This window comes from Podarcis erhardii (assembly GCF_964252035.2).
Source record: "Podarcis erhardii genome assembly, chromosome: 13".
NCBI classification, from domain to species: domain Eukaryota; kingdom Metazoa; phylum Chordata; class Lepidosauria; order Squamata; family Lacertidae; genus Podarcis; species Podarcis erhardii.
In genome coordinates, this window is record NC_138502.1 from 43,039,200 (window position 1) to 43,163,372 (window position 124,173).

The following is a 124,173-nucleotide window of genomic DNA, read 5'->3' on the forward strand; positions in this document are numbered from 1 at the left end:
AACAACAACAACAGCCAGGTGAGAGATAAAGGTGGCTAGACCTCTCAATTGCCCCAGAACACCTGAAGCAACGAAAAGAATGATAATTTATATATTGACCAGTGGTGGCCAAACTTGGCCTTCCAGCTGTTTTGGGACTACAACTCCCATCATCCCTAGCTAACAGGACCAGTGGGATGATGGAAATTGTAGTCCCAAAACAGCTGGCAGGCTAAATTAGGGCACCACTGATATATACAGTGTCCCTCTGCATCTGAAGGTTTTCGCCTGTGCCTGTTTACCACTGGCGCCAACTCCAGGGGGCCCTGGGTGCCTGGGCACCCACAAATGTTTTACTGTAAGTCTGGGTGTTTAGTATCCATATTTTCATTGATTTAACATGGGTGAGTTCACCAAAAGGCAGGGCTCGTGCTATTAGGACTTGGTTTTTACTTGGCTCTTGGCCGGATACTGCTAACCTCAGTAGCCTCTCCAAACTTTTCTTCCGGAGGTATCCTTGAAAAGAGTTAGTGGCAGAAATGAACCCCATACTGGCTATGGAGACTTTGGAAGTGGGGAAGATCCATTTCAGTCCTTTATTCTACCAGTACATGTTTGCCCATGGAGCGGCAATACTTTTAAGCATCTGCTACAAACTTTCTGCCACCACCTTAAGACGGAAGAAGTCTACAAATATTCCTCCCTGTTTTTGTGTCCGTCTGCGCCTCAGAAACTTGCAAACCTGCATTTTGAGTGCTAACTGGACCCTCGTTTTGCTTCTTAATCTGTTTTAGTAACAGTAAGTAATGAGGGCGCCACTGTTTTGTCCAAAATCACTGTGATTAAGGTCTTGAGGATTTACTAAATTGCAAGTGGGGGACGACAACGTCTTGCAAAATTGCACCAGGCTTGCTCAGCGAGGTGCATTTACTGTTGCCTCCATGCGACGGATTAACTGCCTGGGCAAATTCCAGAGGCAGTTTATAAAACATACAGATGGCATCCACAGCTGCTACTTTGCATTCTTACTCCATCCCTGCTCCTGTTTTCAAATATGCCGGCAAGGCCTCACCTCTGCTTTCCTCCCCCCTTTCTTAAAAAGACACCACCTGACCCTCAACTTCGAAGTCATTTTGTCCTACTATGGTATTATATACGTGTTGCAGTACACCAAGAAAGAAAACGCATTGTAGGCTTTTTTGAGGAGGGAGGGCCTCTCTTTAATTCCCCTCCCTCACTGCTCAGGGACCTAAATTAGGTGCCCCATTTGAGCTGTTGGCCAAATGCTCTCTTAAAACCTTTCAGTATTAAAATGATACGTTTTGGTTGGAGTTGCTACCATCCAAAGCACACAAGCACTGCTTTTGACACCAGGTGGCACTTTGGACCAATCTGGCTCAGAGCTCAGTCTTTCATAGGCCATCATTCCAGAGCATCCATTGAAAAAAGGCTGGCGCAAGCCTGACACACATGTGGGCTCTCTGCTTTTATTTAGATAAAACTGCTTCAGTCGGGAACACACAGGCCCTGTTTGTTTCCTTTCACAGCACAAAGCATTTGGGGTGGGGAGGGAGGGAAAGGGGTGTCTGTAGCTCCTATTTCATGCTGACTGGGACAACGCGTGGTTTGAGCATTTTAAGAAAGATGCTTTGCTTTGGACATCACTGGACACTCTCTCTTGGCTATGTCTGCCATTTATGGAGTATGCAAGGTGTTATGTACTGAAGTTCTCACCCTGGGCCAGCAGGGGGATACTGTAGATAGTGTTCACTTAAGTCCACATATGCAAATAAGGAATTGAAAGTGACGTTCAGGGATTGGATAGTTACAGAAAGTTGTTACTGTTGCGTTGTAGTGGAGCTCTGTATAAGCAGGCTGGCTGAACCCTTCAGTTCAGTTCTGTTCTGGCCTGTGAATAAACAAGAGCTGCTTGAAGAATCGCTGTGTCGTCTGATATGTTCACCCACAACTTAACACAAGGTAAAAAGGTAAAGGACCCCTGGACGGTTAAGTCCAGTCAAAGGCAACTATGGGATTCCGGCACTCATCTCGCTTTCAGGCCGAGGGAGCTGGCATTTTTCCACAGACAGTTTTCCAGATCATGTGGCCAGCAGGACTAAACCGCTTCTGGCGCAACGGGACACCATGATGGAAGCCACAGCGCACAGAAACACTGTTTACCTTCCCTCTGCAGCCATACCTATTTATCTACTTGCACTGGCATGCTCTCGAACTCCTAGGTTGGCAGGAGCTGGGACAGAGCAACGGGAGCTCACCCCATTGCGGGGATTCAAACTGCTAACCTTCTTATTGGCAAGCCCAAGAGGTTCAGTGTTTAGATCCTTATGGAGTATCCACATGTGCCTGTGTACATACATCTGCTAAACCAGCAGGTAGCTACCATGGTTGTCCTTCAGATATTGATGGACTCCCAAATCCCATCACCTCCACCCACTATGGCCAACGGTCAGTGATGATGGGAAACGGGAGTTCAGCCAAGATCGTGTGTTAAATAATATACAGTTGGCATGTTTGTCTGCAGCCACAGCCTTTGATAGAAGGCTCTGCCGACAGTGAATCATGTCTGTTGAGAGCTTTGGCTGGGAATGGTACTGCTCTGCTATATCCCCAAAGGTTATGGAATGTCCTGCAGGAGCCCAGGAGAAAGGGGACTTTTTGACCATAAATTCTCATTTCCTGTGGCTCCCAGAAGGTATTCTGTTCTGCTCACCACTATGCCCTCTAGCAAACCATTATTAACTTCTCCCTAGGTCCTAATACCCAAATGGGATGGAGAGCAGGGCCGAGTGGTGTCTGGTTTTTAACATTGTGATATATCACTAGCTAAACATCGTGATATACCAATATATATATATCACAATGTCTGAAACGTGGAGGTGAACAGGGTAATGTCCTGGCAACTGCTACTCCTTAGAAGTCTTTCATTTTGGGTTCTTTGGTTGCCAGAAGAAAATGGCAGCCACAGCTTGTGACAGCCACAAGTTTCTGCTTTGGTTGAATTCTTCCGAAGAGCTGGCTGTTAATGCTGTGAATCACCAGCTTAAGAAATTTTTGCAAAGGGAGAAGCAAATTTTGTTGGGCATGGTCCAACCTCCACCAACCAACACTCCAAGTATCCCTATTTTCCAGGCACAGTCCCAGATGTACAGAGCCATCCCACTTTCAGATTTGATCCCGGAATGCCCCACATTTCCTATTTTATGGGAGAAAAGGTGGAGGGTATGGAGTTATGTGACTCCCAAGCTAAGGAGATAACCTTTAGAAGACATCTGAAAGCAGCCCTGTATGGGGAAGTTTTTTTTAAATAAATGTTTAATGTTTTATTATGTTTTTTTATATATTGGAAGCTGCCCAGAGTGGCTGGGGCAACCCAGTCAGATGGGCAGGGCATAAATAATAAAATTATAATTATTGAATAGGACGTCCCTATTTTCATCGGAGAGATGTTGTAAGGTATGCCAATAGGCAGCGAATGAGGACAGCCTTCCTTCTGACGCTTTAACCCCAACCTGCAAAAAGCCTGCTCAGCTTTCCCTGCAGCTGCAAAGGTAGAAAGTCCACTTGGGAATTATGTCAACAGCTTGTTTTTGTCTAGATAAGCAATAAGCCACGTGAATAAGAAAACTGCTGGAGAGATCAGCATTTTTAAGAAGAGGATCCCTACTCTCGACTTGTAGCACACGGCTTCCGGCTTTTGTGGACTGGCCTATGTGGGTGTTAAGTCCTGGAAGGAAGAGGCTTTTGGTCTCCCTTCCAGTTCCATAAACACTTCTCTGTTGGGGATTATAGAACAGGGTTGAAGGAAGCCACCTGATGCCCAGCCAACTCCTTCTGCACCTCGGGGCAATGCCTAGCAACGACAGGCAGATAAAACTCGTGAGCGGAGCGTTATGTATCGTTCAAGTAGCAACAAACCCCGAGAAAGCAAAAGCTCATAAACAAGATCTGTTTGCTCTCCAACTCTGGAAGCAGGGCTCCTGCCTGGACCCTGCAATGTTGCTTGGAGAGGAGGACACCGAATCTGAGCATAGCTGTCAACTGTCCCTTATTTGGTGGGAAAGTCCCTTATCCCAGCGCTGTGTCCCGCTGCTGTCCCTTATTGATGATGTCCCTTAAATTTCCTGGGTTTCAAAGGAAGCAGCTCCTCTCCCTCCCTCCCTCCCTGCCGGCCAGGGAGGAGGGAGGCTCCAACTGTGTTGCACCCAATAAGGAGTCTAAGAACGACTGGGGGGGGTGGAGCTTGCATGCCTTGTGCCGATCAAATCGGCCGTGTTGCCTGGGGACTCCCCTTTGCTCAGCGCTTCCCAGCGGAGAGGTGATGGTGGTTTTCCTTGCTGCATCCCCTTTGCCACCGCTTGAGGCTTCATTTGGCTGCTGGCTGGGCTTTCTGCCTTTGGCTTGGAGGGGCTCAGAAGTTGAACATACCCGTGCTTGGAAAATCCCTTATTTTGGCTGCGGATCCCTTACTTTTGAGGCTGCTGGTCCCTTATTTTCAAATCTGTAAGTTGACAGCTATGAACCTGAGTGGGTTTCCTTGCACTGCCAAGTAGCTACAACCGCACACTTGAGGGTTGCCACCAAGGCAGCAGCCATAGCATCATGGCAGGTAGACTTCAAGCCCATCACTACTTAGAATCATAGAATTGTAGAGTTGGGAGGGACCCCGAGGGTCATCCAGTCCAACCCCCTGCAATTCAGGAATCGCAACTGAAGCATCTGTGACAGATGGCCACCTAACTTCTGCTTAAAAGCCTCCAAGGAAGGAGAGTCCACAACCTCATGAGGGAGACAGTTCCACTGTCTCACTGCTCTCACTGTCAGAAAGTTCTTCCTGATGTTTAATTGGAATCTCATTTCTTGTAACTTGAAGCGCTTGGTTCAAGTCCTACCCTCAAAAGCAGGAGAAAACAAGCTTGTTCCCTCTCCCATGGAACAGCCCTTGAGGTATTTGAAGATCGTATCTGTGCTGGTCCGGGGGGGGGGAGGTTACCGTGGGGCGAGGTCCAGGACCTGAGTTGAGGGTTGGCAGACAGTCCTCCTCGGGCGAAGCGGGGTCCACAGCGGGAAGCCGGGCAAGGACAGGAACTCTGGGGGAAACAGGACTGGATGCTGGCCAAAACAGCTCATCAACGACGTTGCTCCCACAACCTGGGACCGGGCTGACTGGCCTTTATCTGTTCTGAGACCAGGGGCGGTCCCGGCCCCCAGGAGACCCGCCTCTCCTGGCCTTAAGGCGAACACTCCTCCTGGCAGAAACCAGTTCCCTTCGCCTCTCTGCCCTGAGCCTCTGCAGCTCAGGAGAGGCTGAAGGGTTACTGGGCCCAGGGGGAGACTCACCTGTAGGCACTGAGTCCTCAACCACCTCTGGAGCCAGAGTGGATTCACCTGGTTCCTGCTCCTGAGGATCCGGCACAGGTGCAGGCGCTTCAGAATCAAGGCCCTGCCCCAGTTCAGCCGGCCCTGGAGGCGGGGACTCCTGTGCAGGCTGGGATTCCTGTATACCTGAAGGAGCGTCTCCACCCCCATCGTTCAGCCCGGACACTGAGATCCAGCGCCGAGGGCCTTCTGGCGGTTCCCTCATTGCGAGAAGTGAAGCTACAGGGAACCAGACAGAGGGCCTTCTCGGTAGTGGCGCCCGCCCTGTGGAACGCCCTCCCATCAGATGTCAAAGAGATAAATAATTACCTGGCGTTCAGAAGACATCTTAAGGCAGCCCTGTTCAGGGATGTTTTTAATATGTAATGCTGTATTGTTTTTAATACTGATTGGGAGCCGCCCAGAGTGGCTGGGGAAACTCAGCCAGATGGGCGGGGTATAAATAATAAATTATTATTATTATTATTATTCCTCCGGTTCAGCCTCTGAATCGGATTCCCAGGCCATCACAGTATCTCCTCTCAGCCTCCTCTTTTCCAGGCTAAGCGTACCCAGCTCCTTCAGCTGTTCCTCATAAGGCTTGGTTTCCAGGCCCTTGATCATTTTGGACACGTTCCAGGAACATCTTCAGGAATTAAAAACATGCCCACTTCAGAGATGAAGACAAGCTCTTCCTTCCCACCCACCAGACTCCATTGACTCTCGTTGGCTTTACAAACCAGGTGGAAGTGAGGTAAACATAGGAGCAGAGTCCAGGGTAGACCATTCTGAGGAAGGTGGCCCCAGACTTTGGCCCTCCAGGTGTTGCTGAATTAAAGCCCCATCAAGCCAACGGCCAGGGATTATGGGAGTTGTAGTCCAGGAACATTGGGAGAGTCATAGGTTACCTATACTGTTCAAACACATTTCAGGATAATCCCTGAGGTAGATTACCATCAAAGATAGCTGAATCTCCTTTCAATGACTACAAATGCCTTGCCTGTCTTCCCAGCTTTGACAAACTTGGCACTGAGAAGTTGGGTTTTGTTTTGTTTTTTCTTCCAAAAAGGAGCCTTTGAATTTCAACCCATGGCCAGGGACCTACTGCTAGTTAATTTGGGAGTTTATGAAGCTTTTATTCAAGCAGCTTACTGAGAGGATGCTATTTAATGATTAATAAAGACCTCAAAAATTTGCTTTAGTGAGCTTCATTTATGGTCAGAACTATTATGCTAAAAATAGGATTAATAAATTATGAAGGCTCCCATTCCTGACAGGGAAAATCACTGCAGCAATGTATTACTCTTAACTTCCAAGGTGCCCATCACTTAATAGTTCATTATCAGCCATGGGCAAGGAGAAGAAAGGCAGCCATTATTATTTTATTCAGGACAGGCACCTTCCAGAACCCCTAGCACACAATCATAGGTACATTTGCCCATGCTCAGAGGCACTCCGGCTTCTTAACGGACCCTTGCGCCAAGGCCTTGCATTACAAAACACAGCTGAACACACCAGACAAAGGAATGGCATCCAGTAATCTAGTGACTAAAAACAACAACAACCCCGAATATTTGGCAAACGTCTCCTTCAGCATCCATGCTTCGCAGTGCAGACCAAATATGGAGCAGCAAAAGGAGCTATTGAGGAGGGAGAGGAGGAAAAACAGAACTCTGCGAGGAAGAATTGTTCTCTTAATAAGGTTTTCATCTCATTGGGGGGAGGCAATTTATGTATTAGAAGCCTAATAATAATCATACACTGACGGCAAAATACCTAAGCTCCAAGGAATAATTTGGCTTAGCGGGCAGGTCATGCTAAGCGACTGACCGACTTTTGTCCCTCACACAAAACAAAACTTGCTAACTGCCAAATTAGCCCAAACATTTTGCATTTGGGGATGTGGGAGTGAGCGGGGGGGGGGGGGGGGTCAGGGAGGAGGAAGAGAAACAGAATTAAACACCTCAGCCCGAAAATTTATTATTATTCAAAATCTTTCGGCGATCGTTGTGGTTTCCTTCCTTCTGTAGATTCCCGATTCTGGCAAAATATATGGGGATAAAAGGTTTCATATCTTCCATCCGGATACCCTCCCCTCTCTTGCGCATACACACGCATGCCCTTTTTACCAATGAAGGCCTGGATGTGTGGGGTTTGGGCCTCATGGACGACCGTGGCCTGAGATAACCCCATGTCGAAATCCCAGACCAAGCAGAGGCTGGAAGGGAGATCCTGGAACACCAGCTGCTGCCCGGCCAGGACAATGGAGCCGCTGTCCTCAAACCCAGCGCAGTTAACAATTGTGCCTTTTTTATTTCATTTTGGCAGAGAGGATGAACAGGCAGCCTCGGCTAATCCTGCTTGTGAATAGATCCCTCGGTGCCAGAGCAACTGCGGCACTCAGCCCGCTAACTTGGCTACCAAGCGTAGAAAGCAGCCGCTGCAATCTCAAAAGTCCTGAAGTCCTGATGTGTGTGTGTGGACAAGGCACTGGCTGCTCAGAGGAGAGGTAGAAAATGGAGACCCCCCCTTTTTCGTCATATGCAGAGATACACCCGAGGCCTAGCTCAAACCAAGACCTATAAGCAGGGTTGGCAAATTTGTGGCCTGAATTCTGCCAGGTGCCCAAAAAATCTGGAGGGTTATAGGTTAGCCACACCCTGATCTCAGTGGGTGCTACCATGGTAGATCACAGACCCTCTAAATGCCCCCATTTCCCAGGGATTTACAGAAGCTGTCCCGGTTTCTGATTTGATCCCAGAATGTCCCACTTTTCTTTAGAACATCCTCGTTTTCGCTGGAGAAATGTTGGAGGGTATGGAGTTATGCGACCCCAAAGCCAAGGAGATAAGTAACTAGGCAAACTTTAGAAGACATCTGAAGGCAGCCCTGTATAGAGAAGTTTTTTTAAAAAAAATGTTCAGTGTTTCCCCTAATTTCATCAGAGAAATGTTGGAGAGTATGAGATCAGCCTAAAAGACATTTGCTCAACTCGGGGGGCTCTGTCCCCAAAATCCCTTTGCTCCCCTTAGTTAGAAGGACATGACTGCTCCAGATTTTGTTTTATTTTTTCTTAGTCCTAGAACACCTGACCATATGCAGAGGTGGTTTCCCACACAACCAAATCACACTTTGCAGGCAGGCTTGGACCCCAGAGCCACCACATCCCCTTAGAGTTTTGCATGCATTTGATCCAGAGAAAAGTCCTTCGATGGCACCAGAGGGTGGAAAAAGTTAATGGTGGCGGTGAAAATTAAATTGGTTTGTGTTTTAGGAAGAACGAGCTTTACACCCATCAAGAACCTAAAACGGTACCCAACCCCAATGCTGGATTCCCAGATATATTAGGGAGCATGGAGTTATTATTTTGATTTGCAAGAAGAAGTTGCTTGACAAACACAGCCACCTCTGTTCCCTTCTCTGGTCCGGGGCCAAAAGTCAGCAGCTTTCTCCCTCTCCTCCTCCTCCTCCTCCTCCAATCATTGCAGATTTGTCCATTGGCAACAATCTGTGGCTTGACCTCACTCTCTGCCAGGGCCCTTAATGAATGCTAATGCGACAATACTTCCTGGCCTCTTGACACACATGTACGCTGCGCTCCTGTCTATCAAGCCCATTTCTCCAAATCCTCTCAAGAGGGAATTTGCATGGCGGCATTTCCATACCTCCCGATAAACGTGCCTGGGTTCCCGCTGCCCCAAAGCAACATCGTCCAGATACAACGTGGGAAGGAGAGACTTCAGACACAAATGCGCTTTGAGGGAAAACGAAAGAATGACTTCTCTTTGGCGCAAACGAAAACCATGCAGCGCCGCGGAACTGGAAGCCAACAGCAGCAATAAATTGCCAAAACAATGTCCTGGTTAATTTACTACCCGTGGCACAGAAGTGGAGCTGTCCTTCCTTCTCCTCCCCTCCTTTTTCCCCAGGGAAAAGATATGACGAAAAAACTCCCACCCAAACTCTGCTTTGGCATCAAGCTCAATGCAGTGGTCAAAAGCATTTCAAGCAACGAGAGAGTGTGAAGGCACGGCAACAGGGGGGAAATGGGCTCCTCCCGTGACGCTGGGGTGGCTCTGAGAGGTTCATTTGTTTCTATCCCATTTCTTGAATCATACGAAGCAAATGAGAGAGGCACGGATGTCCTGCAATTGAAGGCACTAGAGGGTGTGACTGAGAGGATGCTGTGAGGAAAGATGGCTCCTGACGACACAGCTCCTAACCTCTCCAACTTTCCTGCCAGCCACCTACCTGGCCGTGCCTCACCTGTTCAGTAGTGAAGCTACCCCATGGTCCAAGGCCTTAAATGCACTTCTGTTTACCATTCCCCTACAAAGCGTTTCAGCCTCCCCCCAGCCTCTGCTACCATCTTTCTCCCGCCTTTCCCAAACCGACGCGCACCCTACCCACACCCGCCGCCATTTTGTCTTCTCAAATGACCACCTTTTTTTTCTGCCAACCCATCCGCAGCTCTTTATTCCGCGACCGGACCTGTGCGGGAGCGCTAGCCCCGCACTTCGCCTTGCGCATACAATTCACAAACACGCACGCACACACATGTACACATGCTAAAGGCATGGCTTGACTGCCCCACGCCATGGCTGTACAAAGAGGCCAGTGGCCCGGGCAACCTACACATCATACGCTAGCTCCAAAATAATTGCTCTGAAGAGAATAAGAAGATTTCTGCCCAACCCCGCACCCCCGATATCTGTGCCTCACGCAGAGATGCGCTCCTTTTCCTCAGAGGTCATCCGCTACCTGAGCATTTTCTGTGTCCTGTGCAATACTAGCCCCACATCCAGACTTTGTCAATGTATGCATAGCATTTCGCGGCTTCAGGCAGAAACGTTTTTCCGGGGGAAGGCTGCCTGTTTTCCCTCGGGCCTACATCCCGGGGAACGGCGCAGAGACCTCCCCCTGACCAAATACTGTACAAAGAGATATGAACAAGACAGGCAGTGCTCTGCTTCAGCCCCTGGGGGCTCTCCTCTGTCTCCTCTCACATCACCGAGCAGCTTTTGGCCCGGTCTTTGCGGATCTCGGGGTCAGTCAACAAGTCCGTCCGAGCGGGCAACTGCGCCGCCCGCTTCAGCCCTCGCTTTGAGTTGCTGCGCTTGAGCTGCTTGTGGATACGGTTGACGGACGCCAGGGTGGTCACGTGGAAAACGTCCCGCACGCTGTTCTCCGAAACCTTGGAAGAGCATTCCACGTACGCCACGGCGCCCAGCTGCCTGGCCAAAATGCTGCCCTGTGCAGGGGGGGGGGGGAGAAAAGCGCCAAAACATTATGCCAGAATTTGGCCCCTGTATTTATTCTTCTGCTTTTCCCCTCTCTCTCTCACCTTGGTTTCATAAGCCTCCCCCCCTTGATTTTGCCAAGACCTGCTCCCTTCCGTCCCCTAAAAAAACAACGCACAGTAGAGTTTGGATTTGATATCCCACTTTATCACTACCCAAAGGAGTCTCAAAGCGGCTAACATTCTCCTTTCCCTTCCTCCCCCACAACAAACACTCTGTGAGGTGAGTGGGGCTGAGAGACTTCAGAGAAGTGTGACTAGCCCAAGGTCACCCAGCAGCTACATGTGGAGGAGCGGGGAATCGAACCCGGTTCCCCAGATTACGAGTCTACCGCTCTTAACCACTACACCACACTGGCTCTAATCCGTACTCCTAGCACTAATACACCAGATGCTCTCGGCTCACCACCTTCCCTAGACGCTGCTAACTCCATGTGTTTCTTTAACATCACAGCTAGCAGTTAATTTTAGTTTTTTTCCCTAGAAGGTAGAAAGAGAGCAAAGTGCTTCTTTTAAAATATATATATGTATAACAAAACGAGCAAGGGAGGAAGGGCTGGTGTGTAAAACTAGGGAGGTGTGAGAAAAAGGCTGGGGTTTGTGAGTGCCGGAGTGCAAAGCAATGTTAAGCACTCGCTTTGCTGGGTTGGCACGAAAGGCGTGTGCAGAGACTAATGCTCTCAGCTGCCATTCGGCTCCCCTCTGCCCTCTGCCCCCCCCGGGGGGGAATGTGCAAAAGGAGCATCTCAGAGTGCGCTGCCTCTGGCACTTTGTCCCTTCCTGCCTGGTGCTTCAGATGCGCTTGCCTCTGAACATACGGAGTTGGGGTTTTATTCACCTTAGTTTCTGTCTTGCTCATTTAATTGGCCACAGGGTGAATTGCAGTGCAGAGAGGATAGAGACGAATTCTTTAAAAACGTGACCATATATGGGTTGGGAAAGCACCCCCCCCCCCATTTTGCAGATTAATTAGCAGCCCTGAGAACATGGGCTGGCTCGTTAGCTCGCATCACCTGCAATTACCTGCCCTGCGGTCCTTTTTCTTTTTGCTGCCTTCCACTCATTTGCTGCCAGAAAACACTTCTGGGGGTAGGGAGTTCACACACACACACACACACACACACACACACACACACACACAAGTGCATAAACCAGAGAAGATAAACGTAGCTAACATACACTGGGTGCTTGTAGTCAACTGGGGAAATACATGTGTTTGGCTCCTGCACATGTCAGGTGCAAAAATCTATGCATCCTTCAGACTTCTGAACCCTAAGTTTTTAATGTGATCCATGTGACGGTCACCTCCAGGCTTGACTACTGTAATTTGCTCTATGCAGGGCTGCCCTTGAAGCTGTCCCAGAAACTCCAGTGGGTGCAGAATGCTGCAGCGAGGCTTCTCACGGGGTCTCTGCCACGGGAGCATATTCACCCAGTGCTTTTCCAGCTGCACTGGCTCCCGGTGGAGTACAGGGTCAGATTTAAGGTGCTAGTTTTGACCTTTAAAGCCCTTCACGGCCTAGGACCCTCGTACCTACGGGACCGCCTCTCCTGGTCTGCCCCACGGAGGACCTTAAGGTCCATATATAGCAACACCCTAGAGGTCCCGGGCCCTAAGGAAGTTAGATTAGCTTCAACCAGAGCCAGGGCCTTTTCAACACTGGCTCCGGCCTGGTGGAACGCTCTGTCTCATGAGACCAGGGCCCTGCGGGATCTGATTTCTTTCTGCAGGGCCTGTAAGACAGAGTTCTTCCGCCTGGCCTTTGGTTTAGAATCAGTTTGATTCCCTCTCCCTCTCCCTCTTTCTTTTTCTTTTCTCCTCCTGTGAAGAGGCTGCATCCTAATGTTTTAATGTTATATCTTAATCTTTTAAATTGTATTTCAATCAACTTGTTTTTATTATTGGTTATTACCTGCCCTGAGCCCAGTCTTGGCTGGGGAGGGCGGGGTATAAATAAAAAATTATTACAGTGGTGCCTCGCAAAACGAAAAGAATCCATTCCGCGAGTCTCTTCGTCTTGCGGTTTTTTTGTCTTGCGAAGCAACCCTATTAGCGGCTTAGCAGCTATTAGCGGCTAAGCGGCTATTAGCGGCTTAGCGGCTATTAGTGGCTTAGCGGCTTAGAAAAAGGGAGAAAAAAGCAAAAAACCTCGCAAGACGTTTTCGTCTTGCAAAGCAAGCCCAGAGGGAAATTCGTCTTGCGAAGCGCCTCGAAAAACGGAAAACCCTTTAGTCTAGCGGGTTTTTCGTCTTGCGAGGCATTCGTCTTGCGGGGCACCACTGTATCATCATCATCTTCATCATCATCATCATCATCATCTCAAGGCCAATGATCAGTTTTTAAAAGCAGAGGTGCTACAGGGGGTGGGCGGGCTCAAGCCTGCCTCATATCCACATCTTCTGGCACCAAGGACTTCCTATCTCACTTACTTGAAATGCACCTTTCGCCTGCTCAGAGCCAGTCTCTGTTTTCATGAGCATATCTTGAAATCGAGGCCTAACACTGAGTTACGCATGGTGAGCCCAGGCTATAAGTAAAACAACAATGACGACAACAACAACATACCTGCTCATGTGTGACGGGGATAAGGCGCTGTTTGGAAAGTTCCCGTAAAGTGTTCAGGTCGGTGCGCATGTCCAGTTTGCAGCCCACCAGAACCACCTTGGCGCTGGGGCAGAACTCCTGTGTCTCCCCCTGCCACTGCGGGGGAACAAAATCAGGAAATAAAGAACAGCGGGGTTAGAAAAACTGGCTGAATCACCTGCTGTCAGGGCTGGAGTCAGACGCACGTCAGCATGAGAGACGCAAGGCTCCGTTGTCAGTGAAGTTAACTCTCAATTCAAGGAAACGGCATACAATTCAGTAACATTTCTCAGCAGGTCTTGCCCCCTATGGAGCAGTTGCCAGGACTGAAGGCCCCTGCCTTCCACCCCGTCTAAGGCTCCTCCTCTCCCAGATGTTTCCCAAGCAGTCTCAAACTGCGTCTGTGCACCTCTGGCCTCCATTCTGCTCTCATTATCCTGCGCGTTCTTGGAGACCAGCGGGGAAGGGAGCTTGTCGCAGCTGAAGAGGGAGACTCCCTGGATTCTTCATCAGCCTCTGCTTCATCCTTTGAGTCTGAACTGCTCCCTGTCACCGGCTCTTCCTGCTCACTAAACCCTGTTGCCCCTTCAGCATCCAATTCTCCCTCTGACCTCCCCTCAGTGTCCCACCACCAATCCCCGGGCTCTGATCCTTCCTCCTCTGGGGTTTCTCTTGGGGCTCCCACCACTCCTCTTCGGTCCAGCCAGTCCCTGACACCTCTCACCTCCATTATGCTTCATTTGCCATTTTCCATTTGCCATTTTTTAAAAGCGCTCTCCGCCGTAACACTTGTTGCTATTTAGACGAGCAACAAAATACAACCGGTAATGTTTTTTCATGCGATGCCACATTCCATAAATCAGCAACAATACTGAAAAGCAGCGTTCCAGGAAAGGAAAGGGCGTTGCTTGCCGATATTCAGCACATAAAAATGATACACTACCCCTTTGCAAAATTTAGATTACACGCTGAAGATTTCTGTTGTAAAGCTTTCAGGTTCTGACATGTTCTCTTTCAACAGTTTTTGCACAATGCCTGGGCTGTTTGGGCATCTAAATAATATATTGGTAGAGTCTGTCTTATTTTGCTCAGTGATGATGGCTCTGCTCTCTGCATAAACTCCAAGGCTTCCTTTTCTTTTCGCTGCTGTGCCCATTCCATGACTTCATTGTCGCACCACCCCAGGAACAGAAATTGGTATTGGCCAACGTACTTCAGTATTCCAAGAATCTCTGCTTCAAACTTCATCTATAAAAGCAAGTTTCTAGCCCGTGAGGCTGAAAACACTTCAAAGTGTGGGAAAGTCTCCAGTGTTATGGGGCTGGGCTGAGAAGGATTCCGTCAGTGATGGGGAACTGCTACACAGCCTTGAATAAATCTTTGGAGGGGGTTTTTCCTACCAGCAAATAACAGAAGCACAAATGGGAAAATTCAGGATTATTTGCATTGTTCATACAGATTTCTGGCACAGAATTTGGGTCACTTTGGTGGCTCCACCGAGCCTCAGCTCAGTAGAAATCAAGTCTCTACAAAGTTGTTTATTCAAAGAGCGTCAAATGGCTTCCCTTCCCCTCTGGCCTTACAAGCTGTGTGGAGTCAAAGCTCAGTGGGAAATCAAAAGCCGGTTCCTATTTTGCAGCCAACTCCAGTTTTGCACCCAACGGGCAGCAATTACGAGGGCTCCCCCCCCTCCCCGATGCATTCACATTTCAGCCTGGGGGCACAACACTCCGCTTTCAAAACCTCCCATATTTATATCAGTATCAAAAAGCTACACCCCCGATTTCTGCTTCACAGCACCTGAGGTACAATTTCTGCCACACAAGACTGTGCAGTGTTCACTGGAGGGAAGCAGAAAGCTGTTCGGAAAAGAAGTCCTATGGGACACCCATTTGTTCTAAGCTTCAAAAAACCCTCAACACGTTCCTCTCAAAGCCTCTGGGAGGGTTGCTGCAGAGACAGACCGAAGGTGAGCAGTGAAGGGTATAGATGGGAACAGGAACAATTTGCCAGAACGCGCAGAGATAGCCCATTTCAAAACCCTCTTAGTGTTTCCCCCACCCAGAAGTCCAGAACTCAAAGTCACCAGTGGCGTAGCGTGGGGGGTGCAGGGGGGGGCGGCTGCACCGGGCGCAACATCTGGGGGGGCGCGCGCTCACAGTCGCAGCTCTCTGCCCCTACCTGGCTCACTCACTCTCTCTCACTGCAAACAATACATGTGCTTAGGGGGTAAGGGTTTCTTTAACTAATCTAGTGGAAGAGACTCGAGTGCTAAAATCCATGGGTTAGGGGGTGCAAATCCACAGCTTAGGGGGCGCAAATTACTTGCCTTGCCCTGGGTGCTGACAACCCACGCTACGCCACTGAAAGTCACTGAGCATGCAGTTGGAACTAGGTGGGTTCCAAGTCCTGAGGCATCGACTTCTGGGAACTTCTAACTAAAATAATATAAAGTTAAAGCCTCACCCACAGTGTCACGTAACAGAAACAGCTCTTGGCTCCAGCCGTTCTGATTTAAAGAACGAAGAAGCTAAATATGCAATGTTGCCAGGCACATTTGGGGCTCTCGGTTATGCTGGCCATAATCCACAGCTGGCACAGAATATTCCGCAAATAGATGTGAGAAGAACAGCATGCAAGAACAGCATCGCTGTTCCATTTGCAGTCTCCTGTTTTCGCACGTGGACAGCGCTCCCCGGATAGCAGCATTTGCCGGCAAGTTGTCAGAGATATTCTAGGCAGGAGAACTAGAGTCTTTCCCCTGGAGTCCTATCCCCAAATTCCCAGAATGCAAGCTCCAGAAGGGAAACTATGTCAGAACCAAAGCTTAGAGCCTGTTCTTTTTCTTCTTCTTTGGCGACCACTTGTAGCCAAGTAAGATTGTCTTCCATAAACACGGTTTTAACAACAAGTCCGTAAGTGACTGTGGAGGCCAATTCTGGACCCACACGTCCTTCCACAGTGGGGACATTGGTTTCCGGGCGGGAGTTGATCACGGTGTGCATTTGCCAAGCATGCCTTCCTCTTAGCAAGTTTCTCCCTTGCATCCTGAGTTTGAGTGTCTTCAAAGCCAGCTTAGAGCACAACTGTGATTCTGGAGTCCCGCTGTATCTTCTAAGATGTCAGCTCTCCCCAAACTGAAAGATCATCCTCTGCCCCATCCCAAACTCCCCAGTATATTCTAGCTGGCTCACCTTTTTAAGGACGCTGTCCAAGGTCTCTGGGCGGCTAATGTCAAAGCAGATGAGAACAGCATCCGAGTCAGGATAGGCAAGGGGGCGCACATTGTCATAGTATGTTGAGCCTGTGTGAGAAACACACATAACATTAGCTTGTTTGTATTGAGATTATACATGGCATTTGGCCTTTTAACTCAGAGGGCTTATCCCCTAACAGCTGAAACAGAATTCCACAAAGAGCCGACACATTTTTTGAAATTAAAATCCGGAAATTTCAAATTTGCAGGACTGAATGATAAATGGTTTCCAGTAGATGGTAAGTGACCTATGCACAACTCCACACACCCTGGTGGTTGTTTTAAAGCTCCTCAACTCATAATTAAGAAACTGTTTAAAAGAGTGTCTATCAGATTTGGGAAACATGTGCATTTAAGTGCTTTTGCATGCGGTTTGGTCAAGCATTCCCCCTCCCAGTTCATTTCAACTTTCCTGGGGTGTGTGCAAACCTGAATGCCCTCCTAATTTAGATTAATTTAATTAATTTGTATACCACCTTTCATTTGTTGATTTCAGGGAGGTTCCCAACATAAAAAACTACAAGATACAAAACACGATCTATCCAGTTTGGAGGCCCAGAAGGTTCTCAACCTGCAAAATGAGGCAACACCTTTTTTTAAAAAAAAAAGACAGAACTACACACAGTTTCTAAAAACCCCGGTTTGCAGAAGTAACGCGAGTGCAGAAGGCTTAACCCCTTTCCCCGCCAAAGTGTTTTCCAATGGTTGCTTTCCCTCCAGCCAGAATTGCTTTAAGTTTCAGAGCCCAGCAGAGGAGAAATCCAGGAGACCAGGAATAAAAAAGCATTGTTGACCCAGCGCTTAAGAAAAGATTGTGGGTCTAGCAACTGGCGTCTGACCACCAAAGCAGACCAAGGGTAATAAGGTAAGAATCGCCACGCAACAAAATTATCCCTCTCCCTGTCTAAGAGTCTCCAAAGCCCTGATAGACAGTTGGCTTTCCTGAATATCTATTTCCAAGTCCCAATTCCGTCATCGTTACCCATTGGGTGTCCATGGGCAAATTATAGCTTCTCAGTTCCCATCTGTAAAATGGAAACAACAACTGGTCTTAGAGGGCTGGGAGCAGTGTTCAAAATTAGCCAGATGCCAGGCACATTTTACACCTGGCTATCGGCAACTAACAACCAAGTCAGGATGCCTGGGCTCCAGGATGGTGCCTGACATCTGAGGATCATTGGATCGGGACTGTTTTCACACACAAATACCCCACCCTGTAGAATTCTATCAGTTATATTTTATCTGCTCAATCACAATGATCTCTGGAACCAAAATGCTTTTTCTGTGCAGCCTGAGCAGGAGCAGTCAATAACATTATAGTTACAGATAGGTAGCCGTGTTGGTCTGCCATAGTCAAAACAAAATAAAAAAATTCTCTTCCAGTAGCACCTTAAAGACCAACTGAGTTAGTTCTAGGTATGAGCTTTCGTGTGCATGCACACTTCTTCAGATACACTGAAACAGAAGTCACCAGACCCTTCTATATAGTGAGAAGGTGGGGAGGGGTAATAGTATATAGAAGGGTCTGGTGACTTCTGTTTCAGTGTATCTGAAGAAGTGTGCATGCACACGAAAGCTCATACCAAGAACTAACTTAGTTGGTCTTTAAGGTGCTACTGGAAGGAATAACATTATAGTAAACTGTAGCAGCTTGTCTTCCCTTAATCCACCCCACTGCCCTGCACACAGTTCTGAAGGATATTCCTACATTATGAATGGTCCAGGTCACCATTAAGAAAAAGAGCTAGGAATAGCCCTATATATATATGTGTGTGGACTGTGCCTGGATCAAGTGACTTTTCCTCCTTAAGCTCTCAAAGTTCTTAAGCTAGATCAAGGTTGTCATTTGAACCAGCCAGATGTTTAACTGAGAATCAACCACAGCCAGCCCATCATTTGAAAAATAAGACTTGCCCCAAATGGCAACTAGACATTCCGTTTTGGCGAATGTAACCTGGGTTTAAGGAGCCATTTGGCACCTAGCTTCTATATCAAACATTGGCTGTAGTGGCAATTATAAACAGATGCTGTATATTGCTTTGTACTTTCGAAGTGCCATGCAGGAAATTTCATGTGGCCGTGGACTGGAAGCCAGGGAACTAACATCCCTTCTGTTTAGAATAGGTAGCCTGAAGTAAATTCCCCCACCTTGCTTTCATCACGTAGAAGTGGTGCCAGGATACCAGCGCAGCAGAGACCATAAATTAAAGGTAAAGGGACCCCTGACTGTTAAGTCCAGTTACAGACGACTCTGGGGTTGCGGCACTCATCTCGCTTTACTGGCCGAGCTTTCCAGGTCATGTGGCCAGCATGACTAAGCCGCTTCTGGCAGACCAGAGCAGCACATGGAAACGCTGTTGACGTTCCCGCTGGAGCAGTACCTATTTATCTACTTGCACTGGCGTGCTTTCGAACTGCTAGGTTGGCAGGAGCAGGGACTGAGCAACAGGAGCTCATCCCGTCACGGGGATTCGAACCTTCTGATCAGCAAGCGCTAGGCCAGGGGTCAGCAAACCTTTTCAGCCATGGGCCGGTCCACCGTCCCTCAGACCATGTGGTGGGCCAGACTGTTTTTTTTGGGGGGGGGAATGAATGAATTCCTATGCCCCACAAATAACCCAGAGATGCATTTTAAATAAAAGCACACATTCTACTCATGTAAAAACACCAGGCAGGCCCCACAAATAACCCAGAGATGCATTTTAAATAAAAGCACACATTCTACTCATGTAAAAACATGCTGATTCCTGGACCGTCCGCGGGCCGAATTGAGATGGCGATTGGGCCGCATCCGGCCCCCAGGCCTTAGGCTGCCTACCCCTGCCCTAGGCTCTGTGTTTTAGACCACAGCTCCACCCGCATCCCAGGCCATAAATTAGCAGGCTGCAATTATATATTCTGCCGAAGATGAATCCACAACAGCACACGCCCCTCCAAAATGCAAATGGGAGCAAACGCTTTGATTTGAGGCACAAATTGCCAATGCCTCACTAGACAGCAATGGTCTGTGGCACAACATTTTCGGAGGTTTCGGTTCAGCTGCGTGAGAAGAGTTCAGCTACTTGGGAGGGAGGAAGGAACAGGTGCTTGCTTATAATGGACGAAGGGAGGGAGGGACAAACCAACGGGCGATACCTCACCGCCCAGACTGGACCCGTTCTGAACCTCCCCTTATCTTAGCAAGAAATGTCCTCTTCTGGATTAGTCCTTAGGGATGGGAGCACTTGCTACTTCACAGCTGAGGAACTGCCCCTCCTGGATAGCAGCTACTACTACCAGCAAGAAATGACCAGTCCTTCATTTCCAAGGCTGGGGATGAGCTAGCTGGATGTGATCTCTGACCTGCAATCTCAATTATATCTCGAATGACTGCGCTGACTCGGTGGCGAGGGAGAGGAATGCTCCAAGAGCTGAGATGCACTCTATTACTATTTCCAGTGCTGGAGCACCGAGCCCTTCTTCCCACACCAGAACAAAGTGTGCAGGGTGAAGCAAGGTGTCATGAGATGCGTGTGGCTGCCGCCAATAAACCAGCAGCTACGTGCCTAGCTCTCATCTCCCCTTCAGTGTCATGGACCCGCTGGATGCAAGTGAATGGTGGGAGGCCCTCCCGGGAAGAAGGCTCAGAGTCTGGGGATTGGTGGTGGGATGATGATAAGTGGTGAGAGGGAGATGAGGGAGAAGACTGGGAGGAGGAGGTGCCGGAAGCTGAAGAGGTATCAGGGTTTAGTGAGCAGGAAGAGATTGTGGCAGAGAGCAGTCCAAAATCAGAGCCAGAAGCTGAAGCAGAAGAGGGAGGCCAAGAGGCAGAGATGAGTCAGGCTGGTGAAGAAGCCAGGGAGTCTCCCCCTTCTGCTGTGACAAGCTCCCCTTCACCCTGGTCTCCCAGGACCAGGAAAGGTGTGAAGTGAGAGGAGCAGAGACAGGTGTGCTGGCGGAGTCTCATATTGCTTGGGAAGGACCCAGGAGAGCAGGAGTCTTAGGCAGCCATGGGAAGGCAGGGACCTTCCGCCTCCACAACTGCCTCATGGGGGAAAGACCTACCAAGAAGAGTTGTTGTGCTCCTTAGGCCTGGCACTCCTGAGCTGGCCTTGTTTCTGCTAATAAGGAGTTAACGCCACTTACTCCGTGTGATTTATTGCTGGCTCGCTCCTGACATTCTCTAACACAGGGGTAGTCAACCTTTTTATACCTACTGCCCACTAATGCATTTTTCTTGATGGTAAAATTTCCTTACCGCCCACCAGTGCTGCAGTAACATGTGGCGTAGAACCCCCACCGTCCAGCTGGAATCCTGAAACGCCCACTAGTGGGCGGTAGGGACCAGGTTGACTACCCCTGCTCTAATGTCTAGTACAACATCCATGACCACCTGAGATCCCCATCTCAGCTGGTAGGGATACGGATGGCGCTGTGGTCTAAACCACAGAGCCTAGGGCTTGCTGATCAGAAGGTCGGCGGTTCAAATCCCCATGACGGAGTGAGCTCCCGTTGCTCAGTCCCTGCTCCTGCCAACCTAGCAGTCTGAAAGCACGTCAAAGTGCAAGTAGATAAATAGGTACCGCTCTGGCAGGAAGGTGTATGGGACGCGGGTGGCGCTGTGGGTAAAACCTCAGTGCCTAGGACTTGCTGATCGTAAGGTCGGTGGTTCGAATCCCCACGGCGGGGTGAGCTCCCGTCGTTCGGTCCCAGCTCCTGCCCACCTAGCAGTTCGAAAGCACCCCTAAGTGCAAGTAGATAAATAGGGACCGCTTTATAGCGGGAAGGTAAACGGTGTTTCCGTGTGCAGCACTGGTGCTGGCTCACCAGTGCAGCTTCGTCACGCTGGCCACGTGACCCAGAAGTGTCTTCGGACAGCGCCGGCTCCCGGCCTCTTGAGCGAGATGAGCGCGCAACCCTAGAGTCGGTCACGACTGGCCCGTACGGGCAGGGTACCCGGTGGGATGGTAAACGGCGTTTTCGTGCGCTGCTCTGGTTCGCCAGAAGCAGCTTAGTCATGCTGGCCACATGACCCAGAAGCTGTACGCTGGCTCCCTCGGCCAATAAAGCGAGATGAGTGCTGCAACACCAGAGTCGGCCACGACTGGACCTAATGATCAGGGGTCCCTTTACCTTTATCTCAGCCAGCGACCACTGAGAGGGGGGGGGTAATGTGGAATGGTGTGGCACTAAGGAATGGGACACGGCTGTACTTCATGCCACAGGCAGGGAAAGGGGAGAAGTCAAAAGGCAGCGGCTGTTTTCGGGAGCAGCTGCAAGAGCATCTCGTAATGTCTACTTCTGCCCTCAACCGGTTACAAAAGCCAGGCAGAGCTGCCTGCAAAGTCCCAACTCATCCAAGTTGCTACTCTCTTGCCAGGCCAAGGACTGCAACGAACAGCTGCACTCTGCACCCAGAACAGAGCCAATCCATCATCTGCTCTGGGAGATAGTGACATTCGTTGCACAGGGACGGTGGCCCGCTCCGGTTCAGAAGCAGCGATGCCCAATTTTGCTCTTGGCATCTTGTAGCTCTATGCTGTGCCAGGACCTGATCACAGCAGCCAAAGTGCCAGGATATCAGAGAGAGAGTTTGACTGCGGGGCCACTGCGCACGCTGAGCCAAATCGACAAAATCCAAGCATTACAAAGGTGGGTGGGACACAGGAGCTCATCTCTCCCGATTGCTGCATGATAGGACTAGCCCCGGACATATCTACCCAGAGCTCAACGTGCCACTATCAGGAGGGCTGGGCGCTCTGCACACGTGCTCCTGAAGGCACAGCCCCGTTCGCTGTAGCTGCTTTTCAAAGACGGCGCTGTGGGTTAAACCACAGAGCCTAGGGCTTGCCGATCAGAAGGTCGGCGGTTCGAATCCCCGCGATGGGGTGAGCTCCTGTTGTTCGGTCCCTGCTCCTGCCAACCTAGCAGTTTGAAAGCACATCGAAGTGCAAGTAGATAAATAGGTACCACTGTGGCGGGAAGGTAAACGGCGTTTCTGTGCACTGCTCTGGTTCGCCAGAAGCGGCTTAGTCATGCTGGCCACATGAGCTGTATGCCGGCTCCCTCAGCCAGTAAAGCGAGATCAGTGCCGCAACCCCAGAGTCGGTCACGACTGGACCTAATGGTCAGGGGTCCCTTTACCTTTACCTAATGTTCAAATCCAAGTCCGGGAAGAGCCCAAGCCTGGGGATGGGGAAACAGCAGCAAGGGAAAGATTCTGCTGCGTCTTCCAAGCAAACAGGGCAACGCTACAGAGAAGAGATCTAGACGCACAGTGCTAGTCTGACACAAAGAGGGAGCCCTAATTGCTTTTGCAATGAGTCACCTCTGAAGCACAGCACACAATGACAGGAGCATTAAAAACAAGCAATATTCTTCACACAGCACCATATGTCTCCAGCGTCTTAAGGAGACCAACAAGTGGTATCAGACCCACAAACAGTGTCAGAAACTCAGATATATAATCTAATCACCAAATGGCCTAGGTCACAATAATAATAATAATAATAATAATAATAATAATAATAATAATAATAATAATTTATTATTTATACCCCGCCCATCTGGCTTAGTTTCCGCAGCCACCCTGGGCGGCTCCCAGTCAAACGTTAAAAACAGTACAGCATTAAATATTAAAAACTTCCCTAAACAGGGCTGCCTTCAGACGTCTTTTAAAGATTGGATAGCTGCTTATTTCCTTCACTTCTGAAGGGAGGGTGTTCCACAGGGTGGGCCCTCTGCCTGGTTCCCTGTAACCTCACTTTTCGCAATGAGGGAACCGCGAGAAGGCCCTTGGTGCTGGATCTCAGTGTCCGGGCTGAACGATGGGGGTGGAGACGCTCCTTCAGGTATACTGGGCCGAGGCCGTTTAGGGCTTTAAAGGTCAGCACCAACACTTTGAATTGTGCTCGGAAACGTACTGGGAGCCAATGCAGATCTCTCAGGACCGGTGTTATGTGGTCCCGGCGGCCAGCCCCAGTCACCAGTCTAGCTGCCGAATTCTGGATTAGTTGTAGTTTCCGGGTCACCTTCATAGCAGATGGATCTGATAGCTGCCCATGGAGGCGCAGGTCAATTCTGTGTCCAGGGCAGCTATTTATCAGATCCATCTGCTGTGCCAGACAGTCCACGGGCAGGTAGGGTCTCAGGCTGCATAGCAGATGGATCTGATAAATAGCTGCCCTGGACACAGAATTGACCTGCGCCTCCATGGGCAGCTATGAGTCCAAAATGACTCCCAGGCTGCGCACCTGGTCCTTCAGGGGCACAGTTGCCCCATTCAGGACCAGGGAGTCCCCCACCCCACCCCCATGGAATATCTTGGCACTTTTTGGGGATGAGGATGGTTCATTTCATTTAAATACCGCTTTATATTCCAAGGAACAAATCTCAAGGTTTACAACACATTAAAACATCAAATAAAACAATCCAGGAAAAAACCCCAAAATTCAAGCTTCAAGGGAAACATTTCAGATTCTTCTCTTAAGTGACATTTTGCTTCCCCCAGTCTGGCATGCAGAGATCTCCACACCGTCGCAATTGGAACTGCACCGGCGGCAAAAAGCGCCTGGCGCCTGGCTAATTTCTAACACCGCAGGGTGGAACTGCAGCTTCTCCTGGCGAAAGTTGAACTGGAAAGCTGCGGGAAATGTTGGCATGGAAGCTCAAACAACAGAGGTGTGAAAAGGCTGTGGTTCTCTGGTTCCAAAAGGCCTCCCAAAGGCCCCAATCCCTCTGGAAAGGAGCAGCATCTTCATATTTTCTCCCTACGTATATCGGACGTCTTTCGTTTTCCTGGTGCAAGGAAAACATAGTGCTTTCCCTTAAGGCTGGTCCAGAAGCTACAACTGATAAGGAATGCTGCAGCAAGGTTGCTGACGTTTCCTTTTGCTAACATGCAACACCATTGCTGAAAGAACCGCACGGGCTGCTAATATGCTACCAGAACAAGTTTAAGATCCTGCTTTCAGCAGACAAAGCCCTGAGCAACTTGGGATCTGATTATCTTCAGGATCACCTAACCTTACATACCCCTGCCTGGTCGCTGCATACCTTGAAACAGGCAATGCTAGCGGTGTCACAAGCTCCTTGCATCTACAAAGAAAACTCCCCAGGGCTTTTAGTGTTGTGGCACCTGCCCTTTGGAATGTTATCCTGGTAAATTATCAGGCAGGCGTCAACACCACTGGAATTTAAGCACCTGCTTAAAACAAGTTTGTTCAGCTAGTCTTACTCCAGTAAAGTTTATTTGATTTGTTGATTTGTTATTCTATGTGTTGTTATTCTTAAAAAACAGAGATATCCCCTTGCCAACAAAGGTCCATATAGTTAAAGCTATGGTTTTCCCCGTAGTGATGTATGGAAGTGAGAGCTGGACCATAAAGAAGGCTGATCGCCAAAGAATTGATGCTTTCTAATTATGGTGCTGGAGGAGACTCTTGAGAGTCCCATGGACTGCAAGAAGATCAAACCTCTCCATTCTGAAGGAAATCAGCCCTGAGTGCTCACTGGAAGGACAGATCCTGAAGCTGAGGCTCCAAGACTTTGGCCACCTCATGAGAAGAGAAGACTCCATGGAAAAGACCCTGATGTTGGGATAGATGGAGGGCACAAGGAGAAGGGGCAACAGAGGACGAGATGGTTGGACAGTGTTCTCAAAGCTTCTAACATGAGTTTGACCAAACTGCAGTAGGCAGTGGAAGACAGGAGTGCCTGGCGTGCTCTGGTCCATGGGGTCACGAAGAGTCGGACACGACTAAACAACATGTGTGGTTTTTTTAACTGGTGTAAATTTACTGGCAGTTTTTACGCTGCTCATGGTCTTGATATCTTTAAAAGCATTTCGTGGTATAAAAATATTTATTCCCCCCCCCCCAAGTACTTTGCGGGTAAAGAGAAGCTGTTGCAAATTAGAGAAAAGCCAAGCAACCTGTCTCCTTGCACTGGCGCAACTCTATCCATCACAAAATAGTCCAGGAGGAATAAGAGGGCTTGGATGGCGCCCAAAGGTGCATTTTCAAAAGCTGCTCTAATAATGTGAGGAATCGGTTCCTCCAGATGAAAGCCGTATAATCTGTCAAAACCAAGGTGACACTGTGCTGATCAAACCTCAAGCACCTGGGCACCGAATATACGTTGCTGCCTCTGAAGAATTTGATTCTTTTCCTCCGGCCTTTATGTCCATTACCAGCAATCACTCTCATTTCAACCGCACATTTTAGCTACTGAACGGTTTTCACATTCTGCCTCCACTGCGAGATTGCCAGGCTGCTGCAGAACAACTCGCTCACAGCCGCTCTGCATGAGCTACGCAAGTGGCTTGGGATCTGAGCCCAGGCGTCACTTAATGTCCTAGAGGGGAAAGAGGGACTCACGCCTGCTTCAAAACTGTGCTCAGTCTCTGCCTCTGAAGTTCTTTCCCCCCTGTTAGAAACTCAAATATGTAAGCTAGGGGCCAAATGGCTCCTTAAACCAAGGTTACAGCCGGCCAAAACGGAATGTCCAGTTGCCGTCTGGGGACAAGACAGCTCTAAAGCCTTATTTTTCAAATGATGGACTGACTGTGATTGCTTCAAATGACAACCTTGAGCTGGGTTAGGAACTTTGAGAACTTAAGGAAGAACAGTCACTTGATCCAGGGACAATCCACATATACCCATATTTTTCACTCTATAAGACGCACCAGACCATAAGACGCACCAAGTTTTTGGAGGAGGAAAACAAGAAAAAAAATATTCTGAATCTCAGAAGCCAGAACAGCAAGAGGGATCGCTGCGCAGTGAAAGCAGCAGTCCCTCTGGCTGTTCTGGCTTCTGGGATAGCTGCGCAGCCTGCATTCGCTCCATAAGACGCACACACATTTCCCCTTACTTTTGAGGAGGGAAAAGGTGAGTCTTATAGAGCAAAAAATACGGTATATCGGTCTATTCTGACCTCTTTTTCTGCTCCTGCTGATTGATGACTGCTTCTGCTCAGAAAAAGCATTTTGGTTCCAAAAATCCATTCTGATTGTGCAGATAAAATATAACTGATAGAATTCTACTGGGTGGGGTATTAAGGGTATCAAAACAGTCCTGATCCAATGATCCCTAGATGGTGGAGATGTCAGGCACTATCCTGGTGCGAGGCATCTTCACTTGGTCGCGAGTGGCTGATAGCCTGGTGCAAAATACGTCTGGCTAATTTTGAACACTACCCTCCATTCCAGATTGGGGGGGTGGGGGGAGAACCTACTTCGTATCAGGCCGAGGGAAAGCAATGTACTGAACCCGACGTCCCTATAAGAATCCAGTGCAACTGAAGAACCATTGTGCAGTTTCTTTTCCCAGTAGTGATGTATGGAAGTGAGAGCTGGACCATAAAGAAGGCTGATCGCCAAAAAATTGATGCTTTTGAATTATGGTGCTGGAGGAGACTCTTGAGAGTCCCATGGACTGCAAGATCAAACCTATCCATTCTTAAGGAAATCAGCCCTGAGTGCTCACTGGAAGGACAGATCCTGAAGCTGAGGCTCCAAAACTTTGACCACCTCATGAGAAGAGAAGACTTCCTGGAAAAGACCCTGATGTTGGGAAAGATGGAGGGCACAAGGAGAAGGGGACGACAGAGGACGAGATGGTTGGATAGTGTTCTCGAAGCTACCAGCATGAGTTTGACCAAACTGCGGGAGGCAGTGGAAGACAGAAGTGCTTGGTGTGCTCTGGTCCATGGGGTCATGAAGAGTCGGACACGACTAAACGACTAAACAACAACAACAACAACAACACCCAAACACTATTTCGGTCCACATCCCCTTCTCCAGCCTTGAACACCCCACCACCAAGCGGAAAGGGATGTACCAAGCTTATCCCCCACTCCCCAAAAAACAAAACTGCACAAGAAATAGCCGATCAATTGTCCCCATGCCAGGGCCTGCCAAAGAAAAAGCAGAACCAGCAGACTTTGGGTCAATAGAATCTAGACTGGTCCCCAGGCTCAAGCCGGAAAAATCCACCACCCCATTATCTAAGAAATGCAGTCAGCCTGGATTTACCAGAAGTGGCCTGGAGTGCGAACACCTCCAAAAGCCAATTAAAATAGCTGTGAAGGTCTGGCCAGTTCACTAAGGAGCAGCAGCTAAAACCTTGCCAGAGAGAGAGCGAGAGCACTGCAGAATGAAAGGATCTCTCTTCCAAATTACTCTCTTTTAGCCTGGATTACTCAGTCTGTATACTAATAAGCAACATGTGGTTAGGGCACTAATTTGAGCCCTCCTGCATAGTCCCTGTGATCCAGCTTCAGGTGGAAAGGGAAGAGGAAGCAATTGTGCATGTTTTCTAAGTGCAGTGTTTCGAAAACAAAAAAATGACCACGGATGCACAAACAGCAATGACCAGACCCCAGAACATGACGATGGAAGAGGCTGGTACAGAGATCAACATTCATCAAGTGTTCCACCATCCTAGTCCAACCATAGTTCTCAGGGGTGGAGCAAATCTGGGGCAGAAAGCCAAGCAAGGGGGGAATGATCAGGAACACAGAGTGAGATTTCCGCACACCCCTTGTTTGCAGGTGTCACTTACCCAGACTAAACTGATCCAGTCAGCAAGGTTTCCGCTCAGTCACTAACAGCGGCAGCATTCAAACCGGCTTTTAACTGCAGCTGCAAGTGAAGCCACAACACAGTTGCATCCCATAGAACCAAATGGAGCAAACCATGACCCCTACGGCCAGGCAGCGCATGTTTCGGATTAGGGTTTGTCTGCAAAAGCTGCACGTCTGCCAGAGGGCTATGAATCAGCATGCAACCAAGCCAAAAGCTTAGAGAAAGGAGACCCAATAAGTAAATGGCACGATCGCTCCATTGGAGTCTGCCTGGGAGCTTGCAACAAAGTCAGTGCGAGGTGGCTCTTCCTAGCTCACAAGGTTCAGAATGCGTCCAAGGCTCTTCTTTGTGGACGGGAACACCAAGAAGTGAGGAATGTGCAAAAATGGCATCAGGCTGCGCACGCAAATGTCGTGGAAGGGAGCATGCACTAAAATGGAATTTCACACAAATCCCAAGTGTCTGTGATTTGGGGATTTTCTCCTTTTGCTTCTTCACCCACCCAGAAATAAAACAGAATGGACCACTGGTTCAGTCGAGCTCAGTAATGTCTTCTACAGCTCTCCTGTGCTTTAAGTTAGGGACTCTCTCCCAGCCCTACCCAGAGACGCTGGGGGGCTGAACCTGGGAACTTTTGCATGCAAAGGAGGCAATCTGCACTTGTGCTAGGGCCTCCCCCCTTTTTAAAAATAATAATAATAATTCCACTCATCCCTCTCTCCCGACAGATGCTGTTTTCACAAGAGGTTTTGGAGCTGCTGCATTACAGAGCAGCCACAAAACCCGCAGTAACAGTTCTCTAATGATCTGGAATTGCTCATCATTTCAGCAGAAGCAAAGTCCTCCATGAATGTCTCAGAGTTACCATTCAGATAGCTTTCCCCCACTTAACCAACTTGCTCCCCTCTGTTTTCACCAAGACCCCTGCTGGCATTTCTGCCACGCAAGGGAAGTATAAAACCAGACACACAAAAACACCTCCTCCTGGGAGACTAAAGCCAAGAAATGAACAGCTCATCAACTCCCAACGATTCCTTCCCAATTCCTTCCACAAGGCTGGAATTGGTTTCCAATGATTTCTCTTGGTGCTGGTCAAATGCGCTCTGGGCGACCCAAAATGGCACAAAATGCTCCCTGCAACACACCTTTTCATGCCTGGCCCAATACCTCATTTTATTCCTTTTCTTTTCTTTCTTTTTTGTGTGTGCAAAAATCACTATCAGTTATACCGTCCCCATAAGGAACAAGGGCTGTGCGCCACAACATAAAATGTGGGGTACCTCAAATCCACATTAAGGATAGGCTGTCTCTTCAGAGACACCCCAGCAGGGAGATTCTCTCAAACGCTTAAGGCACAGAGTTTTTCACCTTGCCATGGAAATTTCACTTGATCAGGCAATAAGCACCCTAGTAACTAACGCGGGTGGCGCTGTGGGTTAAACCACAGAGTCTAGGGCTTGCTGATCAGAAGGTCGGCGGTTCAAATCCCCATGACGGGGTGAGCTCCCGTTGCTTGGTCCCAGCTCCTGCCAACCTAGCAGTTTCAAAGCACAAAGTGGGAGTAGATAAATAGCCACCGCTCCAGCAGGAAGGTAAACAGTGTTTCCGTGCACTGCTCTGGTTCGCCAGAAGCGGCTTAGTCATGCTGGCCACATGACCCGGAAGCTGTCTGCAGACAAACGCCGGCTCCCTCGGCCAATAAAGCGAGATGAGCGCTGCAACCCCAGAGTCGTCTGCGACTGGACCTAACGGTCAGGGGTCCCTTTACCTTTACCTTTAACTAGTAATAACAAGTGAAAAAGTATCTAAATTTTGCACCATGACAACACTATTCTGCAAGCTGAGTAAGTTAATCAAATCAAGTACATTTCTTCCATAATTTATTCTTCTTCTGCCCCTGCTCCAAAGACCAGTTAGAGTCATTTCCATTACTTCCCTCCCACCTTGAAGCATTTTCACAAGATGTTGCCCAGATGCTTTGCCCAGATGCCCCCCACCCTGCAGCCATAAGGGCTAGTAATTTAGCATACTCAAAAAATGCAAGGCATTGGATTCCTAGGGTGCTGAATGTTCCCTTATAAAGCGAGATCCTTGAGATCTGGCTGTCAGCAAAGGGCAGGAGAGAGAAACCTTTTGCAGAATCAGGCTTGACTGAGCAGCTACTTAGCTCCTACATTGTCAGGTGCCCTCAAAAGGGGAACGAAGAGCCAGAAGGATAGGGAGCATTTAAGCAGCAAGGTCTTCCTAAAGATGACTATTAAACAATAAATAAGTGCAGAAACAGATCAGGAGCCTCCGACAGCTGCTTAACAGGGCAAGATTTCCCTAGCATGGAAGCACAGTGGGGTGGAGTGGGGTGAAACTTCACCTGTTGGGTTTCCGCCTGTCATACAATTGTTTGAGCCTCAACTGGGGGGGGGGGAGAGTTGAGAATCCTTCCAGACTCTCCCCCACCCTGCCAAACAGAATGGGAACTGGGGGTGTACTTAGAGCCCCGGTACGCTCCACAGAGCAAGCATTGTGGCAGAGTCAATCGCTTTCCCACAAGTTACCATTCACTTGGTTGTGCTCCAGCAGCCATTTCAGGATTCCCCATGTGATGTCATGGCAACGCCACATGCAAATTTCAAATTGCTGGGGGTGGGGAGCGAAGACTTCCATTTATCTTCTGAGCAGGCAACCAAGAGCAGCCCCCGCTGAGACACGGACAAACTCTGCAACCGCCAACGACATTCTGGAGCCCAGTTTGCCCTCCGCCATGGCACCAGCATCCTCGCAGAAACGGGCCCCGAGAAGGGGGGAAAAAACCCATCTGCAAAAGGGTGCATTGTCTTCCCGCCCTTGTCATGTTTTTATCGCACGCCTCGAGATGCTTCACGAAAGAGTGTCTCCTTCTTTTGCCAACCAGCAAGGAACGTCACCGACTGTGCAAAGCCACAGCAGATTTGACGCCCCAGTTTCCATTCATCGGAGGAGGGGGAGAAATGAAAAAGCAATGCAAGTAAACAAGAACTCAAGGAATCCTTGGGACATGTATGCGAACACCTGGTTCCTTCCATTAGTCTGCAAATGGTAGGAATGGAAGGTCCAGAATTTGAAATATGGCCCATTCTCCAAGCAGAGTGCGGCCACCTTTACATTTCTTTGCAGCCCCTGGCGTGTTAGCAACATATCATCCAATGCCTCTTCTTTATCATAATAAGACAGCAAATGTAGTCTGGTGCCATTTCTAAGCCCCAAAGCACAGAGTTCAAATTTAACCACCCCTGTTTTGAATCTGAGGCTGTGAATTTGTGATCATCACAGAACTGGAAGGTGCCCCAAGGTTCATCTTGTTGAACCCCCTGCAATGCCTGTTTTGAGAACAGAAGAGGTATAAGTAGGTTGTTAGTTCTTTAGCAGGAACTCGGGGAACCTTGTCCACGGGAGCCCCAAAATCCACCTAGATCTGTAATCAATAAAATTGTGGCCATCTCTCATCCAGATCATCGTCTGCTTGAGTTTATTAATCACATCTTACATTTAAACCACAGAGCCTAGGGCTTGCCGATCAGAAGGTCGGCGGTTCGAATCCCCACAACGGGGTGAGCTCCCGTTGCCCAGTCCCTGCTCCTGCCAGCCTAGCAGTTCAAAAGCACGTCAAAGTGCAAGTAGATAAATAGGTACCGCTCCGGCGGGAATGTAAATGGCGTTTCCGTTCGCTGCTCTGGTTCGCCAGAAGCGGCTTAGTCATGCTGGCCACATGACCCGGAAGCTGTACGCTGGCTCCCTCGGCCAGTAAAGCGAGATGAGCGCTGCAACCCCAGAGTCGGCCATGACTGGACCTAATGGTCAGGGGTCCCTTTACCTTTTTACATTTAACCGCTGCCCATGTGTGGCACTATGACTGGGCCCGCAATAAACAATCAGACTTCGTGGTGAGTTCCCCTGCCGCACACTGGAGAACGGCGAGAGAGAAAAGCAACTTTTCCCTCAGAAAAAAAGCAATTGGGTATATGATTCTCTGTTAACACCACTCCTGTTTTGAAGTGATGCGGTACTCCTGACATCCCACTCTCTAGTCCTTAGCTGTGAAGTGAGGAGTGAGCAACAACACAGAGGGGTACCCTCCTTCTCTCCCACCCCCCACCGCCCTTCCCAACTCTCCAGCTGCCTATTTGTCTCCTTAATCTCATCAACATTCCTCCACATTCTTTATGTCCCCCCTTCCGCAAAGCGGGGGATCTTTATCAGGAGCCGCAGGTTCCCACACTCCTCTCTGAGCTAAATGCTCGCTGGATGGATGGTGGGAGGGCCGGCAGCACAGGAGAATTCCACAGCCAAAGTCTTTTCTCCATGTTTGGAGTTTTTCAAAAAAAAGGATGCAAGATGCCTTTCTAAATAAAGATGCTGTTGGCAGCGCTCAGTTTCCTTGAGAAAGGTGCTGGGGTTCAAGCCTGCCTGGGAACCAGGATTCTGACCTGCCATCACCCAATCCTACATGAGATGTTTGGTAAGGGAAAAGCAGTCTTCTTGCTACTTCCCATATTCCAACACCAAAGTGTCACATCCAACGCACAAACATACCAGAGTCCCGGGCGAAGGGAAGCCCGGCTCAAACTAAACAAGCCCCGTCTTGATCCAAATGAAAGCTTCCAAAATTGAAATACAGTGGTACCTCGGGTTAAGAACTTAATTCGTTCTGGAGGTCTGTTCTTAACCTGAAACTGTTCTTAACCCGAGGTACCACTTTAGCTAATGGGGCCTCCTGCTGCTGCCACGCCGCCAGAGCACGATTTCTGTTCTCATCCTGAAGCAAAGTTCTTAACCCGAGGTACTATTTCTGGGTTAGCGGAGTCTGTAACCTGAACCGTCTGTAACCTGAAGCATATGTAACCCGAGGTACCACTGTACAGTGGTACCTCAGGTTACAGAGGTTACACAGTGGCAGCGGGAGGCCTCATTAGCTAAAGTGGTACCTCAGGTTAAGAACAGTTTCGGGTTAAGAATGGACCTCTGGTAAAATGTGAAGTATTTATGGTTAAAGTAAGTGGGGGGGGGGAGATGGTTAGAAATTATGATATATGTAAACTGCTAAAGATGAAGTAAAATGAAAATCAGATAGGTGGGACTTGGGGAAGCCCACTTAACGATGTTTAGAAAGATAAGGATATGACAAGAATTTGTTTGTATTGTTTGTATTTTCTGTTTGTGGTTTTTATTTGTGTTATAAAATGAATAATTTTTTTGAAAAAGAAAGAATGGACCTCCGGAAGGAATTAAGTTCTTAAGCCGAGGTACCACTGTATACACCCACTGACTGCTGTGTGTTCTTGGGCAAAGGCAAAGCTTTAGCATCCTCAGTCAGGCATGTTTTCAGTGCCAGGACTCAGCTCCACAGAAAGCCAGGGTGGCATCCTGGCTTACAGACTGCACTGTGGCCAGAGAGATCCAGGTTCAAGGCACCCCTCTCACCTTGCGCCGGTCACACTTTCTGCGCACAACCAACCTCACGAGTAGGTAAACTCAGTGCACAAGCCAGAGCTCCACTGAGGATGCACGGGATGGAAAAAATGTAATAAATAAAATAATGAATGAACTGAACCCACTATAACTCATTCAGTAGATCATTCAGTAATCACAGGGTCATGGGTTCAAGTCCCACGCTGGGCAAAAGATTCCTACATTGCAGGGGGTTGGACTAGATGACCCTCGGGGTCTCTTCCAACTCTATGATTCTAAGTAATGATTGAGCACATCGGACCATGTGCCAAATGTTTTTTTGCTCACTGCTAAGTAGCCCAAGAAGCCTTTTATGGCTCACTCAGCTCATGCAAGCTCTCATTTCATTTAACCCACAACTCTCCAAAAGGCATTAGGTTTCTTTCTCTAGACAATTTTATTTCATTACCTCACTGGGCCAGCAACTGGTTTCTGAAAAGTTATGAAGTGTTACCTAAGGCTAACATTCATCCAATGCTTTACCAACTGCACTGGCTCCTGGTGGAGTACAGGGTCAGGTTTAAGGTGCTGGTTTTGACCTTTAAAGCCCTATGTGGCCTAGGACCCTCGTACCTACAGGACCACCTCTCCTGGTATGCCCCACGGAGGACTTTAAGGTCCACAAATGACAACATTTTGGAGGTCCCAGGTCGCAAGGTGGTTAGATTGGTCTCAACTAGGGCCAGGGCCTTTTCAGCACTGGCCCCGACGTGGTGGAACGCTCTGTCACAATAGATTGGGCCCTGCAGGACTTGACATCTTTCCGCAGGGCCTGCAAGACAGAGCTGTTCCGCCTGGCCTTTGGTTTGGACTCAGTCTGACCCTTATGTTTCCCTCCCCTTATGGTCTTGATTTATCGGCTGTTTTAAAATGAGGCTGCATATTAAATTGCATTTTAACCTGTATTTTAAATTGGTGGGGTGTGTGTGTGTTTTTTTCTTTCTCTTTCCCCCGTATTATGTTATTACTGTGATTTTATTGGTGTTAGCCACCCTGAGCCCAGCTTTGGCTGTGGATGGCGGGGTATAAATAAAATTTATTATTATTATTAACTGCCCTTGGGAGCTAGCTGTTGCTCTCTGGTAGTTAGAGGTTGGCACTCTGCACATCCTCAGAGACGTTCTCCTCTATGATCTCCCAATGTTATCTTCAAATTCTAAAGATGGAAGAGATGGAGCAAGCTTGTTTTTTCTTGCTCTGGAGGGCCAGAACCGAACCAATGGATTACAAGAAAAATGAGATTCCAACTAAACACCAGGAAGAACTTTCTGGCGGGAAGAGCTGTTCGACAGTGGAACGGATTCCCCCAGAAGGTTGTGGACTCTCCCTTCCTTGGAGGTTTTTAAGCAGAAGTTGGGTGGCTATCCGTCATGGATGCTTCAGCTGAGATTCCTCCATTTCAGGGGGGTTGGACTAGATAAGTCTCAGGGTATTTCACATATTCACAGCCTCAGATTCAAAACAGGGGCACACTGGGAAATTTGCTATCTTCTTGCGACGCTTCCCTCACCAATCCTGTCCCTGTGAAAGTCGTTTTCAGGATCACTGCATCGCCCAAGACGAGCACCCCCCCTTCCCCTCTGCTCTCCACACACCAAGATTTGCATCCATCCATCAGCACAGACCTTATCCAAGCAATTTCAGCAGCCGCGCACATTCTCTGGGGAAAGAGGAAGAGAAAAATCGATAAGCCGTTTCCCTCGCTTCGGGTTCTTCACCAATCTCTGAAGAGCACCAAGAAAAACAGAGACTAGCAAGTGCTTTATCTCTCGCCGAGCCGGCAGCTCGCACAATGCTTTATTTTTTTTAAAAAAGAAAAGAAAATAGAAATTTGGGGTCAAATCTGCCGGGGTCCAAGGGAACGGGTGTTCGTTGACTCTGCAAAACAGAGCACAGAAGCAGCAGCCCGAGAAAAGAGGCAAAGGTTAGCTCTACTTTTCCTCCAGCACTTTCCACAAACCAGAACCATGGAAGTAGAATTATCAATTCATGCCCGAGGAAGTGTTTTTTTTTTATAACTTGAAAGCTTGCATAATCGTATACCAAGCTATGTTGTTCCGGTAAAAAGCATTTTTTACCTGCTTTGTATTTCCAGTGCTTTGGGGGAAATGACAATAAAACACACACAGAGAGGGCCAGTGTAGACAAGCTAAAGGTGTGAGTGTTTAATGTGTCCAGTTCCCACCCCCACCCCCTTCTAAATTTAAGCTGCTAAGAAAATAAGAGGATATTGATGGGTACATTGGTGTGCAATGGAGTCGGGCAAGGGTTCAGTTTCCTTCAGAAACTTCCCTCTGGAGACAAGTGTCAGCTTAGAGGGGCAGGATGGAAAAACCCCTCCCCACACCCCACATTTCCCAACTGCCCCCTGTGGCTGTGAAGTGCAACCATACAGCTGCCTTCAAGATTTCATCTAGTTTGGTCCTCTGTCATCCTCCACATCCTTCTGGAAACTCAACCACAATGTTCCTTTTGCTTAAACCCATAGCTCCCCAAAACAATACCCGACCAAACCCAACAGTGATGCAGCTACAACATCTGTCGTTCTGCCCAGACACTGAGGTCCAGCTCCGAGGGCCTTCTGGCGGTTCCCTCGCTGCGAGAAGCCAAGTTACAGGGAACCAGGCAGAGGGCCTTCTCGGTAGTGGCACCCGCCCTGTGGAACGCCCTCCCACCAGATGTCAAAGAGAAAAATAACTTTTAGAAGACATCTAAAGGCAGCCCTGTTTAGGGAAGCTTTTAATGTTTAATAGGTCATTGTATTTTAGTGTTTTGTTGGAAGCCACCCAGAGTGGCTGGGGGGACCCAGCCAGATGGGCCGGGTATAAATAAATTATTATTATTATTATTATTATTATTATTATTATTATTATCTCCATTTGTGCAGTTTGTGATCTCTTTCAGCTTCTGCCTTCTGGAAGAAGGTACAGGGTTATAAAGACTAGGACTAGCTGCCTGAGAAACAGTTTCTATCCAAATGCGATTTTGGTTTTAAACGCAGTGTAAGGTAGTGTCTATGGGAGTATATTGTATTTAATTATGGGGTATCAGAGTTTTTAGGGGGTCAACCAGGCTAGAATAGTTGGGATAGCAGGCTTGTTGGTTTTTGAATGTCTGATGTAGATTTTTTCAATTTCGTTGTTCTGTATGGGACAATGACAATAAAGATTATCGTACCATATTATTGTTTTGTAAGTGGGGTGGGTGGAGAACCCGGGGTCCTGATCACTATGTTTGGGGCTGATGGGAGAGGGAGTCCAACCTGGTTTGGGGGACCTCAGGTTTCCCACTCCTGCTATAAAGCATTGCATAGTGAGATGGAGGCAAATAAACAGCAATGACAAACTGAAACACACTTTCTCATTGTTCCCATGAAATCCAGCTATGGAACAGAAACACGGAAAACCTGTAGCAACTCAACTCTTTAAGTGGGTCTCTTATAGTGGAAGTGGGTTTTGGATAAAAACCACCACCACAACAAATGAAATAGGCTTTCCATTCTAGACAGGGTTTCCCAAACTTGAGTCTCCCGCTGTTTTGGACCTCAACTCCCATCTTCTCTAGCCAGCAGGACAAGTGGTCAGGGATGATGGGAACTGTAGTTGGAGACCCAAGTTTGGGGAAAACCTGTTCTAGACATACAGTGGTACCTCCGGTTATGAACTTAATTCGTTCCGGAGGTCCGTTCTCAACCTGAAACCGCTCGTAACATGAGGCCCGCTTTCTCTAATGGCGCCTCCTGCTGCCGCGCTACCGGCACTCGACTTCCGCTCGCATCCCAGGGCAAAGGTCGCAACCTGGAGCATCCACTTTTGGGTTAGCGGAGCTCGTAACCCGCAGCGTTCGCAAGGGGGCCGGTACGTAACACGAGGTACCACTGTACAGTAGTACCTCGGGTTAAGTACTTAATTCGTTCAGGAGGTCCGTTCTTAACCTGAAACTGTTCTTAACCTGAAGCGCCACTTTAGCTAATGGGGCCACCCGCTGCTGCCGCTGCACAATTTCTGTTCTCATCCTGAAGCAAAGTTCTTAACCTGGTACTATTTCTGGGTTAGCAGAGTCTATAACCTGAAGTGTCGGTAACCCGAGGTACCACTGTATAGGAAAATGCCCACACTCCCAATCTCTACTCCATTTGCAGCTGATGGATTGGTTTTGGCTACTTTTGGGGGGGGGGGGATGCTCACCACAATGGCTTCCTTCCACCCCCTTTCTCTTTTGGATTTTAAAACGGCTGCCTGCTGTGATATCCGAAGCGCTGCCTTTCACTGCTTAAAGGGAGGCTGTTGCCAGAGGCAGCGGCGGCAGCTGGAGGAGAGCCTTGTTCCTGGAGGGACGCATTTGTCAGCGCGCTTGCGAGGAGAAGAAATAAATGGCAGGGGACATCGCAAGTGACTTGCACAAAATGAAGCTCTGGGCCAGACATGATGCCAAGGCATCTGGGAGAAGCCTGCATGATTCAGGACAGCCCAAAGCCTGTTTCGGGGGGGGAGAGACACCGATCCTTTATTCGTTTATAGGCATACTGTCAGCACATGAGCAGCAGAGCTGGCAGGAACCTGGGCAAAACCAAAGTACTGGTCTGGGTAGCCTTGCGGGAAGCAGTACAGTCATACCTCGGGTTAAATATGCTTCAGGTTGAGCATTCTCAGGTTACGCTCCGTGGCAACCCAGAAGTAACAGAACACGTTACTTCTGGGTTTCGTCCGCTCGCGCATGCGCAGACACTCAAAATGATGCCGTGCACATGCGCAGAAGCGGCGAATCGCAACCCGCGCATGCGCAGTTGCAGATTGTGTTCTACTCAGAATGCAAACGGGGTTCCGGAATGGATCCCGTTCCTATCCAGATGTACCATTGTATTCTGGAGGGAGGGATGTCTACCGTATTTTTTGCTCTTATAAGACTCACTTTTTCCCTCCTAAAAAGTAAGGGGAAATGCGTGTGCGTCTTATGGAGCGAATGCAGGCTGCATAGCTATCCCAGAAGCCAGAACAGCAAGAGGGATTGCTGCTTTCATTGTGCAGCGATCCCTCTTGCTGTTCTGGCTTCTGAGATTCAGAATATTTTTTTTCTTGTTTTCCTCCTCCAAAAACTAGGTGCGTCTTGTGGTCTGGTGCGTCTTTTAGAGCGAAAAATACAGTGAGTTGATCTCTTGAGGTGCTACTGGAAGGTTTTTTTAAAAAATTTTGTTTCAACCTGAATTGGGATGACCCAGAATTCTGCCGGATCAAGTTACGGCAAATCTGAGTTGCAAGAGGGTGGGCCAATACTTTATTTCAGGGTGCAAACATTCCCTTATTCCTCAGTGTGGCCTAGGGGCATGATGCATTTGAGAAACATGCTTCAATGCAGTCCTTTAGGACAGTGTGTGTGTGTGTGTGTGTGTGTGTGTGTGTGTGTGTGCGTGTGTGTGCGCGCGCGCACACACACACACACACACACACATGCATTAGGGCTGGTCAATATATCATCCAAAACCGGTTTGAAGTTCATATCGTGATATCAGTTTCGTAATTTTTGACCTGGCAATATATCGCAAATCATCATGCATGTTAGGGCTGGGCAATATATCGTCCAAAACTGGTTCATATCATGATAATCTGTTTCATAATTTTTGACCTGGCAATATATTGCGAATCATGGTATATACAATATGTGTGCTATGCAAAAATCACAATATGGGGGAAGCCGTGAAGCAAGCCAGTGCTTCTCTTGATTCCTGCAGGCCCTGTTAACTCTGCTGGCTCAGCTCTCTCTTGCCTCATGCAGGGGGGCAGCGAATCACAAGAGCAGGCGCCGGCAAAAATCACAATGTGGGAAAAACTGTGAAGCCAGCCGATGCCTGTCTACATAGCTCAATCCTTATTTCAGACACTGTGATATAGCAGTATATTGCATTTTTTAGCTGGTGATATACAGTGGTGAAGGGACACGGGTGGCGCTGTGGGTTAAACCACAGAGCCTAGGACTTGCAGATCAGAAGGTCAGCGGTTCGAATCCCCGCAACGGGGTGAGCTCCTGTTGCTCGGTCCCTGCTCCTGCCCACCTAGCAGTTCGAAAGCACGTCAAAGTGCAAGTAGATAAATAGGTACCACTCCAGCGGGAAGGTAAACAGCGTTTCCATGCGCTGCTCTGGTTCGCCAGAAGCGGCTTAGTCATGCTGGCCACATGACCCGGAAGCTGTACGCCGGCTCCCTCATCCAGCAAAGCGAGATGAGCGCTGCAACCCCAGAGTCGGTCACGACTGGACCTAATGGTCAGGGGTCCTTTTACCTTTACTATACAGTGGTACCTCAGGTTACAGACGCTTCAGGTTATAGACGCTTCAGGTTACCGACTCCGCTAACCCAGAAATAGTACCTCGGGTTAAGAACTTTGCTTCAGGATGAGAACAGAAATTGTGTGACGGCAGTGGGAGGCCCCATTAGCTAAAGTGGTACCTCAGGTTAAGAACAGTTTCAGTTTAAGAATAGAACTCCGGAACGGATTAAGTTCTTAACCCGAGGTACCACTGTATTACGATGCTGAAAACCAGATATCACCCAGCCCTAGTGTTTGCGTATCAAAGGGTTCTGATTCCCAGTCGTGGCGGGTGCACGATATGGGGTGGTCGTAATCTTATTTTGGGGTGCAGGGGCATGTGAACATCAGTCCCTTATTCAGGCTGGTGTGCTGAACCAGGAACCAGGAATCAACCTTCGCCTCACATACAGCAGCTCACGAAACCCAAACTAGACCGAAAGAGGTGCAAGAGTGGTTGCAACTGGTACAAGACAACCCACTTAAGACTCTGAAACCATTTGTAGTCCCAGCAGCACTGCCATTCCCGCCCCCCCCCCCGCCTCCCCCAAAGGACTACTGTTCACCAGAGTCTCTAGAGAAGGATGGCTGTAAAGGAGGAAGAGAACAAACGGAACAGAACAACAGTACAGATGGCATTCCTCCTTTGCGAGGAAGGAAAAACCACGGGTACCTATTCAAAGCTACTCATCAGTTCTTTATATGGTCAGGGATTGGGGTGGGGGAGAAAACCTCTGCAAGTCACTTCCCAGAAGACCAAGCCTTTGGAGAAATTACACGCCACCAGGAGTTGGGGGATTTTAATTAGGAAGTGACCAATGGCTTCCACCACCTGCAATTATGGACAGATGGATCGGTCTAGTTTGCACGAGTTCATCCTGGATGCCTGTTCCATCCTGTTTCCACTTTAATGTTAACATTTTAAAATCGGTGCCAAGAAAACCCCACCGTATTTAAATTCATCTTTTATCTCAAAGCACACATTTCTAAATGCATTTTATCCTAAAATACACTTCTCGGCTGAAAAAAGGGGCGAATAAAATTCAGAGAAGCGCAGAAGTGGGAGAATAATTATGTTCCGATCAGTGGATTTTAGCCTGGGAGACACGAATTAGGTGGGCTTGCTTAAAAATGCAGACCGAACAAAATCTGCCCTCATCCCTATCTGTAATGCAGTGAGATAACACACACACACACACAAACAAACATAATAAAGGATGTCAAATTACATATTGCCAGGGAAGGAAGAAGGCAATCAAAGTTTTCTTATGGAAATAGTGAGAGTTGTGGTGGTGTTGTTTATAAAGGCTGGGAGAGGACTTTTGTGGAGACCCAAGCCCAGAAGGGCTTCACTTGAGGTAGGCTATTCGCGGTCCTCAGCTTTGCCTCTGGAACAAGATTTTCAGAAGGAACGAATAGGGAGGCTTGAGGTGAGCCATGAAACTTGACTACAGTTGCCAGGACTCAACACAGAAATAAGCTAAGCATTAACAAAAGATTGAGCCCCTAGGCAGCAGCAATTGACCCCTGCATTATTGGGGATTATGGATTCGCTGCAACTTCCAAACAGACCGGAGCTTCTCGCTTCGAAATAAAAACACACCACATTTCCCAAAGGAAGCATTTGGGAATGACGAGTTGAAAAACTAACACCAAGAGGTGCAGGATTTGAATGGTTACACTTGTTTCCGCCTTGTTATTAGCTTTAAAATAGTTTCAGGATAAAAGCAGCAATGTAACCGAGAACCCTGCTTTTTAAAAAAAGCTAACAAGAGGCAGTGGCAGAGAATTAGAACAGGGGTCAGCAAACTTTTTCAGCAGGGGGCCGGTCCACTGTCCCTCAGACCTTGGGGGGGGGGGCGCACTATATATTTTTTTTTGGGGGGGGTGAACGAATTCCTATGCCCCACAAATAACCCAGAGATGCATTTTAAATAAAAGGACACATTCTACTCATGTAAAAACACGCTGATTCCCAGACTGTCCATGGGCCAGATTTAGAAGGCCAGATTGGGCTGGATCCGGACCCCGGGCCTTAGTTTGCCCACCCATGAATTAGAACATCCACTGTTGCTCCTAGCAGGAAGACTTAAGGTTCCTTTACATTCTCGCTACCCTCCCTCCAGACTTCCAGCCCTTGCAATGCAATAAATTAAGCAGCTGTAAGTCCTATTCTCCCTTGCAGACAGTTTCTGTGCTCAGAAACGTTCCTAATCAATTACTTTGGGCATGTGAGCACCACCACCCAAGTGCTCAAATCTCAGAGGGTTTCTGCTCCAAGCAGTGGCGTAGCATGGGTTGTCAGCACCTGGGGCAAGGCAAGTAATTTGCGCCCCCTAACCTGTGGATTTGCGCCCCCTAACCCGTGGATTTGCACCCCCTAACCCTAACCCCCAGATGTTGCGCCCAGTGCGGACGGCCCCCCCTGCACCCCCCACGCTACGCCACTGGCTCCAAGCCAGCCAAGGGCAGGCACATCCTTCCAAGAGCATTCAAAGCTGCTTTGCCGGACCAGACTGAAAACCCACCCATTCTGGAGCAGGATTGCCGGGGCTGTAGAACGAATGTTTGAGCCCCGGATGGAACGAGAGGCTTCATATATCTCGCCAGTAACATAACACCTTCCTTGCTGCATGGCAAAGCGCATATGAAACAGGACGGCTAATTTCAAAAGTCCTTTGGGATGTGGCAAGCGTGGGTGTCATACCCCACAACATTTATTTCTCTGATGAAAATAGGGGCGTCCTATTCCATGATTGGGACGTGGGTGGCTCTGTGGTCTAAACCACAGAGCCTAGGGCTTGCCGATCAGAAGGTTGGCGGTTTGAATCCCCGTAATGGGGTGAGCTCCCGTTGCTCGGTCCCTGCACCTGCCAACCTAGCAGTTCAAAAGCACGTCAAAGCGCAAGTAGATAAATAGGTACCGCTCCAGCGGGAAGGTAAATGGTGTTTCCGTGCGCTGCTCTGGTTTTACCAGAAGCGGCTTAGTCATGCTGGCCACATGACCCGGAAGCTGTACGCCGGCTCCCTCGGCCAATAAAGCGAGATGAGTGCCGCAACCCCAGAGTCGGTCACGACTGGACCTAATGGTCAGGGGTCCCTTTATTCCATGATTATAATAATCATAACAACAACAACAATTTTATTATTATACCCCACCCATCTGACCGGGCTGTCCTAGCCACTCTGGGCAGCTTCCAACATCTATTAAAAACATCATTAAGCACTGAAAAACTTCCCTATACAGGGCTGCCTTCAGATGGCTTCTAAAGGTTGTATAGTTCCATATCTCCTTGGCTCGGGGGTCGCCTAACTCCATACCCTCCTACATTTCTCCAATGAAAATAGGGACATCCTAAGGAAAAGTGGGTGGTGCTGTGGGTAAAAGCCTCAGCGCCTAGGGCTTGCCGATCGAAAGGTCGGCGGTTCGAATCCCCGTGGCGGGGTGCACTCCCGCTGCTTGGTCCCAGCACCTGCCAACCTAGCAGTTCGAAAGCACCCCCGGGTGCAAGTAGATAAATGGGGACCTCTTACTGGCGGGAAGGTAAACAGCGTTTCCGTGTGCTGTGCTGGCTCGCCAGATGCAGCTTTGTCACGCTGGCCACGTGACCCGGAAGTGTCTCCGGACAGCGCTGGCCCCCAGCCTCTTGAGTGAGATGGGCCCACCAACCCCAGAGTCTGTCAAGACTGGCCCGCACGGGCAGGGGTACCTTTACCTTTACCTTTAAGGAAAAGTGGGACATTCTGGGATCAAATCAAAAACTGGGACAGCTTCTGTAAATCCGGGACTGTCCCTGGAAAATAGGGACACTTAGAGGGTCTGGGGTGTCAGTCAGTGTTCAGAGGCAAAAATCCCTCTACAGAAGTAAGGTAAAGGACCCCTGGACAGTTAAGTCCAGTCAAAGGCGACTCTGGGGTTGTGGCGCTCATCTCACTTTCAGGCCGAGGGAGCTGGCGTTTGTCCACAGACAGCTTTCCAGGTCATGTGGCCAGCAGGACTAATCCACTTTTGGCACAACGGGACACAGTGATGGAAACCAGAGTGCACGGAAACGCTGTTTACCTTCCCACCACAGTGGCACCTATTTATCTACTTACACTGGTGTGCTTTCGAACTGCTAGGTTGGCAGAGGCTGGGACAGAGCAACGGGAGCTCACTCTGCTGCGGGGATTCAAACTGCTGACCTTCTGATCAGCAAGTCCAAGAGGCTCAGTGTTTTGGACCACATCGCCACCCCTCCTGTGACATTGAGAAGCCCTTTCTATCCTGGCTTATATCTGAGGGATGGGGAACCTGGGGCCAGCTACATGTTGCTAGGAGCAACATCCCAGCCTACCGGCTAGGAAGTGGAAATCTATCGATGTCCGGTGTGCCACAGGTAGCCCACACCTTTCCAAACCGATGGTGGACACCATCCCTAAAAGCCTCTCATCTCCAAGTGCAGTTTTCGGTCATTAGCACACACAGCTTAATAAGACACCTATAGACCAACCCTCTGCCAATCTGCCATGAGCCTAGCTGATCCGTTACGAAGCATTTCTGCAGCTCTCCTCCCTTGTCTGTGGCTGCAGCTCGCTCGCCTGTTAGCCACGGAATGTTTGCCAGCTCCCAAAAACGCTCGCGTCTCTGCGCCGTTAGCTTTGTGATCGTTTTGTGCACCGCACTCCGGTCTCCCACAGCAGGAGGATTGTTTGCTTGCTTCCTCCTCCCACAGCCCAAGGAAGAGACGCTCTTTTCTCTACCCAGACAGAAGAGCCTTTCTGCAGCCTCCCGAGGAGCCACCGGCAATTTCGCCACAGCTGCACTGCACACAGGAGAGCCCTTTACGCAACTCGACAAAAGCAGGCGAGAGGTGCTGTGCCAAGCAAAGGCTCTGGCCGTGCCAATCGCGAGGCTGCGAAGTTAATAAATGCAAAAGCTGGAGTCGAGGCAGAGAAAAGAAGAAGCCCCGGTAGTTTGGATGATCTTTCTCTCAAAACAAAACAAAAAATGGGGACATTTATCCTACACATCATGGCCAAAGCATTGCATCTTCTTCTGCTCCTCCTCTGTAGCATCAAGCCTGAAGCACAACATCGCCCCTTCTCTCACATATGGAAAACCACAAAGAAATGGGGGCTTTTTGGGGGGGAGGGGTTACAAATAAAAGGCAAAAGGAATAAAAGGCTGCCAGGCTGAGCCAGACAACCCCCAGAATTGCTTCCAGGATCCAGCTGCTTCTAAAATGCTGGCAAGAACTCAACGTTCCCTCTTTGCAGGCAGAGAAAGTACGAAAACGGGCCCTTCTCCCCTTACATTCCTTCCAGGGGCGAGGTCTGCCCTCGGATCCGGAGCTTTTCGTGCCTCATTCATTCTTGGCCTCACCCTGAATCTCAGAATTCATTCTGTACCTTCTCACAGGTACTCCGAGGCAGGTGTTACCAGGAAACAGGACACCAAAAATAAAGAGGCCACAGAGTGGATAGGAAGGCAGTACTTTAATTACTGCAGGTGGGGGCGGAGGGGTGTGTGCAAGAGGCAGGGAGGGGTCCTTAAATGAAATTGGAAAGCTCCAGCATCGTGATTTCCACCCCCACCCAATTTTAGCCAGATCATGTTATCCCCCTATAACCTTTTCAAAAAAGTAGGTAAAGCAGGCCAGCCCCACTTAATCCAGAGAGGGTTATGAGCGGTGTTATAGCTGAGGGGGGAAATTTCATATAAGGGATATCCGAGATGGGATTTGAAGCAGGTCTCAGCAGCAGAACCTCCTTGCAATGCTGACGCCCAGCTCTGGGAGAAGCAAACTCTGAGCATATACAAAGAGTCTTTCTCTCACCACCAGTTCATCACAACTGCTCCCCCGCCACAAAGGGCTTGATGTGTAACTAGGTTTTACTAGAGCTCAGCACCAAGATGCAAGTACCAGTGCTTAGCCAAAAAATATGAAAGAGAGATTTTCCCCTTACTGCATCTGAGATTAAGGGAAAGGGTTTTCCAGAGAACAGCACAGGCTTGAGCCTTGGGGTAAAATTATAATAATCCCAAGAACGGATGCAAGGAGAATGCTGGAAAACACTGTGCGAGCGTTGACAGCAATTTTCTTGAGCCAAGAGAAAAAGGGAGCCTGCATAATCCTTTGTGGAAGTCAGTGGGAGAAATTTAAAGCCTGGCGGTGGTTTAACGCAGAGTGTTTCCCAAACTTGGGTGTCCAGCTGTTTTCAGACCACAACGCCCATCATCCCTAGCTAGCAAGCATGATGGGAGTTGTGGTCCAAAAACAGCAGGAGACCTAAGTTTGGGAAACTCTGGTTTAACTAATGCTCCAAGTTAAAACTATAAGGGAGGAAAGTATCCACCCGAACACATGTAAAGCACAAAACTTCCAAACCAGGCAGTTGCAGCCAGGAAAGAAAGATCTTCCAAGCAAGGTTAGGAATGGTCAAGAAAAACAAGGAAACAAATAAACTGTCCCTTAGATAGCAGTGGTGCTAAAACTCCTGGAATCACTCAGAGGGCACATTCATTTAGGTAAACAGGAATATGTCGCAAAAACAGGCAAAATTCAGCCCAGTTACCAGTTCCAGAGCACTCCCTGCCCCCAACCCAAGTTTCAACCCAGACTTTCCCAAGCGCAAATCCCTCCCTCCTGCTCCTCACTCACCTGATGTGTCCCACATGTTGAGTTCGATGCGCTGCTTTTCGATCTCAAAACTGGCCGTGTAGTTCTCAAACACCGTGGGGACATAGTTCTGCAAGGGAGGAGCAGCAGAGACAACAGAATACATGAAACCACAGAATCGGGGGCCATGCCGCCGACTGGGAGAAACATCCCCCCCCCCACTGCAAGCAGCCCCCAACCCAGATCTCGCAAGCCTGGGTCCCTGACACATTCGCGGCCAGACCCCACAACCCAAAAGCAACACTCCATTTCTGAAAGCAAACATTTACAGTGCACGCCTCTGCCTCTGGAAGACCTTTCGTCCTAATTTGTGGTTCGTGTGGGATCCTGGCCATGTTCCAGTAAAAGCAAAAAAGAGGTTCTCCCTGGTTGCTTAGAGGACGTTCTATCCCAGGACTCAGCCAAGGCACTGAGAAGAGGCTCTAGGTCTTTTGTTGAGTTCTGCAACCCTCAATCCCAACAGAGGCCAACTTTGTGCAAGGACAAAATTTGGTGCCCCTGCAAAAAAGAATATTTCTTATTTTCACAATAATTCCTTTTGGTAGAGTTGCTTTCTTACTAGCTTCTTAGTAGCTACCTGTATATTATTATTATTATTATTATTATTATTATTATTATTATGGCCACAGCTAGAGGGAACTAGATGCTCTGTCCTAAATTCAGCTGCCCCACAAAGGCAGGCAGGCAGGTTGTTCCGGGTTTCTGACATTCCGCCTGATGTTCCAGCAGTTCCTCAATTCCATAGTTCCCCTACAGAACCCTAAATCTCCCTCCCAGCTTGGCCTGAACTAGACTCCTCACTTGAACCTCCTCCATCTCCTTCACCCCCTCTCAAAATTGCCCCCCCCACCCAGACACCCAAACTCTCTAACTTAACCTGCTAAGTCAGTCTAACCGAAAAAGAGGATTTTTGTGGCACCTTGGAAGATGAAGGAATCGATTATGGCAGAAGCGGAGAAGCGCCTTGAAGGGCCCCCCTGTGCAGAGAGCCCCTTCCAGGTCCCTTCAGCCCCCCCCCACAAAAAACCTACTTTACACCCCACATGACACACACAAACCCTTGCATTTTGACCCTCCACTTCCATATTATTTCAGTTCTGTGTGTTTTGCCTCTCGCTGCTCCCATCTCGCCCCTGGCTCTCCCAACGGGTGACACAAGCCGTATCCCTTCCTAAGACCCCCCAAATCCCGCAGTCTCCGGCCACATCCGAGGGAACACCCTACCCTGTGGGCACCGTCTAAAAACACGGGTTCTCCGCCCTCTCGGGACGATGCTGCCGTCGGGGATCCAAGACCTGGGACATCCCGCAAGCGCAAAGCGGGCGCTAACCCCCTTCGACGTCCTGAGACCGGCCGGCCGCCCCCTCGGAGGAACCGGAGACCCCGCTGGCCAACCCGCTCGGCTTGCCTGGACGCCCCTCTCCGGCTGCATCTCCCGAACCCCCCCCCCCCACCAATACCCACCCATCGCGACCGTCGGGGGTCCCTCCCCGGCTCTTCAGTCCCCTCCGGCATCCCCGCCCCGTCGGATGTGGCTCCTTCTGCGGGAGGCTGCCCCCCCCCCGCCGCCGCCCCGTACCTCGGGGTAGGTGTCCTTGGCGAAGACGTGGAGCAGCGCCGTCTTGCCGCACTGGCTGTCGCCCACCACCACGATCTTGCAGCGGGCCAGCTGGCTCTCCATGGCGCCTTCCGAGGCAGGCAGGCAGGCAGGCAGGCAGGCAAGACGGCGCGGGCCGCCGCTCAGTCCCCGCGCCGGGAAAAGAGCACGAGCAACATCGCCGCCGCCACCGCCCGCCTCTCCGCGCTGGCAGACAGGCTCCTGCCGCGGCTCCCCGGCGCCCGATGCCGCACCCCCTGCTCCGCCCTCCCCCCCGAGCCCCCGTCTCGCCGCCGGCCCCCTCGCGGCGCTCCTACCCTCCCGTCGCCAGCAGGCGGCGCCCTGGAGCAGGCGGCCCCCAGACCAGCCTCGCCGGCGCGTCCGGAGGGTCCCTTTTGCTGATGCGCAGCCGGGGGAGCGGGTTTAGCTCTCCCCCCCCCCCGGGATGCCAATATTTTATTCCAATATTTTATTTATTGGAATAAAATATTGGGGGTGGCGGACCCCAAGCAATTGATCACAAAACGCACTGTTTTGAATGGCAATCTCCATCAATGGGGGGAGGCGGACCCTCAAATATTTTATGGGGGGGCGCTGATGAGTTGCTCCCATCTCTCCGCGCGCCCCCCCAAACTCCATCTGTCTCGATGCATCTCGGATAACGAGGCTTCTTCGACAGCCCCCTTTAGGAATTATCCCGCAGAGGCTTCCGTCCAAGGTGCAGAACCGCGACACACACCCCCCGCAAAAAAAATCGCCATGCCCCCTCTTTTTTAAAAAAGCCCCCCCCCCCCGCCGCTTGATCATGGAAAGAAGAAGGGGGGAAACTTGCAGGGTCCTTTCCTTTCCGTCTTTTTGCCCCCAGTATCTCCCTGTTCGGGGCCACCACGTGGGGAAAAGAAAAAATGCAATTGCTTGGACGGGCAAACGGAGATCAGTTTCTTGCTCCCCAGCATTTGTGGGGATTTATTGCTAAATCCCACTTTAAAAATAAAAAATAAATCCTGTTGTTTTACCGCCCCCCCCCGAATAAGTGTTCTCTCTCTCAACGTGCCTCCTCCCCCCCCCATGAGAAATTAAGATGCAAAGTAGATTTTTTCCCCTTTTCCCTAGCACCGAATTTGGGTGGAGGTGGAGTGTTTTTTAAAAAAAAGGAAGGGGGAGATGCCACTCCCAAGACAGAGATGCCGTAGTGATGCAGAGAGAGAGAGAGAGAGAGAGAGAGAGAGAGAGAGAGAGAGAGAGAGAGAAATTCTCAAAACATTTGCAGAAAGAAGAGCTTGTTTCATGGCTTGTTTCCTCCTTCAGCCACCGGGGGGCGCCGTTCTTCCCTCAAGCGTTGAGCGAAGGAGGAGGGGGAGGAAACGGTTCTAATTAACGCAACTAATCATGAGAGCTGGGCGAGCCTAAAAATATTTAATTATCCTATATATTGTGCTCGCTCGGCAAGCCCTCGCCCCCCCGCAGAAAATGTTACCCTTCTTTTCTGATTGGGATTAATTTAGAGCATTATCTGAAAATTCACAACCCCTTTTGCTGCCATTAGCACTCAAGATTGCTGTTGGTGAGAAAAACAAGACATTACCTAGACAGCATCTTAAAAAGCAGAGACACCACCTTGCCAACAAAGGTCTGTATAGTTAAAGCTATGGTTTTCCCAGTAGTGATGTATGGAAGTGAGAGCTGGACCATAAAGAAGGCTGAGTGCCGAAGAATTGATGCTTTTGAATTATGGTGCTGGAGGAGACTCTTGAGAGTCCCATGGACTGCAAGAAGATCAAACCTATCCATTCTGGAGGAAATCAGCCCTGAGTGCTCACTGGAAGGACAGATCGTGAAGCTGAGGCTCCAATACTTTGGCCACCTCATGAGAAGAGAAGACTCCCTGGAAAAGACCCTGATGTTGGGAAAGATGGAGGGCACAAGGAGAAGGGGACGACAGAGGATGAGATGGTTGGACAGTGTTCTCGAAGCTACCAGCATGAGTCTGACCAAACTGCGGGAGGCAGAGGAAGACAGGAGTGCCTGGCCTGCTCTGGTCCAGGGGGTCACGAAGGGTTGGACACGACTAAACTACTAAACAACAACAATAGGTATAGGAAACATGATGGTGCAGAAGCTGTCCTATTGCTCTGCTTCAAATGGTAATAGGCTGCCGAGGACATCTGTATCTCAAAGGAGGCTGCCCGCTGTGTCTCTGCATGAGTCGCTGCTCTGGTTGTGCCAGGTGGAGGTGGGTAGTTTTATTGCATCGCTCATGACACTGGGCATGGTCAAAGAACGCAGTGCAGAATCGCCAGCCCTCAAAAGAAACTGCCCGGTGCCTCTCTGAACGAGTAACTGTTCTAGCATCGGTTGGGTTGGGGAGTCTGCCTCGGCTGTCAGAAAGGTGGGGAAAGCAGGAGGAGAGATCTTTAAAAATGGCTCCTGGTATCTTGGTAGTACTCAGGTTCCTGGGGTGGGGTGCTAGTGGAGGGGTAGTCCCTTGATGGGGGACACATCCTGCTCCTTCTGGGGTGCTAATAATAATAATAATAATAATAATATTTATTATTTATACCCCGCCCATCTGCCTGGGACACAGGTGGCGCTGTGGGTTAAACCACAGAGCCTAGGGCTTGCCGATCAGAAGGTTGGCAGTTCAAATCCCTGTGACGGGGTGAGCTCCCGTTGCTCGGTCCCTGCTCCTGCCAACCTAGCAGTTCGAAAGCACGTCAAAGTGCAAGTAGATAAATAGGTACCGCTCCGGCGGGAAGGTAAACGGCTTTTCCATGTGCTGCTCCGGTTCGCCAGAAGCGGCTTAGTCATGCTGGCCACATGACCCGGAAGCTGTACGCCGCCTCCCTTGGCCAATAAAGCGAGATGAGCGCCGCAACCCCAGAGTCGGCCACGACTGGACCTAATGGTCAGGGGTCCCTTTACCTTTACCTTTACATCTGGCTGGGCTTCCCCAGCCACTCTGGGCGGCTTCCAACAAAATATTAAAATCCAATAATAAATAAAACATTAAAAGCTTCCCTAAACAGGGCTGCCTTCAGATGTCTCCTAAAAGTCTGGTTGTTGTTCTCTTTGACATCTGGTGGGAGGGCGTTCCACAGGGCGGGTGCCACTACCGAGAAGGCCCTCTGCATGGTTCCCTGTAACTTTACTTCTCGCAGTGAGGGAACCGATAGAAGGCCCTCAGCGCTGGACCTCAGTGTCCGGGCAGAACGATGGGGGTGGAGACGCTCCTTCAGGTATACTTTTTCCACCTTTGGTCCCTGCCCTGTACTCAGGTCTCACCTGCGGCTCCTGGAAGCTGTCAGCATGTGACAGCAGCCACACCCTGGGAACAGCTTTGACTTCTCAACTTAACCTGCCCCATAGAAGTCAAAAGGGGGCCGTGTTCTGGCAGAGTGAAGCCTAGATGTCTGCCAGAACTGGCCTCCTTTCAGTGCTTTGTAATGGTGATCATTAAGGAAGTGCAGCGTTTGCTGCTAATCACCCTCTTTAAAAGCACTCTAAGTGCAGCTGGATGCATTATGGTCACAAATAACTGCTTAAAAAACAACAACCTAGTGCCAAAGAGCTATTCCTACTGGGATACATGGAGAAGGAAGGGGGGATGGTAGGGTTGTTCCTGTCCCCATGCAGAGAGTTTTGTTTTTCCAACACTTTTAAATTCCCGGCATGCCTCGCTGCTACGCACCGGTTGGACACAGAGGAACGGTGGGAGGAACCAGCTGGGGGACCCCCAGAGGAAGAAGGCTCAGATCCTGCAGAGTTGTGGTCCAAGGGAGAAGCGGTATCAGAAGCGGAAGGGCGTAACAGGGCTGAGTGAGCTGGGAGAATCTGTGGCAGAGAGCAGTTGAGAATCGGAGGCAGAAGCGGAAGGAGGAGAGGAGGGAGGCCGAGAGGCATACAGAAGTCAGGCTTGTGAAGAAGCCAGGGTGTCTCCCCCTTCTGCTGTGACAAGCTCCCCTTCGCCCTGGTCTCCAGGACCAGAAGAGGCATAAAAAGGGCAGAGGAGACATTGGCTCCATGCAGGCACAGTCTCCGATTGCTTGGGATAAACCCTGGAGAGGAAGGAACCTCGGCAGCTGTGGGGAGGCAGGGACCTGTCAGGAGCTCGTCCTACACTCAAGTAGGACCCTGGCAGAGACACATGCCCGACTGGCATGTTCTCTCCCTTCTGGTTGATCGTTCGGGAGCTTCAAGAGCTTTCTTCAGCCCGAACGTCACAGCAACCAATGCCAACAGACATCGGCACACTTAGGGATCCGCAGAGTCTTCGCAGCTTGCGTGACAGACCTCAGCAACTCAGCATTTTGGCTAATCTACTTTATTTACATATAAACACACACAGAGCACTGCAACATGGCTCCCTCTCTCTCTAGCATCAGACAGCAAAGAGAAAAAGAACAAAGGACAATAGTCCCACTTCATGGAACACAGTAACACAAACATCCTGTCTCCATCACTTCCCACTCTGTGGAGTCAAAACATACACCGTTGTGTGATAGACAAAAATCCCATGACTGCAATCATGGAGCAGGAATTCAGCCTCCGCAACGCCTTCATGGGGGCAAGACCTGCCATAGATGAGTTGCTATGCTCATTTGGCCTGCCACACCTGTGCAGATCCTGTTTTTGCTAATAAAGGGTTAACTCCAACTTGCTTGGTGTGATTTACTGCTGGTTTGCTCCTATCTCTCGCCCTCTGTTGTTTTCACCCTTCCAACAGCCTTGTGCTGGGATGCTGCTGTTTATTGCCATTTCGCAGCCTGGAAAACAGGTCAGGGTCCCTATATTCCAGGGAGAGTCCCAGATTTACAGAAGCCGTCCCGGTTTCTGGTTTGATCCCGGAATGTCCTGCTTTTCCTTAGGACATCACTGTTTCCATCAGAGAAATGTTGGAGGGTGTGCAGTTATGCGACCCAAGGAGATAAATAATTATGCAACCTTTAGAAGACATCTGTTTCATTATATAAAATCAAAATAAATATCCTTAAAAAAAAAAAAAATAGAAGACATCTGAAGGCAGCCCTGTACAGGGAAGTTATTAAATGTCTGATGTTTTGTTATGTTTTTATATAGGTTGGAAGCTGCCCAGGGTGGCTGTAGCAACCCAGTCAGATGGGCGGGGTATAAATTATTATTACAGTGGTACCTCGGGTTACATACGCTTCAGGTTACAGACTCCGCTAACCCAGAAATAGTACCTCAGGTTAAGTACTTTGCTTCAGGATGAGAACAGAAATCGTGCTCTGGTGGTTTACAATATGAAAACACAAAATACATGTCATAATAACAAACCGAAACCCGCCCAACTTGGTATAACAGGCCACAGATATATTTTATTATAATTTATTAAATTTATTAAATTATGGGCCTTTGCCTCTGGGCGGTAGCAATTATAAGCAAATGTGTTTTTGAGTATTTTCTGAAGATTCTTCCCCACAGCCCTTCACCTCTGCAGCTAGGAAGGCAGACTAAAAAGGTAAAGGGACCCCTGACCATTAGGTCCAGTTGCGGATGACTCTGGGGTTGCGGCGCTCATCTCGCTTTACTGGCCGAGGGAGCCAGTGTACAGCTTCCGGGTCTTGTGGCCAGCATGACTAAGTCGCTTCTGGCAAACCAGAGCAGCACACGGAAACACCATTTACCTTCCCGCCAGAGTGGTACCTATTTATCTACTTGCACTTTGACGTGCTTTTGAACTGCTAGGTAGGCAGGAGCAGGGACCGAGCAACGGGAGCTCACCCCGTCACGGGGATTCGAACCGCCAACCTTCTGATCAGCAAGCCCTAGGCTCTGTGGTTTACACCACAGCACCACCCGTGTCCCAGGAAGGCAGACTACCTGCTCTGAAAAAGGCACAGCCAGTTTACAAGATGAGAGGGGCTGGGCTCATAGCTCAGATGCAATGTCAAGCCTTGGGAACTCGAGCGATGAGCGTAGGCTAATGCATTTCTACTCCTCATGGTCAGAGGTCCTCACAACCTGCGCAGAACTCCAGGCAGGATCGAGACACCTGTGTCAGCCTTAGACACGTTTCCACTTAAAGCCAGATCTCAGTTTCTCTCTCTCCTCTGAAATGTGCCGCTCCATGTCAAGTGGGATGCATCGTGTCAGCCTTGCCACTCAAATGTCCTAAAAATGTCTATCTGTGACACCTCGCCATTTCAATTAGCCGAGTTATTTATTTATTTATTTATTGGAACAGAGCTCTCAGCTAATATCCGGCAGCCTGAGTCATGGAGCCAAAGACAAGAGAACTCCAAAGATTTACTGTAATGGGAAAATTTAATTTGTCAAGAATGGAACAAAATATAAGAGAGAGAGGGAGAGGGAGAGGGAGAGGGAGAGGGAGAGGGAGAGGGAGAGAGAGAGAGAGAGAGAGAGAGAGAGAGAGAGACGCAGTGGAGATTAAAATGTTGTTGGCAGCGTCACTGAGACATTTATTAATGGATGAGCAGTTGAGTCTAGTTTCTTATTTCTCCAAGCAGGTTCATCTTTCATGAATAAATGTTAGCGTTTTCCCAACTGGAAGCAGAGACATCTCCTGGCATCGGTCCCCATGCAAACGGCCCCTGCAAAATTTATCACCAGTGCAAAGTGAGATAAAGATGTGCAGATTTGCTCACTGAAACTACAGCTGTGCCCCAGATAGAAAATCCAAATTGCAGGTTATAGCATATATACATGAGGACAGACGATTGTCACCATCCACAGAAATATTCTCAATGTCTTTGTAGCTTTGGCTAGAGTGCCTCTAATCATGTGTAAAGCATATGTGTCTAAACGTGGGCAGGTTGCATAACTCAGTCATTAGAACGTGCAGTTCTCAATCTCAGGGTCATGGGTTAGAAGCCATGTTGGGCAAACGATGTCTGCATTTCAGGGGCATAGCTGTCAATTGTCCCTTATTGACAGGTGCGCAGCCTGGGAGTCATTTTGGACTCACAGCTGTCTATGGAGGCACAGGTCAAATCTGTATCCAGGGCAGCTGTTTACCAGCTCCATCTGGTATGTAGGCTGAGACCCTATCTGCCTGCAGACTGTCTCGCCAGAGTGGTACATGCTCTGGTTATCTCCCGCTTGGACTACTGCAATGCGCTCTACGTGGGGCTACCTTTGAAGGTGACCCGGAAACTACAACTAATCCAGAATGCAGCAGCTAGACTGGTGACTGGGAGCGGCCGCCGAGACCATATAACACCGGTCTTGAAAGACCTACATTGGCTCCCAGTACGTTTCCGAGCACAATTCAAAGTGTTGGTGCTGACCTTTAAAGCCCTAAATGGCCTCGGTCCAGTATATCTGAAGGAGCGTCTCCTCCCCCATCGTTCTGCCCGGACACTGAGGTCCAGCTCCGAGGGCCTTCTGGCAGTTCCCTCACTGCGAGAGGCTAAGTTACAGGGAACCAGGCAGAGGGCCTTCTCGGTAGTGGCGCCCGCCCTGTGGAATGCCCTCCCATCAGATGTCAAAGCGATAAACAACTACCTGACATTCAGAAGACATCTGAAGGCAGCCCTGTTTAGGGAAGTTTTTAATATGTGACATTTTAGTGTATTTTCATCTCTGTTGGAAGCCGCCCAGAGTGGCTGGGGAAACCCAGCCAGATGGGCGGGGTACAAATAATAAATTATTATTATTATTATTATTATTATTATTATTATTATTATTTGGCAGGAAAGTCCCTTATCCCAGCGCCGTGTCTCGCTGCTGTTCCTCATTGATGATGTCCCTTAAATTTCTTTTCGTCTTGCTAGGCGCCACTGTACTGTTATGTACTGAAGTTCTCACCCTGGGCCAGCAGGGGGATACTGTAGATAGTTTTCACTCAGGTCCACATATGCAAATAAGGGATTGAAAGTGACGTTCAGTGATTGGATAGTTACAGAAAGTTGTTACTGTTGCCTTGTAGTGGAGCTCTATATAAGCAGGTTGGCTGAACCCTTCGGTTCAGTTCTGTTCTGGGCCTGTTAATAAACAAGAGCTGTTTGAAGAATCGCTGTGTCGTCTGATATGTTCACCCACAACTTAACAGTTACTCCCTGTCATGGCTGTGAGGCCTCGCAGCCCACCGCCACTGCTGTCACTCTGTCACCGCCTTGCAGGCTGCCACCATTACTGCCGCCACTTTTTTTGTCGCTGCCGTGAGGCCTCACAAGCCACCACCGCTACTGCCGCCACCTCCCGTCGCTGCTGCAAAGCCACACACTCTGCCGCTACTGCCATTATTCACTGCCGTGAGACCTTGCAAGCTGCCGCCATTACTGCCGCCACCTCTCGTTGCGGCCACAAGGCCTCGCAGGCCACCACTGCTACTGCCGCCACCTCCCGTCACTGCTGTGAGTGGCAGGTCACTGCTGATACTCCCATCACTCTCTATCACTGTCACAAGGCCTCGCAGGCTGCCACCGCTACTACCGCCACATCCTGTCGCCGCTGCGAGGCTTTGCAAGTCGCCACTGATTTTTCCGCCGCCATAACGCCTAGCAGGCTGCCTCTGCCCCCTCCCATCACCGCCACAAAGACTCACAGGCTACCGCTGTTTGAGCCACCACCGCAAGTCCTTGCAGGTTGTCGCGGTTGTCGTCGCTAATGCCAACATGTACCGTGGTCATGGCAAGCTGTTCTGCCACTGCTGCTTCTGCCTCCATCATTCCTGCTGACAGTCTGACAGTCCCAGATTATTTGTATTCACAATGACTCATCATCGTACTTTGGATTCCCCTGAATACTACTGTTAGGTAGCCAAGCCCAAAACCCAAAGTCCTGTTGGGATGCATTTTGGCTTGCCTGCTGATGAAACTGAGTGTGTGATGTTTGATAATGTTGTCATGTAACCATTTTAGACCCCTAAGTATACTGGTAGTCATCAGGACATTGTCCTGTTCGACTCTGTATACAGTAGTTCCGTCTGAAATATTGTGGTAGATTGCAATGTTCTGCTGGTGACAACATTGCAGTATTTAGCAGGTGATATTGTGAGGTTAGCTGCTGGTAACATTGCAGCGCTTAGCTGGCTAGCTTTTACACACAGGGCCGGATTTAGGTTTGATGAGGCCCTAAGCTACTGAAGGGGACATGGGTGGCACTGTGGGTTAAACCACAAAGCCTAGGACTTGCCGATCAGAAGGTCGGCGCGACGGGGTGAGCTCCCGTTGCTCGGTCCCTGCTCCTGCCAACCTAGCAGTTCGAAAGCATGTTAAAGTGCAAGTAGATAAATAGGTACCGCTCCGGCGGGAAGGTAAACGGCGTTTCCATGCGCTGCTCTGGTTCGCCAGAAGCGGCTTAGTCATGCTGGCCACATGACCCGGAAGCTGTATGCCAGCTCCCTCGGCCAATAAAGCGAGATGAGTCCTGCAACCCCAGAGTCGGTCACGACTGGACCTAATGGTCAGGGGTCCCCTAAGCCAGTGTTTCCCAACCTTGGGCCTCCAGCTGTTTTTGAACTACAATTCCCATCTGGAGGCCCAAGGTTGGGAGGCCCAAGGTTGGGAGGCCCAAAAACATCTGGAGGCCCAAGGTTGGGAAACACTGCCCTAAGCTACTGAAGGTAATGGGGCCCTTTATATGTCCAGCTGTCCTTTGTCAACAGCAAATTGTCACTGGTTTTTTGTGTTGAATATATGCTATATGGCAATTCATGGACCTAATGGGTATCTAAAGCCATTTGCACATAACAAAATATGTATTTTATCAACGTAATTGTTGAACTTATCTTATATTTTGGAAATGTACATCTAGTTTTTTTCCTTTAAATTTTTTTTGGGGGGGCCCAAGAGAGTGGGGTCCTAAGCTATAGCTTGTTTAGCTTATACGTAAATCTGGGCACTGCTTAGACACATTGTGATTCACAATACATTGCCAGCTCAAATATTATGAAACAATTATCATAATGTGAACTTCAAACCGGTTTTGGATGATACATGAATATATCTGCCAGCCCTAGCGTGAGCTAGCTGAAATTGAGTAGGTTAAGAAATCCAGTGGGCTGCTTCAGGAGGCACATGAGGCACCCAACAGCCAGTCCTTCTTATTTGCAGTATTTGTTTTGCTGGCAATGTTTGGTCACTTCCTTGTCGAGGCTGAATTTAATAACCACTTTCCTCGAGTCATTTCGCAAAGTTCCCTGTTTCACCAGAAGAGGGCAGGCCATCCCAGAAGCCGGGAGAAAACAGTTACCAGCTGCAGCCACAAGAGGGCGAAGCTGCGGTTTTCTCCAGATCCCAGTTTGAGCCAAGAGCTGCTTCTTCGGTCATGCAAATTACATAGTGTGTTGTTTGTAATTACCGGTTGGAGAATAACTGCAATTCATAACATAGTGCCATAGATAGATATTGAGATATAAGATTGCACAATTGAGAAAATAAAAGAAAAAAAACCTTTAATGCAAGAAAGGAGAACATTTCGAAATATTTCGTTCTAGTTCTGCTTGTTTTTCAACTCCTTACCTTAATTTACAGTGTATCTTGTGGAATTAATTTTTATTTCCCAGAGCATTGTTGTATATTCCCCCCTTTATTAGTGGGGTTTAAAAAAACAAACAAACCCCTACCCCCCCACCCTATTTCCTCTCTTCTTGCTTCAAATTTCTTATTAAGCCTTAAGTTCAAATTTATTAAATTCCTCTGAAAAAAAGCTTTTTGGGGTTTTTCCTACAGTCATGCATTGGGAGGGGGAGAAATTAAGGGATGCTCCACTCACTGAAGGGCTGTCTGGCTTAAAGAGAAAGCACCCTCCGAAATGAGGGCAGGTGGGCCTTGAATCTGACCGTCAAGACGTAGCACCTGGACAGCAGATAGTTAGGCACACAGGTAACCACTTAAATTTACAATAGAATCACAGAACCATAGAATTGTAGAGTTGGAGGTGAAATAAAAAAATTAAGGTCTTATATATATAATAAAGGTAAAAGGACCCCTGACCATTAGGTCCAGTCGTGGCCGACTCTGGGGTTGCGGTGCTCATCTCGCTTTATTGGTCGAGTGAGCCGGCGTACAGCTTCCAGGTCATGTGGCCAGCATGACTAAGCCGCTTCTGGCGAACCAGAGCAGCGCACGGAAACACCGTTTACCTTCCCGCTGGAGCGGTACCTATTTATCTACTTGCACTTTGACGTGCTTTCGAACTGCTAGGTTGGCAGGAGCAGGGACCGAGCAACGGGAGCTCACATCATCGTGGGGATTCGAACCACCAACCTTCTGATCGGCAAGTCCTAGGCTCTGTGGTTTAACCCACAGCACCATCCGTGTCCTATATATATATAATAAATGTTCATAAATGTACCAATCAAACCACGTACATAAATATATAAACCACATGTCTGAAGCAGCGCAGGAAAACAGCCCTGGAACCATTTTGACTCCCAAACTGACCAAATGATTTATCTGCAAGGTCAAGGAAAATAGAAAAGCCTCCCCATTGTCTTTTCCTTCACAAATCCAGTCTTAAGGGTATGTCTGTGTATGAATAGGGTGAGCCTGTGACCTGGCTCAGGAACGAAGTATTTATCATTACAAAAGACTGGTCAGGCTCCCTAGGGTATCCAGTCAAGTGACCATTAACAGGTAACCTGCCAGACCAGAGGTAAACAATGCACTCAGATTTCTGTTGTAGACCTCCCTTTCTGTGATGTAGGTATGATGTTTCAGGGGGTGGTCTTGGACTGCAGGGGGGCAATTTAAAATGTCTATATAAGGGCGGACACACCTTGGTTCTGGGTGTGTCCTGCATGTGAAGGGGGCACCCTGTTGCAACAGTTCAATAAAGATCAGACTTATTAGCTGCTTTGCTTCTCAGTATTCTCTGGTTGGCCTCTGTTCTTTTCTCCAACCGATGGAGAACCTGCAAAGGACTCTATAAGGGCTCTTGTGTCCCCCATAAGGGAATAAGGGCAGATTTACGTTTATTACAGAGGGGACCCTGGGGTCATCTAGTCCAACCCCCTGCAATGCAGGAATCTCAGCTAAAGCATCCATGACGGATGGCCATCCAACCTCTGCTGAAAAACCTCCAAGGAAGGAGAGTCCACCACCTCTTGTGGGAGTCTGTTCCACCGTCTAACTGCTCTTACTGCCAGAAAGTTCTTCCTGATGTTTAGTCGGAATCTCCTTTCTTGGAGCTTCAAGTCCTTGGTTTGAGTCCTGCCCTCCAGAGGAGAAGAAAACAAGCTTGCACCCTCTTCCATTTGATAGCCCTTTAGATATTTGAAGACGGCTATGATATCTCCTCTCAGTCTCCTTTTTTCCAGGGTAAGCATACCAAGCTCCTTCAACCATTCTTCATACGGCTTGGTTGTTGTTTAAATTTGTTAATGGTTATTATTGTTGTTGTTCATTAAATTTGTATTCTGCCCTATGCAAGGTCTCAGGGTGGTTCACAACGTCAAAGTAAATATATGGCCTAGGACCCTCATACCTACAGGACCGCCTCTCCTGGTATGTCCCACGGAGGACTTTACGGTCTTCAAATAAAAACATATTGGAGATCCCGGGCCACAGGGAGGTTAGGCTGGCCTCAACCAGAGCCAGGGCCTTTTCGGCTGTGGCCCCGATCTGGTGGAACGCTCTGTCACAAGAGACCAGGGCCCCACGGGACTTGACATCTTTCCAAAGGGCCTGCAAGACAGAGCTGTTCCGCCTGGCCTTTGGCCAAGGCACAGTCTGACCCCCTCCTTTGGTAATCCCCATAGAACTCTAGCCCAATGGTTGCCATCAATTTGATTCAGAATTGATTTTAGAATGAACTGATTTTAGAATGTATTTCAATTAATTGGTTGTGATTTTATGTAAACTGTGTTGTTTTTATTGTTGCTATTGCTGTTGTTATTGCTGCTCTGAGGCCCGGCTTCAGTTGGGGAGGGTGGGATATAAATAAAAAGTTATTATTATTATTATTACAAGTGAAACTCGGATAATTAGAATATTGTGGAAAGTTCATTTATTTCAGTAATTCAACTTAAAAGGTGAAACTAATATATGAGATAGACTCATGACATGCAAAGCGAGGTATGTCAAGCCTTTATTTGTTATAATTGTGATGATCATGGCGTACAGCTGATGAAAACCCCAAATTAACAATCTCAGAAAATTAGAATATTAAATGAAATCAGCAAAACAAGGACTGCAAATAGAGCAATATTGGGCCTCTGAGAAGTAGAAGCATGCATATGTACTCAGTGCTTGGTTTGGGCCCCTTTTGCATCAATTACTGCCTCAATGCGGCGTGGCATGGATGTTATCAGCCTGTGGCACTGCTGAGGTGTTATGGAAGACCAGGATGCTTCAATAGCAGCCTTCAGCTCTTCTGCATTGCTCGGTCTCATGTCTCTCATCTGTCTCTTGGCAATGCCCCATAGATTCTCTATGGGGTTCAGGTCAGGCGAGTTTGCTGGCCAATCAAGCACAGTAATCCCATGGGCATTGAACCAGGTTTTGGTACTTTGGGCAGTGTGGGCAGGTGCCAAAGTCCTGCTGGAAAATGAAGTCAGCATCCCCATAAAGCTCATCTGCGGAAGGAAGCATGAAGTGCTCCAAAATCTCCTGGTCGATGGCTGCGTTGACCCTGGACTTAAGGAAGCACAGTGGACCAACACCAGCTGATGACATGGCCGCCCAAATCAACACAGACACTGGAAACTTCACACTGGACTTCAAGCATCTGGCATTGTGTGCCTCTCCATTCTTCCTCCACACTCTGGGTCCTTGGTTTCCAAATGAGATGCAAAAGCTGCTCTCATCAGAAAAGAGATCATAGAATCATAGAGTTGGAAGAGACCACAAGGGCCATCGAGTCCAACCCCCTGCCAAGCAGGAAACACCATCAGAGCACTCCTGACATATGGTTGTCAAGCCTCTGCTTAAAGACCTCCAAAGAAGGAGACTCCACCACACTCCTTGGCAGCAAATTCCACTGTCGAACAGCTCTTACTGTCAGGAAGTTCTTCCTAATGTTTAGGTGGAATCTTCTTTCTTGTAGTTTGGAACCATTGCTCCGTGTCCGCTTCTCTGGAGCAGCAGAAACAACCTTTCTCCCTCCTCTATGTGACATCCTTTTATATATTTGAACATGGCTATCATATCACCCCCTTAACCTCCTCAGATTTGGGGAGCCAACTTTTTTCAAGCAAACCATGTCCTTTTCCCCCTCCACGATGCATTGCCTATTCCCCCCCCCCGTCCCCCATCCCACGTCCCCAGTGATGCATAAGCAATGGCGCAACTAACATGGAAATGTTCCACCTTGACAGCACACCTGCTGCTCTGCTGTACGGTCCAGGCGCCCTGCCAGGGTTCCTAGCTGGCGACACATGTCTTTTTCCCTTTCAGAATTCACTCTGTTCCTGATGCTGTTGGATCAAAGCGTCCACTTTGCCTCAAGTGTTTCTTTGTCGCTGGATGCTGCTAGGTAGGGGTCCCTCTCCCACCCCCTCATTAAGTCTGACCTCAGCTGCCCCCAGGATGAGACCGTGGCTATGGGCACACTGGCCCTTTAAAGCACGTTCAAGCACATTCTTTCCCTTCAAAGAATTCTGGCCCATATCTCTAATATAAACCCAGAGATATGGGCCAGATAGGGGTTTCTATTAGGAATAAGGTTGGCTTGTATTTCTTAAAAAGATGAGTTTATGAGACACGGTTTCTTTTTCTTTTCTCTTTTCTCTTTCTCCTTTTTATTTGTGTCTTTTTTATTTCTTCTAATTTTATTTTTCACTCTTCGGTACATGTTAGTCTTGTTGTAGGTTAAGTCAATGTAACTTGTTTTTTCTCCCCATTGTATAGTTATTTTCTTTTTTTGTATGTACGTAATATGTATATTGGGATGCGGGTGGCGCTGTGGGTTAAACCACAGAGCCTAGGACTTGCCGATCAGAAGGTCAGCAGTTCGAATCCCTGCGACAGGGTGAGCTCCCATTGCTCGGTCCCTGCTCCTGCCAACCTAGCAGTTCAAAAGCACGTCAAAGTGCAAGTAGATAAATAGGTACCAGTCTGGCGGGAAGGTAAACGGCGTTTCCGTGCGCTGCTCTGGTTTGCCAGAAGCGGCTTAGTCATGCTGGCCACATGACCCAGAAGCTGTGCGCCGGCTCCCTCGGCCAATAAAGAGAGATGAGCGCCGCAACCCCAGAGTCAGCCAGAACTGGACCTAATGGTCAGGGGTACCTTTACCTTAATATGTATATTGGGACACGGGTGGCACTGTGGTCTAAACCACAGAGCCTAGGGCTTGCTGATCAGAAGGTCAGCGGTTCGAATCTCCGCGACTCCCGTTGTTGGGTCCCTGCTCCTGCCAACCTAGCATGACCCAGAAAAACTGTCTGCAGACAAACGCCGGCTCCCTCGGCCAGTAAAGCGAGATGAGTGCTGCAACCCGAGTTGTCAGTGACTGGACTTAATGGTGGAGGGTCCCTTTACCTTTACCTTTAATTTGTATATTGCAAAAAGAAAAAAAAGAAAAAAAATCTGGCCCTTGTAGTTTAAGGATTGCTGGGAATTCTTAACTCTTTGAGTGCCCAGAATTCCTCAAGGCAAAGGAAATACCTTTAAGCTTTATTGTAAACACAACTGTAGGCTCTGTACACACCAAAAAGCACCTTTAAAGCATCTTTCCCCAGCACCATAGAATCCTGGGAACTGTAGTATGTTAACTGGGTATTATACTTCGGTGAGAGGTAAACTATAGTTTCCAGGAATCTTGGTGGGTACTTTAAATGTTTATCAAATGTGCTTTCTTTCAATGTTTAGTGTGGATTTGCCGTGATGAGAGAGTTCAATTGAAAGCACTAATGTGCACAAAAACATTTTTTGGGGGGGTCAGATTTGTGCGTCCCATATGTATGTTAATAGAGTGGTACCTTGGTTCTCAAACTTAATCCGTTCCGGAAGTCCGTTCCAAAACCAAAGCGTTCCAAAACCAAGGCATGCTTTCCCATAGAAAGTAATGCAAAATGGATTAATCCGTTCCAGACTTTTAAAAACAACCCTTAAAACAGCAATTTAACATGAATTTTACTATCTAACGAGACCACTGATCCATAAAATGAAAGCAATAAACAATGTACTGCAGTCACATAATCAATCAATCAGTAGCTGAACTGGGTTCCACACAGTCACAAAAACAGAACAAAAGAGCCACAAAAACAAAAAACACAAAATAAATAGCAAAAACAGACAGACCTCAGCATAACACTCAGAACAGAAGTATGGCACTCAAATCGGAAGAGACCCATTCAAAACGGAGCGCTGTTCCTGCGAAACCTTTTCCCTCTCAGTGGGGACTCAGCTACACAGCTGCAAATATAACATTTTAAGTGTGTTATTAAAATGTGACACTAGATGGCGATGGTGAGCTTATGGCAAATTCAATATATTTCTCTCTCTCTCTCTCTCTCTCTCTATATATATATTAATTTTTATTCGTTTCCCAAAATTTAACAAATCAATCGAAATTATTTAAATTTAATACAATTTTTTTAAAGATAATTAGGTTTCCCGCTCCTGTTACAAACATATGTGCTTCCTGATGTTGCCGCTTCATTCTTCTTCTTTAATCACCTTCTCATCCTTCTATTAATTTTAGTCCATTTTCATAGCTGGCCTTTCTTGTTTCCTTGCAATCAACACCTTTGTTGTTTCCCAACAAATATCCATTTCACGTGTGCAACGCTTGCATGACTCTGTTCCCAGACCTGGTTTTGTAGACATAATTTATTGCCAACGTCCTTTGTCCATTCACATTCCACTCCTTTAACAAATTCAATATATTTTTCAAAACGTTTTTTAAAAAAGCATTTCCCCAGTGTTTTTTATATGTGTCTATATTCCAGATGCGTCTCTCCCCCCCCCCCCCGCAGGCTTAATATTCTTTTTTTAAAAAAAATACTGTTTGTAGAAAAAGTTACACTTACTTTGGATGGGATACTTAATTCGGATTTAAAATTGCACAGTAGCTGATCTGCATTAAATCACAGCCCTTCATTTTGATGAAACCAACCCATGCTTATTTTAAAAGACAACAACAATAACAAAAAGTTTAGTTCATTCGCACGTTGACCTATAATTCAGAACCAAGTCAGGCCTCCTAAGTACAGACTTAAATGCCAGGCAATCTCTGTACTTAAAGATTCCTGAGCTTTGCGATACGGATCAGTTTGCTAGTCGTATACACGACGCCGATTTTCCTAATAGGTTCACCCATATAGAACCACGAGTTGCTAGAGGAGTCTGTCTCTGAGCGGCTGTTTACATATGCTATCAGAAAATTTCATGGTGTATAAAAATCATCTGCAAGCACTGACTTTCTGGATTTCCTCAGCTGATTAGTCACTTCCTCAGCCAACTCTGTGGCCCAATGCTGTTGTTATACACCAGTCTTGTAACCCAAGTTTTGCCTTTTCTTTTTAGGATTAACACAGAACTCAATATTTTGGGTAGAAAACATTGCACCAACTAGACTGGTGACTGGGGGCGGCCGCCGAGACCATATAACACTGAAAGACCTACATTGGCTCCCAGTACGTTTCTGAGCACAATTCAAAGTGCTGGTGCTGACCTTTAAAGCCCAAAACAGCCTTGGTCCAGTATACCTGAAGGAGCGTCTCCACCCCCCATCGTTTTGCCCGGACACTGAGGTCCAGCTCCAATGGCCTTCTGGCAGTTCCCTCACTGCGAGAAGCAAAGCTACAGGGAACCAGGCACCCGCCCTGTGGAACATCAGATATCAAGGAAATAAACAACTACCTGACATTTAGAAGACACCTGAAGGCAGCCCTGTTTAGGGGAGTTTTTGTTGTGTGACATTTTAATGCATTTTTAATCTTTGTTGGAAGCCACCCAGAGTGGCTGGGGAAACCCAGCCAGATGGGCGGGGTACTAATAATAATAATAATAATAATAATAATAATAATAATAATATCTGGAGGTGGAAAGACACTGACGCTGTTGTCAGTGCCGCCTTTACGGAGCATCTGTGCACAAGAAGGGGACTGTTTTCATTGGAGAAAGGTCGAATTAACACATGCCATCACGTTTGTTTCTGTCGCCTGTGCAATCCAAGCAGCAAGGAGGCAGACAGGCAGGTGAGCTGGAACAACTCTATAAGGAACCCAAACCATCTAACAATATTTAAGCCATTTGCCCAAACATAAGACTGTCTAGGCATTCCCACACCTGAACCAAGCAGGACTGAACTCTCTATCCGTCAGCTGACGGCATGGGGAGCTCACTCCTGCTTTTTTCAGGGTTTGGGTGTGCCGGCAAGTTCTCTGTGCATAATTTGCCAGTGTGCAGGAACCAAGCAGGCTTGAACTTGTCACCCCACAACTAGGGCTGGGCAATAGATCGATATACAGTGGTGCCCCGCAAGATGAACGCCTCGCAAGACGGAAAACCCGCTAGACGAAAGGGTTTTCCGTTTTGGAGGCGCTTCGCAAAACGAATTTCCCTATGGGCTTGCTTCGCATGACGAAATGTCTTGCGAGTTCCTGCGGGGGGTTTTCCCTCCCCCCCCTTTTCCTAAGCCCTAAGCCGCTTATCAGCTGATCTGCTAAAAGCCACTAAATCGCTAATAGCGCTAATCCGCTAAGCTGTCAATGGGCTTGCTTCGCAAGACGAAAAAACCGCTATACGAAGAGCCTCACGGAACGGATTAATTTCGTCTTGCGAGGCACCACTGTACAGTGGTACCTCAGGTTAGGAACTTAATTCGTTCTGGAGGTCCATTCTTAACCTGAAGCACCACTTTAGCTAATGGGGCCTCCCGCTGCGTGATTTCTGTTCTCACCCTGAAGCAAAGTTCTTACCTGAGGTACTATTTCTGGGTTAGCGGAGTCTGTAACCTAAAGCGCCTGTAATCTGAAGCGTCTGTAACCCGAGGTACCACTGTATCTTCCAAAACCAGTTTGAAGTTCACATTGTGATAATTGTTTCATATTTCAGCTGGCAATAATTAACCGCGAATCACAATGTGTATAAGGGCTAGGCGATACAGTGGTACCTCGGGTTAAGTACTTAATTCGTTCCGGAGGTCTGTTCTTAACCTGAAACTGTTCTTAACCTGAAGCACCACTTTAGCTAATGGGGCCTCCTGCTGCTGCCGCGCCGCCGGAGCACAATTTCTGTTTTCATCCTGAAGCAAAGTTCTGAACCTGAGGTAATATTTCTGGGTTAGTGGAGTCTGTAACCTGAAGCATATATAACCTGAAGCATATGTAACCTGAGGTACCACTGTATCTCGTTTTCAACATTGTGATAACTCACCAGCTGAACACTGCAATGTTATCAGTGTGCACCGTTCAATCCTGCTTTCCATGCCTTCTATCTCTTCCACATCTGATGTCACATACAAAGCCTCGTGTGGAGCAGGGGGCTGTGGTTTGGGGTAATGGCTTGGTGGGCCAAATTTGCCTACAGGCCAGAAGTTCCCCATTTCTTTCTTTTTTTTTTAAGATATTTATTAAAGTTTTTAAATATAAATGCACAAATAATAAACAATCTTACTTCTGTCAGAAACATAGTTTCATCACTTCTTTGGACTCCCTGACGTCTCCCGCTCCCATTTACATCGTTAAAAGTTTTTTCCAAACAAATTATCAACTTGTCTACAAATCTCATGTCCAGTCATTCAAATATGATCTAGCAATTCTTCCAAAAAATTTTATATATTCTTTAGTCTCACTTATCATCAAATTTTAATTCTAATTTAGTGGTGGCCGCTTTTTTATAATCTAGCATCCTTCTTAACATTCAGCCAGATTACAATATTTTTGTAGATACATTTTAAATTTCTTCCAGTCTTCCTCCATCTTCTCTTCTCCCAGGTCTCGGATTCTGCCAGTCATCTCGGCCAGTTGCATATAGTCCATCAGCTGCATCTGCCACTCTTCCAGTGTGGGTAGATCTTGAGTTTTCCAGTTTTTTGCGATGAGTATCCTTGCTGCCGTTGTTGCATACATAAAGAATGTTCGGTCCTTCTTTAGCACCTTCTGGCCGACAATACCCAGGAGGAAGGCCTCTGGTTTCTTAGTGAAGGTATACTTAAATACCTTTTTCAGCTCATTATATATCATTTCCCAGAAGGCCTTCACCTTAGGGCATGCCCACCAAAGGTGAAAGAATGTTCCTTCATTTTCTTTACATTTCCAACATTTATTATCAGACGAATGGTATATTTTGGCAAGTTTAACTGGGGTCATGTACCATCTATATATCATTTTCATTATATTTTCCTTCAGAGCATTACATGCTGTGATAGAAGTTCCCCATTTCTGCTTGAAGGAGTAGGTCACAGACCCTCCAAGTGTCCCTGTTTTCCAGGAACGGTTCTGAATTTACAGAAGCCATCTCAGTTTCTGACTTGATCCTGGAATGTTCCACTTTTCCTTAGGATGCTCCCATTTTCTTCAGAGAAACGTTGGAGAATATGGAGTTATGCGACCCCTGAGCCAAGTAACTACAGTCAAACCTCAACTGTCGAATGTAATTCGCTCCGGAAGTCTGTTCAACTCCCAAAACTGTTCCAAAACCAAGGCGTGGCTTCCAATTGGTTGCAATAGCTTCCTGTGTTCAAGTGGAAGCCGCGCTGGACGTTTGGCTTCCAAAAAACGTTTGAAAACTGGAGCACTTCCGGGTTTTCGGCGTTCAGGGGCCGAAATGTTCAAAAACGAAGTTGTTTGGGAGCCGAGGTTTGACTGTATATACCTTTAGAAGACATCTGAAGGCAGGGAAGTTTTTTAAAAAATATTTAATGTTTTCTTATGTTTTTATATATGTTAGAAGCCACCCAGAGTGGCTGCGGCAACCCAGTCAGATGAGCAGGATACAAATATTATTATTTTTATTATCATTATTACTACTACTACTATTTCCCTATAAAGGTAAAGGTAAAGGGACCCCTGACCATTAGGTCCAGTCGTGGCCGACTCTGGGGTTGCGGCGCTCATCTCGCTTTATTGGCCGAGGGAGCCGGCGTACAGCTTCCGGGTCATGTGGCCAGCATGACTAAGCCGCTTCTGGTGAACTAGAGCAGCACATGGAAACGCCATTTACCTTCCCGCCAGAGTGGTACCTATTTATCTACTTGCACTTTGATGTGCTTTCGAACTGCCAGGTTGGCAGGAGCAGGGACCAAGTAACGGGAGCTCACCCCATCGTGGGGATTCGAACCGCCGACCTTCTGATCGGCAAGTCCTAGGCTCTGTGGTTTAACCCACAGCACCACCCGCGTCCCACAACTTCCCTATAGGATGTCCCCATTATCATCAGAGAAATGTTGGAGGGTATGGCGTTCCCTGGGACAGCTGTGAGAATGGCAGATGGACGTTTCTGTGACCAAAGAACAGCAGCAAAGCAAGACACTTGCGGACCATCGCCCCCCCCCTCGCCTCCCCTTAACTGCCAAAGAGCAAGAACAAGCATCCTTCCTTACATGCCTGGGGTTGGAAAGAAGGACTTTTGGGTTAGATGCCGCTGTTTGCATGCAGTTTTCAGTCCTGGCACCTTTTCCTGCAGAAGCTCCACTTCTTGGTTTACTTACAGTGCAATCTTGACCCATGTCTACTCAGAGAAGTAAGCCCTATTGAATTCAATGGGGCTTACTCCTAGGTAAGCCGGGTTAGGCTTGCAGCCTTGTTCTCCAGACAGAATACTACCGCTCCCTTCCTGCTCCAAAACTCCTTGCGACTGCACATTCTTGGCTTTAAGGCTGAACCGGATGGGTCAGCAGATTGGTTCTTTTCCAGAGCAACCCCACCCTTTGGATGTGTGTTCCCCTTCTTCCACAGTCATGCGGATCCCCAGGCCTCTAAGCTCATGAGGAAACGCCTCTGAAACAGCAGCAGCAGCAGCGCTGAGGCCCTCCTCTGGCAAGCAGCCAAAATCTTGGAATCTGTTCCAGCAGCCTCTGAGTTCCAGCAAAACACTTTGTTTCCATCACTCCTCCAGATAAGGCGCAGAACCGGAACTCGCCCTGTGCAGGAGAAATGAAGAGGCAATGCTGTCGTTTTCCATGGCAGGGAGAAAAAGAAGAGGGATCTTAAATGTGCCATTGATTATGCAGGCAACCAGGGTGGATTTGATTTAAATCAAATCGATTTAAATCACTAGTCAGTAAGACTTGATTCAAATCCTTTTTCACAGAAAGACTCATTCTTGCTGGTATAATCTTAATACAGTGGTACCTCGGGTTACATACGCTTCAGGTTACAGACGCTTCAGGTTACAGACACTGCTAACCCAGATATAGTGCTTCAGGTTAAGAACTTTGCTTCAGGATGAGAACAGAAATTGTGTTCCGGTGGCGCGGCAGCAGCAGGAGGCCCCATTAGCTAAAGTGGTGCTTCAGTTTAAGGACAGTTTCAGGTTAATAATGGACCTCCGGAATGAATTAAGTACTTAACCCGAGGTACCACTGTATTTACAACCAGATGAAGGTTTCAATTTTGCAAATAATAAATTTTGAGAGTAGTTTTTACAGTTATATAAAAAAATACTGATTTGATTATACTATTAGAAATACAGAGACAGGTAATTTTGAAATTATTGTTTATATTTGGACAACTTTTCTGCTGTACTTTATTGGAAGGAGAAAAATAATCATTTCCTTAATAACAATTTAAACAATGTATTTAACTAAAACAGTAACATTATAGCATATGTATCCATGTTTGTTAACTGATGTAGTTAAACAATTTAAAAAAAAATATTAGACTGAGTTTTAGCACACATGAAAAACTTAACACAAATCCTTATTTCATGATGAATAGCATTTGAACTACAATGTAACTTAAATAGAAAACTATCTTTAGAAAGATTTTTCCTCCAAAAGCATTTTATCAAACAAATCTGATTTTTATTATTGTTATTTTTAAAAAATCATTGATTTTTATCCACCCTGCAGGCAACCTATCAACATGTTAAGGAGCTAGTTCTGCAAGTCTCCCGACCAGAACAGTAGAAGGTCTTCCTTTCCTGGGTGCAGACACAAAGTTTGGGCTTGCAATTCTGCTTGGAGGCGGTTTGCTTAAACCTCATTGAAGGACCCTGACATTTAGCATCCCGAGTGCAGCCTGGTTGGACTGTATACACATTACCCCTTCCTTGGGCTCCAGTGTGTTCCCACTGCTGGCGTTTGATGCTGAGGACACTGGGTGTCCCCCCCCCCCCAATAATATTTATTAAGTTTCATACAAATACAACACATACTATAAAATCAATGAAACAAGAATAAAAGAAAAAGAAAAAAAGAAATAAAAGAAATATAGCAAATGATAACCAAAAATACAACCACAAGCACATAAACAATAAAGGTTAATTAATTAAACATCCAACTTCTTAAACATATTACTTGACTTCCTCTAATCTCTTCCATCTGAATTTCCTTGTAACTGAAACTAGCAGTTTTCCAATATCGTTATTCAAAAATACAATATTCCATTATAATCAAATTTCTTAACTTTTCTTAACATTTATGTCTCATTTATTTATTTAATCCTAGGCCTATTTAGTACCTTCAAGTAACTACTAATCTTTAATATTACAATATTTATTCAAATATTCTTTAAATTTCTTCCAGTCTTCTTGATATTCCTCTTCTTTCTGGTCGCGGATTCTCCCAGTGAGATCAGTCAGCTCCATAAACTCCATCATTTTCATCTGCCATTCTTCCACAGTTGGTAGTTCTTGTGTTTTCCACTTTTTGGCTATTAAAATTTGTGCAGCGGATTCGTGCACTGGGTGTTAGCTGCAATCCATAGAGACGGCGTAGCTTCTCGAGCAACACTCCAGTTCGATGTGTTTTCCCAGGGCCGTGGGTTCGAATCCCACATTGGGCAAAAGATTCCTGCCTTGCAGGCCGCTGGACTCGAAGATGACTCCTTCCAATTCTATGCTTCTGTGATTCGCTTAAGCCATGGGTAGGCAAACTAAGGCCCGGGGCCTGGATCCGGCCCAATCGCCTTCTAAATCTGGCCCAAATCTGACAGTCCAGGAATCAGTGGGTTTTTACATGAGTAGAATGTGCCCTTTTATTTAAAATGCATCTCTGGGTTATTTGTGGGGCATAGGAATTCGTTCATTTTTCCCCCTTCGAAATATAGTCCGGCCCCCCACAAGGTCTGAGGGACAGTGGACCGGCCCCCTGCTGAAAAGGTTTGCTGACCCCTGTCATCTTCCATCAGATTAGGGAAGGGATGCCACGGTGAAGTTGAGGTTGGCACACTGGAGGCAGCTCTGGCTGGTGTACGCATAAATAAACCCCAACACACACTCTTGAAGCATAGCCATGGGCTGGGAATGACCTTGCTGCCTTTGAGGCTGCTAAATGTGTACGTAACCTTGGTCCTCTTCCCACAGCACACAAATGATTCTGCAAAAAGCCACCCGTTAGCCACGAAATGAAGTCAAATTCCAAAACAGCTGGCTTTTTAAAATTTTATTTATACTTTTCAGATATATACATTTCATTGATTTTACAATCATTTTGACATTTTAAAACTCAACTTCCTTCCCCCTCTTTCTGTGGTTCCTTAAATCTACTTTCAATATCTTCTGCATACCCAAATTAATTTAACTTACTCATTTTTAAAACTTTTTAAATATATAAAATATATTTTAAACTTCTTTAAATATAGACTCTTATGCAACTGCAGGTTGTTACTATAATCCTGCCAGTGTTGCCATCTGTTTGCAATTTATCTGTAAATATTCAATAAACCATTTCCATTCTTTTGTAAAAAGTTTGTTGTCTTCATTTCTTAAGTTTCGCCATTTCTGGATATTCCGTAAGTTTTTGTATCCATTCTTCCTTTGCTGGGACTTCTGCTTCTTTCCATTTTGGGGCGAGTAACATTCTTGCCACTGTAGTCACATACAGGAATAAGTTTCTATACAATTTAGGTAGTTCTGTCCCTATAATTCCCAAGAGAAAGGCTTCTGGTTGTTGTTTTTAACAAAGATTATTTTAAACATCCTTTTCATTGCATTGCATATCATTTCCCAGTAAGCCTTAACCTTACTACAAGCTCCATCAAAGGAACACCTGGCTTTTGCCTTGCCGGACTATAGCCTACTGTATGAATAATCACTCCATTGCCCCGCCCACTTTTGCCTTTGCCCCACCCACTTTTGCCTTTGCCCCGCCCCCACCCTCAGCATGAGGTTCCCAGAAAATTGTCAAGGAAGAAATGTGGCCCTTGACACACAAACACACCCCGCTGAAATTAAGAGGTCAAAATGATGAACTTTTCGTAGGAGAATGCAGGCTTTTCCAGGACTATTTTAAAATAAGGAGATGGGAAGAAGAAATAGTACGGACCAGAAAAGAGTGGCAGATCAAGCTGATGGAATTTGCAGAAATGGCAAGACTGACGGGAAAGATCAGAAATCAGGAAGACCAAGTATTTTTAAAAGACTGGAATAACTTTCTAACACATCTGAGAGAGAGATCACTGTAAAAAGATGAAACCATAGGCAGGAATACAATAACACTTGTAACATGGATTTCGGATACTATGATTATATAACAGATAGATTACAGTAAAAGGTGCAGGAATAAAATTTAGAATTGGAATCCATGGAGGGAAGGAAGGAGGTCTCAAAGTTCAAAAGAACCCTTTTCTTAATGTGTGAAAATATTATGTTTATGGTGTATAACTTTTATGTAAAGCCAATAAAAAAGTAATTTATTTTTTTAAAAAAAATACTACAGTTGAATGAAATCAAGGGCAGGATTTGAGATAAAAGCAACAGAAGAAAAACGCTAATTGTAACAGAGAAGCTTTGTGTAATAAATAAAAAACATAATGCAGTTTGAGCAAAACCACTGCGGGAATGGGGGGGTGAGAAGTCAACTTATGAAAGAATGTTATTATTTGATAGGAAGATTATTGTGAAAATGTTTGAATTTTTTAAATACAGAAATATATTCCCGAAAAAGGGTACCCTGCTGCTGATTAAGTGTTTTGGAGAATCTGAAAGCTTGTACAGTGTTTTGTGACATTCTGGTTGGCCTAACACAAGTATTGCTCAGATTTTAGATTTTTTTCTTTTTCCTTATTGTTACGGTAAAATCTGGGTGCGAGGCTGCTCTGCCACCCAGCTCGTCGGACTAAGTCCGCGGGTCCCTGCGGAGGAAAATGAGCTCAGCCGGAGACAGGAGCAAGCTGCAGAAGATCTAAGTTTATTGCGCAACAGGTTCAAGGCGAGACTGAACAGTGAGAAAGGGGTGACATGAACTTTTGAAAGTTCCCTCCATGTCCCAGAATACAGTGCAAAATACATCCCAGTTACATCATGAATACATTAAGAAGAGGTTGGGTTACACAGATTACATCATGAATACATTAAGAAGAGGTTGGGTTACACAGGATTAACATATGGAGGAGGGAGGGGGGAATATGCAGAGCTGGAGATATGCGCAGATAAGCACATCCTGAGTACCAGTGATGAGAAGACAATGGTCCATGTACTGGCATTGCCCGGAGGAAAGGCTTGGCAGAGTGATTTGACAGGATTAGGGTCTTGACACCTTGCTTGAGGGATTATGGAGGACAGGGGAGGTGTCCTGGAGTCCTAGAGAAATTGAGCAAATTGGCACGTTGATTTTCTATGAATTTTATAGATTTTAGTCCCTTTTGACATTGACAATTGGAAATAAATGGATATATTGTAGCTAAGAAGAAGGTGAAGAAGACATGCCCCCCCTTTCCGTATCATTATGCACCAACCATGCCTCCTTACGTATGTTTTGTGTAGGTCATTCTTTTTCTCAAGTCAGTTCAAAGATCTGGAAGGGGAGCATGCATCAAAATGCAGTATTTCATAAGACGCGATAGGAAAGATACAGGATAGAGATGGAATGTGGCCAAGGTTGTGGTGGGCTCTGGTTGCAAAGGGAGTGTGTAGGCAGCCTGAGTATGTGGGGGGAAAGGAGGAACTGCAGTTTAGGATTCGCAAGGCTTGCAGAATCTGTTTGCAGCGAGCGAAGCTGACTTGAGAAGCTGAAACTGATGAGAAGGAAGCTGCCCATTCAGAGATCAGGTTTCGCCGTGTTGGAAGGAATGACTTAAAAGTCAGGCATTTCCTCTGCTCAGTGGGCTTGTTGCCAAGTCGAGAGTCAGTTCCTGACCCCAACTTTGCCCCTTGCAAATGAAGGCTTTTATCTTCCCCAGAGCGACACCCAAGTGTGGAAAACAGCAACGTAAAATGGCAGAGCGGTAGTTTTGCGACAGTGAAAACAACGGCCTTTGGGAAAGAAGCTGATCTGACTTTTATTGCCAGCATGAAATGCTGCAGCCAGGAAACTACTTGTGTGATAGGAATTTTGAGGTCTTAGATATAGGGTAATGTTCATAAGTGTACCAACCAAGCACGTACATAGATCAGCACAGGAGGACCGACCTGGAACCATTTTGATTCCTAAACAGACCAAATGTTTTCTCTGCAAGGTCAAAGTGGGAAACCTCCCCATTGTCTCTTTCCTCACAAATCCTGCTTTAAGGGCACATTTAAGATATGAATAGGGTGTGAGCCTGTGGCCTGGCCCAGGGACTAAGTATTTATCACTACAAAAGACTGGCCAGGCTCCCCAGGCAATCCAACCAAGTAACCTGCCAGACAGGAGAAAAACAATATTCAAATTTCTCTTTTAGACCGCCTTTTTTGTGATGTAGGTATGATGTATCTGAGGGGTGGTCTTGATCTACAGGGTGGCAATTTCCAAAGTCTTTATAAGGCCTTGCGCGCCATTTTTCGGGGTTCCTCTTCCTCTCCTGTGTGTGGGAGGAGCACCCTGTTGCAACAGATCAATAAAGATCAAGCTTACTAGCTGCTTTGCTTCTCAATATTCTCTGGTTGGCCTCTGTTATTCTCTCCTACCAATAGGGAACCTATGTAAGGACTCTGTATGGGCTCTCGGATACCCCATAAGGAAAAAGGGCAATTTTTGTTTACAACACTTGTTTGGAAGAAGAAGAAGAGTTTGGATTTGATATCCCACCTTTCACTCCCCTTCAGGAGTCTCAAAGCGGCTAACATTCTCCTTTCCCTTCCTCCCCCACAACAAACACTCATGTGAGGTGAGTGGGGCTGAGAGACTTCAGAGAAGTGTGACTGGCCCAAGGTCACCCAGCAGCTGCATGTGGAGGAGCGGAGACGCGAACCCAGGTCACCAGATTACGAGTCCACCGTCAGATGCACAAGGTGTTATCGGAGTGGGCGCATCAGTACAGAGAATAACGGACTACAAAATCACAGAATTGTAGAGTTGGAAGTGTTGTAAACAATAAAAATCTGCCCTTTCCCCCTTATGGGGTACCTAAGAGCCCGTATAGGGTCCTTATGTGGGTTCCCTATTGGTAGGAGAAAATAACAGAGGCCAACCAGAGAATATTGAGAAGCAAAGCAGCTATTTATGGATCTGTTGCAACAGGGTACTCCCCTCACACGCAGGAAAGGAGGAGGACCTCAAACAATGGCGTGCAAGGCCTTATATAGACATTTTAAATTCCCTGCCCTGGCACTCAAGACCACCCCTCCATACATCATACATACATCACAGAAAAGGCAGTCTACAACAGAAATTTGAGTGCGTTGTTTATCTCCTGTCTGGCAGGTTACCTGTTAATAGTCACTTGATTGGATACCCTGGGGAGCCTGGCCAGTCTTTTGTAATGACAAATACTTAGTTGCCCGGTCTTATTCAACATCTTTATCAATGACTTGGATGATGGACTCAAGGGCATCCTGATCAAATTTGCAGATGACACCAAACTGGGAGGGGTGGCTAACACCCCAGAGGACAGGATCACACTTCAAAACGACCTTGACAGATTAGAGAACTGGGCCAAAACAAGATGAATTTTAACAGGGAGAAATGTAAAGTATTGCACTTGGGCAAAAAAAATGAGAGGCACAAATACAAGATGGGTGACACCTGGCTTGAGAGCAGTACATGTGAAAAGGATCTAGGAGTCTGGGTTGACCACAAACTTGACATGAGCCAACAGTGTGATGCGGCAGCTAAAAAAGCCAATGCAATTCTGGGCTGCATCAATAGGAGTATAGCATCTAGATCAAGGGAAGTAATAGTGCCACTGTATTCTGCTCTGGTCAGACCTCACCTGGAGTACTGTGTCCAGTTCTGGGCGCCACAGTTCAAGAAGGACACTGACAAACTGGAACGTGACCAGAGGAGGGCAACCAAAATGGTCAAAGGCCTGGAAACGATGCCTTATGAGGAACGGCAAGGGAGCTGGGCATGTTTAGCCTGGAGAAGAGGAGGTTAAGGGGTGATATGATAGCCATGTTCAAATATATAAAAGGATGTCACATAGAGGAGGGAGAAAGGTTGTTTTCTGCTGCTCCAGAGAAGCGGACACGGAGCAATGGTTCCAAACTACAAGAAAAAAGATTCCACCTAAACATTAGGAGGAACTTCCTGACAGTGAGAGCTGTTTGACAGTGGAATTTGCTGCCAAGGAGTGTGGTGGAGTCTCCTTCTTTGGAGGTCTTTAAGCAGAGGCTTGACAACCATATGTCAGGAGTGCTCTGATGGTGTTTCCTGCTTGGCAGGGGGTTGGACTCGATGGCCCTTGTGGTCTCTTCCAACTCTATGATTCTATGATTCTATGATTCTAGTTTCTGAGCCAGGTCACAGGCTCAGCCTAGTCATACACAGACATACCCTTAAGACAGGATTTGTGATGGAGAAGACAATGGGGAGGCTTTTCCATTTTCCTTCAACCTTGCAGAGAAATATTTGAGGATAATTTGGGAGGGGTTTCAGGACCTTTTCTGTGGGGTTTCAAACATATGGTTTACATATGCAGTTATGAACTTTTATCATATATGTGTGTGTATGACCTTAAATTTTTTTATTTCACAGGAATCTCAAATAAAAGCATCCCTGACAGATGGCCATCCAACTTCTGCTTAAAAACCTCCCAGGAAGGAGAGTCTATCACCTCTCATTCCACTGTCAAAACAGGTCTTCCTGTCAGAAAGTTCTTCCCGATGTGTAGTCAGAATCTCTTTTCTTGCTTCTGGAGCAATGGAACACCATTATGGATGCCAGAACGCATGGAAACACCATTTACCTTCCCGTCGCAGTGGTACCTACTTATCTACTTGCACTGGTATGCTTTTGAACTGCTAGGTTGGCAGGAGCTAGGACTGAGCAACGGAGCTCACCTTGTCGTGGGGATTCGAACTGCCGACCTTCCGATCAGCAAGTCCAAGAGGCTCAGTGCTTTCGACCACAGCGCCACCCACATCCCTGTGACTCAAAAGCACTGCAATAAGACACCATGGCAGTTTCATCTGCAGTGTACAATACTCTCCCATTTTACCTGTGGCATCTCCATCTTTGAGTAGTCAAATCAGTAGTCATCTTTGAGAGAGCCAGTGTGGTGCAGTGGTTAAGAGCGGTAGTCATGTAATCTGGGGAACCGGGTTCGTGTCTCCGCTCCTCCACATACAGCTGCTTGGGCTAGTCACACTTCTCTGAAGTCTCTCAGCCCCACTCACCTCACAGAGTGTTTGTTGTGGGGGAGGAAGGGAAAGGAGAATGTTAGCCGCTTTGAGACTCCTGAAGGGGAGTGAAAGGCGGGATATCAAATCCAAACTCTTCTAGTGTCAAAGATGTGGAGCACAACTTAGAGGCCATGAATCTATTATGATGACTGACTGGGAACAGTTATGGACCACAGGTATGAAATTCACGGCATGTAATGCCTTAAGAGAGAATATAATGAAAATGATATATAGGTGGTACATGACACCAGTCAAGCTTGCAAAAATCTATCATCTGCCTGATAATAAATGTTGGAAATGTAAAGAGACCGAAGGTACATTCTTTCACCTTTGGTGGACATGCCCAAGGATTAAGACCTTCTGGGAGATGATCTATAATGAAATGAAAAAGGTATTTAAATATACCTTTCTGAAGAAACCAGAGGCCTTTCTCCTGGGCATGGTCGGCCAATTGGTGCCAAAGAAGGATAGAACTTTCTTTATGTATGCTACAACAGCAGCAAGAATACTTATTGCAAAGTACTGGAAGACACAAGATTTACCCACCCGGGAAGAATGGTAGATGAAGGTGATGGACTACATGGAACTGGCGGAAATGACTGGCAGAATCCGAGACCAGGGAGAAGAGTCGGTGGAGGAAGATTGGAGGAAATTTAAAGACTATTTACAGAAACACTGTAAAATTTATATTTGTTAGAAGGATGTTGGAATAATATTATATGATTTTAGCAGGAATGATATAAAGGATTTGGGAATAACTGACTGTTAATTGGTGAAAGGAGGAAAAGTAAAGTTACATGATATTAAGACAGTTTACAGGACAAAAATTTTAAAAGAGGGAAAGGATTTGCTGAAATAGATAATTGACCTAGAATACAAAAAAGGGAGGTGTGAGGAGGTCAAGGAAATAAGCTAATGAAAGAATAGTAATGAGGAGATCTGATGTAATTTTTTTCATTTTTGTTTTTGTTTAATGGGTTTTATTTCTCTGTTTTCTTCTTCTTCTTTTATATTGTGATGTGTTGTTTTGTTTTTGTTTGATGTGGTGTGTTTACTTTTTCTTTCTGTGGTTGTTAAAACTTTAATAAATATTATTTAAAAAAAATTAAAGGCCATGGTTCTCAGCCTCTGTAGCTTTAAATCACCGCATGTGGCCAAAAAAAAAAATCCTGGGAACTATAGTTTGTTAAGGGTGCTGGGAACTGTAGCGCTGTGGGGGGGGGAGCAAACTACAGCCCCCAGGATTGTGTGTCTGATGGGGAGGTTGTTTTAAATGTATGATGTGTATGCAGCCCATATGCTTTCTGAGCTGTTGTTGTTTTTTGCATGTGGGTTTCTTGCCCATGTTAAACCACCTTGGGAAAACTTCTCAATTGGACTTTTGCCGGGTGCAAAATTAGTCTGGGAGCACAGGAAATAAGCTGCCCTGGATATTGTGTCCTCCTCCCCTGAACCCACTAAGTTTGCTGCCTGTGAACCTTAGAAAATGCAGGTGCTGCTTACTAATAATGAACGAGAGAAAGAGAAAGAGAGAGAGAGATTTGTTTTGTTTCTAGTGACCCTGGACAGCATCCAACTGCCGTCATAAGGTCTAGTCACATGACGGTTCCCCTGGGAAACAGAATATGCTTTGGGGGGGGGGGCAGAGGCATCAGGTGGCCAACCAGGGACGACAGCCCTGCAAACATCAGACTCTTGAGGGCCCGGCCTGATCCGGCTCCTATTTCCCTGCGGATTGTGCCCTTGTGTTTTGCAAGCCTGCTTTGATCACCGCAGATGTCTCCATCTGCAGCCTGGGGGAGGTATTTAGTAAATGAACCCACAAACTCTGCAAAGCTCCACATGGCTGCAGCACAAGAGGTTTGCAAACAAATCTCTCTGTGAGCGTGCGACGTCCCTCTGTTTCAGAAGAGATGCCTGAGAAAAAGCCAGCTTGGCACATTGAGGAGTGATGGCGGAAAGGTGCCATCTCCTTGCACTCCTGCAACCCACAGGATTTGAAAAGAAGTTTTATAATATAGCAGTTTGCACAGGTTAGCGCTTAACCCGAGACAGGAGGACGGACAGCTTGTGCCAGGGGGTAGAAGCAACCAGGAAGCCAAGAATGGAAGACCTGGAGTGGACTGGGGAGAATCTTACCCTGAATCTGTTTCATTTATTCCATGCCAGCCCAAGCCCTTCTTTCCCTTACTGACAGCGCTCAAGCACCAAGCAAAGAGAGGAGGAAACCCTTGACTTAGGCCCTGAAACCCAGATAGAGGCAAAACTGAGTGATGAGCCCATTACCATGAAGGGAAGACCGAGGCCAAACTGTAGCTCAGGCTTCAGAATGTTCACTCTAGTTTATTTTCACTGCATTTATATGGGGTGTGCAGATATTGTAAGATTTCGGCGAGGTTTCTACCCATCGGAAGCAGCATTTGAACAAGCCAAGCGGCATTCTCAACAGTGAGCTGCTTCGCCTTTCTTAGAGCAGAGGGAGATTTCCAATATAAAAATTGTTGGAAATGTAAGGAGAAGGAGGGGAATTTCCTCCATAAGTGGTGGACGTGTACTAGGGTGAAAACTTATTGGGACATAATTTACAATGAATTAAAAAAGATCTTTAAATATAATTTATTTTAAAAAACAGAGTTATTTTTGCTAGGTCTAATTGGAGATTATTATTATTTTTTAAAAAAAAAAAAAAGATGTGAATCTTTTTATGTATGCCACAATGGCCGCAACGATACTTCTGGCTCAGAAATGGAAATCACAGGAGATTCCAAAATTGGAAGAATGGCGGATTAAGATGGTGGAATACGTTGAGTTAGCAAAGCTGACGGGGAAGATCCAGAATCAGCACGACGAACTGTTTCAAAAGGACTGGAGCAAATTTATATAATATATGAAAGAATATTGTAAACATCTGAAAACGTTTGTAGCTTTGAGTTGAAATGTTTTGTAATGACAATATAAGGAACTGATTTACATTTAACAAGGGAAATATAAAAATAAGAGAGAAGGTAAAAAAGTGGTTATAGAAATGCTAAGATGAAAGTAAATATATTTGGAAGTCAGGAAGAGGGGCGGGAGGAGGTCGATGCTCTGGTAAGAGCGAGGTTTGAGTTTATTGATGGATATTGTGATTACAAAAATTGTAAATGTAATAAAAATTATTTTTAAAAAATGATAAAAAAAAGAGCAGAGGGAGATTTCAGGCTGAGAAGTGAAGAGGTGCGTACCTAACTGCTAGTGTCCTGCAGTTCCTGCTGGCTTTTCCTGTGCCAGCTGAGTGTGGCATCCAGCTGGCAGCTTGCAGGAGAGTGGCACAAGCACTCCTTGGGACACTGGGGGTCTCCAGACTCGATCCACAGAAGATCCCGCAGACAGGGAACAGTTTCTGCAACAGTACCATCTTGCGTGTGATTTACAAGTCTCTGTGTTGCACTGTTTACAAGGCCGGCCCTACTATGAGACATCAGGGCAACCAGAACTGCACACAGTTCCAAATGTAGTCCCACCAGAGCTTTATACAAGGATCCCATGGCCCTGGCAGTTTCCATGGAATCATGGAATTGTAGAGATGGAAGGGACCCCGAGTGTCATCTAGTCCAGCCCCCTGCAAATGCAGGAATCTCAACTAAAGCATCCCTGACAGATGACCATCTACAGTAAAGGTAAAGGGACCCCTGACCGTTAGGTCCAGTCGTGGCCGACTCTGGGGTTGCAGCATTCATCTCACTTTATTGGCTGAGGGAGCTGGCGTACAGCTTCCGAGTCATGTGGCCAGCATGACTAAGCCGCTTCTGGCGAAACAGAGCAGCGCACGGAAACGCCGTTTACGTTCCCGCTGGAGCGGTACCTATTTATCTACTTGCACTTTGACGTGCTTTCGAACTGCTAGGTTGGCAGGAGCAGGGACTGAGCAATGGGAGCTCACCCCGTCACAGGGATTCGAACCACTGACCTTCTGATCGGCAAGCCCTAGGCTCAGTGGTTTAGACCACAGTGCCACCCTGTCCCCTGACGACCCACAACCTCCACTTAAAACCTCCCAGGAATGAGTCCACCACCTCCCGTTCCAATGTTATTACTGTCCAAAGTTTCATTTCCTAATAGTCATGGCAAGGAATTTGCCCTTTTCACAACAGCTGCACATTATGTCAGCATCTCAACTGAGCTCAAGATCTCTGTCCTAATTAGTCACTGCCAGTTCAGACTCATCATGGTATATAGAAAGTTTTTTTTAAAATGCAGCCAAAATGGCTCTTCAACTGCTTTGGGCTACAGCTATCATTGCCTCTGATGGTTGGCCAGGCTGACGGTATCTGGGATATCTGCCACAGGTCTTCATCTCTGGTTTGCATTTCTTTGCAATGGACCACATTTGCCATTTTCTTGCCTGCTTTTTGTTTGGAGAGATCCTTTCGGAGCTCTTTGCAATCTACTTGGGTTCTCACCACAAATAATTCAGGCCCCATCTGCGCAATGCATTTTAAGCAGTATCATACCACTGTTAAAAGAGGGATGTGGGTGGCGCTGTGGGTTAAACCACAGAGCCCAGGGCTTGCCGATCAGAAGGTCAGCGGTTCGAATCCCTGCGACGGGGTGAGCTCCCGTTGCTCGGTCCCTGCTCCTGCCAACCTAGCAGTTTGAAAGCACGTCAAAGTGCAAGTAGATAAATAGGTACCGCTCCGGCGGGAAGGTAAACGGCGCTTCCGTGCGCTGCTCTGGTTCGCCAGAAGCGGCTTAGTCATGCTGGCCATATGACCCGGAAGCTGTACACCGGCTCCCTCGGCCAATAAAGCGAGATGAGCGCCGCAACCCTAGAGTCGGCCACGACTGGACCTAATGGTCAGGGGTCCCTTTACCTTACCACTGTTAAAAAGTCACGGCTTCTTCCCAATGAATCCTGGGAACGGTGCTGATAGTTCCTGGGAAGGCCCCTATTCCCATCACAGAGCTACAGTGTCCAGAGTTCCTTGGGAAAAGGGACTGACTGTTAAACCACTCCAAGACCTGTCGCTCTGTGTGTGGAATTGGGGGGGTCTCCTAATAATGATCAGCACCCTTGATGGACTACAATTCCCAGGGTTCTTTGAGGGACGCCACAACTGTTTAAAGTAGTATACTGCGCAGATGGAGCTCAATTCAGCGCAAACCTAGGACACCTCACTGCTAACCCATAAATCAGGATAATTTATGAATCCTTTTTAAATCACCAGACTATTTAAACTACTGAACATTCAGCCACACAAAGTAATTATACAACCATTAGAAGACACCTGAAGGCAGCCCTGTACAGGGAAGTTTTTAATGTTTTATTATGTTTTTGTAAGCTGGCAACCCAGTCAGATGAGCTAGGTTATGATGAGGATGAGGATGAATGGGAGAGATGGAATGAGGGGATTTTTTTTGGGGGGGGGTGACAGAATAGTGGTCCACTCCCTAGTGAGTCACGGGATTCAAACTGGACTCACTGATCAATTTTTGGGTCCAATCCAAGCACAAAAAGCAAGTTGTGCCGCACAACTGTAGGTGCAAGTTACAAGAATTTGGGGCGGGGGGGGGAGGGAGAGAAAGGATCAAATTAGTAGAATTAGGTGTGATCAGAACAGAAGAAGGCCAATTTATGCAAGGAAGACAAATTATGACCAGCACAATGGATTGAGAGAAACGTGACTATAGTTTACAAGTTGATAAGGGGATTTAGAAAAATAGAAATAGCATAATAGGGTGCTAAGACAGACGCGAAACGGAAGCGCATTTAGGATTAAGACCATTTGAACTCAGGGAGGCTTACTCGCAAGGAGACCAGGTGGTTGCATGTTAATTCTACTTGGGAGTAAACGCCATGGGAGGAGAAGCTGGCGGCATTTTGCGTCAGAAAGGCGCACCCAGCCGCCTCCTTCCAGTCTCCGCCTCGCTTCCTGGAAGCCAAGCCGAGTGGGCGTCCAGGATTGACGGACGGACGGAAGGAGAGAGGGAGGCAGGCAGTCCCCCGCTCCGCTCCGTGCTCCGCGCTCCGGGTTTTCCTTCCCGCCGCCGCCGCCGCCGCTCCGCGCCCGCTTCCAGCTCCGGCTCTTGCGCGCCGCCTCCCCTCTCCAGCTGTTTTACGCATCTGGCCAGCCGCGCCCTCCTCGCCTTCTCTCTCTCGCCCTCGCAGCAGCAGCAGCAGCAGCATCTGCGCGCCCGACGGCTCTCTGCCAGCTCCGAAGCTGCTATGTCCGGGGAAGAGGCGGCCGGGGGCGACGCGGGCGCCCCGCAAAGCGCCACCGCGGCGCCACCGGAGCAGCAGCAGCAAGAAGCCACTCCGGCAGCGCAGCCCGCCGAGGAGGGCAAGGCTGCGGGGGCCCCGTCGGAGGCGGCGGCGGCTGCCGCTGCTCCCGGGCGCCAGTACCGGGCGCTGGTGCTGGGCGGCTTCGGCGGCTACGAGAAAGTGAAGGTGCAGACGCGGCAGCTGCCCGCCGCCGAGCCCAGCCCGGCCGCGGGCCAAGTCAGCGTGGAGGTGCGGGCCTGCGGGCTCAACTTCGCGGATCTGCTGGCCCGGCAGGGGCTGTACGACAGGCTGCCGCCGCTGCCCTTCAGCCCGGGCATGGAGGCGGCCGGCACCGTCTTGGCCGTGGGCGAGGGCGTCTCCAGCCCCAAGGTGGGTGTCGAGGGGGGGAAGCGTCTCCGGTTCGACGGCGGCTGGGCGCGGACTCGGCTTCCTTTCCCCCGCAGTGCAGGGAACGGTGGGCGTGGCGGGGGGGGGAGAGCAGCCCCCCCAGGAGGGCATCTGGAGGCGTGGGCGGGGGGGGGTACGTGGGCGCGCAGCCCCCCTCACCCGTGGGGAACCCGAAGGTTCGAGGGTGGCGCTGGAGAAGGTGCCTAACCTTAGGGAGCTAACGGGAGGGGCTGGGAGGAGAAAGGAACGTGGCGAGGCGAAGGATCCTGCCCTCCAAGTGGTGTGGGGGTGGGGGGTGGGGGGGTCGAGAGATGGGCGCGATCCCCTCCCGCCCCAGGGGTTCTACCTGTCTGGAAAGTGGGCGTGGAGCTGAGACAATGGAAGGGTGGGGTGGGGGTGCGTGGGAGGGGGCGCCCCCTCCACCTTCAGCTGAAGGGGGCGCCCCAGGGAGAAGGGACTCAGGAGCCCCCCCACCCCCACGAGAGGGTGCGATCCGGGACCCACCCAGAAGGGGGAAGATTGGGGAGGTGTGGGCAGGAAGACTGCCTAGGGCAGGGAGTGTCTACGTCTTGGCTGGCTTGGGGTTTTTTTTTGGGGGGGGGCAGGATCACGCCTCCCTCCCGCTTATGCAAGAGGCACGGGGCTTTGTTCCTGAACTCATGGTTTGCCTCGGGCTTGTGGGGTGGGGTCATTCCTTCGCATCTGTCCTAGATGTCCAGAAATGCAATGTGGAAATGGCGTGGCCCCACCTTCTCCCCACGGCCTTGGGATTTGGGGGTGGCGCAGCAGCCACAGAGGGTGGTCCCAGCTGCTGTGCTGCACTCTGCACATGCCTGGAGCACAGCATAGGCTCGGTAGGTTGGGAAGGAGGCTGGAGTTTGTCACGTTCTTCGGAGGGGGACAACCGCACCCTGGTGACTGGGGTTATGGACCCACATACCCCCCTGTGTGTTGTGCAGGGAGCTGCATGTCAGTGGGAAGAGATGCAGAGTTTCTTTTGGTGGCTGCCCCTCCCTTCTCCAGGGTCTCCACAGAGGGTTATTCCGAGAGATTAAGTATTTATTTTCTAAATAACAGCCGCCACCACCCTGCATCTGAGGGGTTAATTTATCCCCTCCCCTCTGTCACCTTAGCTCTTCCCACAGCCACTATTTTGGCAGTGAGCTTTATAACACCGATAAGGCTCATTCGAGAAATATAGCAATACAGTGGTACCTCGGGTTACATACACTTCAGGTTACAGACTCCACTAACCCAGAAATAGTACCTCGGGTTAAGACCTTTGCTTCAGGACGAGAACAGAAATCGTACGCAACACCATCAGGAGGCGCCATTAGCGGTGCTTCAGGTTAAGAACAGTTTCAGGTTAAGAACAGACCTCCGGAACGAATTAAGTACGTAACCAGAGGTACGGCTGTACCTGTTCCTGCTTCTTTTCTGTGTGTTCGTATGGCACACGGTTATAAGGTGTGGCGTGTATTTTAAGTGTACCGGTTATCTCAACCAGTTCATTAATCATGTGACTTAAAAGTGGGCTTGAGGCTGTGAGTGCAACAGAGAAAATAAAGCAAATCTTAACTCACATGGGTTTGCGGGGGGCATGTAGGAGGGCAGAGGCTTTATCCACAACTTCTGCTATACAGTGGTGCCTCGCAAGACGAAATTAATCTGTTCCGTGAGTCTCTTCGTATAGCGGTTTTTTCGTCTTGCGAAGCAAGCCCATTGACAGCTTAGCGGATTAGCGCTATTAGCGGTTTAGCGGCTTTTAGTGGCTTATCAGCTTAGCGGATCAGCTGATAAGCGGCTTAGCTGCTTAGAAAAAGGGGGGGAGGGAAAAAACCCCGCAGGAACCCGCAAGACATTTTCGTCTTGCGAAGCAAGCCCATAGGGAAATTCGTTTTGCGAAGCGCCTCCAAAACGGAAAACCCTTTCGTCTAGCGGGTTTTCCGTCTTGCGAGGCGTTCGTCTTGCGGGGCACCACTGTACCTCAAAGGCATTCCCGGAGACTTGAGGGAGAATTCAGGCGAACCCTGTTAATTAAAAGAACCCTGGAGCTATGAAAAGGGGCCCTATGCACATTTTTTAATTAATTTTTGGCCCTATCCTGCTTCCGTGCCAACCCCCCCACACCTCAAGGTGGCGTAGGTGATTCTCTCTCCCCCCCCATCCCATTCAATCCTCACCACAACCTTGGGATGTCCCAGGATTACCCAATGAGTTTTGTGGGTCTGTGGGGATTTGAACCCATGTCTCCCAGGTCCTAGTCTAACACGCTTATCACTGCGCCACACAGGCATACATCCTGATGGACCTATGTGGAGCTCTGCACCCAAGGGAGAATTATAAGTGGCCCAGGTTCTCCCATTGCGTGGAGGAGCCCAACTTGCAGAGGGCCTGTTCTCCACCTTGCCGAACATCTGTTGTTGTGGGGCGTGGCCTCTGGTTGTGACTTCACTTTCCCTCACCCTTGTCATGGCTGTTGCTATAAACATCCCTTTGGTGCGCAGTGAGCAGTGGCTTACCTGCAAATTCCATTAGCTTCTGTAGCCAGACTCTCCGTGGGCGTGGGCGTAATAATAAAAACATAGCAATTTCAAATATTTTCTGGTATCGATTGCTTTCAAGCTAGTGGCAAAGCACGTTGAAGTTTCCTTCAAGGTTTATTTTTGCAAGGATCAGGCAGGCCTGCTTTCCTTTGCACGCTGTTGCTTGAGAAGAATAGGACTCCTTTGCAAATTCAGAGAGATTGCTTTTAATGGCTGGATTGCCATGGATTTTTTCAGTAAACTTGATGTGCAACCGTTTTCATCATTGCCACTTATTAGTGGTAATTAAGACTCGGGTGTCTTCAGTCTGGTTCTTCAAATTAGCTAATCTTGCGATGAAAAGCCATGCTGGTTTCTGCTTCCTGTCTTGAAAAGTACAGGGTTTGGTCCCTGGGTTTTCACTACAAAAAGCCAGTTCCGAACCTGTTTTACTAGCTGCTTTCCAACAGAACCCCAGAAACAAGATCTGTATTCTGTTGTTCTTTGAAGAGGCTAAGAAGAGGTCAGATGGGAAGGGCCATAGCGCAGAAGGTTGGGATGCAGAAGGTTCTCCGGTCAATCTCTGCCATCTCCAGGTCCGGCCAGGAGACAGCTCTGCCTGAAGAGAACTGCAGAGTTATTGCCAGTCACTTTAGTGGCAACACCGAGCGACGGACTCTGCAGACATCCTTTTTATGCTGCGTTCATAATCATTTGCCCTCGTGATGGTTATACACGATCCCACTCTCGATGCTGTCTTCACCTGCGAAGGATTTGCGGTAGACGTACTGCTTCATCTCCAGTCTTTTCATTTCCTGAAATGTGGTATCTTTTCATGCCGCAAGTGTGCTGTGTGCGTCCCGCAGTCATTGTGCTGTAGTACAAAGCAATAATGCAATAACACATTGTGGGACAAATAATAAAGTGGGAATAATGAAGTGGATGTGCAGACAGTCCAGTATAACTCTGCCACTGTTGCATGAATGACATGATGCAGAATACACCTGCAAAACAAAAACAACAACCTAGAATATGGGCCAAGGGTCTAACTACGGCATGAGGTATCTTCCTACGTAAGATGACCAATTCAACACCACAATTCTAGAGGCAGTGGTGAATTCAGCATGGGATATGAGATTTCCATCATTCTGGTTCAGCAAGACCTGCATATATATATAGATTTGTGAAGTATAATTCCTATAGCATTGGATATATGCCTCAAAAACCTCCAGTTTTGCAACCAGAGCTTTCCGGAGTCAATTACATGCAAGCCTTCATAAATTTGGCCCTATGTTCTGGTTTTATTCCTGTTGAAGAACTATGGCATACTCTGGCCTGGAATTTGAATAGAACTATGGCATACTCACAAGGGACGCGGGTGGCGCTGTGGGTTAAACCACAGAGCCTAGGACTTGCCGATCAGAAGGTTGGCAGTTCCCGTTGCTCGGTCCCTGCTCCTGCCAACCTAGCAGTTCAAAAGCACGTCAAAGTGCAAGTAGATAAATAGGTACCACTCCGGCGGGAAGGTAACCGGCGTTTCCGTGCGCTGCTCTGGTTTGCCAGAAGCGGCTTAGTCATGCTGACCACATGACCCGGAAGCTGTATGCCGGCTCCCTTGGCCAATAAAGCGAGATGAGCACCGCAACCCCAGAGTCGGCCACAACTGGACCTAATGGTCAGGGGTCCCTTTACCCTTTACCTTTATGGCATACTCTGGCCTGGAATTTGAATAGTTGCAATAATATGTAGAGGTCCTAGCCCATGGATTTCTAGGCAGGCTTTGTCCTTACTGAAAGGCCCCAACGGTGCAAAATAAATTGGACCAGAACATTGAAACACCAGTCGGACCAGTTAAGGCGGCCAACCTACTTGAAAGTCACCTTGGCAACCAAGTTCACTGGCTGGGCGCCTATCTTGCAAGCAGAGAGTTGGCTGGTTACTTCAAACTGATTATGGGTAATTCAGCCACCAACCTGCTTCCTTTCTTGCCCTCTGTGAGCCACCGCCCCTCAAGCTTCTTTGTTTGGTCAACTATGTCTTTAGAGGCAGCCCTAGAAAGCATCTTTGGAGGAGACCAGGTGATCTAGCTACCTGGTGACAGTTCCACGGGCCGCATCTTTGCACTAGAAGAAGTGGCCAATGAGCTTGGGGGTGGGGTGGAGAGAATGTCCTGCAGTCTCATTGTGCTGTGCCTCCTTCCCAGCCTGATCCAGCTAGCTTCTCTTCTGACCAGTGATGATTCATAGAGTGGCTTATGGGATTGCTGAGTTAATGGGGAAGGACTGTACCCCACGGGCAGAGCAGAAGGTCACTGGGACAAGCCCCAGAATACCCAGGTGGGTACTGGAGTGAATGGGTGTTAGGGGAAGGGTAATCATACACCTTGGAGTAGATTGTCCACCTTTGGTCCCCGTTATGTACTGAAGTTCTCACCCTGGGCCAGCAGGGGGATACTGTAGATAGTTTTCACTCAGGTCCACATACGCAAATAAGGAATTGAAAGTGACGTTCAGTGATTGGATAGTTACAGAAAGTTGTTACTGTTGCCTTGTAGTGGAGCTCTATATAAGCAGGCTGGCTGAACCCTTCAGTTCTGTTCTTGGCATGTTAATAAACAAGAGCTGTTTGAAGAATTGCTGTGTCGTCTGATATGTTCACCCACAACTTAACAGTCCCCATCCTGCACTTGGCTTCCAACTGTGGCTCCTAGAAGCTGTCAGCATGTGACAGCAGCCACACCCTGGGATTCAAGCCCTGGGTGAGTTAGGGACTTCCCCTGCATGTGAAGACAGGCTCCGGAGGATTGAATGGCTGAGACCAATTGTGGGTCCAATGGTCAAGAAGGAAGTTTCTGCACCTGCCGTAGAGGGAAGTGAGGGGTAGGTGGGGCTCGTCAACCTGTGAAGGTAGCCCATCTCTGAGAAAGAAACCCGATACAGTGGTACCTTGGTTTATGAACTTAATCGTTCCGGAAGTCCGTTCTTAAACCAAGGCATGCCTTCCCATAGCAGCGGGGGGCTCAATTTACAAATGGAACACACTCAACGGGAAGTGAAACATGTTCTTCTTCCAAGGCAAAGTTCACAAACCAGAACACCTACTTCTGGGTTTGCAGCATTCTTAATCCAAGTTGTTCATAAACTAAGCTGTTCTTAAATCAAGGTACCACTGTATATTGCCAGGTCAAAAATCTCTGGCGCCGTTCAGTTCAAGCCGTGCTCTCTGTGCATTGTGTCACTCGTGGAAGAGGGAGCAAATTAGGGGAAAAGTTTTGCTCAAGTACGTGAGGCTTCCAAAAGGGCTTTGAGTCTATCGGTTTTGCTTGGGGGGCGGGTTTCCCCAACTGCCCCCTGCCCTGTGTCCAATTTCTGATGGGAGTTACGGTTGTTGCCAGGTACTCAGGCAGCAACACACAGTTTGTCAGTCTAGTGCGCTTGTCTGCTCCTGTAATGGGATGCAGATTTGATGTTCCAGCTGCCTAATAAGGCTTAGTGGGGGTATTGTGGTTTTGTGTGTGCGCGTGCCAGAGATGGGCTGTTATGGGCATTGGGGAATCTTGCCTCCGCCATTCCCACAAGAGACAACAGCTGGCTTTTTTGCTACCTAAATGGGCCTCGTGCTGGGAAAACGCAGACAGGCAGCAGCTCCTAGACAACGTCCCCTGGTGTTCTCTAATTATTTCTGCCTCTTTACCTGTGAGTTGGGTGCGAGGGGAATAGAGCATCTCCATTATCCTTAAGGAGGAGCAGAAGATTCAGTGGGGGGTGGGGGGGCACAGCTGTCTCTGCCCTGCCTGCTCCTTGCAAGACTTCTAAACCTTCAACTGCAAGCCTTAAAAAAAAAAGAGAAAAAAAGAAATAATTTTCAGTGTTAGTAGAATTAAAATATATACAGTGGTACCTCAGGTTAAGTACTTAATTCGTTCCGGAGGTCCGTTCTTAACCTGAAACTGTTCTTAACCTGAAGCACCACTTTAGCTAATGGGGCCTCCTGCTGCTGCCACACCGGAGCACCATTTCTGTTCTCATCCTGAAGCAAAGTTCTTAACCTGAAGCACTATTTCTGGGTTAGCAGAGTCTGTAACCTGAAGTGTATGTAAACCGAGGTTCCACTGTAATACAAACATTGCGGCACCAGCCCTTTCCTTACAAGTACAATGGTACCTCAGGTTAAGTACTTAATTCGTTCTGGAGGTCCATTCTTAACCTGAAACTGTTCTTAACCTGAAGCACCACTTTAGCTAATGGGGCCTCCTGCTGCTGCCAGCCACCGGAGCACGATTTCTGTTCTCATCCTGAAGCAAAGTTCTTAACCTGAAGCACTATTTCTGGGTTAGCGGAGTCTGTAACCTGAAGCGTATGTAACCTGAAGTGTATGTAACCCAAGGTACCACTGTAATACAAACATTGCGGCACCAGCCCTTTTTCTTACAAGTAAGCAGCTGTAACAGAGAAGGAAATGCCAAAGGGCTGATTGCCACTAGCTGCTGATTCTGTAGGTTCACCCTATCTGTATTCAAATACAGTCATAAAAGAGGAAGAATAAAATTGCGAGATAATGAAATAATCCTCCTAGGCCTCTACTGATCTCTGTGCTAGCTCATGTAGCCTCAAACCCTTACAAAGCAGAAAACAAATAAGGCACTGTAAGCAGTGATTCAGACGTTCCAGAGAAATAGTCTTCTTCTGGTGAAATTTTGCCCCCAGGTCTCTTAAGAGGTTGCTCCCAATGGGGACAGGTTAGTGGTCAGAGGCACCCGGTATCATAACTGCCAGGGGGCTGGGAGATCATCACTCGGTGCTGTTCTCTGAAATTGATCCTGGAAGATAGGGCTGCAACCAGTGCCTTCAGTACCCAACTCATAGAACTGGTTCACGGGAGGCCATCGTCAATGGTCTCAAAAGCCACTGAGAGATTACCGTATTTTTCGCTCTATAACACGCACCTGACCATAACACGCACATCGTTTTTAGAGGAGGAAAACAAGGGAAAAAACATTCTGAATGAAACAGTGGATGTATCATTTTTGTGCTTCATGCTGTGGCCACAGACATGTGATCTGATGGTGAATTTGGGGTGACCCAATGCAAAAATCCTGAGAATCCCTGTGCATCCGTGGTTTGTAACCACGTTTTTGCACCATTGCAGCCCCAGGCAACTGTGGGTGCGTGATTTTGGGGGGGAAGGTTGTAGCTGTGGACATGCTGATGGTGAATTTGGGGTGAATTTGGGGTGACCTAATGCAAAGATCCTGAGGATCCATGTGGATCCATGCTTTTTAACCACATTTTAAGTGGGGAGGGAAGGAAAAACACAGAACGGACAAGGAGCACGAGAGGGGTGTGCAGAGAAGCAGCTAGCTAAGAATGCAGGAGAGGGGTATAACGGGAGGGAGGAAAGGAAGGCAAAAGTTTTCCCTCACCTACCCACCCGAGCCAGCCAGCTCGCGCGCGCGCGCTCTCTCTCTCTCTCTCTCTCCCTCCTGCATGTTTTCAGCAGCACGGAGCACAGAGACGACACTCTGCTTTCCCCTCTGCTTGCCTGGAGGGGAGGGGCTTTCCCTGCTCTTTGTTCCGTTTGAACAAACACAGCAAGGAAACAGAGATGGGTGGGCAGTAAGACCCTGAGGCAGAATGCAGGAAAGCAGCCGCTTCCTCTTTTCAGGTTTCCCTTCTCCGAGACGCGCGATTTGATTTTTTTTGCCTCCCCTCGCGCCATTTGGCTCCAGGGACCACACATTCGCTCAATAACACGCACAGACATTTCCCCTTCCTTTTTAGGAGAAAAAATCTGCGTGTTATAGAAGGAAAAATATGGTAGGTAAAAGCCACAGGGTCACACTCCCCTTGACTCCCCTCTCAGGGCAGCCAAGGTTGGATTCAGTCCCATATCCTTGTCTGAACCCCAATTGGAATAAGTCGAGATAATAGGCTTCATCCAAGCGTATGTGCAACTGTTGCTGTGTAGGCCCACTCATTTTGCTTTTGGTGCATGCCCTCAGGAGACGGGACATGTTCATCTGTCGCTTTCAGAGTGGTCGAGAGTAAGTGTGGGCCGCCAGGTTGGATTCCCTGGGAACCTTGCGTAATCAAGGAAACATTGACAATTTCCTTTCCCCTTGAGTTAGAGGCCTCACCATGTTTTTATGTGTGTTCTTTCTTTACATTGCCTGTAGTTTCAGCTTCTGTTTCAAACTACAGGTAGGTAGCCGTGTTGGTCTGCCATAGTCAAAACAAAAATAAAAATAAAAAATAAAATTAAAAATTAAAAATTCCTTCCAGTAGTACCTTAGAGAGCAACTAAGTTTGTTCTTGGTATGAGCTTTCGTGTGCATGCACACTTCTTCAGATACACTGAAACAGAAGTCACCAGACCCTTCTATATAGTGAGAGGGTGGGGAGGGGTATTTACTCAGAAGGGTGGTGGGAATGGGTTGATAGGTGTGGTAAACCTGTTGACAACTCTTAACGACTGCAATTGGTCTTACAGGAAAAAGCAAGGGGTGAGAGGGCTAAAAATAGCTTTATCATGTATAATGAGATAAGAATCCAATGTCTCTATTCAGACCAGGTCTCTCCATGGTTCTAAGTTTGGTAATAAGTTGCAATTCAGCCACTTCTCTTTCCACTCTGTTTCTGAAATTCTTTTGTAATATGACATCTACTTTGAGATCTTGTGATGGCAGGAATCACAAGACAGAGAAACCAGTAGAATACTTCAATCTCCCAGGGCATTCTATACAAGATTAATAAAAAGAAAGAAAGAAAAAGAAATGGTATGGGCGCTAAAATAAGGTTACCAAATTTGTTTCAATGAATCCAGGGACACACTTCAAATTCGATGGATTTTGTATGGAGCCTGATTTGTAAATCTGGGGACTGTCCCCGGGAAACGGGGATGTCTGGTAAAACCAGTGGCAAAACCCCCCACAAGCGACGAAAGCTTAAAAACACATGGATACAAATAAAGTCCGGATCTTGCAAATCCTGCCCCACTCAAAGAGGCCAGGCTGATGAGTTGGTTCTTGGACAATAGCCCTGTAACTGATACCTGTCAACTTGGGGATAGCTCTGTCTGTGGTCATGAAGTGCGTTCAGTCTGTGTTGATTTTGGCACTGCTCTGTGGATGAGGAATGTAACATCCATCACAATGGTTTGTTGTCCTTTGGGATTGTCATCCTTCACCTATCTTATGTTGCTCCTCCCCTGAATATCTTGTTTATTCACGCACTGATCTTCCTTCCTGGCTGCAGCAAGAGAAGTCCCTTTATAGCATGTGGCAGCTGCTAGCCATCTTTCCCGCCCCCACCCCAAAACCCGCCTGCTTCCCTTGGCTATTTTAAATTAATTACTAATACACAAGGCAATAGCTGGACCTGAGGAAGAGCAGGGAATTAGGTCAATGCATTCCAGCTAATGCCAGAAGAAGTGCATGCTACGTATTACATAATAATAATAATAATAAATTTATTATTTATACCCCACCCATCTGGCTGAGTTTCCCCAGCCACTCTGGGCTGCTCCCAATTGAGTGTTAAAAACAATACAGCATTAAATAAAACAAGCATAAATTAAATTGAAATAAGCACAAAGCCATGAGGTAATACTTGATATTCTCCTTTGGGGCAGCCATTTTTGTTTTCCTGCATTTTATTAGAGAGACAGCTTTGGCAGACGCCATCCTCAAATTCTCCTAGAAAGAACTTTAACTCAGAAACGCCGTCGTGCTTTCTTATGTGAAGCACATCTTCCTGATTTCTGACTTTGGTTATTGGAAAACTGTAGAGATGAGGTCATTGTCACCAAGAGAAACTTGGCTGAGCAGGTCCAGGGCCCTGGCTGAGGCAGGCGTTCCTTCTAACGTAAAAGGAGAGGGTGCCCTGGAGGCCTTTGCAGTGGTCCTTATGATTTGCGCTGAGATGCTCTTGCTAGGTTGGAAGCTGGCCCAAGTGGTCTGTCATTGAACCATGACTGGTCTAATGACTCCATGGCTCCATTGGAGGCACGCTCAGGCATCCTGCTTGCATGTTCAGTGGTGTCCAAACTTTTTTCAAAGAGGGCCAGATTTGATGAAATGAAGGGCTGACCAAAGTTTTTGAGCTTTTTTCCGGATTGAAGTTGTTAAGGTGGATTTTTAGGATTTTACCCCAGGAAATAAACTGCCACAGGGGCTGGATTCAACTGACCGACGGGCCGGATTAGGCCCCCGAAACGGACTTTGGACATACCTGATATAGATCCTACAATAAGCTCAGCCCCTGCCTCACTATTCCCTTTGAGTAGTTGGAGAGTGAAGTCTAAAGTGGGCAATCTCTTCCCCCCCCTGCGTATTTCTGGGATGAGACAGAACCCTGCAAAACCAGGAGAAGCCATAGTTTAGTGGTAGAGGATTTGCAGAAGGTTCAAGATAGAGCAGCTGGGAATGTCCTCTGTGTGAAACCCTGGAGAGCCGTCATTGTTTCCCAATCTTGGGTCTCCAGCTGTTGTTGGACTACAACTCCCATCATCCCTTGCGAGCAGTGGTCAAGGATTGTGGGAACTGTTGTCCGAAAACAACTGGAGACCAGGATTGGGAAACACTGGACTAGACAGTAGTGAGCTTGATGGACTGGCGGTCTGATTCTGCCTGTGGCAGCTTCCTGCATCCCTTAATTGGGATCCTAAATTGTGAGGAGAAGGGAAACCTGCTTTTACCTTCCAAGTTCTGGAGGACCTCGGAGATAGTGATGTGGAGGGAGTGAATTATTCCTATTTTTTAAATTAAATTAGTTTGCTGCCCTTCATCCCTAGATCTCCAGGCGGTTCACAAAACCTAACAATACATCCAGGATTTGCGGGTGACCTTTGAGGCTTTTCCAAATAGTTCTCTTCTTACTAATGTTGCCTCTTTGAAGCTCCTTAAGCACTTGTTTGATGCTGAATATGAAATCCTGTTAACTGTTTGTCTTGGACCAGTATGTAAAAAAGCAGTTCATTAAGGTTTCCCCCCCCCCCCACACACTGTTCCTGCAAACAGGCTGCTTGTGAGCGGCCCATTGCAGAGGCCAACGAGCTGCCAAAATGTCTGCATCAGCTTTGTTGCAGCAGTTGAAAGCATGTGTTGTTAGCTGATACTTCGTTGCCTATCAAAATCTCCAAGACAACTTTCCAGAACTGGCTGGGGCTGATGGGAACTGTAGTTCTGGACTGTGCTGCTATAGGAAGGGAAGTTCATTATACAATAGTACCTCTGCTTACGTAACCCTCTGGTTACGCAAACTTTGGGTTACGTAGGCGGCAAACCTGGAAGTATTTTACTGGGTTTTGCCGCATGTGCAGAAGCTGTCCTCTGGTTGCGAAAACCTTGGGATCTGGCCGGACCTCCGGAACGGATCCCGTCTGCAACTGGAAGTACCTCTGTACACCTTTAGGCGTCGGGCAAAATGTTCCTATATAAGCAGGCCTTTGGCTGAGTTACATGAAATGCCCATTTAAAATGTGTTGCCAGGAGCGCGCGTGTTATTGGGTTGTTTTTTGGTTTATTATGTATTTTGTGTTTTTATATTGTGATTTTATGTTGTAAACTGCCAGAAAGCTGCGGGTATAGGGCGGTATACATTTTTTTTTATAATAATAATAATAGTAGTAGTAGTAGTTATTTGAAGCCTAAACAAGCAGACACGCTTTGTGCATTTTCTCCCAACACGGAAGTTGAATTTGCCCTCCCTTGGCCTTCGCATTCTTTAACTAGAAACATAACCAAGCAAACCCACCCAGAGTTGGCATTGCAAACGCGCTGTCTCTTTCTTGAACGCATTAATAACCCTGGGGTGCCTTTCATCTTTCCTCCCTGAATGCGCAATGTGTGCTGCTTTGCATATTTCAAAAGGAGCGTGCAGACTGTGTCCCATCTGGCGGTAGTTTTACGAGGATTTTAATTATTGATTGTAAGGTGCTTGCGCGTGAGAAGCGACCATGTGTAAGAACACCCTGGCACTTTCCTTAAAAAAAGAAGAAAAGCAGTTTTGGGGGAGGGGGGATGTAGAATGGAAATGCAGCATGGGGTGTGTGCGTATGGACGACGACGACAACAACAACAACAACAACAACAACTTATTATTTATACCCCACCCATCTGGCTGGGTTTCCCCAGCCACTCTGGGCTGCTTCCAACAAAAGTTTTAAAATACATTAAAACATCAGTCATTAAAAACTTTCCTTCAGATGTCTTCTAAACGTCAGATAGTTGTTTATTTCCTTGACATCTGAGGGTGTTCCACAGGGTGGGTGCCACTACCAAGAAGGCCCTCTGCTTGCTTCCCTGTAACCTCACTACTCGCAATGAGGGAACTGCCAGAAAGCCCTTGGAGCTGGACCTCAGTGTCAGGGCAGAATTATGGGGGTGGAGATGCTCCTTCAGGTTTACCTTCAGGTATGCATGCAGACTTAACCCTGTCCTCACTGCTGTGACCATTCCTCAAAGGAGCCAATTTCCTCGGTTCCCAAATTTGCATGTTTGCAAGGGCAAGGATTAATACACACAGCACACGTGTTGCTTCTCTGTTGGGAAGGACCATAAGCTCTGTGATGGATCTTCAAATCCAGGCATTGCCAGGTGGGGTTGGGAAGATCTGTCAGAAACTCTGGGAAGCAGCTGCCAACATAGGCATAGCCGGGGGAGGGAGGGAAGGGCAGCCCCCCCCCCCCAATAAATACAAATCAGTAAAAATACATAGAGGTTCTGCCAATGTTATTACTTTTTTAAAAAATGTTTTATTAGGATTTATAGAGAAAAATACAAAACTTAATATCAAATACCTTTTCCCTTTTTTATCCAAATTAAGACTTTGATCTAAATACATTAAAAACATAAAGGAAAAAGGGGGGGGAGAAAGGAGTTGAAAAAGAGAGAGGAAAAAAGAGTAGAAAAGAGGTTAAATGAGAATGACAGAAAAACAAAATTCAGAAAGTAAAGAACTTCCGCTTCTTCTTCCGTCTGCTATATATAAACAATATTCACTCTGCCCATTCCAATATAACACGCAGCAAAGCCACTTTCTATAATCACTAGTCCTCAAATCCAAATATTATTTCTTTTTCACACAAAAAGTCCACGAGAGGTTTCCAGTCTTTTGCAAATGTTAACGATTTTTCTCTGATCAAACCTCGATCTCGTCGTTTCACCTAAGTCCGTTAGTTTTAACAGCCATTCTTCCATTGTTGGTAACAATGGGTTCTTTCCATCTTTGTGCATATAAAAGTATCACAGCGGTAATCATATATTGTAACAAAGTTCCAGTGTCCTTTTCTAACTGTATATAAGTCCCAGCAGGAAGAGCTCTGGCTTCAATTTTTTTAAAAAACAGTCTTCAAAATTCTCCGTATCAATGTACCCAATATTGTAACTTAAACATGTGGTAAGGAGAACGGACCCTTATGCAACTCAGATTTGCCGTAACTTGATCCGGCAGAATTCTGGGTCATCCCAATTCAGGTTGAAACAAAATTTTAAAAAAATCCTTCCAGTAGCACCTCAAGAGACCAACTCACCGTATTTTTCGCTCTATAAGACACACCAGACCACAAGATGCACCTAGTTTTTGGAGGAGGAAAACAATAAAAAAAATATTCTGAATCTCAGAAACCAGAACAGTAAGAGGGATCGCTGCACAGCGAAAGCAGCAATCCCTCTTGCTGTTCTGGCTTCTGGGATAGCTGCGCTGCCTGCATTCGCTCCATAAGACGCACACACATTTCCCCTTACTTTTTAGGAGGGAAAAAGTGAATCTTGCAGAGCAAAAAATACTGTAGTTTGTTATTGGTATGAGCTTTCATGTGCATACACACTTCTTCAGATACTGCCTGCACACGAAAGCTCATACCAATAACTAACTTAGTTGGTCTCTAAGGTGCTACTGGAAGGAATTTTTTTATTTTGTTTTGACTACGGCAGACCAACATGACTACATACCTGGTAACCCAATTCAGGTTGTTATCCAGGATTTGGCTGGATCTGTTGCACAGCCCTCCTGACTTGTTGTTAGGAAGCTTCCTGTGTTTTCCCCCTCCACAGCTGCTATTCTTTACTTTTAAAAAAGGAGGGGGGAGACACCACTTGCATATGGCTCCTCTAATCCGTATTTCTGCCTTGAATTTAAGAATGTTAACAAGTGTTTTGTGGAGGAACGGGTGTCTCTTTCGGATTACTCAAAGAAGTATTGCAGTATGGTGAGCTTGCGAGCTGGGTTTGAGCTATGAGCAACGGAAGTAATTAGACTATAATGTCGTGATTGTGATTTAACAGATGGGAGAAACAACTCCTCCGTGGAAAATGGGGGCGGGGGGAGTCGACAAAAATGAGAGAAGAGACAGAATTGTGTTTTGCTTATGTTTAAAATGCTGAAACTTAATAAAATATAATTGAAAAGAAAAAGAAAGGGGAAGCAGTAGCGTGTTCGATGCGTACATAGGATTTGTTTGTTTACCACAGGCTTCCTCAACCTCAGCCCTCCAGAGGTTTTGAGACTACAATTCCCATCATCCCTGACCACTGGTCCTGCTAGCTAGGGATCATGGGAGTTGTAGGCCAAAAACATCTGGAGGGCCGGGGTTGAGGAAGCCTGGTTTACCATATGTGCAGTCAATGTACACAGTAAGGGGCCTGGTTCAGTTGTGTGCATACTTTTATAGCTCTTGCATCCCATTTTTCCCATCCCTGTTTCCCAATATCTGCTTCTCATGGACATTATACGGCTTTGGGAACAGGGCAAAACCAGTATATTCAGCCTCGGCAGCCAAAGATTGGGTTGGTAACTTTCAACGAACACGTGCTATTCAGCTGCGAGGCTTGTTACAACCAGCCAAGTAGATAAAAACATTTGTCCTTGTGTAATATCACGCAGGAACTCATCCAGTGTTTGGGAAAAGCTTGCCGGCAGTTGCATAAGGCAACAGCCAGCTTCTCCACCCACCTGTGCACGGGGGCCTTGTATTTTTGCACTAAGGCCCTGGAATTAGGAATCTGAACGAACCATGCTAATTTTGTTAGCAGCATGTGAATGCGTTAAGGGGAGGGGGCTGGCTATTAGCTCTGCTCCGACAGCGAAAGGTGAAGTTCTCTGTATTCTGAACCAGCCGCCACATTTCAGCAGGAGGCAACTAAATTGCACACAGGGATTAGATAACGCGCATTTGCATTTTTAGCATTTGCATGCCTCTTGTCTTCAGCAACTGTGGGAACACCTGAGAAGGCAGAAGGCAGACACAAAGAGTTTCATTACTGAAAGCTTGTGAGGAATAGATCTCTTGTACCCAACAGTAATATAGAATCATGGGAATTTTAGCGGCAAGAAATTGGAAAAATACTAAAACACCTAATATAGCAGACTGGCAAACATTAATGGTAGAATACTTGCAGCTAGCAAAAGGTGACAGGAAGAGTTAAGGGCCAAACAAAACAAAAAGTCCACAAGGAATGGAGAATATTTAAAAAATAGTTGAAGAACCGTGGTATAAAGGGTAATGTGGCAGACGTAGACTGAGCCTTGTAGTATGTAAAGGTAATCAACAATTTACATAGAAATACGATAAAAAAATAGAAGAAATAAGTAATTGTGTGGTAAAAGTATATTTAACAGATAACGTACAATGAGAATGTTTGGAAATCTTTTTAAAACCTCAACTACTTTTTCTTCTTTCTTTCTTTCTTTTTTATTTTTTCATAAATTGTAGTGTCATGTGTATTGTGAGATATACAAAGCATCTTTGCTTAAGTTGCTATCATTTTCTTTTTTGTTACAAACCAAAACAGAACGTGTTGTATAAATGTATATTTTTGAAAAAATAAAATAAAAAGTACTATAGAATAACGGAAGGGTCTACTAGTCCAACTCCCTTTAGTGCAGGAATGTTTTGCCCAATGTACTCGGTGTGACGTCAGTGATGGCAACGCCACTTGCCATTGCTTTACTTTTAGTCAGCTTTCACAAGAGGGCAACCCATTTGTATCTACTCAGAAGTTCTACAACGAGACTTGCTCCTTACTAAACCAACATTAAGAGAGTCCTGTGACATCTTTAACAGGCATCCCAAACTCAGCCCTCCAGCTGTTTTGGGACTACAATTCCCATCATCCCTGACCACTGGTCCTGTTAACTCGGGGTGATGGGTATTGTAGTCTCAAACCAGCTGGAGGGCCGGGTTTGGGGATACCTGGGTGAACACACTGATTGTGGCATAAGCTTTCCAGCAGGGCCGCCCCATCTATGAGGTGAGTTGAGGCGATTGCCTCAGGCAGCAGCATGCACCGGGGCAGCCGATCTTTGTCGGGCTACCTTTGAAGGTGACCCAGAAACTAATTCAGAATGCGGGAGCCAGACTGGGGACTGGGAGCGGCCGCCAGCACCACATAACACTGGTCTTGAAAGACCTACATTCGCTCCCAGTACATTTCCGAGCACAATGCAAAGTGTTGGTGCTGACCTTTAAAGCCCTAAACGGCCTTGGCCCAGTATACTTAAAGGAGCATCTCCACCCCCATCGTTCTGCCCAGACTCTGAGGTCCAGCGCCGAGGGCCTTCTGGTAGTTCCCTCACTGTGAGAAGTGAGGTTACAGGGAACCAGGCAGAGGGCCTTCTTGGTAGTGGCACCCGCCCTGTGGAACGCCTTCCCACCAGATGTCAAAGGGAAAAACAACTACCAGACTTTTGGAAGACATTTGAAGGCAGCCCTGTTTAGGGAAGCTTTTAATGTTTGAAGTACTATTGTATTTTAATATTTTGTTGGAAGCCGCCCATAGGAGAAACCCAGCCAGATGGGTGGGGTATAAATTTATTTATTTATTTATTTATTTATTTATTTTCTCATTTGTTCCTGGTGTAGATCTTCCCTCCCTGTTTCTTCTCTGGCAGGGAGGGGGGGTGGGTGCCATCTTGATATCCACCTCAGGTTCCCAAATGTCTTGGGCTGGTTCTGCTTTCAAGGACCTCAGCCCACTTCTTCAGGCGCATGAAATGTCCCCCTCAGTTCCAGGCGTGTAATGTGGGCATGTGCTGCCAGTGATGGAAACGAGCGCAGCTATGATTAAGTGGGCGCAAGATATTGGTCATAACATTATGTTTGCTGACTGGGAAAGGTTGTGGACCACCGGCATGAAATTCACGGCATGTAATGCCTTGAGAGAGAATATTATGAAAATGATTTATAGGTGGTACGTGACCCCAGTCAATTTACCACTTATCAGATAATAAATGTTGGAAATGTAAAGAGAATGAAGGTACATTCTTTCACCTTTGGTGGACATGCCCAAGGATTAAGGCTTTCTGGGAGATGATATATAACGAAATGAAAAAGGTATTTAAGTATACCTTCTTGAAGAAACCAGAGGCCTTTCTCCTGGGTATGGTTAGCCAAGTGGTGTTAAAGAAGGACAGAACTTTCTTTATGTACGCTACAACAGCAGCAAGGATACTTATCGCAAAGTACTGGAAGACACAAGATCTACCCACCCCGGAAGAATGGCAGATGAAGATGATAGACTATATGGGATTGGCAGAGATGACAATGGTGTGTTCGGATTGGATTTTTTTTTTGTTTTGTTTTGTTTATATAAAGATTAATTTATTTGGTTTTTCAAATTAAAATTCCACAGAGATATATCAAGCATAAATCATAGAAACAAGATTCCAAGGAATCTCCTGGACTTTGTGGGTCCTCATTATTAATTATTTCCTCCTGCATCTTTTATGATGATCCAAATCTTTTACCTCCCTATTGTGTCCAGAATTCAGCCTTGAACTACAAGTGATATCCTAATCCTTCTAACGATTTTAACTGTTGACAATGCTCTTTAAGATAACTCATAAATCCCCCCCCCCATTCCTTATTCAAATGTTGGTCTTCCTGATTTCTGACTCTTCCGGTCATTTTAGCCATTTCGGCATAGTCCATCAACTTCTATCTCCTATTCTTCTCTGGTAGGAACTTTATCTTCTGTCCGTCTCTGGGCCAGTAACATCCGTGCATTTGTGGTCGCATAAGGATTGGATTTCTCACTTGGTCAGTATCGTTTGCCCTCTCTATGGCCCTCTGAGATTTGAGAGGCTCATCTGTCCAAATTTTATCGATGGGCATTGCGAGTTGAGTTCTGGGGAACTTGCCTTCCAGTATATACCGTATTTTTCACTCCATGGGGCGCATCGGACCATAGGCCGCACCTAGTTTTTAGGGGGGGGGGAATAAAGAAAAAAGGCTCCAAAGGATTGCAGATAGCTGCCTGAAGCCTGGAGAGTGAGAGGGGTCAGTGTGCAGCGACCCCTCTCGCTCTCCAGACTTCAGCAAAAGCCTGCACTCGCTCCATAGGACGCACACACATTTCCCCTTCATTTTTGGAGGGGAAAAAGTGTGTCCTATAGAGCGAAAAATACGGTATCTGTGGTTGCGATGCGGTTTGAACCTGGCCGTCCCGAGATTGAACTGCCTCACTGCTCTGGGTTTGTCTTGTCCTGTGTTGCTGTGGAAACCAACTCTCTTCCTTCTGCTACTTTGGGCCAAAAGGCTTCATCTGTTTGGCTTTCCACATGCATGCAAAGTATTTATGACTGCTGCAGAGGGAGGTTCACGCCGAAGGTGAAGGATGCTGGGCCACAGTTATGCTCCTTTCCTGAGAGCGGAGCCAAATAAACACAGGATTTCCCCCTCTGCAAAGGAAATGGTTGTGTTTTCTTTCAGCTGGAGAGATACGGGGCCGGGGGAAATCTGGAAATGGCGCCAGAGAGGTGCATTGTTTCCATGGGCCCTCCGGGAGCCCAGTCGCCATAAAAGATAGCCTGGGTACAAGAAGCAATCGTATTATTCGTTTTAATGCAAACATTGCTGTGCTAGATCAAGCTTCTGAAAATTTGGGGGTTTTTTTGCTGGAGGGAATAAATATACCAAGTCTGTATCATTTCTGGTGGAGCTGGGAACAGAACCATAGTTAGACCCAGCCTCTGAGACACTTGTGTCCCAAGTCTACCCTTCCATTGTTTCCATAACCTCCAATCTTCTGCAGTCCACTTCACAGACCCCACCTTCATTGCATGTCTCTAAAATATAAATAAAATATTGACAACAGCGGCACATCAACCCTGGACTACACTTTATGGGTGTCCAACGCTCTTCCCTCCCCGACCCCCAGCAAAAGGAGTGTAGCCATGGGTTACTTGTCTTCTTGGGTAAACAGGCGAACTAATACCAGTGTCCAGGAAGAAGCAAAGATCACCAGTGTCAAAGCAATGATTCTTCAACATCAGCTTCGTTGGACTGGTCATGTTGTTCAGATGCCTGATGATCGTCTTCCAGAGCAACTACTCTATTCCGAACTTTAAAATGGAAAACGTAATGCTGGTGGTCAACACAAGAGGTTTAAAGACTCTCTCAAGGCAAATCTAAAAAAAAAAAAAATGCAGTATAAACACCGACAACTGGGAAACACTGGCCTGCGAGCGACCCAGTGGGAAAACAGCCTTTACCAAAGGTGTCATGGGCTTTGAAGATGCTCAAACTCAGGACGAAAGGGAGAAATGTGCTAAGAGGAAGACACACTTGACAAACCCTCACCGTGATCAACTCCCACCCGGAAACCTATGTCCCCACTGTGGAAGGATGTGTGGATCCAGAATTGGCCTCCACAGTCACTTATGGGCTCACTGTTAAGACTGTATTAATGGAAGACAATCTTATTCAGCTACGAGTGATCGCCGAAGACGACAACGATGACGAAAGTGTCTCTCACTGCTCCAGTGATGGATTTTCTCTGCATTGGCATAAGCAGAGTAATTTTTAAATGTGTGCAAACTCACGAGTGTGGGACTGGAATATGACCCGAGTGCGGGTCCTCTGTCTGGACTTGAAAACAGAAAGTAGCAATGGGCGCATTGCTCCCCAATTAAAAGGATGCTAAAAATGGCTGTGGTTGAGTGGTTGCGGGTTCGACGCAGCCTGCTCTGCTCTTCCTGCATTGCAGGGAGTTGGGCTGCATGACCCTTCCAGGTCTCTTCCAGCTCCATGAGTCTATAATTCTGCATATCTGAGCTGGGCAGCCTCCACCAGGGAAGGCCAGCATAGAAAAAAAGCTTTAAAAATGAACCAAGAATTCCCGCCTTTCAAGCCTGGACAAGGGATGTTCCAGTGTAGTTTTCTCTTTGCCCAACTGGTTAGATCTGCTTTCCCAGATGCTGAAATCATTTCTGTGACTTTCTTCCTCAACTAAAGGTGGGACCAGGCTAGTTTCTTGTAGTGGGAGTTTGCTTCCTATCTTGATTTCTGCAAAAATGCTAGAAAGTTACTTAAAACCAAACAAGCCTGGGAATCTGCAGCTTTCCCTGGAGCGGCAACTGGTCTTTGGACGTCCAGGGGGTCTTTGGGAGCCCTAGCATATGTGGTGCAGAACCAAGGGTTAAAATGGGCTTTGCATGGTGAGCTCCCCATCACACTGTGAAAATTGAGAGGGTTCTAGAGAGCTCAGCCCAGTCCTCTTCTCCAGCTGCACATTGCTGAAGAAGGGAAAGAATCTGTTTCTTCCCTCTCCTGGCCTCCTACCCACAAGGGAAGTTCATGTGCTGTTTCTGGGCCTTGGCTTTGAAGTGTTTCTAGGAATCTTGGCTTTCAGATCGAGAAACACAAGAATACCTGAAATTAACATAATGGACGACCGTGCTCAACCTGGAGTGTTGGCCTGCAGTTTCTAGTGGGTGGAGACGATGCACTTGGCTCTCTGGACTTAATTTTCCACTTTTCAATCTAGCCCTCTAATTCAGAAAACATCACCCAGAGCTCTGTGGTGTTGCATTCCAAACAACGGTTATGTATTACGAAGAATTTTCCCTTCCCTTCAGAATGATGCAGCTTCATGTACTTCTGAAGCATGTGAGGAAACGTAATGTTGCAGGTGTTTTATCTCTCATCCGCTCCCTCCACAACCCAAAGGGCCAAGATCCTTTTTAACAAGTTGTAGAACTTATACTGAACATGAGCAGCTGTTTCCACCCTCGCTTGTAAGGCAAGACCCATTTGTACTATACATTTAAAGCAGAACTGTAGTTTGTTAAGGGTGTCGTGAGTTTACCCTAATTCTCACAGTTCTCTGGGAAGAGGGATTGACTGTGAAACTACTCTGGCAATTGTAGCTCGCGGTGGGGCAAATAGGGGTCTCTTGACAGCTTTTAACGCTGAGATACATATAATTCTCCATGGTTTTCTGCTATTACCCTCAAACTCAGGTAAATGGGAATTGCAATAGCTTTCTCATCAAGCAGAGACTGCTAGATCATGAAATCCAAAAGCTCTACCCCTCCCTGCCTTTTGTATGTTCATCTTCTTACTTAGGATCTCAGCCTCACCATGGAGTCACGCCCAATTACTTTTATAATTTAGAAACTCAGTCGCAATACAGAGCTTTTATGCTAGCTCAGTCGCAATACAGAGCTTTTATGCTAGCTCAATCGCAACACAGCTTTTGTGCTAGCTTGTCTTAAATGCATTCCCCTCATCTTTATTGTTTGGAAGGTTTCAAAAAAATCCGCTTCCAGGGTAGATTCTGTTCCTGGAATAAGAAAACACCAGATACAGTCAAACCTTGGTTGTCAAACATAATCTGTTCCAGAAGACTCTTTGACGTACAAAACGTTCGACAACCAAGACACAGCTTCTGATTGGTTGCAGGAGCTTCCAGCACTCAAGCGGAAGCCACGTCGGACGTTGACTTCTGAAAAACGTTCAAAAACCATAGCATTTATTTCTGGGTTTTTGGCGTTCGGGAGCCAAAACGTATGATAACAAAGGTGTTCGGGAACTGGGGTTTGACTGTACAATATATCACATACCGTATTTTTCGCCCTATAGGACGCACTTTTTCCCCTCCAGAAATGAAGGGGAAATCTGGGTGCGTCCTATGGGGCGAATACAGGCTTTCGCTGAAGCTTGGAGAGCGAGAGGGGTCGTGCGCACCGACCCCTCTTGCTCTCCAGGCTTCAGGAAGACATCCGCAGCCTAGGCAGCCCTGCGGGAGGTCCCGCAGGGATGTCTAGGCTGCGGATAGCAGCCTGCTTCCCGGAGCGTCGGGTGCCCTGAAAGCAGAGTGCCCAGCGCTTCGGGAACACATCCGCAGCGTGGGGAGCCCTGCGGGAGTTCCCCGCAGGGCTCCCCATGCTGCGGATAGCAGCCTGCCACCCGGTGGGCGGGGCGCCCTGAAGCAGAGCGCCCCGTGCGCCGGACAGACATCGGCCAGCCCCACAAGCTCGGGGGACAGCAGGGAGGCGCAGCGCCGCCATCCCGCTGTTCCCAGACCTGGTTCGGTTTCCCCGACCTGCTTTTGGGGGGGAAATAAAGGCAATTTCCCCCCCTTTATTTCCCCCCCAAAAAACTAGGTGCGTCCTATGGGATGGAGCATCCTATGGGACGAAAAATACGGTAATTTTGGATTGCCCTCTTCTCGACACCCATTGCAGAGATCTCCTAGTCACTCCCTTAAATATCAAAATAATGATTTGCAGAGGGTCTGTAATCTGATATTTGTTGAGGGATAATACTCCTGAAACTACCAAGATTGTTTCGGGGTACTTAGCCGAGATCTTTCAAGCTAAATGTAAAGTTGCCTGGTTTATTCAGTGGTGGTTATTTAGTCTTTTGTATATTGCATGTGTTTGGATTATCAATGTATTTGTATGGCTTTGTATGATTTTACTGTTTTAACTTATGCCAATAAAGGCTGGTTGCAAGTTGCAACTCCCAAACCCTTGGGTGGTGCAGCGTTAAAAAGGGCAATGGCTACTTCCCCAAAAGTCAATGCCTCAAGGCAGTAAACAAGGAGGTGTGGGGTCCTTTCCGCCCACCAACTGCCATGCAAGCCAGACTTCCTCCCTCCAGGCTTGAGCTTGTGGTCAGTTCTTTGCAAGCCTGCTAAGGGCAACCAATGAGAATGGGCTGGAAAAAAGCTCTTCCTGGATTGTGTATTTTTCATCTGTGACTGCCCAGATGGGTGGAGGGGTCTTCAAAAGGAGTGGAGAACACTGTGCTCCCTTCTTTCCTTTCAGACCTTTTTTCAGGTCAGTGTAAGGTTACCATAGGGACGTGGGTGGTGCTGTGGGTTAAACCACAAAGCCTAGGACTTGCCGATCAGAAGGTCGGCGGTTCGAATCCCCGCGATGGGGTGAGCTCCCGTTGCTCGGTCCCTGCTCCTGCCAACCTCGCAGTTCGAAAGCACGTCAAAGTGCAAGTAGATAAATAGGTACCACTCTGGCGGGAAGGTAAACGGTGTTTCCCTGCGCTGCTCTGGTTCGCCAGAAGTGGCTTAGTCATGCTGGCCACATGACCCGGAAGCTGTCTGTGGACAAACGCCGGCTCCCTTGGCCTATAGAGCGAGATGAGTGCCTCAACCCCAGAGTCGTCCACAACTGGACCTAATGGTCAGGGGTCCCCTTTACCTTTACCTTTAAGGTTACCATATTTTTTTCAATGAATCCGGGGATACTTTTCAACTTCAATGGATTTTGTACGGGGACTGATTTGTAAATCCGGGGACGTCTGGTAACCTTAGGGCAACGGTGGGCCTCAGGGGCAGCGTGTGCCCCTCCAAGTCTCTCTGTCTGGCCTTTGAGACTTTCTTAGCTACACCACTCTCCGCAAATGTGTTTGCCTGGCTGGCCAGGCTTTGTGTCCTTGTGTTGTGATGATGCCTATTGCTTGCCTGGGTGAAGCAAAGAGAGAGATGTGGGGCGTGTGCTGAAAACCTCTGACTTTTACCATGCAAAGGGAAGTCACACCCATGGCCCCGCCCAGTTTTTCCTTGGCCCCGCCCACCACCAGCACACACCTCTGGGAGATGGCCAGGGAGGCCCTCTGGGCTCTAAAAGGTTATCTACCACAGCCCGCATGGCCAATAAAAAGTAAAGGTAAAGGGACCCAGGACCATTAGGCCAATCGTGGCCGACTCTGGGGTTGTGGCGCTCATCTCGCTTTATTGGCCGAGGGAGCCGGCGTACAGCTTCCGGGTCATGTGGCCAGCATGACTAAGCTGCTTCTGGCAAACCAGAGCAGCACACGGAAACACCGTTTACCTTTCCTATTTATCTACTTGCACTTTGACATGCTTTTGAACTGCTAGGTTGGCAGGAGCAGGGACTGAGCAACGGGAGCTCACCCCGTCGTGGGGATTCGAACCGCCAACCTTCTGATCAGCAAGCCCTAGGCTCTGTGGTTTAACCCACAGCACCACGCGCGTCCCAGCATGGCCAATAGTCAGGGTTAATGTGTGGCCCATCAACACCCAGAGAGATGAAGATTCTCCATCCCATGACTAGCCTGTGTTGGTCTTCCATTTGGGCTTGAGTCCAGCATCCCTGATTGTGCTCTTCTCTCTCCTGTACCAGGTAGGTGAGAAGGTGATGGTGATGGCCAGGTCGGGGCTCTGGCAAGAAATTGTGACCGTCCAAGCCAACCAGACATTCCCCATGCCGGAAGGGATGAGTTTCGAGGAAGCAGCTGCCTTTTTGGTCAACTACATCACCGCCTATATGGTCCTCTTTGACTTTGGCAACCTGCGACCCAACCAGAGCGTCCTGGTCCACATGGCAGCAGGTAACCAAGGATTTCCCCCTCTGCAGTAGGAAGCTATAGATTAATGAAAGAGGAACTCACAGAGCAGTCCTTGACTTCCTGCTTGTCTTCCTGTACTATGAATGTATTTATTACATTATCCTCCCTTCTCTCCAAGATAGTGCGCAAGGTTCTCTTCTTACCAACCCACCCTTTCCCCATATGTCACAAGGCCGCTTGGTCAAAGCTGGGGTCATGGTTTGTTTCTCCCTAACAAGCCGGGATCACGACCCAGGCTTAGCTGCTTTAGACTTGTGAAATCCTGGCTTGTTACGGAGAAAGAAGCCACAATTCCAGGTTCAGACATCACAGTGATCTGACTTCTTGACCTGGTAGCACCATAGAAGGAGTGAAAACAGGCTATGCGCACCAGCCTTCTGCTCATGTATCTTGTTGACATGTGAGTGCAGCCGTTGCGCAATAGAACGGGACCTCCTAGTCTTTGCCAAAGTGTTTAATTGCCGTGGTTCTCAAACTAGCTTAATTTGATAGCATAGATCAGAGGCCGCCAATCTTTGGGGGCCTGTGGGAATGCTTGCAAACTGGAGAAATGGTTGTGAGCGCCACAACTGCAACCCGCAACTTATTCTATTGGCTAAAATATGCTTCTTTTGATCCAAATTTCAGGGGTGGAGGCCCTGTGAGGACCCGGTTCCTGACATACATATTCCCTTGAGGCTTTTTTGATTTGATATTACCGGAGAGAACATCTCTGATGGATCTTAACTTAGGCGGGTTTAGGCTCGGGAAACAATGAATGCTGATACACTTCCATGAAACCAACTTTTACTTGGCTCTTCATAAGCCAATCCGCGTCGTCTTCTGTATGGGCCAACGGAGCAGCTACTGTCTACTGAATTTGGCAGCGAGTGGAGAGAATATTTCCCGCGTTGGGATGGGGTTGAACAAGGATCTGGGCCCCTTGGCTGCCAGTGGCGCCACAATGCGCGGCTTCACTTGCCTCTGTTTCCTCCTTCCAGGTGGTGTGGGGACTGCAGCCGTCCAGCTCTGCAAAACTGTGGAGAACGTCACCGTTTTTGGTACCGCTTCTGCCTCCAAACATGAAATGCTCAAGGAGAATGGAGTCACCCACCCGATTGACTACCGGACAGCTGATTATGTGGCAGAAGTACGGAAAATCTCCCCCAAAGGTCAGTAACAGAGCAGAGGCAGAGAGCTCTGGGACCAGGGTGCAGCAGGCGAAAGTTTTCCTCCATATAACTAGACCTTTGCCCCTTAACTATCTGTGGCCTTTTAGAAGTGTATGGGTTGTTCTTTAAAAAATTCTCCCTCCTGGTTTTAACGAACCTATGTGGGGTTTATTGTCTGCCTGCCTGCCTGTTGGATTGGTTGAATGTTGCTTTGGGATTACTCTGGGCAAGATAAAGCAACCAACATATTCAATAAATAATAATAATAAAATAACAATAATTATCATTATCTCCATCTCAGAGTTTCTGCTTTCGACGTGGTTTTCAGCCGAATTGTGCTAACCTGTTGCAAAACTCCACAAAGTTTTTTTTATTATTATCCTGATTTGTAAGGCTGTTAAGGGGATAATTAATCATAGTAATTTAAATTAAGCAATTAATTCTGCTGATTAAAACAAGAGGCCTGGAGATAAAAGCACTCTTTCCTTTCATTAGGCTAGAGTGCTGTTTAAATTTGGCCAAGGGAACACATCACATTATAGTCTTTCTAATATTAAAAAAAGCAATGGGTCTTTCCCTTCTGCAATTTTTGGAATGTTCCCCTAAGGGAAATGTGTTTACAACTGTCCAGAAATAGATATTTCAGACGTGGAACTGGACATTTGTTCCTGAATACTGGAAGGTCCTTATTAATCTTTTGTAATGGCAACTTTCTCTCTTTGTCTTGTTAGGCGTAGATGTCGTCTTAGACCCTCTGGGGGGTTCAGATACCACAAAAGGCTTTAATCTCCTGAAGCCAATGGGGAAACTAGTCACCTATGGTGAGTAAAGAAAATTTATTGGGTAACTGAATTGAGGCTCCATCCAGCCCTGGAATCTTTTGAATCCCGAAGCACAAACTCAAATCTTTGGATAGGAAATTGCCTCTGCGCAGGTGCAGAATGCTGCGCTTTCGATGTGGAGCTCAGCTCTGCGCTGGAACTAGTTTGCAATTCTCCAGGCTCAGCCTCTGGAGTCTGAGAAATGGAAATGTACAAGGACTGGCTTCCTGGGGTCAGACCAAAAGCTCCCATCTTTCTATCTCCAAAAGATCCTTTGAAGCACACCCCCCTTTATCTGAGTCAACTGAGCACCCTGCAGCTGTAACAGAAGCTTTGTGGCATGTCGGAGTCAAACACCAAAGCTGTTGAATACTTCTCTCCCCCTGCTTCCGGCAGTGAGCACACTTTAATTCTGTGCTCGCAGACAAAGCCTTTACACAGTCGAACTGGCAGCGGAGATCAGAATCTTGCAACCCTGGGGTGGCCATCTAGAAGTTTCAGAGTTGAAACTTGCAGGCCTTTGCAGACGCCAACATGGTGTTCCAAAAAAGGTCGCTGTCATTTCCAGTTCTGCAGTGTAAAGACCCCACATACCAGGCTGCCGTTTATGGTTATGAATTCATTACAAAACCTAAATTTGTTTCAGCCCGATTTTGACCCTCGTTTTGACATAGATGGCCTACATTGGGAGAAGGAGGGTCGAGAATAATAATCATAATAATCATAATAATCATAATAATAATATGCTGCCCATCTGACAGGGTTGCCCCAGCCACTCCAGGCTGCTCCAAACAGAATATTAAAAACACAATACGACTTCGTTGAACACGGCTGCCTTCAGATGTTTTCTAAAAGCCAAATACAGTTGCACCTTGGTTGTCGAACACCCTGGAACTCAGACGTTTTGGCTCCCGAATGCCGCAAACCCGGAAGTGATCGTTCCGGTTTGCGGACATTCTTTTTGGAACCCGATCAGCCAATCAGAAGCCGTGATTTGGTTTTCGAATGTTTTGGAAGTCGAACGGACTTCCGGAATGGATTCCGTTCGACTTCCAGGGTACGACTGCAGTAATTTATTTCCCTGACATCTGACGGGAGGGCATTCCACAGGGAGGGTGCCACTACCGAGAAGACCCTCTGCCCGGTTCCCAGTAACTTCACTTCTTGCAGTGAGGGAAATGCTACAAGGCTCTCACAGCTGGTACTGCTAAGTCTCTCAGTGGCTATGGGCATCATTGGCCATGTTACCCTTCTGTGGTTCAGGGCCACCGAGTTCCAGTAGCTCTATCTTCCTGGATGGCTGCTTCCAGGAAGTGTTACTAGAAGCCTCCTGTTACCCTTTCTCCTGGCATTTGTGCCTTGTGGTTTATTCCTTGTGCTGTCTTTCAGTCACATGAAACCACCAAGTGAGATCACCTGGGGTTCTGGAGTCTCGGCAGGTACTGATGACGGCCCCCTTCAAAACTCCAGCTCACCTCGCTCCATCTCTCCTTGACATCTAATTCTGGCGAGGCACAGGAAGCCTTGAATTGGCTATCAGTAATGAACTAGATAAGGGCGATAAACTGAAGCTCAGTTGCAAAAGAGGGAAGGTACTGGTATAGCTCAGGGCCCCATTGTTCTGGAGGGGGGGGGAGTATATGTTCTTGGCCTTTGAAGCCCTGTGGGGCTGGGGACCTGGGTGCTGTAGAGATTGTCTGCCTCCACTTTGGGCAGAGTAGCTAAATTGCACCTAGGACGCCAAATCATGTGCAATACTGACGCTTTTCTTGAAATTAAGGCAATGTCCAAGCACTTGTTAAAATATTCCAAGGCAGGACATATAGCTAAGGAAGAATACATGCAAAGGATTTACATTCACATGCTCTTCCAAGCACGGGTTTAGTTTTTCCGAGTTGAAGATTTCAGCCTCTGCCTAAGAGAATGATCTAGTGTGAGACAGCGGCTTTGAGCACATTCAGAGCACTTTGTCAGTTGCCCCTAAGCAACTCTTGTGTAATAGCACACTACAAAATTAACTCTCGAAACACCAGCAAATTAAGCAGAAATTCACTCAGAACAATTACAGTGGTAATTGCTAAATGATGACCAACGAAGATAACTGCAAGCCACAATGCATAAAATACCACAATACATGCAGAATCATGTAAAAGGAACAAACTGAGAAACAAAGATGCACAACTTATAAAATCGTGGGTTGTTGTTTTTTTTTTTAAAAAAACCCCTCCCTTCCCAGCTGCTTTTCCTGTTCTTAAAGTCATGGCCTGGGAGAGGCTAATAATAATAATAATAATAAATTTTATTAATATAATTTATTTTATTAATATAAAATATAATTTTATTAATATAAATAATAATATTTATAAATAATAATTGCTCAGCTAGACTTGACTGAGGTTGCCTGTGTAGGAGAATAGAGTTGAACCTTCCAAGATATCCTCACTGCTGTATGCTACTACAGTGGTACCTCGGGTTACAGACGCTTCAGGTTACAGACTCCGCTAACCCAGAAATAGTACCTCGGGTTAAGAACTTTGCTTCAGGATGAGAACAGAAATCGTGCTCCAGTGGCGCGGCGGCAGCAGGAGGCCCCATTAGCTAAAGTGGTGCTTCAGGTTAAGAACAGTTTCAGCTTAAGAACGGACCTCCAGAACGAATTAAGTTCTTAACCCGAGGTACCACTGTACTGCGGCCCATGTTTTGTTAGCCCAAAAATGTAAAACGAGCGAAGTCCCAACTAAAGAAGAATGGCAACTGAAGCTGACGGAATATGTGCAGCTTTCAGACCTAAATAAGATAACAAGAAGAACATACGTTTAGAGAAGATTGGAAAATGTTTATTGAATATATGGGGGGAAATTGTGTACACTTGAAAATGTTGGCGGCATTAAGATAAATTCAACAGTGTAAATAAATTTTGGTGGATATAATAATGGAATACTGAATGGAATAGTTTATATAAAATATGCAGGGATTTAAGATTTGCAAAATGAACCATGGAAAGAGAAGAAGGGAAGTCAATTGAGATTTTAAGGCTGTTTAAATGAGTATTCTAAATTGTAGAACATAAAATTTAATAAAAACTTACAGGTATATAAAAAAGACATCCTGGCCGCTGTGCAGCAGCACCCAGGCAGTCGCTAAACGATACGTCTTTCCGCTTGGCAGGTGTAGCCAACTTGGTAACAGGGCAGAGGAAGAACCTGATGGCCATGGCTAAGACCTGGTGGAACCAGTTCAGCATCAATGCCTTGCAGCTCCTGCATCTCAACAAGGCCGTCTGCGGCTACCACCTGGGCTACCTAGATGAGGAGGTGGAGCTCTTGAGCAGTGTGGTGAACAAGCTGGTTGCCCTCTACAACCAAGGCAAAATCAAGCCCAAGGTGGACTCCGTTTGGCCCTTTGATCAGGTGAGTGTGGGCGGCAGCGCAACGGACTCTTCGCGTGCTTAATGCGATCGGTTTCTAGGTGTGATTCCAGGGCTTTGGCCGTTCACTGGAGACCCTCAATATAGGAGCAGGAAATCAAAGGACTGGGGGGGGGGGCTGGCTTGTACACGTGCAAAGAGATTATGGGGCTTTAGGTGTGAGCACAAGCTGAACAGGAGCCAGCAGCGAGATGCAGCAGCTAAAAAGGCTAACACAATCTTAGGCTCTGTTAATGGGAGCACAGTCTCCGGATCACGCAGGGAACAATGGTTTTGCTCTGTTTAGGTTGTGTTGTGGATCTGGGTGTGCCACATATAACAAAAAGACGTTGCTGAACTGTGTTGTGTTTCCAGAGGAGGGTGACCACAATGTTGAGGAAGCTGGAAACCGAGCCCTGTGAGGAAAGAGTTGTAATAGCAGCCTGGAGATGAGAAAGTCAAGGGGGGAGCATTTTAGCGTTCATCTTCAGGAGGTGGCGTAGACTAGGGTCCCGTCCACACCATACAGCATTTCAACACACGCTGGTTCCCTCCAGGAATTATGGGATTGTATCTTAATGTTACGGACTGGTTGAACGCAGGGGAATGGAGGGAGGAACTAGCTGGGGAAGCCCCCCAAGGGAAGAAGACTCAGAGCCCGGGGATGGGTGGTGGGACAGAGGGAGAAGATTGAGAAGACTGGGAGGAGGAGGTGTCGGAAGCTGAAGAGGCAACAGGGTTTAGTGAGCTGGGAGAGTCTGTGGCAGAGAGGAGTCCAGAATAAGAAGTAGAGGCTGAGGCTGAAGCTGGGGTGGGAGGGGGGTGAGTCAGAGATGAAACAGACTGGGAAGAGTCTGTTGCTGTGACCAGCTCCCCTCCTCCCTGGTTTCTTAGAACCAGGAGAGGCACGGAGAGAGAGGATGAGAAATTAGCTTCAGGCAGGCACAGGTGGTGGTGACGGCAATAGCGGTGGCAGCCTGCAAGGCCTTGTGGAGGTGATAGAGAGTGGCGGCAGTAGTGGCGGTGGCCTGCGAGGACTCGTGGTGGGAAGTGGCAGCAGTAACGGCACTGGCCTGAGAGGCCTTGCAGTGGCGGCAGGATTTGGCAGCAGAAGTGGCAGCAGCCTGCAAGTCCTCCTGGCGGTAGTGGGAGGCGATGGCAGAAGCTGTGGCGACCTGCCTCAGCTTCTGCCGCTGTCTCCTGCTGCCACTGCAAGGCCTCACAGCCCGCCACTACTGCCACTGCCATGGCAAGGCATTGCAGGCTGCCGCCGCTTCTGCTGCTGTCACCCACTGACATGGCAATGCTTCGCAGGCTGCTGATTATTGTGCCCCTTCTGCCTCCATCATTCCTTCTGGCAGCCTGGCAGTCCCAGATTATTTGTATTCACTATTACTCATCATCGTACTTTGGATTCCCCTGAATACCAGCATTTGGTAGCCAAGTCCAAAACCCAAAGTCCTGTTGGGATGCATTTTGCCTTGCCTGCTGATGAAACGGAGTGTGTGTCGATTGAGAATGTTGTCATTTAACCATTTTGGACCCCTAAGTACTAGTAGTCGTCAGGACATTGTCCTGTTCGCCTCTATATAGTTCCTTCCTTATTTCAGATATCGTCAGATATCGATATATTGCGATGTCCTGCTGGTGATACGTTGCGATACCATAGCTGCCAACCGTCCCTTTTTTTGCGGGAAATTCCTTTATTCCAGCGTCGTTTCCCGCTCCTATCCCAGATTGTTAGATATCACCTGTCCCTGGGACAGGTGAGGCTGCTGATCCTTTATTTTTGAGGCTGCTGATCCCTTATTTTCAAATCTGAAGTTGACATCTATATGCGATACTGATAACCAGTTATCGCTCAGCCCTAGTGTGGTGAACAAAGCCTTTCACTGCATGACTTTGTGTTTAGTCATGAGGCGGGGTGCTGTGGGGAGCGAGTGAAGAAATAAGTTGAGTCATTAGATCACATGTGTATTTGCTGCTCATTGAGAGAGAGAAGGAACAAGGGACAAACCCAGCCCCAGCAAATCTAGTGCTGGGCTTTAGTGAGTAAGTTCATTGTGTGGTTTTTATTTTCACAAAAGGTTCAATCCTTTGCATTTGCAGGCAGGACTGCAAGAGAACCCCTAGTTCAGATGTAGGCAGCACTGAGTTGGATAGACCCAACGGTCTGATTCTCTGTCACAACCACTCTTCCCAGTCTTGGCGTTTGCCTCTTGCAGGGCTGAGCCTTTTAAAAGAGGCTCCCAGGCGCTGAATCCTTGGTTTAGAGAACTCCTGGCCTTGTTGCCTTACGTGTTCCAAGACCTGACACTGAAAACTGGCTTGGGAAATGAACGGGACACAGTGACGGAAACCAGAGCGCACGGAAATGCCGTTTACCTTCCCACCACAGCGGAACCTATTTATCTACTCGCACTGGTGTGCTTTCGAACTGTTTTGGAGATTTGGCCCGGTTGCTTATGATTCCTGCTTGGGAATCTCTTATTGGTGGTGGGAGGGGAAGAAGAGAGGCAGGCGAACCAGAAAGGGGGCAAGGATGGGGGGGTTTTCTGCTGAGATTATCTCCTTCTGTTGCCTCCTGGCTGTGCATTCTGATGCACACAGTAACAAGTGGATTCCAGCCACTTTTAATTAAGCTGAAAATGTGTGGAGTGGAAAGGGGGGGGGACCCACCCCTCCTTTGCTGCATCTGAGCTGTAAAAAGCTGCTGCTCCTTGAAATCGGTTTCTAAAAAGGGTTAAGGAATTATAGAATCAAAAGAGTCTAGACAGTGGTGTCCAAACTTTTTTCAAAGAGGGCCAGATTTTATCATCATCAAACTTTTTATTGGCATCACATACAAACATCCAAAACAAGATTTGATGAAATGAAGGGCCTTGAGGGCCGACCAAAGTTGTTAACCTTGTTGAGGTTTTTTTAGGATTGAAGTTGTTGAGGTTTTTTTAGGATTTTACCCCAGGAAATAAACTGCCACAGGGGCCGGATTAAACTGACCGGTGGGCCAGATTAGGCCCCCGAAACGGACTTTGGACATGCCTGGTCTGGGAGAGATTTGATAGCTGCTGAATGCAACATTTCTTTCTGCTGTTAGGGTGGTTCATTAGCAATTGGTAAGGGCTGTGGGTGGCGCCATGTTCTAAACCACTGAGCAACTTGGACTTGCCGACGGGAAGGTTGGTGGTTCAAATCCCCACAATGGGGTGAGCTCCCATTGCTCTGTCCCAGCTCCTGCCAACCTAGCAGTTCGAAAGCACGCCAGTGCGAGTAGATAAATAGGTACCACTGCGGTGGGAAGGTAAACGGCATTTCCGTGCACTCTGGTTTCTGTCACGGTGTCCCATTGCGTCAGAAGCGGTTTAGTCATGCTGGCCACATGACCCGGAAAGCTGTCTGTGGACAAACGCTGGCTCCTTCGGCCTGAAAGCGAGATGAGCGCCACAACCCCATAGTCGCCTTTGACTGGACTTAACCATCCAGGAGTCCTTTACCTTTTTATTAGCAGTAATTCTGCAATGGTAAAAAGGAAACGCTCACACATTGAATTGCAAACTGGCTGAGTTTGTTGGTAGTGGATGCTGCAAAAGCGACAGCTATCTGAATAGCATTCAAGGACTGCACAAATTCATGAAGCGTTCGTCAATCCAAGGCTGAAAATCTTCTGTTTCTCAGAGGTTGGGGAGGGCCAATCTCCCTTTGGGTGTTGTATCTGGCTGACCAACATTGCAGATGGATTTTTGACCCTGTTCCAAGGGGACCAGTTCCGAGAGATCCCACAATTGTCTTTGCCGCCTAAGAGGATTGATGTGTGTGTATTGGGGAGGGGGGAAGACTAGTGCCAGCTGAAAGACCCTTAAGGAAGAAAATGAAGCCCCTCATCCTTCTCCCCCTGCAGGTGGTAGATGCCATGAAGCAGATGCAAGAGAAGAAGAACATTGGGAAAGTTGTGCTGATTCCCGAAGCGCCACCGAAGGACGAAAGCAAAGCAGCAGCAGAGAACTAAAGTGAAAGGCGTGGGTGGATTGTCTGTCCTCAGGTCCTCATGTTGTTGTATTTTGGGTTGTGTTATTTTTTATTTTTATTTTTTTAAAACCTGTCCCCCTCCCCATCTCTGACCCTTTGATGGAAGTAGGAATGGGCATATAGATCTCTCACTGCTGTTCATGGAATAAGTGGTGTAAGGACCGAAAAGACACATGTATTGTGGTCGGTTGGTGGCCTCCGGAGACGATGCAAGCTTCTGGGTTTCACAGAACGCTTTGCACCATCTCTAAAGCATTGGCCGGCCTCCTTTCAAAAGTAAATAAATAGAAAGTAATCACAGAGAGGAATTGCATTGATCCTGCATCTCTGCTCTTGTAGCATTAACTCTTCATTAAAGGAATAACAAGGCCCAATGTGAACTTGCAGGTGCCTGAGTCAAGTACACACCCACTGAAATTTCCTCTTGATTTCTGGCTCCTTCTTTTACCTTTATTTGTAACCTACCCACAACTCCACAAAATCCATGCCAAATTCACCTCCTGAGCCCTCTTCTCTTCCCGCCCAGTGCCTCCCCTGCCTCTGCTGACTAATAACTTTAGAGCACGTAAAACTCACATTATTATTATTACAGCAGCCATCGAAAGTCTCCATGGAAACGGAGCTTCAAACCTGCCTCTTCCGATGGGCAAATTTAATAAGCAGGACGCATCCAACTTTTTCAGCTCTGCTGTGACAAGAAGAATGGAGGAGAGGCAGAGAATTGTGCCTCTGCGTTATCTTGATGCAGACATGCCCTTGATCCTGTCACCACCTCCAGTACGCAAATGTCCATTTGCTACGCTGGCAACCTTAGCATATCTAAACCATTTTAAAATAATAAAAAAAAACCTGCCCTGGCAATTGCAATGGTTATGTGAAGGAGGCAACAGAAAGCACCCAGGTTTCTTTTGAGAGACACCTTGGGTTTTTTTTCCACTTTAATTGGGTTGTGTAGACACATACACAACGGTGCCAAGCAGCTGACTAGTTTGCAATCAGCTGACTTGTCGGCAATCTCAAAAACCGTGCTATCGCTTGCAGAATCAGCTGTCTTGGTCATGTAAATGGCACATGACTTGGTGGTTGGATGTTTCAATGGGGAAAACAATCTATACGCAATCTGGCTGGAGGGAGGGACACTGAAACCCTTCCCTGCTGCAACTCCTGGTCGTCGTTTTTCTTTGAGAGCAAGAGCACCTTCAGGTGCGTGGCACAGGCCGGTTGCCTTCCAGAACACAGCTAGCAGAATTACACGCTGGCTAAATGTTCCCTTTACGTTTGCATTTCCTGTCAGGCTGTGGGAGAACAGGCAGCGAAATTTAGCAGTTGTCTGCAACGAGCAGAGAGTTTCTGCTTCCGGTCCTGTCACTTTTGGTTAGTGGTCTGTGTGGAAAATTGAGTCGCTGTGCTGCCTTAAGCTGTGTTGTGCCACTTCTGCAGGCTATAATCTCTTCTTTGAGCCTCCTTTCCCCCCTCTCTTCCATTTCAGCAAACCTCTCGACCTTTTTAAGTCCTCGGGCCACAAAGCATCACTCTGTAGCTCGACACATGGAATAGATACGGCCCTTAAAAATTGCGCCAGTTTTGAGTTTCCCCTCCAAGCACTACTGTATCTGCCTTGGGGTCAGCTCTGGCCCACCTTCCAGAAAGCTGCTCTAGGTCCAACCAAACGGATCCACTCACTTCCCCAGTCCGCTTCCTTGATGTTTATACCTGGCGAAGGCAGCAAACCTCCGAGGGTAGCGTTCTGCCTCTGCCTGGCGTAAAGAAACGATAAAGAGCACAGGGAATTGCAGCAGTAAAACCTGGGCATTTTCCCCTGGTTCCCTTTCCCCTTCTTCCCAGCCCCGTAGTGAGAGTGGAAGGCAACCTACACGGTAACGGCAGCCAGAATCCTGTTAGCCCAGAGGTGGAAACAAGAGGAAATACTGACGATAGAAGAATGGAGACTAAAAATGACAGACTATGCAGAACTGGATAAATTAACTGGGAAAATCAGATATACTAAAGATCAAAAGTTCATCGAAGACTGGGGGAAATTTGTGGATTATCTGAAAAATATATGTGGCGTGAATACAACGCTAGTGGGTTTTAAAGAGGCACTGTAAAAAAAGAAAACAAGTATTGTTTATTAGAAATAATGGGACTAAGGAGGAAAAATGGCAATACGAAAAAAGGGAATGTGTATTAAAGGTATAACCATGGACGATTGTCAGAGACGCTGAAGGAAGTCAAAAAATAACTAAGATTTGTTGTAGGCGGGTTTAAACGAAAAATTGGATGGAATTTTATAAAATGTATAACAATAAAAATTATTATAAAAAAAAGAGAGTGGAAGGCAACCGTGGGCTGTGTTTTGGCTCACGGTGAACCCTTGGTGCCAGGAATTGGTGCCAGGAATGTTTCCACCTTGCCTTATGGTAAGAAGGGACAGACAACCTGAGGCCCGCTAGAGCTCCCATCAGTCACAGCCAGCATGGCCAGTCGCCCAGCAACATACAGAGGGATGTGAGTTCTCCACCCCTGCCTTTTAGGCCCTGTTGCGGGAGGCACGGAGACGTCACACCTTATAATAATAATAATAGTAATTTATTATTTATACCCCGCCCATCTGGGTGAGTTTCCTCAGCCACTCTGGGCGGCTCCCAATCGAGTATTAAAAACAATACAGCATTAAATATTAAAAACTTCCCTAAACAGGGCTGCCTTCAGATATCTTTTAAAAATAAGAGAGCTGCTTATTTCCTTGACATCTGGTGGGAGGGCGTTCCACAGGGCCACTATTGAGAAGGCCCTCGAACTGCTTCCCTCACTTCTCGCAATGAGGGAACCGCCAGAAGGCCCTCGGCGTTGGATCTCAGTTTCTGGACTGAACGATGGGGGTGGAGACGCTCCTTCAGGTATACAGGACCGAGGCCGTTTAGGGCGTTAAAGGTCAGCACCAACACTTTGAATCTCGCACCTTCAGCGTGAGTGCCCAAAAAGAGCCTTTCCCAGTCCATCCAAGCATTTGGCTGCTGAAGCAGTTGCTGATCCCGACGTTTTTCAAGGCGTTCCCTTTAGCTACCCACACACGCAACAAACAGGTCCATTAGCAATTTCTGCGAGTGAGCTAGGCAAGGAGGTTTCTTACGCCATCAGCACGGAAGGTAACTTAATCTTAACAACCAAAAGTCAGGAGGATTATTCTAAGCAAAAGTTGCAAAGAGCCGATTCTGGGAACAATTCCCCCCCCCCCTTGCTGTCCCTCTTTTATTGTTGTCACAGGATGTAGTCATTCCCTCCACGTAAATATATATATATATATTTTTAGGGGGTATGTGTCCCATCCTCTCAAGCAACTTGGATTTAAGGCCATTTAGCATGGGTCAAGCATTCTTCGTCCTACCATGCCATGTTTAGCGAAGGGTATTGCAAATGTCAGATTAATTCTTAGAGGGCCCTAGAGTTGGGTGCAGCCAAAAGTGGAGCTGCAAGCAGGTGGTCGCAAGTTCAGTCCTTGCTGGCTGTTGTTGAAAGACGTCGGGAAAGACTGGTGGCACAAAAGACTCCCGGCTGTGAAATCCTGGCCACTGGCGCTCCATATTCTGACTTGGCACAAGCCAGCTTAACGTATGTTCACAAGGCAAGGCTGGCTGGCTAGCTACTGTCTCACAGATCAGTCAAATGTAAACCAGGCCAAGATGGGCTGTCAGTGGAGAGCGGCTATACTGAAGAACAAACATTACCTGCCGACTTGCTGAGGCTGCGAACCTCCCAACATAGTCCTTTCTTCTCTTCTAAGTCCAGGTCACTTGTGTGTTCACCCGGTAGTAAGCTCCACTGAGTTCAGTGGGACTTACTCCAAGGTAAGTTTGCATAGGATTGCAACATTTGCCGGCGGGACTCCCAACTCTGCCGTGTGCTAAGTGAAAAAAAAGATAACACATGGAGCTTCCATCTCCCACAGAGAGAGGGGAAGTGGTGCAAAAAATCACTATTCCGTGTTTTTTAAAAATATATATAGCCTCCTTTCTGTCTTGCCTTCCTCCTTGCTGCTGCCTGGTGCCTTATTCCGGATGGCATTCCAAAACTCTTGTAACCTCATCCTGTTTAATACTGCAAGGGACCAACCTTGCCTTGGTAAGAACTTCTCTGCTGTATTGTACTCCACCCCCCCCTGTCGCCAGTGCCTTGTTCAGACATTGAGTAAGGTCTATCTAACCCCAGAAGCCTTTGCCAAAATCTGAGTTGTTTAGAAGATTTCTCCTCCCTCTCTCCGGGAACTTGTGTGAACACACAAATATTTATGGCTTGTATTTTACACAAGCAGCGATGAGGCTGGCACATTTCAGTGTGCCTCTGCGCAAGCGCATGAACCCGTGGT

The 124,173-nt window shown here is 47.6% G+C and overlaps 2 protein-coding genes across 2 annotated transcripts; one reads left to right on the plus strand and one right to left on the minus strand.

Annotated features, from left to right (window-relative positions):
* Positions 1-6,717: 6,717 nt before the first annotated feature.
* Positions 6,718-48,228, minus strand: RND2 (Rho family GTPase 2). Its single transcript, XM_081838257.1, has 5 exons — positions 48,086-48,228; positions 46,489-46,576; positions 16,433-16,542; positions 13,221-13,355; positions 6,718-10,606 (listed from the first exon to the last, which is right to left on the minus strand). Exons 1-5 carry the CDS (start codon positions 48,185-48,187, stop codon positions 10,358-10,360), a joined length of 684 nt encoding a protein of 227 aa, XP_081694383.1. The 5' UTR covers positions 48,188-48,228; the 3' UTR covers positions 6,718-10,357.
* A 36,217-nt stretch (positions 48,229-84,445) lies between these two features.
* Positions 84,446-120,181, plus strand: VAT1 (vesicle amine transport 1). The gene is made up of 6 exons (XM_081837935.1): positions 84,446-85,249; positions 110,178-110,385; positions 111,384-111,554; positions 112,286-112,375; positions 115,544-115,785; positions 119,680-120,181. Exons 1-6 carry the CDS (start codon positions 84,455-84,457, stop codon positions 119,785-119,787), a joined length of 1,614 nt encoding a protein of 537 aa, XP_081694061.1. The 5' UTR covers positions 84,446-84,454; the 3' UTR covers positions 119,788-120,181.
* The last annotated feature ends 3,992 nt before the right edge of the window (positions 120,182-124,173 follow it).

Excerpts from the sequence above, each read along its gene's own strand:
- RND2 (XM_081838257.1), bottom strand. The coding sequence starts at position 48,187 with ATGGAGAGCCAGCTGGCCCGCTGCAAGATCGTGGTGGTGGGCGACAGC. Across the intron at positions 46,577-48,085 it reads CCAAGGACACCTACCCCGAG|AACTATGTCCCCACGGTGTT; the intron begins GTACGGGGCGGC and ends CCTCCCTTGCAG. Across the intron at positions 13,356-16,432 it reads TGGACAGCGTCCTTAAAAAG|TGGCAGGGGGAGACACAGGA; the intron begins GTGAGCCAGCTA and ends GTTCCCCCGCAG.
- VAT1 (XM_081837935.1), top strand. The coding sequence starts at position 84,455 with ATGGGAGGAGAAGCTGGCGGCATTTTGCGTCAGAAAGGCGCACCCAGC. Across the intron at positions 111,555-112,285 it reads ACGGAAAATCTCCCCCAAAG|GCGTAGATGTCGTCTTAGAC; the intron begins GTCAGTAACAGA and ends TTGTCTTGTTAG. Across the intron at positions 112,376-115,543 it reads GGGGAAACTAGTCACCTATG|GTGTAGCCAACTTGGTAACA; the intron begins GTGAGTAAAGAA and ends TCCGCTTGGCAG.